The sequence below is a fragment of the Euleptes europaea genome, chromosome 2 (genome assembly GCF_029931775.1).
Source record: "Euleptes europaea isolate rEulEur1 chromosome 2, rEulEur1.hap1, whole genome shotgun sequence".
Lineage (NCBI taxonomy): Eukaryota > Metazoa > Chordata > Lepidosauria > Squamata > Sphaerodactylidae > Euleptes > Euleptes europaea.
The window spans coordinates 92088092-92232270 of NC_079313.1; the positions used below are offsets into that span (position 1 = coordinate 92088092).

The window sequence follows — 144179 nt, forward strand, 5'->3', positions numbered from 1 at the left end:
CATAGTCCAGGCTGCACATGGAGTAATATGTGTAGTTCTGGACGCCTCACTTCAAAGAGGATGTGAACAGAATGGCGGAGGTTCAGAGGAGAGTGACAAGGATGCTCAGGGGTCTGGAGACCAAGCCCTATGAAGAAAGGCTGAGGGACTTGGGAATGTTTAGGGGGGACATGATTGCTCTCCTTAAGTATTTGAAAGGCTGTCACTTAGAAGAGGGCAGGGAGCTGTTCCTGTTGGCAGTAGAAAATAGAACTCACAATAATATGTTTAAATTATGGGTGGAAAGGTACCAGTTGGATATTAGGAATATTCTTTTTACAGTAAGAGTAGTTCAGCAGAGGAATTGGTTGTTTAGGGAGGTGGTGAACTCCCTCTCACTGGCAGTCTTCAAGCAGCAGCTGGATGAACACTTATCAGGGATGCTTTAGGATGATCCTGCATTGAGCTGGGAGTTGGAATGGATGGCCTGTATGGCCCCTTCCAACTCTATGCTTCTATGGTTCTAAGTAGGGTTGTGCAAAAAAAAAAAAAATGGTAAATTTGGGTTCGGGTTTATTAGGTCCATTTTTTTTTGTAAACCCAGAATAAACTGAATACCCATACAGGTAAAGGGGCATTTCGGCTTTGTTTCTGGGTTTACCAAAAAAATTCGGGTCCATTATACTCTATGGAGATTTTGTTTGAAGCTCCTGTGGGGGCATTGTTGGAGGTAGAATAATCAAATTTGCAGTGTAGCTGCAAGGGACTCTTCTTAGATGGACACCAAAGTTTGGTGAACGTTGGGACAAGTGGCTCAATTTTATGGGTCTGCAAAGGGGTCACCCCCATCCTCCAGGCATTTGTGAGCTGAGCTGTCCATTGGTTTTCAGGTTCAGAAGTTCAGCATTGCCCAGGACTGGTGGAAAGAGCCAATTGGCAGGCCTCAAAGTCTGGGGGCTCCCTTCATATCTGGGGTGCATAGCATGATGTCCATGCAAATTAGCTTCCAAACTGAGGAAAATGGCTTAAATGCAAGAAAAATAAGGCACGGAAAACATTTCTTTTGGTGAAAAATGACATTCTGTGGACAGTCCTTTATTATAGTCATCAAAAATCTGATTTCATGAATTGGTCATGGTGCGGGGAAATGAAACCTCTACTCAGGGCAACCTTCAAGTTGAGAGCAGGTTTTCGGGGGGGGGGGGGAGTCAGCCAAAGTCATGACCAAGGCAGCTCTTGTGAAGGAAGATTGCTCATCCACGCAGGTGAGGCGTCTTTTTCAAAAGCCCAATAAGTAGCTGTAGAAGCTGGTGTTTGTTAGTTGGAGGGTATATCCCTCTGGACAGGACTGGGTGAGCCCCATCTTTTAAAATGACCCTTCCAGACTAGTTTGGTTTGACCAAATTGGCTCTGATTACACGACCCCTACCTCAAAAGGACCCCAACTATAGTGCCCTAACAAAACCAGTCAAAGATAGAAAAATTGGAGAAAGCACACAGCTGTGCATCTGAGTAAAGGCGAATAGCCGAAACTTGAAAAATCCGAATATCTATTTGGCTTTTTTGGGAATTGCCTATTCGGTTTCGGGCAAATTCCCAGGTGTTGTTATTCGGTCTACCAAAACCCGAATATTGCCAAAACGGCAAATTTGGGTTTATTTTCGGTTCGAGTATATCAATATACACAACTTCCCCCCTCTCTCTCTTCCCCTTTGCCCATCATTGAAGCAAGACCTAGGAGCTGGGCGCTCCGCACGCGTCCAGGCCTTCCCACCCCAAGATGGCATGGAAGGCAGATACCCTTTAATACCTAGAGCATTAGCAAGTTAGATCAGAATAGAGAACCCTTGTTTGCCCTTTCCTATCCAATGTATATTTCAACAATAAATATTGTCGAAGGCTTTCATGGTCAGAGTTCATTGGTTCTTGTAGGTTATCTGGGCTGGGTAACCGTGGTCTTGGTATTTTCTTTCCTGACGTTTCGCCCTTAGCTGTGGCAGCTGTGGCAGGCATCTTCAGAGGAGTAACACTGAGGACAGACACTGTCCTTCTGTGTTACTCCTCTGAAGATGCCGGCCACAGCTGCTGGCGAAACGTCAGGAAAGAAAACACCAAGACCACGGTCACACAGCCCGGATAACCCACAAGAACCAATCAACAATAAATGTTTCTTAGTTTGATTAGAGCAAACGACTGCCCCCTTTTTATTTTCACTCACGGACACACGCTTAGCTTCTGCTGCAGCTAAGCTTAAGGTACTCTGCTAAATACCAGAAAACCCCCACGATAGATATTCCAACACCTAACACACACACACACACTTCTTTTTAGTAGTCAAAAAGCGCAAGAGTCCAGTAGCACCTTAAAGACTAACAAAAATATTTTCTGGTAGGGTATGAGCTTTCCCTGCCAGAAAATATTTTTAGTCAAAAAGGGCAAGAGTCCAGTAGCACCTTAAAGACTAACAAAAATATTTTCTGGTAGGGTATGAGCTTTCGTGAGCCTCAGCTCACTTCTTCAGATACAGCTAGAATGTGAATCCATCGGTCTTTAAGTAGAGGAACAGTATGTAAATGTCAATAGCAGGCTTGATGGGATTAGGTGTGATATGCAGAAGAGTCTGTGATGTCCAGGGGAGAGATGGGTGTGGAGAAATCAGCATTGGTAATGGGCCATGAATGCAAGGTCTTTATTCAGCCCAGGTAAATGCATTGACTTTAGTTTGAATATCAACTGTAATTCAGCAGTTTCTTTTTAGGATTGCTCCAACTAAATAATGAAAATTCTAGAAGCAAGCCTTAGAGTCATACAGAGCTCTTCTTCTGAGGCGGAGGATTAACAGAGTGAAAAGTTGCCGGCCAGGTCCGCTGTTCCCCCAGCAAGGTCTACGAGCAAAGGGAAACAAACCTTCCTTGAATCGCATTCAACCACCGCCCCCCCCCCCCCGCTTTCCTCCGAACCTTCCACTCTTTCCCCCCTGCTCGTCACCGGCCGCGGCCCCGCCCCTGGCTCCTCCCACCCCCCGGGCGCAGCCAGTCAACGCGAGGCTGTGACATCAGCGCAGGGCAGCCGAGCCAGGGAAAGGAACGCGATTGATACATTGTAGCGATTCCTTTTCCTGTCTCGTCGCTCTACCGAGGCAGCGAGCCGGGCGCGGCGGGGAGGGGGCCGGGGGCGCGGCGGGGAGGCGGGGGGTTGGTCTCCGGAGGGGGCGGCCGCCTGTTCCGCTCGGCGGCTTCCAAAGCGCGGAGTTTCTTCCAGGGTCCCGGGGAAACTCGCCCCAAAGAGAACTCGGTTGGGTTGGTTTGATTTTTTTCCCCCCGAAGCGGGAAGGCGTCGAGTTTTGATCCGGCTCTCGCGGGCAAACTTCCCGCTGCCGGGGGAAGAGAGGGGAGAGGAGAAAGGAGGCGGCCGGGCCGGGCAGGGCAGGGGCTGCCCGCGAGCTGCCCGGGCTTCTCGGGCGGGACGATGCTGTCCAACTCCCAGAACCAGAACCCCCCGGGGCTTTTCCCCAACCCGCCCCCCCCTCCGCCGCCGCCGCCGCTCCAGCCGCAGCAACAGCCGCCGCAGTTGGCCCAGCAGCAGTTCCCGCAGTTCCACATCAAGTCCGGCCTTCAGATCAAGAAGAATGCCATCACGGATGATTACAAGGTCACCACTCAAGTGCTGGGGCTGGGGATTAATGGGAAAGTTTTGGAGATCTTCAACAAGAGGACCGGGGAGAAATTTGCTCTGAAGGTAAGTTTGGCGGGGAGAGGCTGGGTCTGGGATCCCAAATTCGATTGACTTTGTAATCTGTCTTTTTTGTGCGTGTGAAAGAAAACAAGCCAACAAACTTGGGTCGTGTCAGAAGTTTGCATTCCTTTCCCTTGGAAATGGAGGCCGAGGAAACGCGGGGTGGATCGGGGCTGTGGGGCGTACCTTAGGGGGCCTTCTGTGATCCTCCCTATACTGGATCGATCAGGACCGGCGCGGGTCAACAAAACTTGCGCCGTGTGCGTGACGTCTCCCCGTCGGGGGTGGTGGACCCTCGTCGTAATCGTGTCTGGTTTTAACACAATAAAAGGAAGTTTTCACGGACGGTGTCGAAGTCCTCCGCTTACTCAACTCTGTAAAATTCTCTCTGGGTGCCTTTTTTTTTTAAGGGAGGGGGGCAGCTGATGATGTCATTCCTTCGTGGATTTCCCCATTCTTCTCTTCCCCTCCCCCCCTGCTGAGCAAATTCAGCATTTGAACGAATTAGGAGTTCCCCAATGAGCGACTAGGGGGTGGGGTGGAAAGAAACCCCAGAGGGCCAAGATCGGGCCAATCCTGAAAATACCGGCTGGGCTTTGAGGCTTGCCTCTTGACCCTCCACGAGGATTTGTAACGGGCGTGCATACACGTGTGTATTTTTGATGGGCGGTTTGATAGTCCGCGATCAAAGCAGGGTGGAGGGGCGCCTGAATCTTTTATGTGTTGTGAATATCGTCCAGCTGTCTGAAGTGGGGGGAGAATGAATGCCTTGCCCGGGCAGCATCTTCTCGTGGGGGGGGTGTGTGTCGCTGGACACATTTCGTCCAGAGCAAAGTGTGCCTCGTTAAGGATTCCGACTCACTTGAGGCTTGGACAGGTACAGCCACACGGATCACACCCACAGATTGTTACTTCCGAGAGCCCTGGTGCCTCCCCTCCCCCTCCCTTATTTTAGACCCGCTTCTCTTTAAAACCTCTCCTCCAGATCCGTTGGGGAGATGCAGTTCCTGGAATTTAGAGAAAGGGTTAGTTTCGCCATGCCTTGATAACTGGCTGCTGCCTCTTCCCCCACCCAGGTCTCCTGAGCAAGGAGGGTGAAATTGGCCAGCAACAGTTTTCCGCTTGATAGTAAAGGGAACATGTCTGCTGGGGTTTTGCTGTGGGGAGGGGCCTTGATAATGTGTCGTCTTCCAAGACTAGTAATCAGCTTACTGAAAGGAATAGGCTTTTAATAATAATAATAATACTGTAGATAAGGGAAACAGGTTCTTAAATTGTCATTTTAACATTCAGGTTAAGAACTCCCTTGTTTATCATCATGGACAATGGAAATGAAGCTGACAGTGGCTTTACTTTGTTGCTGCTGTCTTAATGGGATTCTTTTATTATGAATTCTTTTAAGGACATTTTTCATAATCATACTCTAAAAGCACACTGGAGTCTCCCTTCTCAGCATGTGTGATTATTGTTAATGTCAGAGAGAAAGCATAAGAGATTTGCCTAAAAAGAAATCCGATATAGTTTCCAGGGCTTTTCACAGATGGCATTAAAAGCACCTTTTGTATTTAGTATAATGTGAATGTAAAAGCTGCATTAGCTAGAATATACACCAGGTATAAAATGATGCCTTTCCACTTTGTATCCCACTTCAGCAACATTCGTGTATAAAGCAAGTGAGAGACTCAAAGGTATTGTGTGAACATGCTTCTACATTCAAATTACAAAGCAGTTTAGGTACTGAGCCAGTTGAGATGTTGGAGATCCTTCCCTGAATCTCCTATTTCTTTATGCTACTTTTAGTAGTGACGGGTAGGGGAGGACTTAATAATTTCCCTCTGCTGTTTTCTGAATGTAAGTTACCCCCATCTCCCCAAAGCAGCTACATAACTACCCAAGTGCTAGGTGCTTTCTTTATCTGGCAGAAATAGCAACTTCAGGAATAATTTACACTGGGGGAAAATGATCAGGGTCCATCACTTCCAGTACAGTTCAGCCCTGCCATGACCGCTGTTAAATAAATTTAAAGAGGTAACTGTGTCATATAAGAACAGTGAAATCCCTCTCAGCTGTGCAATTGACTGGCACATCTTAGTGGAATCATTCATCTTTCATCCTAACCTACCTCACAAGGCTGGTTGTGTGTGGGGGTGGAGTCCCATGTACATCACCTTGGAGAGGGGCTGTGGCTCAGTGGTAGAGCCTCTGCTTGGCATGCAGAAGCTCCTGGGTTCAATCCCCGACATGTCCAGTTAAAAGGGCTAGGCAAGCAGGTGACGTGAAAGACCTCTGCCTGAGACTCTGGAGAGCCGCTGCCGGTTTGAGAAAACAGTACTGACTTTGATGGACCAAGGGTCTGATTCAGTATAAGGCAGCTTCATGTGTTCATGTGAGACGGGCAAGATATAGGTGGTTGTTGTTCTCAGTAATAGCTGCAACACTTATAAACACTATCCCACAAAGTTTTGACTAGTCAGTCCTAGACACATCTGAAAGATTAGGTGAGGGATTATATCCCAACCATAGCTAAAAGAAACTTTTTCCTGAACATTTATTTATAGTGAGCAAGTGACCATTGTTTGCTGTCAGTGTTTTCTAGTTAATCTTCCAATATGCCCCCATTGACAAGAGTGATGAACATAAGTATGTTCTTATATGTAACATCCTCCCCACCCCAGGAAAAAAACTCCCCATGAGTTAAAAAAAGTAGCACAGCAGAGAGTGGACTGGGATGGAAAGTTTCTCTGATGTGGTATTTTGTACTACAGTGAGGTTTTCGATAGTATGGAGAATTATTTCAAAATGGCAGCTCTACCGGCAGGTTCTAGTGGTACAGTTTTTGTTTCCAGATTTAGACACCTCTTTCTGTAGGATGTTTAGGTTGGCTTGTTGTGGTATCTCAACCCCAGTATTCACATCTGAAATAAAAATAGCCTTATTGTATTAAATGGACGAGTCAGGAATAATGGAGGGAAGGAAGGGAAAGACAGAACTAGGAAGGAAGGGATGTGTGCAAATACATTGACATATCTTTAAGACCAAAGTAGACATGATGATGGGACATACTCCATTATCATATTTCCCAAGTTAAAGTAGGAGCGACAGTGGGGAGACCTGACTGTGGCAAAGATGGTGGGTTTAAACTTGAACACATGACGCTGCCTTATACTGAATCAGACCCTTGGTCCATCAAAGTCAGTATTGTCTACTCAGACTGGCAGTGGCTCTCCAGGGTCTCAGGTAAAGGTCTTTCGCATCACCTACTTGCCTAGTCCCTTTAACTGGAGATGCTGGGGATTGAACCTGGGACCTTCTGCATGCCAAGCAGATGCTCTACCACTGAGCCATAGCCCCTCCCCTAAAGATTTAAGAGCACACCTTCCCCACTAAATTTATTGTTTTTCCCTTAAGGATAATTTTATTATGTGTACCTCTAATTCTCTCCTTCCCACCAGTAGCATTTGGGGGGGGGGGAGTAAAGTCCATTTAAAACAGAAAGTGGTGTGCTGGAAAGGTATTAACACTCTCTCCCCGCCAGCCTTGCTATTACCTGACTTGATTGAGGCCCTCCCACAGCTACCATTCCCAATTTAACAAAAGGTGAGCAATCTCATGACAGATCTCTTGCCATTCATGATTAGGTTGGTCCTTAAAGCTTGGATACAGCTGGGAATGAGGATCAAGGTGAGAAACCAAAGTCTGCATGGGAAAAAAGTTAGTTTTGCGGAGGGATTTGAAGGTGGAAGGGAGGTGGCACCACACACACACCTCTTCATAGTGGAAGTTCCAGTGAAAGCAGCATGTGATAGCTAATTGCAAAGTAGTATGTGATAACTGAAAATGATCCCGTAGTGCCCCATCTTCTAACATCAGTCTAAACACCTTACCTTTTCATGACTGATATCCAGTGGAAACTTTTTCAGAAGTCACGATTGCCACGTGGTTCTGAATGATCTCATAACACTTTGCATAAATCTTCAGGGTTGTTCTTTGTTTTGAAATGCACCCTCTCACCCCTAAGATTTATGTAATATTTCTGCTCTAGCTGTCTCTGCCTTTACTCTAAACATGACTGGGTGTGTGAGGTTGGCATGCAGTTTACAACATCCTCCTGAATGAAAGGTGCTGGCTTTTCTTTGTACATCTTCAGTGTACAGGTGTGTCATTAAGAATCTCCTCTATCGTAAATTGAGAAATTAAGCATCACCACCTATTGACAAAAATCAAACCCATGGTTTTATTTATTTATTTATTTATTTTGACTGTTGTGCCGCACCTTTCCTGACCTGGCCAGGATCTTTTGAAGTAAAGCTTACAGAAAGCAGAGGAGACTCCATACAGTCTTAACAACTAAGAAAATATCTTCCCTCACTTTCAGTGAAATTCCTTGATGTTGCTGTTTACGTGGGTGTGCAGATTATGAGAAGGCGGGATAACAGAAAGTTGACTTTAGGAGGACAAAATCCACAATCTGCTGCATTTGGTTGACCGTTCTTGATTCCCAGATGTCCCCTAGTTTTCATAGCTGAGTTTCATCTCTTTATCACAGATGATGCGGTGTGGTAGAGGATTATTGTAGTATAAGTGGTGTGTATGTGGGGTTGAACATGAACCCATTTGGGAAAGACTTTCTCACCTTTAAATGGCTTTGGAAGAGTAACATGAACTCCAGAAGAGGGCCACAGTCTGCATCTTTCACATAAATTTGATCCCACACATCTAGCTGTTCAGGAATGCTATACATTATCGGTTAATTACAGAGATCAAAAACAAGAACTGTTTCTGTTGCAAGTAAATCTTATTTCCCCGTTTTCAAACAAATCTGTTTTAGAAGCAACTGGGGAAAAAAGGCAGCTCTTGGGTTATTTTCCCATTGTAATGTCTCTGTGCGGCCATAAATGTTGCATTAAACAGATTGTACTATAAAAAGGTTTTCCCCCCTGTCCAAGACAGAAACCCTCTCTTTTACTTAATCAGCTGAATAGCAGATCCTTGCATTTTGCCTGAGACTATGCGCATTTATCACTGTTATTATGTCTGAGACATGCTAATTCTTTTTCTCTCTAAACCCTAAATGAGTGGGCTCAGCTACTGTTTTGACAGAGTGCTTTTAATCAATCTGGCAGTTTCCTCAGCCACTCTAAATTGCCAGCTCCCCATACATCCCCGTGAAAAAGAACAGGAGGGATAAGTGTCCCAGCAGAAGCAGAAGAAGGGGCACGTGCCGGCATCTCCGTGACCATCCTATATTAAAATACGGGGATAGATAAGAAGAGTTGCTTTCCCAGTGCCATTTATCTTGCCGACAGTGGAGCAGGACACCCCCAGGCTTGCTCTTTATCTAGCTGTGACTTTTTAATCATCTGAATCTGTATGCCAATAAAGGTCTTGAATTGAATTGAATCATCTGAATCCCATTAAAGTGAGTTTACAACCTGGGTGGGTGATAAGTTGCAGGCTGTTAAACTTTGTGCTTAGAACATAGGTCTTCTGTCACATATGGATGGAATGTTTATGGCCGAATGTGACGGTCGTCCAATGGCTAGTGCCGTGGGCTGGGAGCTTAGAGCGTTCCATCGCTCTCTTCAGCCTCCTATTTTCGTCTCAGGCATTGCTCCTGTGTGCTCCCACCTTTAACATTATGGTACCTAGATACTATTCAGATGGGGTGGGCTCAACTGGAATGCAAGTGGTTTGCCTAAGGCTACCTGAGGAGCTCATGGCAGGAATGAGATTTGAACCAGGGACTTCCTTTTTCACAGTTCTCACCCCCCCACCCTACTCCATCACCCTAGTCAGAGTCTCCTATTGTTACTAGGATTGACTAAGATGATAACAAACAGGCTTGTGCATGGGACAATAACCTTAGTAGGGTTGCCAGGTTCCTCTTTGTCACTGGTGAGAGGTTTTTGGGGTGGAGCCTGAGGAGGGCAGGGTTTGGGGGAGGGGAGGGCCTTCAATGCCATAGAATCCAATTGCCAAAGCGTCCATTTTCTCCAGGTGAACTGATCTCTATTGGCAGGAAATCAGTTGTAATAGCAGGAGAGTTGTAATAGGGGAGAGGCCGTGGCTCAGTAGTACAGCATCTGCTTGGCATGCAGAAGATTCCAGGTTCAATCCCTGGAATCTGCAGTTAAAGGGACTAGGCAGGTAGGCGATGTGAGAGACCTCTGCCTGAGACCCTGAAAAGCCGCTGCTGGTCTGAGTAGACAATACTGACTTTGATGGACCAAGGGTCTGATTCAGTATAAGGCAGCTTCATGTGTTCATGAGATCTCTAACTACGACCTAGAGGTTGGCAACCCTAAACCTTAGTGGGGGAGGGTTAGCAAAATGCTGGCAATTCCTGCTTGTATATTATTTCCCCCACTTCTCTCCATGGGAAACATTTTTAACATTCCCCCTCCTTCCCATTCAACACAGAGGAAGGAATGTGGTTAGGTAAGCTCTCAACCATATTGGCTTCAGTTCCAAGGACGAGATAGCTGTAGCTGACCCTTTCCTGATTCGTTGGAATTGTTAGTTGAGAGTTCTAGAAGATGCTGCTGCTCAGTAGTGGAGGCTGAGAGTTGTGTGCTGCAAAGGTTCCTGCCTAAATCATCAGAGGAAGTTTACATTTGAGATAGTTCAACTGATAAGGATTGAAGAGGACGTATACATTTAATAGTCTGTGAAAACAAATGCATTGCTGTCTTTCACTCATTTAATATGTGTCTGTATGGCTAAAAGAACTCTTTAGTAACGTCAAGACAAACAGAAAAAAAAAAGCCTCCAGCAGTAACTGAACAAACCAGCTATCAGGAAAGGATTGCAACAGAGCTAGTTATTTCCGGTGACGCAAAGCATTGGACTGAGCTGTTGCCAGGAGCGAACGCTGAAACTTTCCCTTCAATGGCATGTTTTGGTTTTGATGCCTACGCTGCCCATCTGATGCTTTCTGTTTGCATTCCTTGTTTCCACCGGCTGTGGACATTAATTCAGTCTCATCTCAGACAGCAAAGCAGTTGTAAACCTCGTGAATTTTATATTGGCGCTATTGGTTCTGTACGGAAAAGGGCCGGTTGCCAGATTTATCCCTGTTTCAGGTGCTCTTCTGTTAGCATTTACCTTAAGACTCGTCTCAGGGCAATTGAAGAAGTTGTATAAACAGTGATGTGTTCCTTCCATCCGATCATATGTGTTTATGTTAAACAAAACCGAGTGAATTACCTGAGAGAGTGAGATAGTAACCAGACTATAGGACAATCTTTATCTGCTAAAGAACTGTAGCTCAGCTATACAGAGAATGGAACTGGCAATGGAGTAGACTGAATTAATATCATAATTGCCCTATGCTGATAAAGGATGTCTATGCCCAAGGATGTCTATGCCTATGGCTGTAAAAGGGAAAGGATGGTTATGTGTTTTATGTATCTTTGTATTTTATATTTCCTTTCGTTGTTTGTTTTAATATTAAAAAAAGAAAAGAACTGGAGCTCTGCAATACGGATGGAATCTGTCTGGTAACTTAAGGGGAAAAAGTTGGCAGGCCACTGATCGCTGCAGTACAAAGGGAAATTGGGAAAACCACATAGTAGCAATCAGAGCCTTGCATGTGTTCTGTGCATCAGTTCTGACTTGGCCTCTTCTCTTCCATAAAACAATTCTGTTAAGTAATAGGGGACTGTTAACTTCATCTGACATTGGGAACAGTAAGCAGCTCATGAAAAATTCGTAGAGCCAGCCAAAATCCTTGGAAGATTTGTAGACTATGGCCCTTGTTAGTTGGCACCGTGAATCTTAAGGTGGTCAGTCACTTGGGGATATAAGATGGTGGGATTTGATCTGCCTCCTTTCACTCAAGTTGGAGAAATTTTTTGATGGATGAAAATCCTGGGCATATGCTCTTGAAAATCCAGAGTCGCAGCTGACTTGACCTAAATGTTTATAGCTGCTGGCCTTATGTGCCACAGATGACAGAACCAGGAAACAGCAGAACTAGGGAAACATCTACTGTAAATTCCTCCCTAATCTATGTTTACAGTTATGCTTCGTATGAAATCCAGGATCAATTTGTGATTGACTTTCTTACTAAACTTTGTATAAAAGAAATGTGAGGTAGCCTGTATGGATCAGGGGATGTTGGAGGCTGTGTTAATCCCACATGGGTCTAGGCCAGGGGTGTCCAAACTTTTTTCAAAGAGAGCCAGATTTGATGAAGTGAACATGTGTGAGGGCCGACCATTTCGCCTGACATTCTTAATTAAATTAATTAAATGCAAGTTACCTATTTTATGCAAAGTTTATTGCAAATGGCATACTTATTATGCCCATAACCACAGACTGCACCACAAAAAACCATGGCTACATTCCTTCCTTTCCCCCAAACCCCTTTAAGCTCACCGGACACCCCCCAGCTTCTAAATCTCCAACCTTCCTTCTGTAGGGAGAGAGCAGGAACTCTTCCTCCCCCCTCTCGCTCATGTGCCTCTCTGGGACTGTCGACTCTCTCCCTTCAACCATGCTGGGGGTATTCTGTCCTCCCCTCATCTGAGCCAGGAAATAAACTGGTTTTCATTCTCATGGAGTCCAAGATTCAAACACTCTGACATCTCCCGTGCAGGGAGGAATGTGGAGTTTTTCTCCCCATGAGAGCCAGCATGGTGTAGTGGTTAAGAGCGGTGGTTTGGAGCGGTGGAGTCTGATCTGGAGAACTGGGTCTGATTCTCCCACTCCTCCACATGAGCGGTGGAGGCTAATCTGGTGAGCTGGATTTGTTTCTCCCGTTCCTACACATGAAGCCAGCTGGGTGACCTTGGGCTAGTCACAGCTCTCTTAGCCTTACCTACCTCACAGGGAATCTGTTGTGGGGAGGGGAAGGGAAGGGCAATTGTAAGCCACCCTTAAGTGGTAGAGAAAGTGGGCATATAAAAACCAACTCTTCCCTTCTTTCCTTCTGACCTCTTTGCTCTCTGCTCGGGGCTTTGACCTCCGGAATGAACACGGGTGTCCTCTGCAGACTTGGCCCCGTCTGAATGCACCTCGTTTCCAAACACGATACATGCCAGGAGTCATTTATTTCCCCCACCCAATCCCTTCTTTCGAAGCAGCCACTTGCCTTGGAGAGAACCTGCTGGGGGGTCTGACTCCAAACACTCCCTGTCCCCAAATCCAGCCCCCTCTCCCCCTGCCTTTCCTTGACTCACAATCCCCCCACTCAAGACCCATCCAGTCTCTCCCCTGCTCCCTCCCACCCACCCTGAAAATCTGGATCCCTCACGAGGCCTCCGCAATGCAAAGAAGGGGCTGCATCTCCCCCACCCCACCCTTCTGCAGAGAGGAAGGAGGAAAAAGGAGAGCCAGACGGAGCAGCCCCCCCACTCCCAGGCTTTTCGGTGTGTGTGTGGGGGGTGTTTTTCCTCTCCCGGATTGGGCCAGCCTCTGACCTCCCTTGCATTTCCCTTCCCCCCACCACCTTTCCCACCCTCGAGTCCCCCCCAACCCATCCTCAGGACCCCCCTTGACCCACTCGGGAGGAGCTGCTGCTGCTTTTCCATGCGTCAGAACAACAAAGGCCGTATCCCCACGCACGGGCTCTGGGTAAGAAGGAAGTGGCCTCTCTAGGGTTTCAGACTCACTGGCCTTCATTACGGGGGGAGGGGCTGAGACAGCCAATCGAGGGGACCCTCCGCCCAAGCGTCGCCCCCTCGGTCGGGGATGCAAAGCACAGGAGCAGCCCCCACGTGCCCCCTTTTCTCTCTCAGCAAAATGGGCTGGGGGGCCGTATTAAACCAGCCCAGGGGCCGCAATTGGCCCCCAGGCCGGACTTTGGACATAACTGGTCTAGGCGAATGGCTGCATATTGCTTTGTGCCAGGTAGCACTTATTTGATTTTTTTTAAAGCAATGGGATATCATTTCAGCAACCTCACAGGCTGTAAGGTACCTTCGGTGTAACATAGCAGTTATGAAGTGTCTTTCATGGCTCTTTGCCTTCTTCTGCTCAGCTTTTGTTTGTTCTTGAAGGCCTCTTGAGATGGATAAAGCTGTTCTACAGCAACTTTGGAAGCAATGCTAGGCAGGGATACTCAGAAGTAAGTCCCATGTTATTCAATGGGGTTTATTCCTTGGAAAGCATCTTTAGGATTGCAGCTTTTGTTTTCTTCGTTGTACTCTTTGTATTATGAGGTCTCCTGGAACTTATGTTGAGTACCCTCCCTGAGATAATAAAAGGTGGTACAGACAGTGGTGAAATGTGACCCATTAGTATGGTTTGGATACCTTCAGACAAATGTTTCTGTATGGTTGAAATCTCAGGTTTCATTCCATATTGTGGGAGCTTTTATGAGACATTTTCTAATTTATTTAAAAAATTGAACCCTTCCTGTTCAATTATTGTAATCCTCAAGACAGTTTTACAATAAAATCAGATGAAAAGCACAATAAAATCACCATCTAAAAATTACAATTGCATAAATAAGACATCGGGGGGCGGGGTTTCCTTTGTTTCTCCACACTGTGGAATCACAAAATCCTCCCATTACAAACATGAGTGTCTTCGGGGTCTTCAGTTGCAGTTTACCTTCTCCCAGCCCTCCTCTTGTACAGGAATGAACAGACAGTTGCATTGGCCATATATACCCTTATGCTCCTTAAGAGAACTCTATTTGGTGTAGCTGAAAGGTTCTGTCATTGATGCGGTTAACCCAGTTCCTATTGATTAGTCTTTTAATGCTTTGCATAATGACAGCCAGCTCAATGGTTTCTGTTAAGTGTGGATGTATGCTGATTTACTTTAAAGGGAATTAAGCCAGTTTATCTCAGGGTGTTTTCACAAGAGAAAAGTAGACCGCCTTTTGGTCAGGATTGTCGCTTAGGAAAGTTGTTACTGTCAGCTTGAAAGTGGAAGAACTGTTTTGAACTTGAAACATATATTCTAGTCTGTGTATTTTTCCATCAGGTTGGGATGTTGAGAAAATGTAAGAACCTATTTAAGTTGTCGCCTGTAAAAATGACCTCTACTCTGGCCAGGCTAAGATTTGGATGTAACTGCATATTTGTTTAAATGATGTGGTTCAGATGTAATATACCTGATCTCTAAATTATGGGTGGCAGATTAGGATTGTGCCATGAGTTTCCTTTTCTCCTCTTGCATGCAGATTGCATGCAAATTCTCCCTTCTTTTCCATTATGTGTAATTGTAGTTTAGTTAGTGGTTAAGGACATTTGTTTTACCTGCACAACTGTTTGCATGGTATGTGTTGCTTTAACTATTTCCTTTACTACATAATGCAGATCTTACAAGCAGGGGGACCTGAGAGGACTTGAGTGTGGAAGAATCTGGTCCTTTCCCCTATGCTATGTTCTGCCTTTCTTCCCCCTCACAGCCCCTCCATCTTCTCCCCTTTCTCTACTTCCCTCCCTACCTCCTGTCCCCATATCCACTTTGCTCCATTTTTCTTTCCTCCTTGCTACTGCTTGAGCGGAGCCAATGTGGTATAGTGGTTGAGAGCGGCGGACAGTAATCTGGAGAACTGGGTTTGATTTCCTGCTTCTCCACATGAAGCCTGCTGGGTGACCATGGGCCGGTCACAGTTCTCTCAGAACTCTCTCAGCCCATGTGGAGGCAGGCAGTGGCAAAACCACCTCTGAACGTCTCTTGCCTTGAAAACCCTGTGGGGTCGCCAAAAGTCAGCTATGGCTTGATGGCACTTTCCACCACTACTCTAGCTTCATCCCCCATCCTTCTTGTCTTTCCTGCCTGCAGATTGCCTTGCTGACAAACACCTCCAATTTCTTCAGTGAAACTGCAGCAGGTGTTTGGGCTTATCTAGGCATCCATAGTTGCCTAGGCAATTAAAAATGGCTGTGCAGTCTTCTGGGGGGTAATCTTGTGAGATGTATGCATTTTAAAACATATTTTCCTTTAAAAAGATAAAGGTAAAGGTCCCCTGTGCAAGCATCGGGTCATTCCTGACCATGGGGTGATGTCACATCCCAACGTTTACTAGGCAGACTTTGTTTACGGGGTGGTTTGCCAGTGCCTTCCCCAGTCATCTTCCCTTTACCCCCAGCAAGCTGGGTACTCATTTTACCGACCTCGGAAGGATGGAAGGCTGAATCAACCTTGAGCCGGCTACCTGAAACCGACTTCCTTCGGGATCGAACTCAGTTCATGAGCAAAGCTTGGATTGCAGTACTGCAATTTACCACTCTGCACCACGGGGCTCTTATATTTTCCTTTACTGCTCCTTTAAAAAAATTAGGATATCTCACAAACCTGGGGGTTCTCCCTAGGTTTGCAGATACATCTCCCTTGTCTGTCCCTGGCCACATTGTGTGGATATTTGATCTGCATTCTTGGGCCAGGTTCAGAATTTGATGTATAGATTATTCAGCTCCCCCCCGCCATGGAATAACTACTTCAAAGCTCATTTGGCCATTTATATACAGAATTGCTTGGCTTGAAGGCTGATCCGTACGCAACTGACCTGCAATCGGAGAGCACGGGATAGGCTCACCCTCTCTTCACTTTAGCCCTCTATATTTATCGTCTGCATGCCCCTCTCTCAATCATGTGCTAGGATACAATAAGTATTGTGGAATATGATCTAGTAGTTTCCTTGTAGCCATAATTAATTTTCAGGGCTTGGATACTTTAAAAAAACAACAACTGTGTAATATGGAGGATATTAACACAAGGGGACCCTCTGCTTCCCCCCTTTTTTTTAAATATCAAGTGTCTTCCTGACAAGAGTATCCAGTAGGGTTGCCAATCTCCAGGTAGTAGCTGGAGATCTCCTGCTGTTACAACTGATCTCCAGCCGATAGAGATCAGTTCCCCTGGAGAAAATGGCTGCTTTGGCAATTGGACTCTATGGCATTGAAATCCCTCCCCTCCCCAAACTCTGCCCTCCTCAGGCTCTGCCCCAGAAACCTCCCACCAGTGGCGAAGAGAGACCTGGCAACCCTAGTATCCAAGGATATACTTTCTAATGTTAACTTTTCAGGAGCCACCTGTTTCAGGGCTGAAGTTAGTTCATAAATAAGGCATTGGATTTGATCGTTGTGAAGACCTACAGTTCTCTGATACATTCCTCCCACTGGTCATGAGTAGAGAGGATAGTAAGCAGGATGGATTATGAGTTGCTTTGTTTGAGTCAGACTTTTGCATAACTGGGTCACAAATGTTGCCCTGTCCCAAATGCACAGATCTTTGATTAGGACAGGGGACCGCACTACTGTGTTTTAACTTCTTGCTTGCCAAAATAGTTGACTGTGATGCTTGCTATATGAAATGGGTGTGGGCCTGGAAAATACTGCGGCACTGGGTCAAAGGACCCTTACCTCCATATCAGTTCATTCTCCTCTCTTTATGTATTTAATTTACTTAATTTGTACCCCACCTTTCTCCCCGATGGGCACCCAAAGCAGCTTACATAGTTTTCCTCTCCTTAGTGTTGTCTGTTTGTTTTGAAGACTACTCTTTTCCCCCTCTGATGTACTAAGGGCCAAATCAGATATGTTTTTCTGTGAGTCTAGTCTGGGTTCCCCCAACTGTCTCTCATATTCTTATATTGAGGTGGCAGCTGCTCAGAACTAAGTTTCCAAACACTGCAGGGCCCTGATTTGGGGAGGACCATCATGCAGGAGGAAGAAGGATTTGGGAAGCTAGAAGAAAACTGGGTCTGATAGTAATTTCACATTTTGTGGGGTGATACTATATATAATGTGGTGGTCTGGAGAGCAGAAGGGGAGGGATAGAGTTTAGATACAAACATGTTTCAGGGGAATGATTGCGATAGTAAGATAGGACAATAAAAATGGGGATCTCCTGTGTGGAAAGTTAATATTTTTGAAAAGGTGTGAATTTTCTGGAGGTGGATGATAATGGAGTTTCCCTGTGAGTGGTGAATTTAACTTTGTTTTTTTTCTGTAAGTGTAGTAGTATATGATTTTTAGGCTTGTGTTTGGCTGGTAATCCACTTTGAATCTTCGGCGAGAGCAGAATAAAAACAGAAATATTAGTGAATATGCGCTAGTCCCACATAAGGTCGTGTATCATCAGTGATAAGGAGCTTTGTAAAGCACACATGCTATGGGAGCTCCACTGGTTGTGGAGACTGATCCCTAGGCTAAAACCCTAGTATAATATTTGGGTGTATATAATAGAGGTTCTCTCAGAAAGGGCTGTGTATGTGAGTCTCTCCCTCCATTGTTCACGTTTTAGTGGTGTGATTGACAGATTGCTTTAGATGACCGTTCTTCCAGTTAACCTTATCCTGTTGCCTATGACATTTGAACAGGGGCTGTTCATGTTTTCTCCAATCACAACAATTGTTTTCTTCAGTTACAACAAACTTGAAGCTGCACAAATGCACGGCTGCTTTTCTCACAGGTGTTTCATCAAAGAAAAAGAGGGGGTCATCTTATGCTAGCATGCAAGTTACAGTTATGTCCATTTTTGTGTGCGTATAACATTTTAAAGGGGATTGTCTTGCGTCCACGGCTGCCTTCCTTTCAAGTAACTACAGTATCTGTTACCAAGGAGACATTCTACTCCACTCCTTTTTCCAGGATAAGTGTAAAAGACCACTATTCATTTAAGCCTTTATTGGTTTGCCCTCAGAATCACTACGAAAAACATAAACATCTAAAATCTTCATTACCTCCAAATGCTAAAAGCACAGATCTGTGTATTTTTAAAAGCGATTTCTGGGTTGAACAAAGCCTCGCACAGTGACTGTTGCTGTAATTCCAGCTACATTCAGGCATTGAATTCCATGTTCGTAGATAATAAAAATATGGGGGTTATGTATAGTGCTTTTAACCTGTAGACCTCAAAGTGCTCTGCAGACAGCAGAATGTGGGGAGCTGTTATTACAGTTAGCGTTCCTGCGGTATTTCAGGCCCTTTGAGTGAGACAGCTTCTTCACCCCAAAGCTCAGAAAAACTCCTGCTCATGCCACAAAACGTTTGCAGCCTGGTTAGAATCATAGAGTTGGAAGGGACCACCAGGGTCATCTAGTCCAACCCCCTGCACAATGCAGGAAATTCCGAACTACCTCCCCCCCCCAACACCCCCAGTGACCCATACTTCATGCCCAGAAGATGGCCAAGGTGCCCTCCCTCTCATGATCTGCCTAAGGTCATAGAATCAGCATTGCTGACAGATGGCCATCTAGCCTCTGCTTAAAAACCTCCAGGGAAGGAGAGCTTACCACCTCCCGAGGAAGCCTGTTCCACTGAGGAACTGCTCTAACTGTTAGAAAATTTTTCCTAATTACTTCCAAACATGTGGGGTTCTCCACATGTTTGGGAGTAATCCCATTTAATTTGATGGATTGCTGAGGTTGCAGCCCAAGTCCTAGAACTCACATTGCTTCAGCCACAAAGATATAGCAGTCATGCTGCAGCTTTTCTTGCCCCATCAAGCTAATGTAAGAATCCCCCACACAATGCAAGAGAAGCCCATGCTGCTTCCTATGCCTGTGTTTTTCAGGGGTTGATGTTTATTGGGGGGTTCTGTATTGTGGATTCCTCCCAATGGCCCAGAGCAGCTTTTGATTCAGTGCAACAGCACGGGAGTAGCAGCACCGCTACAGCACCTGTGCTTCTGGAGTAAGGGAGATTCATAGGTGAATTATAATGATAATAAACTTGCTTGCGGGCAGGTAACCTGTCATGGTTCTAAAGTCTAATAGTACACATAACTCCATGTGTTGAGCCATTTTAGATGTTATGCCCAAACTAGGGTTTGCCAGCCCTGATTTGAGACATTCCTGGAGAATTGTGGGCAGAGCCTGAGAGCAGCAGAGTTTGGTAACTCAGTGGGATGTGGTGCCAGAGTCTACCCTCTGAAGGTGCCATTTCATCTGGAGGAGCTGATCGCTGTAGTCTGGAGATCAGCTGAAATTCTGGGAGAACTCCTAGCCCTACCTGCAGTTTGGTAACCTGAACTCAGACCTCGTAGATACTGTAATTTTATGAGGCTACATAAGATTCTTTGGTGGCTCTTTTCCAACAGTAGTACAAAATAAGAGAAAAAATAGAGTTCTGTTTCCAGTTGAAAGGAAAGAGCCGCTGGTGGCCCTGCTAGATATCATCAATCTAGATACCAGAGCTTCATGTGCAATTTCTAGAATTGCTAGTTTTGATAATATAGGATTGAGATGAGTTTAGACCTGTGATGTAGGCCTTCCTTAAAACGTAGGTGTCCTTAGATCTACTCCATCATCTTGATCTTTAGAGTCTTCCCCATCCTTTACCTATATGGCATTTGTTGGTATTTCCCACATTATTTGATAGGGCAATACATTGTTTTTACAGACAGATGAGTCAGTATCCCTTGTAGGGTTGCCAACTCTAGGTTGGGGGATTCCTGGAAATGTTGGGGGTGGAGCCTTGGGAGGGCGGGGTTTGGGGGAGGGGGGGACCCAGCAGGGTATAATGCCATATCGTCCACCCTCCAAAGCATCCATTTTCTCCAGGGGAACTGATCTTTATAGTCTGGAGATCAGCTGTAACTCTGGGCAATCTTCAGGCCCCACCTGGAGGTTGGCAACCCCAGTCCCTTGTAAGCCAGGTTCTTCCATCTCCTTTTCCAACAGGCTTCTTTAAACCCTTCTGTGTGCTTTGAGACCATGCTGGGGACAAAGAAGTGAAATAGAGCATAAAACCCTTTGACAAGTAGGGGCTCCCTATCCCCCCCCCCCATATCTACATGCATTGTAAAAACAAAGCAAAAAAGAAAATTGGACAAAGGAATAACAGTGGGGTCGGGCAGGTTTGCAGGCACTAAAGGAAAGCTCAAGTGTTAAAGGAAAGGCTTAGTGACAGAAGTGGGATTAAGGGAAGACTTAAGGAGCGGAAAGAAGGATGGCTGTTCTTGGAGGGGTGGAGGACTGATCTGTTGAATTAGACTCTGATTCTAGTGTCTTTAGCTGCAGAGCATTTGATTGGTTGACTTTTCACTTTGTGATCAAACAGTTTTGAACTCTGGCAGCACTTCTTGCTTCAGCTGTGGTTCCAGAAATAGTGTGCAGCGAGTCCTCCTTTCCTTGGCATGGCAGCCCCCCTCCGGTTTATTTATCTTTTTGTTTACAGCAGCGATGACTAGCTTGTGACACCAGTCCTATAGTGCTCTGGCTGAGGAATCTCAGAGTTGCATTTCATTTTTTTAAAAAAAGTCCTTCTTGGAAAGCTTTAGTAAATAATCCCATAGGTATGTGGTACGTTTGTGAGTAGGAAGTTATGCTAGAGTGATATGAATAGTAGGGCTGTATTGTGGTTTAAGGTTTCTCTTGCTGAAGTGTCCGACAAGTCAGTTTCAAATGTAAAACAATCCATTGTTCCTTCGGTGTAACCTAAACAGATAATAAAATTAATTGGCTAATTTAATGTCCTAGCATGTACGATAAGAGGTTGCAGAGGACATGCACTTTTAAAAGTGACTGCAGAGGACATGCACTTTTAAAAGTGGCAACACTTTTAAAATAAATCGGTCTCAGCTAATGCTGCTCCATCTTACTTATAGCTGTCTGCACAAAATGCATCACTAGATGGGCAAAATGGTTGTTGGAGGTTAGCCACATAGGCATGTAAAACACCTTTAATTTGGGGAATTGGGTGATGACTAAGCATTTCTGTATCTGTCCCTATAACCCATCTTGTCCTGCTTCTCCACTGGCCTGTGACACTGATAAGGACTGTGAGACCTGTGCTGTTAAATTACTGCAGATATATATCAAGTTTGCGCCCTGACCTGGATGGCCCAGGCTAGCCTGATCTCGTCAGATCTCAGAAGCTAAGCAGGGTCAGCCCTGGTTAGTATTTGGATGGGAGACCATCAAGGAATACCAGGGTTGCTGTGCAGAGGAAGGCACTGGCAAACCACCTCTGTTAATCTCTTGCCATGAAAACCCCAAAAGGGGTCGCCATAAGTTAGCTGCGACTTAGACATCACAGATTGGATACTAAAGCTAGAGATTTTATATTGCCTGGCATCGGCTAAAAGCAACATTACTCATTGGAGGCGATTTGAATATTTGGCCTCAAGTTGACAGGTGCCATGTTATCCAGTGGTATATTTGCAGTTTGAATCAATCATAGTCAATTTGTCTTCTCTGAATCTCTAGTGATGTACCAGTCCAGTCTTTCCACTTGTTTAAATGTGGTTTATGATTTCTGATGTGTTTTCTGTGGCCTGTATCATATGTGCTTAATTTTTTAAAAAATCCTTTCTTTATAATAAAAGACCCTCTTGACCCGTAAAATGCTGTCAGTAGGGACCGCTGCATGGCAGGGAGCAAACTTCAGGGGAAAAAGGTTTTTTCTTTTTTTCAGGGTACTACTTGTGGCCCCAGTTGTGTGCTATAATGTCCACCCAGAACCATGGGAGGTACCTGCTGGCATGTGCCCTACAAATATCCAAATCTCTCTCTTAAAACTAGCTGCATGATTATAGACCATACGTACTTGCCCTGTTGAGCTAGGCGTTGGAAAGTTATGTGGCCGCCACATCTGGACTCCTGGCTTCTTTCTTCTCTGGCTCTGAAGGAGTAAGGACTGCCAGCAGCATCTCTCTGTGGAGTTCATCGTTTACAGCGAGACTAGCCTCCTTCCTTTGTCTTTTTCCTTTGGTCTGAGAAGTATCCAGCTGGGTTTACAGGTGGCTTACAGCTGAAATTATAAATTCATGTTCTCCTGTCGCTGTACAGTTTCCACACTTCACTCCTACGTACTACTGTGAAATCAGATTTGTTGTTGAGAGTGGAGCCAGAGGTAGAGTCTGAATAACCCGGGGAAACTAATACTAAAGATGCCCCATGGATAAGTGGGCCTACCCTTGCATTTGCCCTCTCCCTTCTTCTCATAGTGCACTACTGCATTTTGCCAGCTAGGGAAGAAGCCAGCTTATGTGACAATAGTTCTCTTCACAGTGGAAGAGGATTGCACCAGCTAGTGGTGTGCACTGAAAAAATGGTCTCCTTTTAATTCTGGGATTTCAGAAAGGGCATGGCTTTTGTCATCCTGAAGTTTGGGAGTGTCAATACCGTTCCAGAAATCCATTATGAGGACATTGGGGTTGGGGGTGGGTGGGGAGTACTGGCACCTGAGAATCATGCCCTGAAAAAATATACTGCCCCCCTAAGGAAGCAAAAGCAGCAAGGGAGGAGGGAGGGAAAAGAGAATGTACCCCAGTGGGCTGTGGCCTCTGAATAGGATTGCCAGGTCCATCTTTGCTATTGGTGGGATATTTTGGGGGCGGAGCCTGAGGACGGCAGGGTTTGAGAGGGGAGGGACTTAAATGCCGTAGACTCCAATTGCCAAAGCGGCCATTTTCTCCAGGTGAACTGATATCTATCGGCTGGAGATCAGTTGTAATAGCAGGAGATCTTCTGCTATTACCTGGAGGTTGGCAACCCTACCTCTGTAGGCCAGGTCTACTGCAGTGGATGGATCTTTACAGTTTAAAGGGCCACTGCAGCCCCCTCACAGACATCACCACCACTGCTCTCTCTCAAACCCAAAACACTCTCAAAATTTCAGGGGATACATTTTCTGACTCCTGAAACATCAGGAATGTTTTGGATAATTTCAGGTATTCCTGAACTGGCCCCCAAACAACAAATTTCGGGAGTAGTTTCACTTTAGGAATATCCAAATGTACATCCCTAGTGCTTGCCCTGCTTCAGGTTGCTTTGTTCAGGAAGCCTCAGCTCACACCCTGGATTCCAAGCATAACTGTATGGCCTGGCACCCTGCCTAGCCCTAATGAGAATATCTGGATGGACACTATCATGAATACTCTTGTTTCTGGCCTTGGGAAAGTCAAGTCCTAATTAAAATCTCAGATGCAAGGTTGCTATGGCCCTAATGAAAGGGGATGAGGCCCATATTGCTTCTTTACGTTTATGTGCGGGATAATCTTGGGAAGCTAGGTACCAATAGTGATCAAGGAATCAAGAATGATTTCTTACTATAATGGCTCTATTTAGCATATGGTGAATGGAATGGAACAGGCGCTTGTACCATTATATCAGTATCTCGGGGAAGGTTATAGTATCTTTTCTCAGATCCTGATTTGGGTTTAGAAGTTTAGGTTTAGAGGCATAAGCTTAAGAGCAAGAGCCAAAGGGCTATTGTCCTTCATCTCTTAGCCTGAGGGTCATGGCCTTGAGCTGGCAGGGAGATCAATCAGAAGAGACAGGAAGACCTGTTTTGTACTCTGCCTCCCTTCTCCCCTTCTCTTTTTTGTTTTTATTGTATTTTCTGTTGCGTATTGTAAGCCACTTTGGGTGCCCACTGGGAAGAAAAGCAGGACACAAACAAGGCACAGATGTCTGTTGGTCAATTGATATATTAGAGATAGAGCACAAAGCTCTGAAGTGTGTCAGAGAAGTTGTATGAGCATCTCTCTTTGCAGGACCTTTGTTGCTGGGATGATGGGAAGGGGTTGTGTGTAGAGAGCACTGTGAAGGGAATAATTCTCAACAGCATAAAATAGGTGCATCAGTGTTGCTTGAAGTTAGCTAAACGGTTTATAATTTGTTAGCAAAACAGAAGTGGGCCATTCTATGGTATTCGTATCAGAATTTTTGAGTTATTAATAGGGTTGCCAACCTCCAGGTGGTGGCTGGAGATCTCCCACTAATGCAACTGATCTCCAGGCGACAGAACAGCTTTCCTGGAGAAAATGGTGGCTTTGGCAATTGAACTCCACTGCACTGAAGTCCCTCCCCTCTCCAAACCCCACCCTCCTCAGGCTTCACCCCAAAATCTCCAGGTATTTTCCAACTTGGAGCTGGCAGCCCTAGTTATTAACTCCACATCATCTTTCTGTAAACAGGCATGCATAGATGCCTCAATGATGACGTAGAACAGTTTCAGAAGGAATCCCCCCCCCCAAAGTCCCATATGACTGAAGCAAATGCTGTCCTGTCCTGTAGGGCTTCTTACTTCTGGTTTTTGAAAGAAAACTCAGCCTCCTGTGAATGTATCTCTGCAGTGCCAGGGTGTGTGATCAAATGGCGAAGCCATGGGTAACCTAAAGGTTGAAGTCAGTGTTCTAGTGCTGACTCTTGTCTTGACTTTCATTCTGACTTGCTGCTCGACATGTTATGTAACTTAATTCTCTTCCCTCTTGGTAGACCAGGGGTAGAAAGAGTTTCCTTACAAGTAAAGTTTCAATTGTTGAAGGTGCTTCCAGGAATGGCTGATGATAATTTGAGAACTTTGTGGCAAACGAAGTCTGGTTGGTGCTTTGCATAGTGTCTCATATGTTCCAAGATGCACTTCATGATTACACTGGGCAGCATGGGTGCTGCCCTCCCATGGCTGCTTTCGTGCCACTGCTGAGACTGAATGTAGATATTGCACAGAAACTTAGAGGAGATTGCATATCTTACCAACAGCACCCATCCAGTTACAGCAATTTCAAATCCACCAAGCTGAGGTCTGTATTATAGTTTTTCTCCCTCTAGTGACAGAGACAAAAAAAAATGTTTTGGATAGCCTTTCTATAGCATACTGTGTTTAAGGTACAGAATGAATGGCTTTGTTGTGGAGTCTATAACTCATACAGCCAATGCATACCCTTCAAACATTATAGTAGATGCAGGCTTTTCTAAATGAAGATGTCCTCCTTGTGCAGAGATGTAAAATTTCCAGAAAATGTAAAGGTATGGAAAAAAACCTGGGAGTTTGTGTGAAAACCCAGAAATGCTGGGAAAAAATTGAAACATTGTGTAATACATCCTTATAAGGCCGAACTTATTTTCCTGCTTTTAACACCAACAAATACATCCTGTATAACTTAGCATATGAAAATATACTATTTGGGATGTTCGTGAAATTTAGAAACATAAATGCTTTTGATTGCTACAAGCAAAATCATAAATATACCCAATGGTGAGAGGGAGAGTGCTGTGTAAACTTCTGTACATTTAGCCCATGCATTTTAGTTTCTGTCCTCTGAGAGATAGGAAAAAATAGGGCTGAAATTAGAAGAATCACACTTTTTGAAAACAAAGCAGTCTCATGCAGTTGAAATAAGGCTGGCAGCGTATTTGTATTTCAAGTTCACCTTTATAATATTTGAAACCTTGAATCAGAGCTCTTTATAAGTAGGGATCTGGAAGGACTTGTGGAGGAGGGGAAATCCCAACACCCATTTCCTCCTCTCTAAGAACATAAGAACTACCCTGCTGAATCAAACCAGTAGTCTCTCTAGTCTAGTAATGTGTTTCATGCAGAAGCCAATCAGTTACTGTGGAGGGCCAGCAACCGGGCATAGAAGTCTGTTTTGTAATGTGTAGGATGCTTTCAGCTACTTTATAGGTGTTGAAATAATGTAGCCCGTGTTTATTGCTAGTCACGAGTCTCTGTATCCCATATCCCCATGTACTAGAAAGAAACAGGACTGGCCTTGATGTCAGGGGATAATGTTGCTTGGGGGAAAAGGGGAAGCCCAGAATGTAGGACAGTTGCAATAATGTGCTGCAGAAGGAGTGATCAGCCTCCAAGGGAGGGACAGCTAAAAAAGTTCAACTTGCAAGGTATGTCAAAATGGCATTGGTAGGCAGGTGTGTGGGCATGTGAAAGACCAGGGAATAGTGTTCAGGGCATTGTCAACTGGTGTTCGTTACCACTACTGTAACACGAACTCATGTGTTGCTGTCTTGCTGCTGCAAGGTTTTTGTTTTGTTTCCCAGCAGTTACAATGTAGCAATCTGAATAGTGGTTTCCCAGCAACTGTGGAGAACTGGAGCCCTTCCTACTGTAACATCATGAAGTCTGGTAAAAATTGTGACCAGAAAGGCCGTAGATGGCCATAACCTGAAGCTCAAAATGGGTATTGGCACATTGTAAGAATTTAAGTGGTAAAAATGTTCATTTCTCTTCCTTCCACTTCAAGCTACATCAAGAGTCAGATTTGGCTTTAGGGTTTGTGGAGTATAAATGTTCAAAATAAGAATTACAAGACTTTGTGAGAGAATCCGCTATTGCCTTGATTTCATAGCCAAGAGATAAAAGACATGGCCAGGGCTACTGCTGAGCCGCTATTTAAACCCTAGTCACAAACCACTCGTCTGCACTGTAGGTTGAGCCAAGCCAATGGCAACTTGAAACATTATTATTGGCAATTTTATACTGGCTGGGTTGCCCTTAGGGAATTTGGGGCCCCCTGGACTAGCTCTTTGTGACACTTCAGAGCTTTGCACTGACACTGCCAAGCTGATTGGTGGGGTCTTCAGCCCCATTGTGGGCGGAAAGTGTATGTGATTGGCTTTCAGTGAATCTCTGGCCACTGCTAATCCTTTGGCCCGTGGGATCTTAGGCTTGGAAGCACATGGCCTATGCTTTCAACCTAAGCCACCCCAGTCATTCCCCTGGTCGGTGGGCCCTGTACTAGGCTGCAGCACAGGTGATTAACTTTGGGTTAGATGGTGGCTTGCGGCTGAAAGCATTTGCCTCTGTGTGCTTTTAGCACCCAGCCTCTAGGCCAGCAAAGAAGCAGTTTCATGGATTCATGGGGCTCCTCCTCGTCAAAGCATGGTTCTGTGTCCTGGGGTACGTTTTGATGCGATGAAGACATGAGATCTAGAATAATAGAATCAAAAAGTTGCAAGGGGCCTAAAGACCATTCAGTCCAATCCCCTGCACCATGCAGGATGACCTAAAGCATCCCTAACAAATAATTGTCCAATCTTTCCTTGAATACCTCCAAGGAGGGTGCAGCTGACGATTTGTACTGGCCTAAAATTAGTTGGAACCGGCTTTTTCTAGAATTGCAAAACAACAAAACCCAAATGCTGTGCTGGCTGCCGGACATACAAAACAGAAGGAAGTGAATAGATGGGTGGAGGCCCTATTAACGTGTCCTCTGTATGAACAAATAGAAATGGATGATTTGAGGGCAGTTGAGCAATGTGTGGTGGAGACAGTAAAAAGAGCAGATCAAGCTGGGTTCTTCGAGAACAATGATTGCCTCTTCTCCTTTATGATTATCTGCACCCCATATACCTATACTTGGACCATGGGTCCCACTGCTTAAAGAGTCCATGTCCCAAGATGTGGAGAGCTGCAAAGCCAGTCATCTGGCAGTGCTAAAGAAGAGGACGAGACACTCAATTCTCTACATCCTATGGCAGCTTCTAGGGTCTCAGTCTCAGAGGCTACCAATTGACATGAAGTGAGTAATGCTAGATGTCTCAATGGGGAACATTTCAAAAGCTTCCTCTAAGTATGTAGAAGCCACTTTGACATCTATAAAATTACTGTGGTATGTGCTTTCGGGGAACTACAATAAGGAAATGGGTGTTGTGGGTGTGCAGTGATGTCCCCATTCAGCTGCCTGCTCCTAGGACCTTCATAATGACTGTTGCTTTCTTTCAGGATTCCAGTAGGACTTTGGTTGCAAAACAGAATATACCTGAGAACCTCATCAAGCATTCTCGACATGGTCTCACAAATGTTCTGTGCATGTTCAGTTTAATTAAAAAAAATATGGATTCATATCAATAAATGTGTTCCAGTCTTCATTTTAGCCAAACAGAATATTTAGATCCACATTTAGTTTCCTTACTAGGACAGTGTTTCAGATGGGCAGCAACAGCACCCACTATGAGTTTTTAAAAAGCGCTACCTAAATTTACCATGAGTTCTTGCTGGCTCTGAAAAAGTCCCATTGTGCTTATTCTGGTCACAGGTCTATAGGTTCTTAGTGCATGACAGTGATATCGTTGGTACGTGCTAATACCTGGAAGCTAAGCCTGACAAGGGAGGCTTCCAGAATCTCATAAACTCTTTTTAAATGTTGTTTTCCCCCTCACTGGTTTGGTATATAATCCTGTTATTCTGGGGAAATTTAGCACAGGCAGACTTTTTCCAGCAGATTTCTCACATGGTGTTGGTGCTCTGGATTTTTTTTTTAAAAAAACCTTGGATGTGTTTTGTCTGATAGAAAGCATTCAGCATCATGACTTGTCTGAAGACACCCTTGTGCAAATGGCTGGCAAGAAGGTGTGGCATATAACACCAGCTTGTCTCCCCTTAGAGATTTGCCTGTTGCAAAAAGCCATCCGCAGTGTCCTGCCTAGCCAAATAAGTATTTTAACTCTCTCTCCTCTTTCCTTTTGTGCCTCTCCCATTTTCCTGTTTCATTTGTTAAAAGCTGAAAATTGAAGGAAGCATTGAAAGCTCTTGCCACATTTTGCAGGTACCAATCAGAGGTTCATCCCCTCCCCCCACCCTCCTTCGAAAAGATGTCTTGCCAGTAATCTTCAAATTGGGATGTCTCCTTGAAGCCGTCGGGACTATGAAGCAAGCTCTTTTCAATGAGTAAGCCAAATGCTGAAGCCGTTCTGTATGTGAGCCATGTGGGTTTCCAGCAAAGCTTGCCAGTATGAGCAGCTGTGTGATTATCCAAATGACATCATCACCATCATCATAGTGAAATTGTGACTCAGCAGCTTTTAAGCCGATGTGCTTGGCTGCTATAATCGTGTGAAAGGAATCCAGAATACTGGACTGACTTGGCATTGTGGATGAGAAAGCCATTCAGGAACCTCCTTGTACAGCGTGTATACGTTCTGGCAGTAGTAACATACAGTTGGAATTTCTGCAGTGCAGTAGGCTTTGTAGGCTGCGTGGTGTTTCCATCACTGACAGCAGTGCTTTGATCTGCTCCCTGCTACACTCATGGAACCTGAGACTGGGGCAGCCAAGATCCTATTTTTGGTTCTGCTAATATACTATCCGATGACCTCTGTGCTCCCTCCCTTCATGGAATGGGTAAAATGAGAGTGACTGCTGAGTGATCTGAGCTGACTCTCTTCTTGCTAATTGGTTTAGCAGGGGTTTTATTTTGAAGGTCAGTGCCTAGTGGTACAAGACACTGAAGAGGGAGGCTGCCTTTGTGCAATTCTCTGGCAGAATTGGTTGGTATAGAAAAACTGCTTGCAGTTGATCATCTGCTCTGTGTTCGTAGGAAAGTGCTTATATATAGACTGGTCATTAGGAAGCTCCTCTCCTTCTCTTGTAAGGGTGCCAGGTCCCCCTTGGCCATTGGTGGGGGATGTCGGGGTAGGATTGCCAGATCCAAGTTAGGGAACTCCTGGAGATTTGTGGATGGAGCCTGGGGAGAACAGGGTCCTCTGTGGGGTACCATGCGGGGGAGAGTCCACCCTCCAAAGCATCTATTTTATCCAGGGGAATGGCTCTCTGTAGTCTGGAGATAAGCTGTATTTCCGGGGGATCCCCAGGTCCTACCTGGAGGCTGGCATCCCTATCCTCTTCTTTGAGCACTGAGAGATGAAGACCTCCCTGTTTGAGTAGGGGCAAAAATGAAACGTCAAATTTTGTAATTCTGGGCAAAAGGTTCTACAGAGCTCTTCTTTGAGCACTGAGAGATGAAGACCTCCCTGTTTGAGTAGGGGCAAAAATGAAACGTCAAGTTTTGTAATTCTGGGCAAACGGTTCTACAGAGCTTGTCTTGAATGGATACAGATATCCTCCTCTTGCCTGTTGTTTCACCATAGCTGAAACCAACCTACTCTGTAAAAGGCATATGCTTTAGTTGGGGTGACCACAACAATTCTGGTCAGCTATTAGGTTGGGGTCTGATCCTTGTAAGGGAACTGTCCTTGCCTGTTCAAAGCAGGCATGCAACTAATCAGTTTACTAGGAGTTTGGCATGCTGCTTCTTGGAGAAATAACAGAAGAATCCTGTAGGATACTCTGACCAGGTCTTCCCTAGTTTTAAATTTTTTAATTTTTATTCCAGCTAAGTGGTAGGCAAAGGATCCCAAACACAAAAGTGCATAATAGAATAGAAAAATATAGAATACATTCTTGAAAGGCCACTAAAATTAAAACACATTTTTTGTGCGAAGGCCCATGTTCAGACTTCAAACCATCATACAGTGGTCCTTTAGGAGAAGAAAATTGTGGCCAACAATCATATCCCTTTGGTTAAAGACAGAAATAATTTGGTTGGCCTCCAAGTATTTTGTTTGGTCTGTTACTTGTAAATGAGAGATGTAATTTCAGGAAACATTACTTGGGCAGAATCTATATAAAATCTTATGTTTTATCTTGGCTTCGACGAAAGCCATCTCAACTTTCAGCAGAGCAGAAGTGATTCCATTTATCCTAGGTTACAAGCCCCAGATCCATACTCTTATCTCTAAATTTACCTAGCCCCTTTCCTCTGAGTTTGTCAGTGCTGCACCTTTGTCTCTTCCTGTAAAAATTCTGCTGCTAGGTTGTGGTCAGCTTAACATTTAGCATTGCTCTGCAATGGCCAGGTAGGTATCTGGCTCCCCCGTACTAGATGTTACAAATACTGCCTTTCAAAGTGCAGGCTTTGCTTGGCTGGTGTTGAATAGAAAAGTATCCAGTTTTTAAAGCTGGGAATGGATTTTCCCTTTGCAACTGATGTTTTGGAAAGGCAGATGTTTATACAGGAAGACTACTGCAGGGAAATGTTATCACCATTACTGATTCCTGTAATTATACAACGTCAGTGTGAAATTCTACAACATGTCCTATGGGGAGCAGTTAAAACACTTAGGGCTGTTTAGCTTGGAAAGAAGGCGCCTGAGGGGAGACCTGATAGAGGTCTATAAAATTATGCATGGTTTGGAGAGAGTGGACAGGGAGAAGTTTTTCTCCCTCTCCCATAATACTAGAACACGGGGTCATCTGCTGAAGCTGGAGGGTGAGAGATTCAAAACAGATAAAAGGAAGTATTTTTTCACACAACGCATAGTTAAATTGTGGAACTCCCTGCCCCAGGATGTGGTGATGGCTGCCAGCTCTTATGTTTTTATGTATCACCCCGCTAACAAGATTGTATTACTTTGGATTTTGGAGTGTCTGTATACTATTTTTGTTTCTTATCCTGGATACATATTTATTTAACACATTTGTTATCTGCCTTTCTACCTTGCAGAACTTGAGGCGGCTTACCATGTATATGAAACAAAAGTACACCGAAGATCACATTTTTAAAATCATAATTAGAACTGCCAATAAATTTTTAAAAACTAAATTAGTCAAATGCAGTCCTAAATAAAACAGTCTTCATTTGAAAGTGGGGCGGGGTGGCGGTGGCGCCACACACACACCATTGTGCCACACACACACCATCATGCCACATAGTACTTCTGCTGAATGTACATATCTCAGCGGTAAACTAGATGAGAAGTGAGAGATCCATGAGTGGACCTTTTGATGTCTTTAAGTGTATTTAAAAATAGCTACTTCTAGGGAAGAGTGTAGCCCCCCCCCCACAACTGTTTCATGGATAGGAATACCCCCCAAGCTGTTATTACGATATTGTAGGGCTTTTCCCTACCAAAGTTAAGAGCAAAATTGGGGGAAAGGAAATGGCATGGGGGAAGGCCAAACTGTGATATTGCAGCCCTGATCCAAACAGCCTCTTTCCTTTTACGTACTTGCTTTAAAATGAACTAAAAGACACAGCAGGACTCAATGCAATGATACATAGGATCAGGTTTTTGTTCCAAACACTTTTTAACACAATCTAGAAAAGAAACAAACAGCAAACACAGAAAGGTCTGTATAATACCAACTACTTTGTAAGATCTGTGGATGACCAAATTGTACACATTGCGTGTATAGCAATGTTTATATATGTTCTTTACACCACATGTTCCCAGATTCCACGGTTGGAGCTTATGTGTGTAAGCCACTATGTGCATATTCTAACCACACTGTGTACATCACGGTGCAAAAGGAGTGTGGACTGCTGCCATGAATGTGTGCCCCACCTACATGTAAAAAAAGGAACCAAAATTAGCATCTGCATAGTGTCAAGTACATGAATAGGGTTGCTAGCTCCAGGTTGGGAAATATCTGGAGATTTTAGGGGTGGAGCCTGAAGAGGGTGGGGCTTGGAGAGGGGAGGGACTTCCATGTGGTATAGTGCAATAGAGTTCACCTTCTAAAGCAACCATTTTCTCCAGGTGAACTGATATCTGTTGCCTGGAGAGCAGTAATAATCCCACAGGATCTCCAGCTACCACCTGGAGGTTTGTAACCCTATGTCGCCTGGAGCTCAAATGTAATAGTAACCCTTGCTTCTCACATCCTGCTAAACCCATCAGCCAAGCCAACTATGGAGCAGGGCAATCTGACCTGGATGGCCCAGGCTAGCCTGATCTCGTCAGATCTCAGAAGCTAAGCAGGGTCAGCCCTGGTTAGTATTTGGATGGGAGAGCACCAAGGAGCACCAGGGTTGCTGTGCAGAGGAAGGCACGGGCAGACCACCTCTGTTAGTCTCTTGCCATGAAAACCCCAAAAGGGGTCGCCATAAGTCGGCTGCGACTTGAAGGCACTTTACACACACACACACACAAGACCAGTGAGGATAAGCTGGAGGATGCAGCCTCCTAATAAGGTAATCATATCCAGCACTCTATAGTTTCCTTTTTCCTTTAGTTCCATACAGTTCCTGCCCAGCCCGATCTTGCAAAGGGACAGCCCTGTCACTGTTTGGTAGCAAGATTAAAAAAACACAAACAACCCCCAACAACTTTTCATTGTCTTTCCCACACTTTTCTCCTCCTTCATTTTGCTCTCATCCTTTCATGATCTGACATTCCTTTATCCCCACTTCAAATCCCGCTCTCTTATTTTTCAGTCTCAACTCCTTATCCTTCCTGGTTGGCAATTTAGAATGTATTTAACAGTATAGCAGCAACATTAACATTTATTAATGTTATGAACAGAAGGGAGGAGCTAATATTTCCCCATAGTCTGTGAAAGGATGCTTCCCTTTCTTCTACCCTTTACATGCATAATAATAAATGTTAATCTGCCTCAGTAGTAACAAATGAGGGAAGCATCCTTTCACAGATTATGGGGAAATATTAGCTCCTCCCTTCTGTTCATAACATTAACATTTTGCTTCTCAATGGGGAAGCAAAACAGCTTATATCATTTTCCTGTACTCCATTTTATCCTCATAACAACCCTGTGAGGTAGTTAAGGCTGAAAGAGTATGACTGGCCCAAGGTCACCTAGCAAACTTCCATGGCAGAGTGGGGTTCCAAACTTGGTTTCCTAGATCCTAATTCAACACTTCAACCACTACACAAGTTTAGCTTCCATTGCAAACAGCATGGCGGGTGGATAGGTCTGGAGATAATTTGGGGCAGGATATTCCAGTTCATTTCATTTTTGGTCCTGGAACTCCCACGAGCATCCTCCGGTTTGTGGCCAGTTTTGAGATTCCTGGTTTTATTTTCTGATGAGTTCTGCCTGCCACAAATGGACAGACAGATGGACATGCAGATCCTTTTATTATTATAGATGCAGGGTAACAGTCAGCCAAGTGCTTTGTTTTGTTACAAGGTTTGGTTTGAATCAGCGTCATGGGGGCGGGGGTGGAACCTTTGTCTGGGAGCCAAGGTGGCTCTCGGCAGCCTTATGTGTATTCACCACCTATGTTCCAAATTATGGGTAATTCTTTCTCAGGGGTACCCTTTTTAAGCCTTGTAACATCAGAAACAAACCCTCTTAAAATATAATGGATTTTATAAATAACATTCTTGAATTATCCAAAACCAGGCCTCCTTGCTGTGAAACTTGCGCTCTTCCACTTAATCATTGAAAATCTCTTTGTACTGCCTGTCATCTTTAATCTGTAATGGTACCCTGAGGATCTCCAGATCCCTGCTTTGGGAGGTGATTGGCATAAATACTTTCCCTGAGTGTTTTAGCATCTTGTATCTGAAGGAGCAGTCTTCCTAGTTCCATCCTGCACAGTGAATGCTTGTGATCTGCCTCTAGTTAGTGTCACAGCTGCAAAATCCTGCTGTATTCCTCACTTGACAAATGATGCCCTTCAGAGTCTGTCAGATGACAACAGGCTACACGCTGCCAGGTCATATTAGGATCTCATCAGATCAGCAAGCTGGACACCTGTAACTTGCTTGTAAAAATGTTGTCTTGAGTGTTTGAAGCTGCAAGGAAATGGACTAAAAGGAGCCAACTAGAGAAGTAAAGAAGAGTTGGTTTTTATTTGCTGACTTTCTCTACCACTTAAGGGAGAATAAAACCGGCTTACAATCACCTTCCCTTCCCCTCTCCACAACAGACACCCTGTGAGGTAGGTGGGGCTGAGAGAGCTGTGACTAGCCCAAGGTCACCCAGCTGGCTTCATGTGTAGGAGTGAGGAAACAAATCCAGTTCACCAGATTAGCCTCCTCCACTCATGCGGAGGAGTGGGGAATCAAACCTGGTTCTCCAGGTCGGAGTCCACCGCTCCAAACCAAAGTATAGTTGGGCTAATGTAGTTATCTGGTGATGGAATTGTGCTAGATTAGTAATGTGGATGTGACTTTTATTGCTGGTTAATACAGGAGCAGAATTAGGAAGTAGCTAACAATTAAATTCGTAAGTTTTGGAAACTGTTTTTTAAAATGAGAGGTATTAAACATGCCCAACTAATTATAAAATCACCACTCTATAAACTATTGACTTTATAATAGTATGTGCTAAATCTTATTTATTCATTTATTTATTTCATTTATAGTCTGGCTTTCTCACTGGGATTCAATGTGGATTACAGATATGATAGAACTATTCAGCCAATCAACAAGTGTATACAAAATATGACATTTGAGTCCAACCAAAGATTCCTAGTAAAGCACCATAATGCAATGGGGCTGAGACTGAAGAACTGGAAGAACAAACACATTATCCTTAATAGAGGTCACTTCCCCAGTAGATCCATTGCATCACAGCTCTAGCCCTCTACAAAAATGCCCTCCTGAACAATTATGTTTGCACATATTGAGAAACTTTAGAAAGTGGGCCCTTCCTAATAGCCTCAAGTAGATTGTTCAGTAATGTGGGAGGTGCTGCAAAGAATGAGCATGAATGGGCCATTGTCAGTTTTATCTGTTTACAGCTTCAGAAGGCATTTGCTGTGATAAGCAAAGCTGTCACAGCGGAAGAGGGAGTCCTGCAGGTTTGAGGGTCCAGTGCCACTAAGGACTTTGTAGTTGTTAGACAGAACCTTGAGATGAGTCCAGGATCTGATTGGTAACCAATGGAGTATCTACACAGTGGTACGCAAATTCTGCTTCACACTCAATGGTAGCCTGGCTGTGGAGTTCTGTACCATCTGGAGTTTCTGAGATCTGTTTAAGTGTAGACCCATATAGAGTATATTACAGTCGTCTAGCCTCGAGGTAATCATAGCATGTACCCTTGTGGCCAGGTCAGCCAAGTCAAGGTAGAGGGCCATCTTCCAAGCTAAGTGCTGTTGGTAGAACACTTTTCTACAGCTGCATCAGCTTCTCCAACAATAAAGCTATATCCAGAATAACCCCTAGGGCAGGGGTGTCAAACATAAGGCCCGTGGGCCGGATCCAGCTCCTTGAGAGCTCTTATCTGGTCCACAAGCCGGCTGAGGCAGCCAGCCCCTCCGGTCCTGATCTGGGCTGGAGAGCCCATTGTGGACTCGCCAGCTGGGGCTGCCACCCCTCAGTCCTGATTTGGGCTGGTGAGTCCACTGTGGGCTTGCCAGCTGAGGCATCCATTTTCCCAGTCCCAATTTGGGCTGGCGAGCCCGCTGCAGACTCACCAGCCAGGGCAGCCACCCCCCCACACAGTTCCAAGGTGTCAATTATCAAAGATTGTTAAAAGAAAATACTATAAGAGTGTTATTGTTTTAAGCATGCTTGTATTTTAAGTTAAAAGTAAAGTAAAAAAAATATCATTAATTGGCTTTGCCTGTATCTTCTATAAAGTTTGAATCTCCAGTCCCTGGCTTTAAATTTTATGGTACACATGGCCCGACATGGCCTGACCATGCTACATTTATGTCATATCCGACCCTCATAACAAATGAATTCAACACCCCTGCCTTATTGAGTAACTCATAAGATATGCATGTTCGTGGTATGTGTGAATCTGACCTATTTTTGCTGTTGCAAAGTGGCACTTTGATTTCTGCTTTGAGATGTGAAATTGAGTTTGAAGCTGTATTGTCTCAGCACTTGCATTCCAATGCACAATCAAGCTGCCCAGCTGACTACTATTGTTCTGGGGTCAGATCTGAAAGGTAATTTGTACCTTACCTGCTGCGTCAGATTTGGGGCTGCAGGCAAAGTTGAGATCTGAAGTCAGGCAGAGCTGGGTTTTAAATATGTGAGCATATTAGAGTTCATGCTGTGAAGCCTTTCCATCCCTTCAAAAACCACTTTTACTGCCTGTACATGCTTTTGATCATTTACATGGGAGTAAAACTTTCAGTTCGAGCTCACATATCATCTCAGGTTGGTGCCCAGGACTATTTTTCTTAGTTGCTGCCAACATGTGGTTCTCACCACTTTGAATGCCTCCTAAATCCACACAAGTCATGGGGAAGAATGGTTTGTCTGAGAGTCTTATTTTTCTGCCAGCCGAAATTCTGTGTCCCCTTAATTGCCAAGGGCACAAAATCCTTTCCAGGAAGCTTGTCAGCAAGTAATCTAAGACAGGCTTTTCTCATGAAGCATGGATACACGGACAACTCTTACTAACGTGGACAATTCTTACTAGACAAACTCCTGTTACGAAGACAGATGACAAAAGTAGTATTGAAATAACAAAATATAATGTTACATGGGCTGGCTTCCTTTCCGGATTGCTTGGTTTACAGTCAAACAGATGTGATGCTGGGACTTCTACACTGCAAACATGCTGGTGCCCATATCTGTACTCATATTTCTCCAACAGCAAATATCAGCTTCTTGGTGATCCAAGAAACAGAAAGAGGCTTAACTCAGGCTCGAATTAAAAAATAATAATAATTAAAATTCTGGGTGCTCCAGATGTGAAATTCCCGGCATCTCATCTGGTTTGGGCCTCAGAGGTAAGGTTCCACAGGTTTATGGAATGCTGAAAGTTGTTTGGTTTCAGGCCATTTGTTCCAAGATGGAGCACACAAACGTGGGGAAAGGTTGTGGATCAGTGGAGCTCAAGGGTTTCATTGTGCAGAAAGTTCGAGGTTCAATCCCTAGCGTCTGCAGTCAAGGGATTTTAGCAGTAGGTATTGGGAAAGATCTTTATCTGCATTAGATCTGCTTCTAGTTATGGTAGATGTCAAGGAGCTAGATGAAGCAATGTGCTCGATACAACATGGCGTCATATGTTCTCTGTGGTTTATGCAGCAGCCATTAGGAGCAGATGGCAGGGCAGAATCCACCCTCCATTTCCCACTGAAAAGCTTTTAGCTTACAGCAGCCATAATAATAATGAAATCCAGCTCTCCAGGTTTCTGTCAATAATAATCTTGCATATGATTGGTCAGCTATGAGTTTGTATCGAATTGTTGTAATTGTTTTGTGCCTGGAATATAAATCTAACAAACAAAAGAAATGCATCTCCCCAGCAGGCCTTTGCCTTCTGTTTTGGAGACCTTCTTTCTTGCAACGCCTTATCTCTCTAGGTCTTTGGCCAATTAGAGCTGGGCTGGGGGACAAGCCAATTGAGGAGGTTCAGGCAAACCGACTGTTCCAGTGGGAAGTAATAAATTGCCACTTTCATAAGCTCAGCTAAGAGTTTAGCTCAAATCTCTACAAGTAGAATAGTGTTTGAACTGGGAAATTCGAGAACAAGTTTCGCAACTCTTAGGTGATAGACTCCTGAAAGTCTTCCTGGAAAAGCCTTCACTTTTTGTGACAATCGGGATCATGTAAAGAAAATGCAATGTGATGTAGTGGTTAAAGTATCTGCTATGGAAGCTTGCTGTGTGACCTTGGGCCAGTCACACATTCTCAGCCAAACCTAATTCACAGGGATGTTGTGAGGATCAAACAAAGGAGGGGGGATTGTTCTAAGCCACTCTGGAAAGAAAAATGAGGTGTAAAGAAAATAAATATGTAATAGATGTACACACAAATTGGTTACAACCAGCTGCCTTGTCAGATTCTTCAAACTCATACAACCGAGAACAAGTGTGGTGTAATGCTTAGAGTGCTGGACTAAGGTTGGCTGGACCAGGAGGCCATAATTGCTGAAGAGGGTGGAGGCAAAGGTCTGCCTTGCTTCCATTACCCTGTGGCTTAAATTAAATCTTAACCCTCAAGGCCTGTTGCCTTTGATTTTGCAGGATAATTTCCAGTCCTCATGGCTTAAGGTGGTCTACAACAAAATGGAATGGCTGGGTTTCTCTCCACTCACCTTGTTGGCTCAGGGTAAAGACCAGGCAATATGACTTTTGAAGCTAAGGGTGAATGACACTGAACATCAGGCAGATATTGGGAGATCACCGTCCTTCCTGTCACCTGAAAAATCTGGATACATAGTCTCCCCCGCAGCTTACCTTTCTCACTTAGAATTTATCAATCATAGAAAGCTTTCACCCTTGCCAGGTGCAAGGTCATACCATCAGCAGTATTGGAAGGAAAATATGTGAAGGTCCCTATGGTAGAAAGGCTTTGCCCTTGTTGGTCAGGGGATATTGAAACTTCAGAACACGTTCTGATCCGCTGTTTGTTCTATCAGGAAGACTTCACAAGGTTTATTTCTCCTCTGCTTAACAATTTCCCTGGCCAACTTGTCATGTTTTTGGCCAAGATGCTCCTAACAGATGAAAAACCTCAGTTTTCACTTCTGACCTCCAAATTTTGTGCTGCAGCTATCAAAATACACCATACCCTGTTAGGATAAGATTAACTGAATTACTCTACTATTTTTAAACATTAAGGGGGTTATGTCAAGTTATGCGATGTTTATACAAACTCCATTCATATACTATAATTTGTAATTTTTAAGTTTAGGTTATATGTTGTATTTTTCTAGTTGGTCGTTGACCGTATTAATAAATTTGTATTTGAGTGCTGGAGTAAGAACTGGGAGAGCTGAGTTCTAATCCCCGTAGCTGTGAAGCTGACTGGGTAATCCTGGGCCCGTGACTCAGCCGGATCTATCTCATGGAGCGAGGATGAAATGGGGAAGGGAGATCTGTGTGTGCTACCCTGAGCTCCTTGGAGAAATGTTGCTATGTGGATGGAAAGACTAAAACATTTTGGGCCTTAGAAAAACTGGAATCAAACCAGGTCTTAACAATCAGGGCAATATAGGTCCCATGGCTACAGATTGGGAAGCCAGCCTGAAGAGAACAATGTGCTGCATTAACAGTACAGCATCTGCCGGTGTTATTTATGTTTCCAGGCCTCACCAAAACACACGTTGGTCCTCTAGTCACTGCAGAACATAATCCAAGGGGTGTTGGAAACCTTTGCATAGGATATTAGACTGCAGCAGTTGGCTTGTGCCCAGCCGCCGCTGGTGGAAGCAGAGTGTGGTAACATGAGAGATCCTGGGTTACCATTCTTGGATCAAATGTTACATCTGTTTCCTTCAACCGTCTCTTGTTGAAAGTGCTGCCTCTAAAAGTATGTCACTCTATGCAGTCACTTGGAATTATTATGTGGTCATGTTGACCCTGTATACACTAGGGAAAATATCATCTAGCTTCCTGAAAAGGGTAGATGAAGCCCAGAAGTCCATAGAAGCAGGATTGTTTGGATGTTGGCTGGGCCCGACATTCTGTCGACCCTAAGCTCTTTTCATAATGCTTCTTGTATAACTTGGATTGGAGAAGCTTAATTTCTTACAACGCAAGAACTGGGTTTTCTCTCCATCAGCTACTGAGGCATTTGTTTTGTGCCTCAAGGCTATGAGCATCTCTTTGTTGCTGTATGTAACCTCTTGAGACAATTTGTGATGTTGAATGGTAGTGAAAAAAAATTAATTGGGCTCCATAAGGCCATCTGTCAGAGGGTTTTTATTTTTAAAGGTTGTGTTGCTTATTGGAATTTCTGAAGTTAATAGTCTCTTGGTGGCTGGATGCTGATTCCAATCAAGACTGTTGGATGACAGGGGCAGATAAAAGGCTGTAGAATACTTTTTTAAAAAGAGATTTTTTTGTGCCTATAAGGGAAATTTAACCAGTAGCAGTTAAACTTAACCAGTAGCAAAGCACTAAGTCTTATGGCAAGATCCAGTTAGCAGCTTGTTTTCAAAGGTTTAATACACTTTTCCTGATCTTTGTGTAAAGGTAAAGGTCCCCTGTGCAAGCACCGGGATCAGAGGCTCTGTTTATTAACATTTCTCCTCCTAACAAAGGTAAACCCATGTCTAGGGCTTCTATTAGCCGCAATATTGCCTCTTGCAATAAATCGGCGTATCAAGAAAGCAAACTCCCCATTCCAGGAGACATCACCGCAAACTCTGTCAGAAGTGCAGCCACGTCCACAGCGTTTGACAGGCAGGCCCCCATTGAGGAAATTTGTAAGGCGGCCACCTGGTCCTCAGTGTCTACCTTTGTATGACATTAAAAACTAGATCTTTACTCCTCGGCAGATGCTGCCTTCGGCAGAAGGGTTCTGCAGAGTATTGTTGAAGACGTCTAACCCTCCCAGTTACGGGACTGCTCTTGTATGTCCCACTATGAAGATGCCCTTCTGGCCCTCTGAGCGAGAATGTCAGGGAGTGAGGTCATGCTTAACTCTAATAGTAACTCTTCAGTGTTTCAGGCAGAAGGTCTGTTTAACAGGGTGACTGTTCTTGAATACACAAAGCTTACTTTCAGTCATACTGTGAAGATCCTTGTGCTGTGGCAGTAGCTGCTGCTGAAGTAACTTCTTAAAATCTACACCGCGAATCAGATCTCCAGTGGCCAATGAGAAGTCCTGCTGGGCAAATGCTCCACCTGACCCTGCCCACTTTCTAAAAACACCTGGTGGGTACCAGGAAAGGTGTCGGTGGGTGCCATATTGGGGGTCCCAGTCACAGACCCACCAACCATTTTAGTGTTCCTTTGCAACAGCTCAGATTTTGCCCAGCATGCACTCACCTGTTTTGCATTTGTAGCTACATTTGCAGCTCAGAGTGCATAATTATGCAATTTTAACACTTACCATTAAGTTCCCATTCTTTTTTGAATCCACAGGATATTATTTCTGTGGCTCAGATATTTATTCTATGCTTTCAGGGCATGGAATGACAGCAATTGGGATATTCGTCTGCTATGATACCATACAATGGTAATGAACCATTTCAAGGTAGTTGACATAAGGCATCCTGTGTAAGTGGCATTGATTCTGAGTTTTTTACAGTTATGAATCATCTGGCAAATATGAGTGACAGACATCGCATTATCATGCCGTTGACATATCCACTTTTTGTCATTGGTTAATTTATCTAGCATTTGCCTAAGCCCTTCAACAGACGGTGGGTAACTGATTTTTTCCATGATGAAATTCTGTGCGGTTGCTCAAGGAGGAAGTACAGTCAGAGTATGAAAAGCTAACAGTGCTGCCTAACTTGGCAAGCCTCTGAAAATGAGCCTTGGTTACTCACCGTGAAGGCTTCTTCTGCTCAGAGGGATGAAGGGCATCTTCATAGTGGGTGTTTCCGTTTCCTCTTAACTCGGGAGGCAGGAATAAATTATTTAAATTTTTCCAGCCTACTGGGGTAAACGCCCCCTATAGCCATTTCAAACTTTCCAAGCCTTATATCGTTAACCAGAACAGTGAAAGAAAGGTTATGTGCAACTGCAAAATGTACCCAAACTTGATGAAACTACTTAATTGCAAACTTGAACTAGACTAAACAGAATACACTAACAGACGTCAGGGAGGGCAAGATGCCCTTAGTCCCTCTAAGCAGAAGAAGCCTTCACGGTGAGTAACCAAGGCTCATTTTGTGCTGTGGCAGCCATTTTGTGGTTGCCTGACTCCAGGTAGAGCCTGGAGATCTCCCAGAATTACAAGTGATCTCCAGGCTACAGAGTTAAGTTCCCCTAAAGAAAATGGCTGCTTTGGAGGATGAACTCACTGTATAATCTGTTGAAGTCCTTCCCCTTCCCAAATCCCACACTCCCTTGGATCCATCCCCCAACCCCAGACATTTCCCAATCCAGGGTTGGCCTCCTTGTGTCAGGATTCCAAAGCTGTTCAGAGAGGTTAGGGACCCCTGGTCTATGGTCTTATGTGCTACATACATAGTGCTTATAGTAGAAGTGTTTATTTACAATATCCTGTACAGTTATCTTTCCTGGACACCTTCCAAAATTCCTCATGAAATAAATTCATTGGATAGAAAACTGACCTTGGATAAGGGTGTGCAAGTGGCTGATGGATTCTTTGCTATCATAAAAGTTTATAAACAGTGATCCTGTGTGAAAATAAAAGTTTTCCCCACTTCTTTGTAAAAATAAACAGTAAGCATTTTAAAGCAGTTCCTGCCAGCAATAACTGTAAAGATTTGGCACCCTAAGTTTTTTTTAAAACAAATTCAGTGTGCTTTTTCATTTAGGAACATCTTCAAATGTCATCTCCTTCACAGCAGTTTATAAAATAAGGCAGCCATTTTTCAAGTTGGTGGCCAAACCAGGGGGAACAAAATTTAGCAACTTGGATTTTTGAATTTAGCATGCTTTTTAAATTACGACATTCCTGGTTGCCACTGTTTCCCCTCTAAATGCCTTCACCTTCCATATTTTTGTGAACTCTGGTAACTGGAAACCCTTTCTGAGATTCTGGTCACCTCTTATTTATAACAATGACTATCTGAGCTATTTCTCCCACTTTGGGTGGAAAACTACAATAGTGATTGCATAGTCATTTCTTAATTTCTGGAGGTGCTTGTTGAACGAGTAAGATTTGGTTGACTAGTAAAGGGAAATAATGGTTTGCCCTTGAGCTTGTGTGCTGTTTCTCCTCCTGTGGCACTCAGATTTCCTCCTGTGCCCCCTCTTTTGATGCAGACCATATATGACATCCCTTCTACCCTCACACAGAGTGCCTACCACTCTCTACACCACTCTCTCCCTCAGGTTCAGGGCACACATGGGTCAGGACGTCAGACTTACCACCCTTTCTGTCTCTTTTAAAATATAGAGAGGGCCTTGACCGTTCCCCCCCATGTCTTCTCTCTCACTCAGAGACATCTACAGGCAGTTGGGGCTCAAACATTATTCCAGTCACACGCTGTCACCATTTATTCATATAGACCGAGCTATTAACTTGTGTGTTTCTTTCCCTAAGACACGCAGTCCATAGGGTTAAACAAAACAAGAAGTTAACTCTTATTTATGGCATGAACATAACAAGTAAGGTAGAAGTTAAAGTGTTTTGCTTCCACTGAACTTCTGAACTATGGTCCTATTCCTGCAACTGGGATCCATTGGTTACAAATTGACTATTTTCAGCCCAATATAAGCGGCTCTTCACAGTTTCACTCAGTCAGACATCTTCCTTTAAACTGCTAAAATGGAATCACACCACATTTTCTTATTAGTCCAGTATCACCCCCCATAAACTCAGAGAATCCTTTACAGCCCTCAGATTTCAGACAGTGACAACTGCCATGTTAGCGGGCCATTATCAGCGTACACCAGTTGCCCAACGAGTATGCATCTGCGGAGCCCTGAAAGTGGAGGACTTTCCTCATTATGTCCTGTCCTGTGATGTTTATTCAGTTCCCAGGACCAAGTTTCTCGCAGCCATTCTAGCTAGGCTAGTGCTGCATTCAGCAGCAGATAAAATTATATATCTTTTATCCGATGAGCATCATTATGCCAACTGTGGGTTGCCACTGTATGCGCTGGCAGCCAAGAAGATTCGTGCTAAACTCTTGTCCTGATGTTTAATGTGCTGCCATCTACGTTATGCCCTGGCTCTGAAAATTTTACTGTTGTTTTTAATTCTGCTGAGTTCTCTTTTACTGCTATATTTATTACTGGCGGGGCAGTTGTTTTTGTTATGTTTGTCATGGCCTTTGGCCTCATACAATAAATTTTACCTACCTGCTCACCATTCCTGGAGGCTGCTGGCCAGAGCATGAATATTCTCAATGTGATGGCAACAATTCATGTGGCAAGCATTATGACTGATGCAGGGAGCACTTAATGCAGGATGGCTGTTTTCAGCATCCCCTGTAGGGTGTGGAATGGGTACACCAGAGGTAATCTATTGAAAAGGGTGTTTAAAGAGTTAGTTTATTGCCATCCTCCCACTCTTCCTCACGAGGGGCCTATTTTATGAAGAGAGGAAGCTGCTGAAGATTGTCATCATCATAGTGGGAACATCTGATGTTCAGTGAGAACTGTGTAAATATTATGCAGCTCAATTACAGGGCCTTATGGCTGCCTGAGAATAAAACAAAACTCTCCTGGTTTTACACTTTGCCAATTTCCCTTTATTTAGTTTATGTATCTATTTTTAAACTTTATTTCCCTTCAGACTAATCAACAATAGGCTCTTGTAGCAGCTGAGAAATATAAAGGCACACAATATAGTGTATGTCTTTAAAAAGGAATATAAAAACAAAGCAAAAATAACACTTATTCAGCAAAGCCTGAGAACCCACATGATGACTGGGTCTATGCTGCCAATATGGGGAGGGAGATCATCCTACACTTGTATTTCCTGTTTTGACATTTTGCCCAGCAGTAGACTTTCCACGGTGTATTTCACGGTGCTTGCTTTTAATGGCCTGATAGTTCCTTTACAGGAATAACTTATCAGGAACTCCGCTAGTTACCTTTGCCTGAAGACTTCACTTGATTGTGCCTTACACCATGCCTTGCAGTGTTCAGTCCTTTAACTTTAAAGATTTTAGCCTATTTGGTTATCTTGTGTTGGACTTATTTCAGTTTATGAGGCTAAGTTCTTGTATCCAAATTAGGGCTGCTAGCTTGACAAGACCCAATAGAATGAAGCTACATTAGATGGGATTAATTTGTTAAAAAAATTACCTGTTATTTGTGAGTGTGTGAGTATGTATGGCTTATAAAATATGGTAGTGACTAACAGCCCATTCTTGAGATTCGTGCCAAATCTCAATAGGAGGCTGCCTGACCTGCCCGCCAGTGTAAGTGCGTGTAATCACATGATTACATTTATGCTGGTGGGGAGGGTGGCTCCGCCGGCGCCCAAGCGCCGCGGAGCTGCTTCTCACCCCTCCACTGGCACGGCCTCTCTGTGGCTCAGGCCACAGTGTACAGTGGCCACACCAGCGCAGGGGGGCATTCCAGTGGCAGATCGGGGGGAGGAGCTGCCGGTTAGGCGGCTTCCTATCCTGGTTCGGCCTGGTGTCCTGGGAACTGCGGTGCTGCACTTTTTTTTTAGCAGGCGCAGCCTCATTGTTCCCTATGGGGTGAAAGGCCCCAGTTAAACACACACAAAAAAGCTGCAAAACAGCTTTTTTTTGTTTAACAGCGTACGCGAAACGGCTTAGGAGGAGGTGTGGCTGCACCTCTTCCCCACCGTCTGTGTACACCGTCAGCTCAGGAATGGGCTGCAAATTTCAGTTCACATATTGAAGCCCAGCAGAAGCCAAATGTAATCTTGCACAAGTGTTTTTCAATTTGTATTTGCTGAGGCTTCTGGAAGATGAAGAACATTTCCAATTGATTCTTTAAGAGTACAACAAAATACCACTTTCTGTGAAATTGCCACAGGAGGCTCACTGTATATTTTCTGCCTGTCTCCTGAGCTTTGTGCTTTCTGAGGACATGTAGCTACAATATATTCCTATTTTTAAATTAAATCTTAAACAGGAGGTGTCAAAAAAGGTTAAGTTTTATATGTGAGCCCCAAAGAGCATCCTGTTATAATCCGCTACTTCATTTGTAGTGAGAACTCCAAGGATCCATTTGTGCATCTAAGACAGAGTTTGTTTCTTTCACATGGCTAAGCCATTCTCCACATTGTCCAAGATAATTTTGTATGGTTGGTAGCCCTAATTCAAATGGTGCTAAAACCCAAAGAATGGCAAATAATAAGACTGCATCATCTGTACTGTAGTGTTTAAGTAATAGGCCTATAGTATAAAAAGGTGAAAAATACATTTGGATTTAAAACTAGCTTTCTAACTATTCTCCATGTGTTATTCCCTTTTAAAACAGTAAAGCTATTACTAGGAGTAGTGCTGCTGTCTACTAATTGAAATTAACATTTTAAAACTCTGTCCATTTTCATTCTGCCCTTCCTCCACGGAGCATGCATCGTTCCCTTTTTTCGCTTGTATCTCACAATAATCCTGTGTCAGAATACTCAGGGTTGGTTAACGTAGTTAGGCCTTAGGCGCTTGCTTCCCAAGTAAAAGAACAACTCTTTTTCCTGCACTTCAATGTAGCAGATCCCCCTTCGTGGACTCTCTCGAGACTGGCTGTAGCCAGGCTCCTGGGGCCTAGGCCTTTCCCAGCTATTCAACCCTCCCTGGTCTACAACTTCCTCAGGTCTCTGGCTCCTTCCACCTCCCCAGGGAATTCTCTGCTGTAGTTATCTGGGCTTCAGCTCTGTCCCTGTCTTCTGCAGTCCTCCAGAACTCTTCCTCTGTGTCCTTTTCTGGCTGATTAAACTAGTTCTATTTATAGTTTGAAGGGGGATCGAAAACTAACTAGTGATTGGTTCTTCTCACAGGGCGAAAACGCACGGTCGCTTTAGCCTCCTTTATTCCTTGTTTCAGCCAGGATTCAGCCAGGATCGAACGCACATTCGGTGAAACACATGCCCTCGATCCTGGCTGAATCCTGGCTGAAACAGGGAATAAAGGAGGCTAAAGCGACCGTGTGTTTTCGCCCACAGTTTGCTAAAAGGGCCAATAAGATTGCTACATTCTCCCTGCTGCCTGATTGGTTCTTTTATTACCAGGCTAAAGGACCCATATAACAGCTCTATTTTCCTTCCTTCTTCTCTAATAGGTTAGCTTTACAAACCCTGATTTGCATGATTGTTCTGCTTTCTACTACACAGACATTAAATTCATTTGCATTTATAAGTATACAAACATATACATTTTTTTAAAATTCCCTCACACCCTGTGAGTTTGGCTAAAACTTTGGCTAAAAGCATGTGACTGGCCCACGGTTATCTAGTGAATATCATGGCAGAGCGGGGATTTGAACAAGGGGTATCTCTGATCCAGCACCACTATGACAAATTGGTGCCCTGTTATGCTAGATAGATAGTATTAGATAGATAAATTTTAAATTTTTTTTTTTGCTTAGGCCAGTTTTGAGACTATTTCTCAATAGTCAGTATGGTGTAGTGGTAAAGAGCGGTGGTTTGGATCTGTGGACTCTAATCTGGAGAACCGGGTTTGATTCCCTACTCCTCCACATGAGCGGCGGACTCTTATCTGGTGAACCGGGTTGGTTTCCCCACTTCTACACATTAAGCCAGCTGGGTGACCTTGGGCTAGTCACAGCTCTTAGAGCTCTCTCAGCCCCACCTACCTTACAAGGTGTCTGTTGTGGGGAGGGGAAGGGATGGCGATTGTAATCTGGTTTGATTCTTCCTTAAGTGATAAAGTTGGCATATAAACACCAACTCTTCTTCGTCTAAATATCCAGCACGGAATTCACTTCCAGGCTCATCCCATTGACTGAAGAGATTTCAGGACTTGGTAAAGCATAACACTGGCACATGGTGAAGCATACACAAGCCTGAGTTCAACATGTGACATATCCCCCACCCCCTCAAATTAACAGTAGGTGTGTAACACTTCAGCCAAGCTAGTTGGCGTCATTGGTATCTTTTGCTTTGGAGTGTAGCCACTGTCTGTTACAGTGTTAATGTTTAGAGGTCTATAATCCTTGTGATTTAATATAGAGAGAAAACTCCCAAAACAGATTTAAATGGCATAGGCAGCTTGCTGATTCACATCTCCTCTCCCTGTATAGCCGATCAGTTGTGGATATGACTAACGGTAACAGCACTGGAGCGTGAGGTGGGCATGATGAGAAGCAGCATTAGTCACACCCAAGACCCACCACATTGCATGTCATGTTGATCCTGTCCTTTACCATTTCTGCAAACAGCATGTCTGGGTTCCAGAGGCCCCCGGTGTTCACTATAATGCTTGGTTCAGAGGCAGGTGAATATCACAGTGCATCCTGACAGTTCTTCCTCTTTCCTTTAATGTTGGCTAAATCTGAATTTCAAAAGAACGCTTTAAAGCAGGGGAACTTTGCATCTGAGCAAAATGTTGGTGTGTATATATGGGGTGTGTGTGGGGGTGATACTGCCTTGGCTACTTTCTTCTTTTTAGTAGCATACAAACATGGATAACATCTGCCAGGAGCATCTTTGTGATGTGCTTTTATGAGCATTTGTGGCTCAGTTTGCCTGTGAGGCAATGGAGACAAAGGGAATTACGCAATTTTTTAAAAAGTACCTCAGCTGCTGCAGTAAAAAAAGTTGCCATTTTTCTCTTTCAGAATAAAGCCAGAGATGCCTGTATTATTTAGATTAAAATAGCTTTTTAACGTTATAACTGTTTTTTGCAGTGGTGTTGGGCCCTTATTCTTAGAGCTTTATCAGATGTGCACTGGATGGTTCATATTTGGAGTTCCCAGCAGTTTTTAAGGACAGTTTTCATACATTGAAAAGTTTTATTTGGATCAGGACCACAGTGTGTAGGATGTGTGTGTGTTTGGGGGAAGGGTGTCTAAGCTTTTCTCCACCACACCATTTTCCTGCCATGAAATGGTTCTGAGGAAGTGGTTTTTTCCCTGTTGGCTAAGTTTATCCCAATCGAGCAAATAACTCCCTATGGCCATTTCAGGTTGGGGACATTGCACCAGGCTGGGGGTAGGGGGAGTATTAGCCCACCACCTCCGATGAGCATGCATTCCAGTATGAATCTGGTTCCCATGTGTCTAAAAATGTACATTACAAAATTCTTGGGGCTCCAAACACAGAATTCCTTGCTTGGATCTGATAAAGCTGTTAGCCTAGAGGCTCTATCAGGGCCGCAGGGCCACATCTCTTCTGGGGCTTGAGCGATACCTAGTCCAAAATCCTCTCCCACTCCTTAACCAGGAGATAATTCCAAGCTGTCAGGATTCTGCCATTCCCTTTGAGTTATTCTGAAGAAATAAGCCTGATTCAGGAAACACAGTCATGAGATGTGAGTTGCATCATTTGTTCCTGTAAGCAGTGGCCATGGATGGCTGGTTCCCACATCTCCTTCACTGTCCCCAGCTGTCAAGTAGCAGGTGTGGAGGCAGAGGGAAAACACAGTTCCTTACTGGAATGTTTGTAAAGAGATCATTTTGTTGAGAAAGTTGCTATGGGAGCCACAAGTGAGGTCTGCTTTCGGCTCAGGAAAGATCTGGCCTTTGCCCCAGGCAGCTTGTAGCCAGCATGAACTAAACTCAAGCTAGCATGTTACACCATTTTGAAGTCTCGTTCTCTCCTTTGTCCATATAACAACAGGAAGTCTGTAATTTAGACGGAACACTAGTTCTTTAGGATGACATGATTTGATGTTTACCAGAAGTAACTTGCATTGCCATTATCGTTCTAAGAGCAATAGCCTTTGAGTAAGCACCTTGATGCTCTTAAAACCAAGGCATAATTGTGTTTTTTTGTGCTTAACCAGCTGAGACATTAGCTGCAAATCCAATATTATGGTGACAGGAAAACCACACATTTATTTGGAATCAAGTCCTGCTGACATGAATAACGCTTGCTTTCAAGGATGCTTAGGGTGTTATAGAACTGGTATATTTATTGGCTAAACAGAAGCATATAGATTGTTATGGGCAGTTTTGTAACAGACTTGATAAATACTTTACCTACTGCAGTGATGGCGAACTTTTTAGAGATCAAGTGCCCAAACTGCAACCCAAAACCCACTTATTTATCGCAAAGTGCCAACACGGCAATTTAACCTGAATACATCTGCGGTCTGGAGATGAGCTGTAATTCCGGGGGGGGGGGGGCACCAGGTCCCACCTGGAGGCTGGCATCCCTACTCTCAGGTGCTCAGACCCCGAAAGCGTTGCAGGTCTGGAAGGGGACCCCGGGCTTGGATCTGCCTATCCAACTGCAGGTCAGCGCAGCTCCCGGGAGGCTGGCAACCCTCGGCGCCACCCCACGCGGCCGCCCACCGTCCCTGTTCCCTCGCCCCAGGTGAGAGGGGGCGTCAGGGGGGCTCCCCCTCGCCCCTCTATCTAATCCTCATTAAAGCGCCATTACAAGCCGGAGCCAGGCGGCCGCGGCAGACCATTAAGCGGTCTGAGAACACCGATGGCTCCTGGCGCGGCTCTGCTCCAGCTGCGGCGGGCCCATTGTCCGCCCCTCGGCCCCCGCCGCCTGGGGGGCCCCTAATCCCTCACGTGACGGCCGGGGGGGCTGCACGCGAGGGAGCACAAAGGCGCCATTCAGGGCCGTCCATTGGGGCGCCTCTGGGGGCCGCTAAGCCGCCCGGCCCAACCCGTCGGGGCGCGCACAAAGGCCTTTGTTGGGGCTGGAGCCACCCTCCCACCCCGGCGTGCCCCTTCCACGGGCCAGAGGCCAGCCGAAGGCCGGGCTGCGGCAGCTGAGCCAGCGCACTCCACTCGCGTGCCGTAACAAACTCAGGTGAACTCTGTGCTGGGGCGACGGCGCGCGTGTCCACAGAGAGGGCTCTGAGTGCCCCCTCTGGCACACGTGCCATAGGTTCGCCACCACTGACCAACTGCATAGGGTTGTTGTGAGGGTAGAATGGAGAGGGGGGAACCATGTCCACAACCTTGAGCTTGAAGTAAGGGTGGAATAAAAATATACGAAATAAACAAATGCTTAAAGAAATGAAGCATTTCTGCTTTAACATTTGGGTTGTGGTAGTTTTGGTGCCTGTAGCAAAAAAAAAAAAAAAAATCCAAATAAGATTTTTTCTCTCATGGAGGTAACAAAACCCATAAACTGAAAAAAAGGACAATTTGCTGTCTTTAATTGTAATCAGGTGCCTACCGTATATACTCACGTATAAGCCGAGCTGAAAAAGCCGGCCTCGGCTTATACGCGGGTCAATACGGGGGGAAGGAGGGAGGAGGGAGGGGGGAAACTTGCCGCCGCCGCCGGGCCCGTGCCTCTTCCTGCCGCTGGGAGCGGCCTGGGGCAGCCTCCTGCAGCAGCAGGATGGCTGCCCAAGCCCCCCCCGGCCCCCGCCGCCATTTTTCCCGGGCGGGAGGAGCCATGGGAAGCCTCCTGCAGCCGCAGGATGGCTGCCCCGGCCCTTCCCGCCCCCCCGCCATTTTTTTCGGGCGGGAGGGGCCTTGGGCAGCCTCCTGCAGCCACAGGATGGCTGCCCAAGGCCCCCCGCCCCCCCCCGCCATTTTTTTCGGGCGGGAGGGGCTTTGGGCAGCCTCCTGCAGCCGCAGGAAGGCTGCCCCGGCCCCCCGGGCCTCGCCACCATTTTTCCCGGGCGGGAGGGGCCATGGGAAGCCTCCTGCAGCCGCAGGATGGCTGCCCAAGGCCCCCCCGCCCCCGCCGCCATTTTTTTCGGGCGGGAGGGGCCATGGGAAGCCTCCTGGAAGGCTGCCCCGGCCCTTCCCGCCCCCCCCCCCGCCATTTTTTCCGGGCGGGAGGGGCCTTGGGCAGCCTCCTGCAATCGCAGGAAGGCTGCTCCGGGTCCCCCTGGGCCTCGCCGCCGCTTCCTCCCGCCGGGAGCGGCATGGGGCAGCCTCCTGCAGCCGCAGGAAGGCTGCCCAGGCCCCCCCGGGCCGCGCCGCCGCCGGACCCTCGCCGCTGGAGAGCCCTGTCAGGTAAGCCTGCGGGGGGGGGGGGAGGGGTTATAAGCCGACCCTCGGCTTTTACGCGGGTGCCTAATTTTTCCCCATTTTTGGGGAGAAATTAGGCACCTCGGCTTATACGCGGGTCTGCTTATACATGGGTATATACGGTAATTAAAGCAGGCCTTCTTACCCTTGCATGAGGCGTAGTGAAAGTGACGTCGATGGAGTCAGATCTATTCGGCAGGCCACTGTAAAGGGTGTGGATTAATGCTCTGACCCGCTGCCCCTTTCTTTTTTCTCAGTGTGGCCTTCCAAGAAAACTAATTCCTGATGAGGTTTCTACACTGAGATGGCAATTGTCAAGCTTCTTCCATAATTATGAGAGTTAAAAAAATTAGGAACATCAAAGTTGAAACATCTAACTTTTTTGCCACCTGCACGTGACTGGAATTTCCAGCACTAAGCTGCTTTGGACGTGTCTCATGTTGCCGCTGGTTGCTTGCTGTTCAGGTGACAGCTCTTGTACATTATCTTTGAAACCACAGCTAATTTGTAAAACTGGAGAGGATGATTTTATGCCCTGAAGTGTCATTACAATGAAAAAGGATGTTCCACCTAGGTATGGTCTTGCTCCATGAACCACTTTGGTGGCCGAAGGAATAAAGTGTTGCATACAGCTTATTTGGTTCTGATCCATAAGACTAAGTGGGGGGAAAAGTAGTCACAAATTAATCTGGATTTCAGTGCACAGCCCTGGAACAACAATGCTTGGAGTGAATGTCCGTCCATCTCTGACTGGCATTTGCAGCCATAAATACATATGTGCTCTGTGAGAATGATGACAACAAATCCCAAATAAGAGAAGGATAGGATGATACAAACAGCCTCTAATCTTTGCTGGGTATCAAGGCCATACAGATGTCTTCCTGTTGGAACTCAGCGCGCTCCAGTTTCTGTGAGGGAGGCTTGGTTAGGACTAAAACATTATAGAATGGCTGGCTGAGGAGTGGTCAGAGATATAGGGATTTATATAAGGAACATAAGAAAAGCCATGCTGGATCAGACCAGGGGTCCATCTAGTCCAGCATCCTGTCTCACACAGTGGCCAACTAGGTGCCTCTAGGAAGCCCACAGACAAGACGACTGCAGCAGCATTATCCTGCCTGTGTTCCAAAGCACCTAATATAATAGGCATGCTCATCTGATCCTGGAGAGAATAGGTATGCATAATGACTAGTATCCATTTTTACTAGTAGCCATGAATACCCCTCTCCATGAACACGTCCACTCCCCTCTTAAAGCCTTCCAAGTTGGCAACCATCACCACATCCTGGGGCAGGGAGTTCCACAATTTAACTATGCATTGTGTGAAGTTAGTTAGTTAGTTTATTGTTGTTACGGTCGTAGACCAGCACAGCATTGTGTGAAGAAATACTTCCTTTTATCAGTTTTAAATCTCTCAGTCTCCAGCTTTAGCAGATGACCCCGTGTTCTAGTATTATGAGAGAGGGAGAAGCTTCCCTCCATACCATGCAGAATGTTATAGACCTCCATCATGTCTCCCCTTAACCGCTTTCTTTCCAAGCTAAACAGCCCTAAGTGTTTTAACTGCTCCTCATAGGGCAGTTGCTCTAGTCCCCTGATCATTTTGGTTGCTCTAGGTAGTGCCTAGAGGTACAGAGGTCAGAGAAATGGAGAAGAGTAAGGTGCGGACTGAGAAAGATATACCTGAAGGAAGGACTGTTGATTTTAGGTACAGGAAACAGGATGGGGAAATAAAACAACAAGGGGGCTAATTAAAAGGGGATATGAAACAAACTTCACAGAACTTGAAAGTCAGGAAGGAGTGCATGCTAAGGAGGAACGGAGGAGCATGACGAAAAGGCAATAGCTAAAGGATAGAGCTGCCAGGATCCTGAGTCCCTGACAGAAGAATTCTGCCTGTTGTATCTTCTGCGGTCACTACAGTATTGTGAGGTGACAACACTAATGTGCCGAAAAGTGATAGGGTGAGTCAGGGGAGGGGGCATAATAAAATGTCATTTTATGTCTTTAAAATAAAGCACATGCAGATGTTAAATCTTCTCATTGGCTACAAAGCTTCAGGCAAATAAGGAGAATAATGCATAGATATGAGCCTCTAAGGAATATAGTTTTGGCATAGGGTAAGCTTGGGGAAATTTGCTGGTCTAGGAGCAATTTTTCATGTCTTCTGGCTTTGAAGAATGGATCTCTTTTTCTTCCTTCCTTGTGTCAGTTCAAAAGCAAAAAAAACACCTGAAATTTGATACTCTCATTCATTGTCTTCTATGTATCAGAAGAAGAAAAAGATTGTGGTTTGCAAATTTCTAGAATGAATTCTGGTTAGGTAACTCAAGCTTTAATATCAGAATACATGACTGGATATTTTAATGGATTTCTTTTGATTGCATTAAGAGACTACTTTGATTCTACTTGTCTTTGAATTTGCCTTTCAAGTCTCCTTCCACAGACCTATATGGCTGAGGCAGATAGTCTCCTGAACTGCCTGTTCTTCAAGATCACCTGTATTAGTGTGCTTTTCCTAAAAGACTCATACAGCCCTATGATCTTTTTCTGACAAATATTCTTTAATGTGCCAGACCTGCAAGCGTTATGGCTGTCCCCATTGTTCAAAATAAGTGTTTTCCTTGTTTAGCTCCGTGCTAAACATTGTTGCTTGTCATTGTTCCCACCTATGTAAAAGCTGGGTAGTAGGGTTGCCAGCTTCGGGTTGGGAAATATCTGGAGATTTTGGGGGCAGAGCCTGAGGAGGGTGGGGTTTGGGGAGGGTCTCCGATGCCATAGAGTCCAATGGCCAAAACGGCCATTTTCTCCAGGTGAACTGATCTCTATCAGCTGGAGATCAGTTGTAATAGCAGGAGATCTCCAGCTACTACCTGGAGGTTAGCAAATACAAAATAGCAGAAAAACAAGCATTCAATAAATGCAAAGTATGTCTTTGTTCAATTTAGGCATATAGTTAACATACAATTATATAATCATTGTCTGTGCAATATTATGCAGGATAATTCACTTGTAATTACAAATGCCTGAGTCCCATTCAAAGAGTCTTTGTGCAAATATCTCGCCAAACTTGCACCAAGGAGACGTGGATATACTCTCAATAACGTCCAGACTTGGTAGTGGAAATAGCAGGTATCTTCTGTTGCTGCTGTTTGGAGTATATTGACTCTTAAGTAGAACAAGTGGCAATAGTAGATCACGTATATATAATACAGGGTGCCGGATATTCCCTGTTTCGACCACTAGAGGAATATCCAGCACCCTGTATTATATATACTTGTTCTACTTAAGAGTCAATATACTCCAAACAGCAGCAACAGAAGATACCTGCTATTTCCACTACCAAGTCTGGACGTTATTGAGAGTATATCCACGTCTCCTTGGTGCAAGTTTGGCGAGATATTCGCACAAAGACTCTTTGAATGGGATTCAGACAGTTGTAATTACAAGTTGTTTATGAATAATCCTGCATAATATTCCACAGACAATGATTATATAATTGTATGTTAACTATATGCCTAAATTGAACAAAGACATACTTTGCATTTATTGAATGCTTGTTTTTCTGCTATTTTGTATTTGCTAACTAACTGTATAGCAGGCTAATCTTTATTTACCACTACCTGGAGGTTGGCAACCCTAATGGGGAGGGAAGGCAGCATGGTATAGCCCAATCTTGTCAGATCTCAGAAGTTGAGCACGGTCAGCCTGGTTAGTATTTGGATGAGAGATCCCCAAGGAATACCAGGGTTGGTAAAAAGGTAAAGGTCCCTTGTGCAAGCACCGGGTCATTCCTGACCAATGGGGTGACGTCACATCCCGACGTTTCCAAGGCAGACTTTGTTTACGGGGTGGTTTGCCAGTGCCTTCCCCAGCCATCTTCCCTTTAGCCCCAGCAAGCTGGGTACTCATTTCACCGACCTCGGAAGGATAGAAGGCTGAGTCAACCTAGAGCCGGCTACCTGAAACCGACTTCCGTCAGGATCGAACTTAGGCGTGAGCAGAGCTTTTGACTGCAGTACTGCAGCTTAACACTCTGCGCCACGGGGCTCCTAACCAGGGTTGGTAGGCACTGGCAAACTACCTCTGTTAGTCTCTTGCCTTGAAAACCCCACAAGGGGTCGCCATGAGTCAGCTGCAGTTTGGCAGCTCTTTACACACACACATGTAGGAGCCAGCATGGTGTAGTGGTTAAGAGTGGTGGTTTGGAGCTGTGGAGTCTGATCTGGAGAACTGGGTTTGATTCCCCACATGAGCAGCGGAAGCTAATCTGGTGAACTGGATTTGTTTCCCCATTCCTACTCACGAAGCCAGCTGGGTGACCTTGAGCAAGTAACAGCAGTTAGAGCTCTCTCAGCCTCACCTACCTCACAGGGTATCTGTTGTGGGGAGAGGAAGGTGTAAGCCTGTTTGAGTCTCCCTTAAGTGGCAGAGTAAGTCGGCAGATAAAGTCCAACTCTTCTTTTTCTTCCAGCTGTGCTGACTTGGATAGTCCAGGCCAGATCTCAGAAGCTAAGCCAGGTCAGCCCTGGTTAGTATGGGATAAGAGACCACCATTGACATCTAGGGTTGCTACGCAGAACCAGGCAATGGCAAACCACCTCTGAATGTCTGTTGTCTTGAAAACCCCACGGGTTCACCATAAGCTGGGTGTGACTTGATGACAAAAAGCTGCCCTATTTTGTCCTTCGTCCACACCCTCTTACCTCCATCTTCCAATCAATTTGTTTCCAGGGCCCAAATGCTTGTTGGGAGAAAGAAGCAGCAGGATATTCAAATTTACCACAAGATTCACATGTTGTATTTTACATGGCCACAACCTGTTTCTTGACATGCCTTTAGTAATGAAGGGTCAGTGGCTGTTGTTGGAAACAGGGTGATGGAATAAGATGAACCTTTGGCCGATGTTATCAGAATAGTAAAATATCTTGAACCTACTACAAAAGGGAGACAGTGGCAGAATTGAACTGGGCAGCTGCAAAATAAGAAATAGATTTGAAGTTTATTGCCTTAATCACTCGGTTGGCTCTTTTGCCTTGGAAAGTCATACCATCTTTAAAAGTTCTGTTCTCTAATCTATTGCTTTTTAAAGAATTGTAGCATATTTAATATAGATGTCGTGCTGAGAATAACCATAGCCAACAAAGTTTAGCTTATGGTTCTGTGAAATACTCTTCTAACCACATTTAATTAAAAAAGTATTTTTTCTTACTTTGATGGCTGTTGAGGGACTTTAGGAATCAGCCATAATGCTCAGTTATGTCTGTCTGCAACTACAGGTGGTAATGGAGAAGGGAGATGTCTGGCTCACTTGAGTCAAGTTCTTATGGGCTAAGATTTTTTTCTAATGTCCTCACTGAAGAAGATAAGATGAAACACATGGTACTGGCAAGAGGAAGGGCACCAGAGAAAGGTTGCAGTCCGATAAAAGAGGGTTCCGATCCTGAAAAGGATTACTTATAAATGTACACCAATGTGGAGAACTGCCTTTTTCTGTCACCTGGCTTTAAAGTAATAGCTCATTTAGGCTGGATCTTTGAACACATCTTTGAATGGGTTTTTGCCTCTGTAGGTAGGGTTGCCAGGTCCCTCTTCACCACCGGCGGGAGGTTTTTGGGGCGGAGCCTGAGGAGGGTGGGGTTTGGGGAGGGGAGGGACTTCAATGCCATAGAGTCCAATTGCCAAAGCAGCCATTTTCTCCAAGTGAATTATCCTTATCAGCTGGAGATCAGTTGTAATAGCAGGAGATCTACTGCTAGTACCTGGTGGTTGGCAACCTTATCTGTAGGCTAGGCACTTTTAGCTACTGCAGTGGGTATTCTGTGCAGTCTTGCCTATCTGATTTGGGTACCATCCCTGATGTTCACATTGGCCAAATGGGTCTCCTGCCCTCATCAAAATACAGCTCAGCACTTCTCAGCATTTCCATTATTTGGGTGAAGATGGGTGTCTAAAACCGTGGCATTCAGAGTGTCTGCTGCTCTGCACTTTTGATTATGGCTCTCTAAATAACCAGCTGACTCAACGGGTTACTTTGCGCTCTTCAATCTTCCTGCCTTTGATTGAGGCAGCTTCTTTCCCTTTCCCTTGATGAGTTCAATTTTCTCTGATCTACTTGTTTCCTCTGCCCACTGTGTCCTGTACTATTTTTCTGAAACGTGTTGACTCATAGCACCTTTTTTTTGTGTACTCTGTCCCCTCCTACGTGAAGTCTCCTTAAATTGCAATTGCCTGCTCCCTCAAGGGAAAAGAGAGAAGCCCATTGTCTTCCTCCATCTTAAAAAAACAACAACCCCTGGCTCTGCTACTGCCTAAGATACTTGGAGTTTATCTAGGTTTTCATTTCAAAGAGTCCTCAAACTGATTCCCCCCCTCCCACAATGTAATGTTACACTGCAAATAGTGTTTTGGGGAGTGGAGGGGGATAGTTTGAAGGTTGTTTATAGAGTTGCACGCAATGCAGCATGAGAAGAGAGTGAGTGAGGAAAGTCTACTGTTGGCCTGCCTCTTATCTAATACTTACCTGAATGTAGGGTTGCCAGGTCCCTCTTCACCACCAGTGGGAGGTTTTTAGGGCAGAGCCTGAGGGCGGGGTTTGGGGAGGGGAGGGGGTTCACTGCCATAGTCCAATTGCCAAAGCATCCATTTTCTCCTGGTGAACTGATCTCTGTCGGCTGGAGATCAGTTGTAATAGCAGGATATCGCCAGCTACTACCTGGAGATTGGCAACCCTACCTGAATGGCCGACAGTAGAGCTGAACTATAGCCACACCGAGGAATGGTGGAAAGGTCTGGGATGTGTGGTTTTCTAAATTAAAGACTGACTGAGACTAAAAAGTTCAAGATAGAAACAAAAACTGGCAGCATCAGTGTTTTCACTTCTGTTCTTCTGTCTGTCTTTTGAACAAGATTTACATGCAGGCAAGTGTACTGCACACCCTGGTGCTCAGTTGCTGCCACACAGTGCAGGCCAGAGGGGTACCAGTAGAAAGCTGTGCTTCCTTCCTTAAATGCGGCACAAAATGCTGTAACGATGGCTCCGGGGCAAAGGGATGCCCTGCCAGCCAGCCAGCTCAGACTTTAACCTGGCTATAAAGGACCTGGCTGCAATAATCCCTGCCCGAGCCCAGAATGAGCAAAGAGGCATATGGTGTTTAATCTGCTGCACTGAACTCAGCCCTGTGGAGCTTTTGGAGAAATGTAGCTAGGAAGGTTGCCTAAACTGGCATGAGTCCCAACAAATCCCTGCCTGAATGGAGGAACTGCGGACGGACTAATCCTTGCCCTTCCACCACTTCTAATGCAAAATAGCAACAATGTAACCCAGCCTCCCATCTGCATGCAGAGGAAGTAATTGTCTGCCAAGAGGACTCAGAATTGTCTTATTGCAGAATTGGGAAGCGGGTTCATTGTAGTACTCGAGGAACCAACAAAATGTCCACATGCTAAGGAACCGAGAGATTGCTTGTGTAAGTCATTGGCAGCTGTCTCAGTCTGAATTCTCTAAAATGTTTGTGAGAACAACTGCAAAATTATGACCATTTTTGTTCTGCAGTTAGGGTTTAAAGCAAAAAAGTGTTTGTTTTTTTTAAAATATTTGTCTGTTACACTTTGAATCTTGCAAGTATTGTATGGGAAGTTCTCTAACATACAGCTCTTGTTTTTACAAAAAACATTGTAAGTTAAGTTTTTAAGAAGACGATGAGGTCTTCTTGTGAAAAAATAGGAGGGCGTTGTGTTGTCTCTCTCATTAATTTTTGTGAGCAGAATTGTAAACCAAATGTATTAACCCAACCATCCATGTCTGGCATTTCTCTGTAATAAAAATGTCATGAAGCTACTCTAAGTGAGAAACTAGTGAGCCTGTTCCTTTTTTTTTTTAAAAGCACACAGCATTCACAATTTTTATATCTCTGTAAAAAGTACAATATTGGTAATTCTCGTTGCACCTCCCACCCAACTCCTCAAAATTTAGAATCCGAGCTATGGGAGCCTGCAGCAGGGTATATTTCAAGGACCCAAATCATTTTTTTTCTAAGCAAAGTATTTACAGACACATTAAAATCTATTTATTTGTACATTTCATTTATACCCCTCCTTCCTCCCCAGTGGGGACCCACAGTGGCTTCCTTTATGACTGGTCCAAAATCAGCCAGCAATCTTCTGTGGCAGAGTAGGGATTTGAACTTGGGTCTTCCCAAGATTATAGTCTGATACTACCACAAAATGTTTGCTTTTAATTTTTTAAAATATATAATATACTGGGCATGTGAAAAAAATGTTCATAGGATTTATCAGCAGTTGTAACTTATATCAAGGCTTGAATACAGATGAGGCTTTTCTCGCCCACTACAGATTTTAATCACCTAAGTGATACCTGGGAAACTCTGTTATCACCACTAATTTCAGTTGTGAAAGGTCACTCTGTGTATCCCGTGTACACCTAAGTTTTGCATAGATGTCACAGTCTGTACCTCTTGTGTATCATGGCCTTCTGACTCAACTGTTTGCAGTTCTTTCCAACCGTGAGTATATGTATTTGCCCACCGATGATGGCTTTAACGCATCTGATGAAGTTGGTTCTAGTTAACAGAAGGTTATGCCACAATACAACTGAGGTTGTCTCTTACCAGCTTTTCCACTTCATTTGTTCCTTTTCTCCTCAACCGTTTAGCCACTGCCCTGTGTTACTTTTGTCCACACGGCCCCCCGCTCTTCATTTATTTATTTACTTATAGAACACCTTTCTTGTTGCAACTCAAGGCAGATTACAAAATCACTATCCATGGCATAGCCTTTTTAGTGGTCAAAAGGAAATCCCTCCTCCCTCTTTTGCCAGTGGAAAAGATAGTAGGATATAGTCCCTGGCCACAAGACTAATTTGTGTGTTTGCTGCAACAGGACACCATGGCGACCCCTATGGAATTGGGCATGTGCTAGAATCTCTTTCAGTTGTATATATGCAGTGTTCATTGCAGTCAGCTTCCTAGCAGGGGCCTAACTGCACAGAATTATGGGGGGTGGGTGGGAAAGAAGGCATTACCCCCATTAATTATGTTACAAGGTATATCTCCAAACTTCTGATAAACACAGAATATCCCTTCCCCAATACGAAATAGTATGCCTTAAGAATAGATGATAGAAGCATAACTTCATGGGTAGACATGTAGACAGCAAACAAGAAATGAGTAACTAATAGGTGCTCATTGCACAAAAAGTAATTGTGGTGGGGAAGGGGCCCCTGCAAGAGGTGTTGGACATTATGAGATGTTCAGAGAGCAGGGACTTGCTCATGTTTCCTGTTCCCTTTGCAGCTCTTAATGTCTGAAGATGATCTGAGAAACAGTCATTTCCCCTGGCCACTTTGGCCTAATTCTTTGGTCATACTTGAAACGGCATTGGAGATGGTTATAAATTTACACTGATGTGGATGGTACATTGTTCTCCCCTGCTCCATTTCATCTTCAGAACAACAGCCCTGTGAGGTAGGTTTGTCTGAGAGCGAGTGACTGGCTCCTCGAGGCACCCCACAAGCTTCACGGCAGAGTAGTCATTCAAACCTGGGTCTTCCAGATCCTAGTCCAATAGACTCATCTGATTTGTAAGCAATCTTGCACCATGAAGAAAGGTGGAATGTAAACATTTTAAGTAATACATTAAATAAATATTCTATCCACTAAACGACAAAGTGGCGCTGCCATTGTCTTTGAAAGATCCTCCGCCAGTGTCACATTCCACTACTGTTGCTGCCCAGTAGCTACCCTTTAAGGGTTCCTCCACCACTGCTGGAATTGTCCGTTTTCTTCTGCTGAGGTGACTGTTGGTCCCTGAAGGGGGTGGAGGCATCTTAGTCTGGTGTCTCTGCTGTGACCATTCTTCCTTGAGTGACTGCTGGGAGCTTATCCTCTTGACAGAGTCTAGACCCCTTATGGTATTGCTCTCGGCTTTTCTGATGCACCACTCCCCTTACCACGTTAAAAATGTCTCTCCCAAGAGGGGGACAAAAAAGATGAGGGAACCTTTATTTGCTTATTTACTCCATTTACACCCCAACTTTGTCCCCAGTGGAGACTTAAAACCGCTTACATTGTTCTCCTTTCCTCCATTTTATCCTCACAACAGCATCCTTTGAGAAAGTTTTAGGCTGAGATTGTATGAGTGCCCCTGCAAGCTTCCACGGAAGAGTGGAAATTTGAAATTGGGTCTCCCAGATCCTAGTGCATCACCCTAACCACTACACTACACTGGTTCTCATTTCAATAACAATTTAACAATAGCAACAGTACAGTAAATAATATTTAAAGGTGACAATTTTCTTCTTTTGATCAAAATTTTCTATTTTTTTCCAAATGTGCTTTAAAAAAAAACTCACAGTTTTAACTTTAGTGCTGTGCCCTTGCCAGATTTTGATTCATTTTTCCCTTGTAGAGCCTGTGTAGGGGGCACTTTCTGATTATATGTTTGTTACGTGGCCTGTCTTATTCACAGTGCCCTATTAAAGAGCCTTCTTTTTAGTAATCTATTAGTCCTGTTGTGCTAAGTGGTGAGGTCTGATTCGTTTAAATGCCAATCTTCTTTTGTACTGTGGATAAAGCAGCTCCAGTCACAGCTGCATTGCCACAGGTTTCCATAGTGTACCTAGCAAGTTCCAGAAAAAAATAGCTGGGTTAATCTGCTGCAGCACTATGGCAGAAAGTCCTTATAAAAATGTATATAATGTGTATTCATGGGCAGTTTATCACATGCATGAAAAAGTGGTAAGTAGGTTTATTTACAGCTGGGTTTAACTACAATGGAAAATAATGGAGATGCAAAAATTGCATCCTGGTGGCTGGAGATCCAATTATGAAGACCAATCAATCAACATACCATCATCAACATACCTAATTCTCAATATGGCCAGATCTATGGATACTTAAATCCAAAGACTGGAGCCATGAACAGACATGACAAATCTTTCTACAAATCTGATTAAAGTCCCAAGTTTGCACAAAAATATTAAAGTAAAAAACAATAACATTGGAGGGGTTAAAGCACCCCCAAATAATGAAGTAGCACCTGTACCTTTAAGAAAGGAGATCTCAGTGGCCATTGTGGGGATTGGTAAGTAACAACAACAAATATTGCCAGCCTTCAAACCTTGATTTCTGTTAGTAAAAGGCAATGAGAGGCACAGAGTCCTTTCCTGGGCTATTTTGCCCCCCTCCACCCCCAGTCCATTCCTACTCCCCTCCTTCCTGCTCTGGAGGGAGCACTCTTTGGGGCCAGGCCCAATAGCAACTATTGGGCAACTTACTACCATGCAATTTGTGCTACTCACCCAGGTGCAGTGGTGACTACCAGACAACTTGATGCCACATAATTTGCCTGGACCTGGCAACAGCCTTCATACAACTTGCACAATCTGGCAAGGTCTGGCAATGTCCACCACACAACTCACCTGAGTGCCTTGCTACCACATGACTTTTGTGACTTGGCCAGACTTTTCCCAGGGAGATGCTGCCAGTGGAAGGAAGAGGGAAATCTGAGAACCAGTGTGGTATAATGGTTAGAGTGCCAGACCCGTCCCCCTCTCTACCATGGAACCTTGTGGGTGACTTTGGGCCAGTCACTCTCAGCCTAATCTATCTCACATTGCTGTGATGGATAAAATGGAAGAGTAGAGAATTTGGGTTCCCATTGGGGAGAAAGGTGGGGTATAAATGAAGTACAGTATTTTCTGCTCCATAAGACGCACTTTTTTGCTCCTCAAAAGTGAGGGGAAATGTCCGTGCGTCTTAGGAGCGAATGCCGTCTGGGCGCGGCTCTGTGCGGCCCCGCACGCCTCCCAGCTGGCCGTCGGGGCGGGGAACGCCGGCTTGCGCCGTCCTGACACGCATGCACCCAGCCGGCTCTGTGTGCCCCGCCCGCCTCCCAGCTGGCCGTCAGGGCGGGGAACGCCGGCTCGCGCTGTCCGGACGCGCACACGCCCAGCCGGCTCTGTGCGCCCCGCCAGCTTGTTTTCCTCCTCTAAAAACTAGGTGCGTCTTATGGAAAGGTGCGTCCTATGGAGCGAAAAATACGGGTAAATACATAATCATGAAAACTGAAGGGAAAGGAGAGAAGAAAAGGGGGGCTTCCAGGAAGAGACAAAAAGGATATAGTGTGGGGAATGGGAAACAAGAGGAAATGAAAGTGACCCTCTGCAATTCTTTGTGGGTTCTGTGCTTGATATATCTAATCCTCAACATGGCCCCAGCTGTCAATCCTTAAATCTCAGGATAAGGGCCATGTAGAGAGAGAGGAGTTATTTCTATTTTTAACCTGGGGTAAACCTCAGGTTTGCAGAAAAATCCAAAAAAATAACAAAAATGGAGGGATCGTTAACACCCCTCCAAACAGAGGAGCATCGTCTCTGCTTATGCAGACAATGCACCTGCATCAGCCCGACCTCAACCACCCTGCTTGTGACAGAGGCAGCAGACAGAGGCAGCCACATCTGGCAGACACTGGTGGGCAGGCAGCCAGAGGAGGGCAGGGGAGGAGGAGCAGGAGCCGTCCCCCTCTCCACATACACACTGCTGCAAGACCCGTGGAGGTGGCAGTGATGTGGGTGGGGAGGCAGGGGAGGTGTGGGACCTGGTGAGCAGATGGCTGGGTGAGCCAGCAAGGGGAAGGATAGGATTCCTCCCATGAGTCTCATGGATCTCCCACTTGTTATATGGTGGTGGTGGTGGAAAGTGCTGTCAAGTCACAGCTGACTTATGGTGACCCCATTGGGTTTTCAAAGCAAGACACATTTGGAGGTGGTTTGCTATTGCCTGCCTCCACATGGGTGGATAGAGTTCTGAGAGAACTGTGACTGGCCCAAGGTCACCCAGCAGGCTTCATGTGGAGGAGTGGAGAATCGAACCCAGTTCTCCTGATTAGAGTCCACTATTCTTAATCACTACACCACACTGGCTCCGCTAAAGTAGTAGCAAGGAGGAAAGAAAAATGGAGCAAAGGGGATATGGGGACAGAAGGAAGGGAGGGAAAGTCACTAGCACCTGTATGGATGATGACAGTTTCAGAACTGCTCACAGACAAAATAAAGGGCTCTACCTAGTTGGAGGAGGGTTTTTTGTAAATCAACCACAAGATAAAAGGGGTGGCGAAACCTTCAGAAGTGCCTCAAGGAAGACCAAAGACCTCCAGAATATGTTGAGGGCAGCTGAGTGTCAGTTGAAAAGGGGGAGGATTTAAACTGCTCAGTCCCCCGAGCTCATAGAATTCTGGATGCGAACATTTCCAAATTGTTTCCTCCTCCTGTGATTCCTTGTAGGTACCTAGCTTGTAATACATAATCTTATTTATTTATTTACTTCATTTCTGGGAATCCAGTGGGGGCCCTAAATAGTTTTACAACATTAACCCCTTCTTCATTTTATCCTCAAAACCCTGCAAGGTATATTATATTTATATTCAAAAAAGGTTGTACAACAACCCTGTGAGGTAGACTTGGCTGAGAGTGTGACTGGCCCAAGAGCACCCAGCAAGCTTCCATGGCAGAGTAGGGATTTGAGCCCAGATCTCCCAGATTCTATTCCAACACTCAAACCACTATGCCACACTGGCTCTATTTATAGTCTTCTTTTCTGACTGAGACTCAAAGCAGATTACGTAGTGTAAACTGATAGATGAGACATGTAATAAACAATGTACTAGGACTAGAATTACAGAATCTGAACAAACATTGCATATTAGACATGATACAGAGTGCAGATGCAATGCAAAAAAATGGTATTACATCAGTATTAAAAAAATGCAGTGACTACAGGATAATACTTGTAGCTGACAGGTAAAATACATCCTATACACTGTGGTTTAGTCCACAGTCCCTTTCTCTTTGTAAAGCACCTTCCCGAACTATTCTGTTGCAGTATAGCTTTGTTGCCTTTACAGAAAAGCCCTTTTGAGCAACTCTGTGACAGGGCCACGAGAGCCCTGTTGACCTCCTCAGTCAGGCCACTCCACGAGGTCCAGGCCGCAACAGAGTAAGTATGTGTACAGGTGGTTGTTGATCTTGCTCATTTGCAGGGTGGCATTCCCGGATGGCCCTGAACAGATGAGCATTGTGGCAGAACATAGGAGGAGAGGCGGTCCTGCAGATAGGAGGGTCCAAGGCCATGCTGGGCTTTGTATGTGACAGACAAGACCCTGAACTGAATCTGGTAATGGATCAACAGCCAATGGAGTGACCGCAGAATGGGTGTAATATGCATGCTCTGCCTTCCTCCTGTTAATAACTGAGCTGCAGCATTCTGTACCAACTGGAAACTTTGAGCTGGCTTCAAGAGCAGACCCATGTAATGTGCATTACAGTAGTCTAGTGCTGACGTTACCATGGCATGGATCCAGGTGGCTAGATTGGCTGAGTTAAGATAGGGGGCCATCTTCCAGGCTCACCAAGTTGGAAGAAAGCGTATTTTGCAGCTGCATTAACTGCTTCTCCAGTGGTAATGCTGGGTCCAGTATAATTCCTATGCTCTTAACTGCATCCTTTTGTATCAGTTTAGCTCCTTCAGAAGTGGGAAGTAGAATGTCCTTCAAGTCCTCAGCTTTCCACCAGCATTACTTGCATCTTGTCAGGATTCAGTTTCACTTCATTTGCTCTTAGCCATTTAACCAAGCAGTTCGGCAGGGGATTAAGAGCTCTTGTGGCTCGCCAGGATATTTGTATAGATTGCTGGTTGTCATCAGCACAATCTTAAAAACTTTCTTTGAGCACCAAAATCAACCAACCTACAAGCAAGGTCTCTGCAAACATCTCACTGAATCATATGCTCCAGAAAGCAGCTCTTTCTCAATTGGACATGGAAGAAACCACCAGCACAGCAGTCTGATGCAGAGTTACTCTAGTGTAAACTCAATGAAATCAGTTGGCTTAGACTGGACTAACGCTGCATAAGATTAATTAGATTTGAGTCCAGTATCACCTTAGAGACCAACAAGAGTTCCAGGGTGTAAGCTTTCTAGAGGCAAAGCTCCCTTTGTCAGGAAGCTTACATCTTGAAACTAGGGTTGCCAACCTCCAGATACTAGCCGGAGATCTCCTGCTATTACAACTGATCTCCAGCCGATAGCGATCAGTTCACCTGGAGAAAATGGCCGTTTTGGTCACTGGACTCTATGGTGTTGAAGTCCCTCCCCTCCCCAAACATCACCCTCCTCAAGCTCCACCCCAAAAAACCCCCGCTGGTGGTGAAGAGGTTCTTGGCAATCCTATCTGCAACTCTTGTTGGTCTCTAGGGTGCTACTGGACTCAGTTCTAATGGTTCTACTGCAGACCAATGTAGCTACCTTCTGAAACTATCTGCATAAGACTGCATGGCTAATCTCACAAAAATTCCCTAACAAGATTTTGGGGAGCTCTGAAGATTAATCTGCCTAACAAATAGCCTAAGTGTACAGGTAGCCTAAAGCAAAAAAAAAAAAGAAAAAAAAAGAAAATTGATTGGTTGTGGGATTATGATCTCCCTCTCTTCTTTGAGTCCCCCGTTTTGGATCCTAGGATGGAAAAGACCACTCAATAGCATCCAGATATCTTTTTAAAAAATTAGTGAGAGAATGGGAGAAAGAGCAATAAATACAGCTTGTAATACGCCAACAACTTGTGTGGATTTCTAGAAATGAACAGTGTCTCAACAATAACAAGATAGCTCTTGGGCCACAGAGCCTTGCCCCATTACATCTTATTAAGATATTACTATTCTCCACATCATCCTTTATGTAACCATTGCACTGAGTCACCTATCAGTGAAAATCACTGCGCAACCGGAGGGTTCCCATACCACCTACATGGAACGGTTTGACCTACTCTCTTAACATTACAGTCATCAGCCCTGCCTGTTTGTTTTGCTTTTGATTAAAGTAGGTGGCATAATGTTCCCTTTGGTGGCTGCTGTACTCTCTCCTCTCGCATAAATATGTTTGGAATTGTGACGTGTACTTTGTTACTTTAAAGACAATCGGGAGGGGGAACCTTGATATCTGAGGATCTTCCTTTTTTTCCAAGCCTAATGAATTTTGCGATAAAACACAGCTTGGGCGGAAGCGCACCCTTGTTTACGCAAGCTGTTTCCAATGCAGGGATGCAGGTTTGGCTAAATAAAGGGGGGGGGGAGAGGCAAGGGGCCTCTGGCAGGTGGCTCCTATTTAAGCACAACTCACTTTCAGTCTTTGTGCTCCTGGAGAGGGCCTTTGTTCCTTTCTGAACGGGCTGAATAGCTGCCACATCTGTGATTCTGGAAGAGGGGCCATTTGCTTGTGTTTGAATAAATGCTCAGCAGATGCCCTACTTGGCTGAGGGCCCCAGAATTCCCTCTGATACGCGTGCACCTTGGGAAGTGTGTGAGTCACAGCTTCACTGCTGGATACAGGAGGATAGCAGCACTGATGCAGGACGGCCTGGTATGGGCATGGATAGATAGAATTTTGGACTTTGGATGGGAGTCCCATTTCGAATCTCATTTCAACCATAAAGCTTACTAGGCGTTCCTGGGCAGCATCGCTAACCTTCCTAACAGCGACTGGGAGTAAAAAACAGGATGAATCCTTATAAAACTGGCCAGAACTCATTGAATGAAGGGAATATGAAAGAGAAATGTGCTTGCACAGGGGACTATCTTTACCTTTTTAACATATTATGTATGGTTGTGCTTCTGACCCAGAGAGACAGTGGCTTGACTTTGTGGCCAAGGTGACTAGGGACTTGGGGTGTGCACCATTTTTTTCAGGTTTGGGCTTATCAAACCCGGAAATGTTCAAAACAATCCAGAAAACCCGGATTTTTAGAAAATTTTCAGGTTTGATAAACTAGTTTATCAACCCAGCGGCATTGCCTCCTAAGGAGGTTTCAGCACCGCCGAAACCTCCGCCCGGCGCCAAAAACCCGTGCAATCCTCATAGGGTTGCATGGGAGATACACCAGCAAAAAGCTTGCGTATCTTCTAAAAAACAAAAAGGGGCGTTCCTGAGTTGAAATGGCTCAGGAGGCTGACTAACGTCGGCCCCGGCCAGCACCGGAATGCCCCGCGAACGCCTCCCGGGGCTCCGTCATGCCTCTCAGGGCGCCGCTGCAGCCTGTGTCGGTGGCTGGAGGCTCCGGCGGCGTCCAGGCCCAGCGCTGCCGTGGCGGTGGCTGGGGATCAGCGTCCAGGCCTGCACACCGGCACTGGGGCTACTCACCCCAGTGTGCGCCTTCCAGGAGCCAGTGGTGTGGGCCCTTGCGCCGGCGTGTGCCGTTGCTGGCCTAAGGGCTTTCGGCACGGCTGCTGGCGCATTTCAGGAATGCGCTGTAAAACTAGTATTTAAGCGTATGTCATAACTAATGTCTCTCAGCCTATCTGTGGCTGAATATTTGAGTTGATTCATTTGGTGTCTGTCAGGTTCTAAAGGGGTAATCTTTCCAGGAAAATTCCCCTGTGCTGGCTGGTTTTTATGCACCAGACACCTTTGGAACTATATGACTGACCCTTTAGTCTTCATTCATCTTTTTGTCCTATTGAAGTTGATTGTGGAGTTGGAAGAGTGGCTTGATTTTGTTTACTTTTTTGTTTGCTATTATGGCTACAGTTTATTTGTCTGCTGTTGGGTGCACCAAGTACTCTGTTGTTCAAAACACCAAAAAGGTTGTGCAACTGCTGTTCTGTGAGGCAGCTTCTTCTTAACTTGGGACTGGTACTTCCAAATCCTAAGACGCTTAGGGTCTTCAGTTCTTTTGCTATCCATAATTTCATTAGGAAATAGGACTACTGTTTATGGCAATGTATTGACAGAGTCCAGAATCAAAGTAGGTGAAGAGTGGTCAAATCTTAGCCTTACTGTAAGGAGGGAAGAGTTAGACCAACAGCTGCAGATGCATTTACCTCTTTTTATGGTTGTCAGAACATCAGCTGTCCTGTGTGGATAATTGTCACTGACATTCTGGAGATATGAGTTCAGTTCCCAGGCTAGCTCATGCTCTGGGTAAAAGGGTGCCCCTTTGAGAAGTGCTGTGGCTCAGTGATAAGAACCTGCTTTGCATGCAGAAGGTTGTGGGTTCAGTCCCTGGCATCTGTTGCGGAAAGGATCTCAGACTCCAGGCTCTTTTGCTATGACCATAAGGAGCCACTGCCTGTCGGAGTAGGGGGACCACTGGCCTCACTAAGACAGATTCATATGTTTTCACAACAGACTTCTTGGGCTGATTTATACTTTGCTAGCGGTCATATTTCTGCACAGACACCATTTCCTGTGGTGAGCATCATCATAGTGTGAAAGGCAAGTATATATCTCTAAACATTTTGAGACATATGCTGGGAAGGCAAAGTTAGCTGCCCCTCCCTGGTGCATATCTATCCATTTTATCCCATCAGTCCATTGCATGTGTATCTTGCATTCAGATGTGATGTGCCTACAGTAAATATCCATATATGTGTGGCAAAACTGCTGCCAAGTGAAAATCAAGCATGTATAGCTGCATGAGCATATTTTTCATTCCTGAACCTTGTGTAAAGAAGTCCACATGCTAATCAGCTAGGCTTATTGCCAGTCTAAGCAAGTGGAATATGAGGAGAGGCAATTGCAGTGGTTCTGAACATGTGCCATTAAAAATAAATTAACCATGACCTCTGTGTGGCATGTTTCACTAATTTCCTGCCTTTGCCTATCTCCCAAATGCTAGGCACTGCCTTTGCATGAGGCCTTAAGGGGGACCATGTACAAACTAGCCATGGCATGGGTATGACTTGCTTGTAAATGAACTAGGATATATTCATACTTGCTTTATTTCAGTTTCCAGTCACCAGTTGCAGCTCTTGCTGAAATGAAAGGATGAGATATTCTACATGGCCCAAGTATGACTCCCTATTCCTTACACGTGAACAAAAGAGCTGGGCTGGGCTGGGCAATCCACAGTCCAAAATCTCTCATAATTGGGTGGAGGTTTGGGGCTCGAGTATTTTGATTAAGCTGATGAACATGTTTAGCGTTCAGTGTGATATATAAGATGTCTCTTTGGGGAATGTGGACTGAGGGAGCATATGTTGTAAGCAAAGCCATCTGTTAATACTGCGGAGGTCCCTACCTGGTAGAAAGGGGGGACTGCAAGTGATGCCAGCCAGAGAGATGCCCTTGCCTTAACCTAACAATTTAGCCCCAAAACATAAAGCTGTCTCTTTGCATCTGCAGGTCTTAACTTGGTGGATGTTCAGAATTTAAAAATAAAACTTTATGCCATCGTTAATTTGTACGGGAGGGGCCATGGCTCAGTGGTAGAGCATCTGCTTGACATGCAGAAGATCCCAGGTTCAATCCCCAGCTTCTTCAGTTAAAGGCACTAGGCAAGTAGGTGATGTGAAAGATCCCTGCCTGAGACCCTGGAGAGCTGCTGCCAGTCTAAGTAGACAATACTGACTTTGATGGACCAAGGGTCAGATTCAGTATAAGGCAGCTTCATGTGTTCATGTTTTAAGCCAGTTTTAGTCCACTGAAATACATTGCTGGGAACATAGGGCATATTTTCTTGGAGGGTGTGACTGTGTTTTTGTTATGTGAGCCCCCACCTACAATCTGCAGTGGAGCAGAATAGGCACAAATTTACCTCCTTATCTGTTTGTGAGTGCTAGGCTTAAGGCTGCATTACATAACAGCACAGATGCTACTTAAGTCCAAGTAACCAGGCCAATTGTACTCAAAGTAAAAGTGGGGCATGCATTTTCCTGCTCCATTAATGCTTGGTTATGTGCAAAGTGGTGGCTGTGATTCATGTTGACTATTAGTACTGAAACAGTGGTGGAATAACAATAAATTAAATATGGAGCTTCTTTATTGGATGGCATTAAACAGAGATTACGGTCTACAGATGGGAAATGCATTGCATTGTTACTAGAAATCAAAATGATGGTTGTTATAACTAGAAAAGATCTGATGCTGTATTTTAGTTTTAACACTTGGGAAATTTGTAGTATGAGAAAAATAAGGGAGAGAGAGAGTTATTGAGGGTGCTGGGATACCTTTTTGAGCTGTTGTCCCCATCCCATCCATTTTGTTTGGAAAATACAGGATATAAAAATTTTAATAAAATAATTGAAGAGAACTTCCGTACAAAATGAATAGGCTAAGAATATTCCCAGTAATTTGAGGATTACGTCCCACATCAAATCTTTACAGTAGCTTTCTAATCCATATACTGGGCAAAAGAAACAGTTACTGAACTTCAGTAATCACTGTATGGTTTTGCTTATGAAGAGCCTTTTTCTTGTCGGGAAAAATGGGTGAAGAGTGGCTGTTAGCACATTCCTGATATGTGAGTTCTTTTTCTTTGCAGCTATAATGGTTGAAATAATACTTAAAAACAAAAAACAAAACAAAAACAAGCCCTGTAAATTGAAGAGTGGTATGGCTAGAACAACCACCTGATCATAACATGCTTGTGGCAGTAGTAGAAAAAGCAAGCCAGAATGAGATCCAGATGCCTGTGCAGACAGAGATGCATGTGCAAATAGTAGTTAGATCAGGGGTGGGGAACATCAGGCCCGGGGGCCTTATAAGGCCCGCAAAATCATTTTGTCTGACCCTTCATGGGTCCTGGCAGATCTCTAGCTCAGAAGGATGTAAGACTGGCCATCCCCTCAAATGCAAGTCACTCTACATGGCAGACACTCAGAGCCGTCTCCGGTCGTGCCTCTTGGCTAAATGTTTGACCAACTATAGCAGGCTAATTTTTAAGTTGATAATTTTGTATGGCCCGCTAATGATGTTATAAATATCCAAATGGTCCTTGGCAGAAAAAAGGTCCCCCACCCCTGAGTTAGATAAAGGCAAAGAGGGAGCCTTGCTCATGTGTAAAAGAAATTGGGATTTCTTTACAGCATAAAAACAAAAGTTATAGAATACTCTTAGCTCTCTTCAAATCTTGGTTTTCCTGCAAAGGTCCCTGATCAGCCCACTGGGGGGCCTGTGGCTCTCTGACCCCAAAGGTTATGACATCAGAACAGCTGCACCAACAGTAGCTACAAGATGTGACACATGAACAGCTGAGTGCCTTGCAAGAGTAATAAGATAGAATCCATTAAGGTATCAGAGAGCCAGAAATAGATTTGAATCTAAGTCAAGAACAAATCTTGTTTGAATCTATTGTTGACTTTAATGTTTATGATATTATTTGTATTTCTCGAAACTGCTTTGAGTATATGACAGAAAATCAGAAAAGATAGTTCAAGTCCTTTTGAGGCCATTCACACTTTAATTATTCTCCAAATGTAAAAAGGCAATGGTACAAACACATCTTGTATTCTAATAGCAAAGTCGGCCAAATCTTTGGATACTTAAATCCTGTGACAAGAGCTGTGAATGGGCTAGACGTCTCTTTCTACAAACCTTAAAAGGGCCCCAGGTTTGCAGAAAAATCAGAAATCTTAAAAAAAAAAAGATTGGGGAGTTAAAAAAATTCTAAAATGATAAAAGGAGTGCCTGTAGCTTTAAGCAATGGGTTCCCTCAGTGGTTGTTGCTAGGCAACCATAGATTACAGGCTTCAGTTTCTGTCAGTAAAAGCAAGGAGGAGGGGGCAGAGCCTTTTCCAGGCCTATTTTGGCCTTTGAGGGATGACACACTAAGGGCCAGGCCTGGCTTGTGGGGTTGCCAGCTCCAGGTTGGGAAATTCCTGGAGATTTTGTGGTGCAGTCTGAGGAGGGCAGGGTTTGGGGAGGAAAGAGGCCTCAGCAGGGTATACTGCCATAGAGTCCACCCTCCAAAGCAGTCATTTTCTCCAGGGGAACTGATCTCTGTCAACTGGAGTTCAGTTGTAATTCCCACCTGGAGGTTTGCAACCCTAGGCCTGGCATCAACCTCTGGGTGACTTGATACCACTTGACATACAAGACTCAACTAGGCCTGGCTGCTTGCTACTCTTCAACAGTAACCACCATATGAAAACCGGTGTGGTGTAGCAGTTAGAGCTTCAGAGCAGGCTCTGGGAAACCCATGTTTGAATCCCCATCTTGCTATGGCAGCTCACTGGGTGATTTTGGACCAGTCACATACTTTCAGACTAACCTACCTCACAGGGTTGTTGTGTGGATAACAAGAAGGAGATGAGACTAATGTAAATTACTTTGGTCCCCACCATGGAGAAAAGTGGGGTATAAATAGGGTTGCGAGGTCCCTCTTCGCCACAAGCGGGTGGTTTTTGGTACGGAGCCTGAGGAGGGCAGGGTTTGGAGAGGGGAGGGACTTCAAGGCCATAGAGTCCAATTGCAAAAGTGGCCATTTTCTACAGGTGAACTGATATCAGCTGGAGATCAGTTGTAATCCCAGGAGATCTCCAGCCAGTACCTGGAGGTTGGCAACCCTGGGTATAAATGAAATAAATAATATAGATTAAGATGGGAGGCAGATAAAAAGTAGGCTGGTGAATGGCTGAGAAGGAAAGAATGAGGCAGGGAAAGGAGAGGAGGATATGGAGGTTGCCAGGAGGGTGGAAAGAGGAAACAGTATGGGGTGGGGGATACAGGGGAAAGTGAGGGAAAGCTGAAGACAGTGCAGATAAAGTAGGTTTGCTGTTGGTTGGGAAGGAGATAGGGTTGCCAACTCCAGGTTAGGAAATTCCTGGAGATTTGGGAGGTAGAGCCTGGGGACGGGTGGGGTTTGAGGAGGAGAGGGACCTCAGGGGGATAATTCCATAGACTTTTGTTCTGATGAAGATTCCTGTCTGCTGAAGATAATCTGAGTCAGTCAGAAAAGAGGCATAGTAGGGAACAAAATATGTGTTAGTAAGCTCTCTTAGGATTCTTCATCTGGCAATAGTAAGCTCATGAGCTTTTTCTTTTTCCTTCGGAATGACTTTTCAGAGTGGGTGTGAGTGTACCCTCACTTTCTGGATTCACAAAGGCATGTAAAACTATTGTATTTCAGAAGGCATTTAGTGGAGGATAAACAGTTTGGTCTGATTTTAACTTGTGTGTTTTTACCTTGTGCATTGTTTTTAACTTGTCGATGGACTGTTATATCCTTTGTATGCACTTGCAACTTGTTGCTTTGTTAGCATTCTTCAGGAGATAAGGCAGGATATAAATGTCACAATCCTACGCTGGGTCTCTGTGTTCTCACATATGTGTTGCGTATAGGGTTGCCAAGGGCCAGGTGGTGGTGGGTAAACTACCGCCAGTCCACAAGGCTGCCCACCGACCAGCTGAGGGCCGGCGGGCACCCCGTGCACGCTCGCACGTGTGACATGCCTACGTCAATTCAGGGTTTACCATGAAGCAACGTGGACGCTTTAGCAAATTCAGCCCAAACTCTATGGTTTCCATAGAATTTCGGCCGAGATTGAGAGAACGTCTCCATCACTTCCGAGTAAACCGGAAGTGATGTAGACGCGTCGGCGCGCGGGCACATTGAGCCAGGTGCACGTCCGCACTGCGCACCCCAGAAAACCTCCCGCCAATCGACCGACGGGACCTGGTAAGCCTAGTTGAGTGTTTCCCCCCACCCCAAGATGTAACACCCAGCCTCTCAAATAACGAGTGCCTTGGGGTACCCTGGTAAGGCTACCTCTGAGCAAATACAAAGGGCAAAGCATCCAATGATTTTAGCTTCCCTCAAGTGTGTGTGTCCTTAGCGTGTAAGAGAGGTCTTCAGTGTATGAGTAGGATTTGAGACACAGTTTGCTTTCTTAAACAGGAAAGAAGCTTTATTACTAAAGATTAAACTAGAGTACGTACATGAAAATAGCTATCATAGTTAGGAGATACAGATCTAAGGAAATAAAACAACATATAAATATAGTTGAGTTATATTATAAGACAGTTACCTTAGATGGAGCAAACATACCCCAGCCTCCCTGCTGCCCCCTTGACTCAGGAGGATGGGTTCCACTGGTCACAGCATTGGGGCAAAGTGTTTGAAACCAGAACAAAGGAAGAATCCACCTTTTAAAACTTCTGGCTGCTTAGGTGACCCTTTCCCCAGTCCAGAGTTAGGAATCCTGCTCCTTGTTGGAGATATCCTAAGCTCTGCCAGTAGGGTTGCCAGGTCCATCTTTGCCACCAGCGAGAGGTTTTTGGGGCGGAGTCTGAGGAGGGCGGGGTTTGGGGAGGGGAGGGACTTCAATTCATTTAGAGTTCAATTGCCAAAGCGGCCATTTTCTCCAGGTGAACTGATCTCTATCGGCTGGAGATCAGTGGTAATAACAGGAGATCTCCAGCTAGTACCTGGAGGTTGGCAGCCCTATCTGCCAGTGAGGTCCTTTGGCATGTAGCCCACGGCTGTCTCCGCCAATCAGGTTTTTTATGATACCCATTCATCGGCTCCTTTGGCAGGTTGGCCAAATGGACTCCTTTCCCTGCTAAACTCTAGTTCCTGTTTTCTCCTGTTTATATTCCCTCTCCTGGGAATATAAACAGTTGCTATGGTTTCAGGTCAGCCCTGGTTAGTATTTGGATGGGAGACCACCAAGGAATACCAGGGTTGCTGTGCAGAGGAAGGCACTGGCAAACCACCTCTCTTAGTCTCTTGCCATGAAAACCCCAAAAGGGGTCGCCATAAGTCAGCTGCGACTTGACGGCACTTCACACACACACATGGTTTCAGGGTGCCCACCATAACCATAAATATTTTAAATTAATAAATGCAGGAGGTTTGACGCATCCTGCTGTTCTGGTAGGGCCTCGGCTAGTGAGGGGTAAGAACCTAGTGTCACACACTGCGAACGCTTTAATTAGGACGGGAAAGAAATCAAAGAAGTCTTCAGCAGCAATGCGGTTTCTTCCATCTTTCAAAATTCCTCTTAACCACTGAACCACATTTTATCCTGTAGCTTGAGCCAAGCTAGCTTTAAGTGATTTCATATTGTGGCTTTTCAGCACAGTGACCTGTGGCATATTTAATTAATGGCCTACAGCACTGAATTAAAGGCCCTGCTCCTGGCAGCTCTTAAATGAGGGAGTAACGGCGGTTAGCGTACCTGATGCAGCATTTTGAAAATGGGCGTCTTGAAGCCTTGTTTTTTTGAAGAGTGTTCCCTTGAGCGCCGCTGCTTCTTAATTACTTAGGATGGCATTGTAAAATTTCTTCCTGTGCAGAATCTAGCAGCAGCAAAACTGTTTCTAGTGTGAACCCAATCATTGGTTTACTGATTTCTTGCCTCTAGAATAAACGCCTGAAAAGAGGCCCAGCATCCTCTCTCCCCAATGAGGGATGCTTTGGCTATTTATTGTTTTCGTACTCATCTGGGCAAACACATTTCTTTTGAGAAGGCAACCATGAAACATATCGGTCTCCTGAAGACTAAAGTCTTGAGTAGGATTGCCAACCTCCGGGTACTAGCTGGAGATCTCCCGCTATTACAACTGATCACCAGCCGATAGAGATCAGTTCACCTGGAGAAAATGGCCACTTTGGCAATTGGACTCTATGGTGTTGAACTCCCTCCCCTTCCCAAACCCCGCCCTCCTCAGGCTCTGCCCCAAAAGCCTCCTACCGGTGGCGAAGAGGGACCTGGCAACTAGAGCCTGAGAAGGTGGAGTTTGGAGAAGGAAGGGACTCCAATGTCATAGAGACCAATTGCCAAAGCGGCCATTTTCTCCAGGTGAACTGATCTCTATCAGCTGGTGATCAGTTGTAATAGCAGGAGATCTCCAGCTTGTACTTGGAGGTTGGCAACCCTACTGGCAACTCTAGTGGCAACCCTAGTCTTGAGCTGCACCCAACTTGATTCTGTTCATTTTGGAGGGAAAAGAACAGACAGTGAGGCTGTTTGGTTTGATTATTCTGTGTGAACCGGAGATATTTCTACTGCATTTCATAAATATGTCTAAGGCCTAGCACACTGCTTCAACGAGCCTTGTCTACTTTATTAGTTTATGGGAGAAAAAAATGTTAACAATACAGTTGAGACGCTTTCCCTATGAGAAAACCTTGTCCCTTAGTAAGAGCCCCACCCCAAATGCCTGGAAGGCCCAGCAGTAAAGCTTTAGCATGAAAGCTATTAATAGAGAGAAAATCATTCCAGCAGCCTGACCTTCAGACTCAAAGTTCATACTTTTTTGGGTGGGCGCCTTGGGAACCTCCCAGTTTCACAGGCTGTTCATGGGAGGCTAGGCAGTAACTTCCTCTAGTCTTTGATGACTTTATTATTTCCTTTGCTTTTTATAGGGCCAGTGTTTCCTGTTTCCTTATCCTCAAAGCAGTTATGATGCCAACAATACTGTTTGTTATATTCACAGTAATAAATCCGATTTTTTTTTTAAAAATTAGGGTTCTAAATGCAATGTGTAGTTCTTATCACATGATTAGATAAGGAGCCTACGACAGAGTCTTCCACAAGCACATTGATCTCCCTCCCTATTGCTTGATCATAATAAACTGTTGCTTTTCTGTTCTGCTCACCCAGGACCTCCATATATAGGGTTGCCAACCTCCAAGTACTAGCTGGAGATCTCCTGCTATTACATCTCCAGCTGATAGAGATCAGTTCACCTGGAGAAAATAGCTGCTTTGGCAATTGGACTCTATGGCATTGAAGTCTCTCCCCTCAACAAACCCTGCCCTCTTCAGGCTCCACCCCTAAAACCTCCTGCCAGTGGCAAAGAGGGACCTGGCAACCGTATCTATAAATGTTCTGCAATGATGGTTGACGATTTTTACTTTTACCCCTAAAGCAAGGAGCTGAAATGAGAGAGGCAGTTACCATAGCGCTGCTGCCTGTCACCAAACAGACAGAAAAGAGATATGTGAGCGCAGCTGCCTTAGTGCTGGAGAGCTGCGAAGGTGTACTTGGGCCCTTAGATACTCACCTGAGGGCCACCGTGACGGGCCCTTGCTGGGTAGGAAATCACATGGCTAGATTGTAATCATGAGCCCTTGCTCTATCATCACTCTTTACCTAATAAGTTTCACTCTCTTCCATGTTAGTCTCCCAGATATATTTAAAGAATGATGTGAACTTCTGTGTTTTCTTTTGGTTAAGTTAAATAAGGCCAGCTCATTGAGCAATTAAGAGCTTCTCCATTCTTGTGATAATCCTGGTTTGCTTTTATTTTTATGAATTCAAGTTGATGCCTGTTGCCGCGTGCTGTAGAAAACAAACAATTATCATGTGAGAAATGGGATGCTCTCCAATTGAGCGGGTCACCCACAACACCATGCAAGCCTGTAGGGCAGTCAGAGTCACCAAACAAACCACAGTGTAGCTACGGTTGCCAATCTTCAGGTACTAGCTGGAGATCTCCTGCTATTACAACTGATCTCCAGCCGACAGAGATCAGTTCACCTGGAAAAAATTGCCACTTTGGCAATTAGATTCTATGGCATTGAAGTCCCTCCCTAGCCAAACCCCACCTTCCTCAGGCTCTGCCCCAAAAACCTCCTGCCAGTTGTGAAGAGGGACCTGGCAACCCTAAGTGTATCTATGATATCTGGACTAGTTCAGTAAGAGGGTAATAAGTACGAAATTCAGCCTTTCTTTAAAAGAAAGTTGCTAGCCCTTATGGCTGTACAGAACATAAAGAGTCCTGCTGGATCTGACTGGCGGTCCATCTAATCCAGCATCCTTTGTTGCACAGTGGCTTGTGCACATGAAGGTTCTCTTTAGTCATTCATGGTTAGTAGCCATTGATGGGATGAATCTAATCCCCTGTTAAAGCTATATATACTCATGGGCATCACTATGTTCAGTGGCAGTAAATTATACAATATAAGGAGTATAGGCCCAGAAGCTAAAGAGGAGGCAAAATTAGATTTTTGCCAAAGGTGGGTAGGGTTTCAATACTCCTAGTACCTCCATGACTCCCAGGATAAACAATGCACAGCATACAAATGCAAAAAAGAAAAGTGAAATAGGAAAAGATGCAAAGTGCTTGGGTGTCATACTTAATGCCTGTTTTAAAAACTCAGAGCACACATGACCTTGGATATCACACTATTATCTCTTAGGATTATTGCACAATAGATTAAACACTATTAGAGCATGCATTTACCGATCATCTGAATAAACCCTTGATGCCATGGAGCCATTTTTTGGGGGGTTTCTTCTTTCAAGCTAAGAATTCTGCCTTGCTGAATTCCAAAATCCCAGGGACCCCTCCCCCACCTCCCTTGCAATGCACAGGTTTTGACAGCCTTTTGGGAATATGTCTTCCCTCAGCCAGCGCCTTCTACTCTCCCTCACTTGACCCTGTGCTAAGTGCATGCCTGGTGGCTGGCTCTCTCGCATGTTCCACTGGCCACGTGCCACATTCTTTCCACAAGCTGTCATACACTTGTTGGTCTGACATTGCTGCTTGCAGGGTGGCTTCCAGGGGAGCCTCTTCGTATGCCTTCTGTGCGGGGATTACTGAGAGCGTTGGGCTTTCGCTGTCACTTCAAAAGGCAGCAGGGCCCTCTTGTCAGTAAATGAACGCGGCTCTTCTTTTTCCGGCTACCCGGCTTCAGAACTCAGTGATGTGGCTGCTTGTATTGGAGCAGTGCTTGCCGCTTCTGCTATAGTGGACACAGCAGGCTGAACCTACCACTTTAAACAAAGCGGGAAATCAAGATTCATGCTTCGAATCAGGATGATTTAAAAAAAACAAAACCTTTAGGATTTCCTTTCCTTTATCCCTTAGAAGCTCCTTGATCCATTGATCTTGAGCAGCTTAGTTTTAAATCTAATGTCTGAGGGATATAAGGACTGAGATAAATCTTGCCACTGCCAGTGTAGCCTTGTGATCCCTATCACTTAATTAAAAAAGGCATTATATCAGACACAGAGGCAATGGATTTTTGTATTAAAAGAGGAAAAATACATCATGATCTTTAGGGTTTGTTAAGATACCAGAAGCACTAAAAGGGTTGGTTCTTGTAGGTTATCCGGGCTGTGTAACCGTGGTCTTGGTATTTTCTTTCCTGACGTTTCGCCAGCAGCTGTGGCAGGCATCTTCAGAGGAGTAACACTGAAGGACGGTGTCTCTGAGACACTGTCCTTCAGTGAGAGATAACCTACAAGAACCAATGAACTCTGACCGTGAAAGCCTTCAACAAAACTAAAAGGGTTGTTTGCAGCTGGTCCTAAAGAGAAACATATGGGTACTTGTGCTGTTGTGTGGGGAAGATTTGAGTCGTGCCTGGCTGTTGATGGGACAACAGCAACAGCAGCCTGGATCGACCTCTTACCTTAAATTCCATATTTTTGTTCTCCTTTAAGAAGTGGGATGTGGAAGAATAGGCATTCTGTACTAGGGTACTGGCTCTTTAAGAAAAAAATGGAAGATTTCCTTTCTTTGTTGGGGAAAATCTGCAGAGTGAAAAGTGAATAGGGTTCCTTATGGAGGAGAAGCAAGCTGGAGTGCAGTTGTGCCTCCCCTTTTGTTTGTCCTTAGGTCCCGGTATTCGGAAATACCTCGAAGGTAGTGATTCTGTTTAGCTATTGTAGCTAGTAGGATAGGCTTCCGGAATCAAATTTTGACCAGAATTTTGGGGTATACAGTACTGCAGCACTGACATTTAGCTTTACAGAGATGACAGTAGGGGATTTATCTGTTTGGTACAGGATTAGAGAACCAGCATGGTGTAGTAGTTAAGAGCGGTGGACTCTAATCTGGAGAAGCGGGTTCGATTCACCACTCCTCCTCATGACGCCTGCTGGGTGCCCTTGGGCCAGTCATAGTTCTCTTAGAACTCGCTCAGCCCCCATGGAGGCAGGCAATGGCAAACCATCTCTGAACGTCTCTTGCCTTGAAACCCCTATGGGGTTGCCATAAGCCAGGTGTGACTTGACAGCACACACACAGAGAGACACAGGATGTTTTGGAGGTCATTAATTCATAGTGTCACTATAAGTCAGAAGCAACTTGATGGCACTTAACACACATATACACACGGTGTTGTTTCTTTTAAAAACCCACATTCTGGAAAGTGAGGGTGGATTACATATGAACACTCAATGCTGAATTAGGCAATCGGTGTAATTAGTACAGAATTGTCTGCTTTGACTAGTGGTGGCTCTCTGGGCCTTTCCAGTCCAACATGGGATGGGATGCATGGAAAGCGTGTGCTCAGTTACAGAGCTATGAGCCATCCACTGACAATTTAATACTGCATTGCATGCTGGTTGCTTGTTGGGAACTTTTCCCAATATTGCATGCCAAACTTCAGTGTATGTGGAGTATTTAAATTAAGCATGTGTGTCAGAACAATTATTTTTCTTTTCAAGTGGACTTTTGCCCATGTGATGGCAAGCGGTAGTACTCTTGACAGTCCGTATAAGAAAACCAAAAAGGCAGATACAATGAGAGATGTAATACAGTAGGCAGTGGACTTGCATGCAATCAGACGGACAACAAGAGCTTCCAATTTTGACGCCTTGATGCTCTGAATTTAAGCCTACTACGTGTAATGACTGCTGTCTTGTTTATGCTTCCAAACAAAATAATAGACTGTAAGCCCAGGGAAGACTCCCCCCTTTCTCTTATGTAGGGCTAGCAAACATTCCCTAGCAAAAAGAAGGAAGTGGTCTTGTTAAAGCGACAGACTCCTCCTGCTGGAAAAATGGGCTATGTTTCTGTTCAGAAAGAAACTTGCCTTTCATATTGCCTTTTTGAGGTGGAGTTGGTTGTTTAAGCAACTGAACGGCAGTGTTTCAAGGCACAGATGTGGAACAGTGAGACAGCATGCCACTGTCTGGGCACATATGTTTCAAAAAGAGCAACTTATTTAGTTGTCCTATTTTGTTGCATTTAAATAATTTTTATCTCATCTTTCGAAAGAGATCCCCCCCCACGGTTTACAAAGCAAAATAACATACAATGAAAATAACTCAGCCGATGTCAAGAAAACCAATGAAAATAAAATGGATTGTAAAAATGTTCTGGCCCTGACCTGGATGGCCCAGGCTAGCCTGATCTCGTCAGATCTCAGAAGCTAAGCAGGGTCAGCCCTGGTTAGTATTTGGATGGGAGACCACCAAGGAATGCCAGGGTTGCTGTGCAGAGGAAGGCACTGGCAAACCACCTCTGTTAGTCTCTTGCTTTGAAAACCCCATAAGGGGTCGCCATAACACACACACACACGCCATAAGTCGCAATAACACACACACACACACACACACACACACACACACACACACACATCTGTAGGAAGGAGGCACACACTTTTAATGCATCTCTAATCCAGTGAAAATGATGTGCTCAAACAGGTTTCTGAGTGCAGATCTGTTCTGGTGGATGCAACAGGCTGCTGCTTAGGGAGACAATCCTTTGGGTAGCATAATCAGAAGGGGGTGGGAAGCAGCCTGACTCATTGTGCCCCTCAATATCAGAACAGCACCGAAAGGCTTTTCCACGAAGCACTAATCAGTTGTTAGGCAGGGCAGAATCAGCAGGAAGCGGAGGGTGGTTTTCTCCTACTTCCTGGCCTTCTAGGTGGTTTTATTAGTGATTCTTCTAAGGACTGATCAACACATCGTCAAATCAGTATGGGTAGGAGAGTGGGGAGCAGATGCCCTAGTTGAGTCCAACTGCCCTCATCACTCAGAGAGCCAGCGTGGTGTATTGGTTAAGAGCAGTGAACTCTAATCTGGAGAACTGGGTTTAATTCTCACTCTTCCACATGAGCGGCGGACTCTAATCTGGAGAACCAGGTTGGTTTCCCCGCTCTTCTACATGAAGCCTGCTGGGTGACCTTGGGCTTGTCACAGTTCTCTCTGAACTCTCTCGGCCTCACCTACCTCACAATGTGTCTGTTGTGAGGAGAAGAAAGGAAGAAGATTGTAAACTGGTTTGATTCTCCTTAAAAAGGTAGAGAAAGTTGGCATATAAAAAACAACTCTTCTCCTCCTTCTCATTCTGTTCTGCTCAAGGAAGGCTGAAAATTTTGTTCTCCCTAAACTCTGTAGTCCTGTGAAAAACACAAGTGTGTAGATGTGTGGCTTTCTGAAATGTTCAGAAGTGCCCAAGTCCATGGTTATGTTTGCTTTTAGGTTCTCTTAAAACAGCGGTTCTCAACCTGTGGGTCGCGACCCCTTTGGGGGTCGAATGACCATTTCACAGGGGTCGCCTAAGACCAGGGGTCGGCAAACCGCTCTTTGGCCCCTTGAGTGCAGGCACGCGCGGGGGTGTCGGTCGACTCGAGACGAATGCCGGTCGAGACATGGGGGGGACGAGACGAATACCAGCACGGCAGTACCAAAAGGTTTCCGAAAGGGGGCGGGAGAGAGTCTGCGCAGGAGGGCGGGAGAGAGTCTGCGCAGGAGGCGCTAGCGTGTCGAAGGAGCAACCGCGTGCTGCTGATGCTGGCGGGCCTGCTTTGGGGAGCGCCAGAGCTGGAGCTGCGCTGAACCGCCTGCCGCTCTGGCGCTTCCCTCTCCCAGCGTGCTCCCCCCTCCACCGGCCATCTGATGGGTGGGCTGTTTGGCCTCTCCCCGGGGACCTGGCTGGCTGGCCAGCCTGGGGGCCGGGGAACGTTGCGGCCGCTGCGGTGCCCTGTCGGCCGGGCGTGGTCCGCCCTGGCCGGTTCTCCCGCTCGCCTTTTGGCGGTTGTGGGGGCTTCTGGCCCGCCCCCCGGATGCTGGGGGGAGGATCTAGCCGGCTGCCGTTCGCCGCCTCTCCCGACTGTTCTCCCGGTGAGTGGAGGCTCGAGGGCTCTTCCCTCTTCCCCTGCCTGGGGCGCTGGGGTCGGGGTTGGTCCTGGGCCCGGGAGCCCAGGCGGGAGGGTGACCCGGGACAGGGGGTTATTGGCCATTTATGAATGGGAGGTTTTGCCTTGGATTTGCCACTCAGATGCACATTTTCCCCAGCCAAATTCTCCAAACTCTGCATGGGGGGTTATTGGCCATTTATGAATGGGAGGTTTTCCCTTGGATTTGCCACTCAGATGCACATTTTCCCCAGCCAAATTCTCCAAACTCTGCATGGGGGGGGGGGTTATTGGCCATTTATGAATGGGAGGTTTTCCCTTGGATTTGCCACTCAAATGCACATTTTCCCCATCCTGCATGGGGATGGTTATTGGCCACTTATGAATGGGAGGTTTTGCCTTGGATTTGCCGCTCAGATGCACATTTTCCCCACCCAGATTCTCAAAACTCAACAATAAGCCCCCCTGCAGAGTTTTGAGAATGCATATGGGGAAAATGTGCATCTAGAGAGCGGCAAATCCAAGGCAAAACCTCCCGTGCATGAATGGTTGTTAAAAGGCGTTGAGGAAAGGGGGGGATGAATTATCCAAGTCAGCGTGTGTATTATTAAGTTTAGTAAGTTAATAAATAGTGTACCTGTAAAATTACAGGTATGAAGTAGCAACGAAAATAATTTTATGGTTGGGGGTCACCACAACATGAGGAACTGTATTAAAGGGTCGCTGCATTAGGAAGGTTGAGAACCACTGTCTTAAAACCATGCCACTTGGCCACTAGATGGCACTGTTGGCCCTATGATGAAGTCATTTTCTGGAAAAGGTAATTTCCAGAGTTTGGGTACTCAGTTGCTTTGGCAATAGTTGCGCGGGGAACTTTCATGCCAGTTATAAGTGTCTCCGTTTGTCCTTTTGTGAATCTGCATGCTGAAAGTTTACAAGAGCATCGTCCAGACTTTGCCCGTCTTCAGAATGAAAAAGTCCAGAATACAAAATAAAACGCATGCTTTCATACCTCAGAATCCACAAATCTGGTCAGTCAGTTGAGGTTTCATCAAGTGGGTCTCTGCCGGTGTCACCCATCTAGCAGGGGATTCATTAGAATGCTTCTGCTGTAGAGCATCCTGAAACATCATTATTTTCCAAGGAGAGTAAAGTTTTTTAGGCTTCTTGAAGCATTATTCTCAGCTTTGGCAAAAAATAAATAATAATACTTCAAACTACCTAATGCAGACTATTTGCATATGTGGTGGACATGCAAATGGACATTGAATTATTGGGTATCAGTTGCAGAGCATTTGAAAAACGAACCAGGTATAGATTTTCCATATTCAGCTGATGTTATCCCATTAAGTTACACTTCTGTCTTTCTGAAGGAAATGCAAAAGACCATTCTAGCCCATTCTAGAGTTCTAGAGTTGATAACTGTGGCTAGAATTGTCTTTGTGCATCACTAGAAGTTGAACTCTAGCCCTACAAAAGGAAAATGGATTACAAAATGTAAAAAGACTTTTTTATTGATCAGCTTGACAAATCTAAAAAAAGGCAATGACGTGTTCAAATTGAACAGAGTCTGGCAAAACGTCCTTGTGAAAACTGTCTAATCAAAAGGATTGTTACGTTAATTTAGTTTTTTAAAACACTTGTAATGATCATAATGATTTTTTTAAAAAAAAACCATGTTGAACTAGATGAGTGGAATCTCTCACCTACTAACCTGCCTTTGATGGACATCAGTACCAAGCTGCATAAAGTAATCCCTGGCATTACCCACTCAGGTTGTGCATTTTGATATACCCGAACCGAAAATAAATCCAAAATTAGCTGTTTGGGCAATAGTTGGGTTTCAGGTAGACCAAATACCAAAACCTGGGAATCTGCCCCGAAGCTGAATAGGCGATTCCAGAAAAAGCCGAATAGATATTTGGCTTTTTCGGGGTCGGCTATTCGCATTTGCTCAGATGCATGGCTCTGTGCTTTCTCCCACTTTTCTATCTTTTGACTGGTTTTGTTAGGGCCTCATAGTTGGGGCCCTTTTGGGGTAGGGGTTGTGTAATCAGAGCCAACTTGGTCTGAAAATTTTGATGTATTGGCACGTGATTGGTCAGTCGACTGTATTAATAAATTTGATGTGACAACTATTCAGTGGGTTGATCTGCAATTCTGCATCTCACATAAGGGTTATTTAAAAGACGGGGCCTACCCAGCCCTGTCCAGAGGGATATACCCTCCAACTAAAAAATGCCAGCTTCTACAGCTGCTGACCACCAGGCTTCTAAAGAAGACTCCTCACCCGCACGGATGAGCAATCTTCTACACAAGAGCTGCCTTGGTCATGACTTGGCTGACTCCGATATCACCCCCCCCCCGAAAACCTGCTCTCAAACTGAAGGTCAGCCCGAGTAGAGGCTTCGTTTTCCCACACTGTGACAATCTCATGAAATCAGATTTTTGATGACCATAATAAAGGCCTGTTCACAGGATGTAATTTGCCACCAAAATAAATGTTTTCTGTGCTTTGTTTTTCTTGCATTTAAGCCATTTTCCTCAGCTTGGAAGCTAATTTGCATGGGCATCATACTATGCCCCCCAGTTACGAAGGGAGCCCCCAGACTTTGAGGTGCCAGCCTGCCAATTGGCTCTTTCCGCCAGTCCTTGGCAATGCTGAACTTCTGAACCTGAAAACCGATGGACAGCTCGGCTTGCAAATGCTTAGAGGATGGGGTAACCCTTTTGCTGGCCCATTAAATAGGACCCCCTGTCGCAAAATTTACCAAACTTTGGTGACTGAACTTCGGTCTAAGGAGAGTCCCTTGCAGCCACGCTACAAAAATGGTGACTCTACCTCCAAAAATGCCCCCACAGGAGCTTCAAAAAAATCCCCATAGACTATAATGGACCCAATTTGTTTTGGTAAACCCGGAAATAAAGCCGAAATACCTCCTTTACTGGTATGGGTATTTGGCTTATTCTGGGTTTACTGAAGAAATCGGGCCCAATAAACATGAACCCGAAATTTAACTCTCTCTTTTTTTTTGCATGACCCTATAACCCACTCTTCACTGAGTGTCTGACAAAAGAAGGCTTCAGAGTTTAAGTGCGGAGTCCAAAATACCCAGTCTGTGGTTTAGCCTTCTGCTGCATGAAGCCAAACCAAGAGGGATCATTTTATATTCTGCTTTTTATTGCTCTATTGCTAGTACAAATGAAGCCATTTGCCAATTGCAATGCAACGTTTCTCTGCTTAGTGGTTTTAATTGCAAATTAACTGTAATATTAAATATGTTTCCTTGCTCTTTTCATTATACAAATATGAAGGTTCTGTTTTTCTAAATGTTTATATAATCAGTACTTCAGCAGATTTCCGGGGCTGCTTTTGGCATATTAATTTCCCAGATTATGTTTAATCTGGCAAAACAGCCATTTAACCTTTGGTAGTGTGCGTCTGGAGAGTTTGGTGCCAAAGCAGCTGGTATAATTGCACTAGTTCACCACAAGATGGCAATGTATACATTCATCTTTGATCATTTGACCAGATGTAACAGGTTCTGCAGAAGCAGTCTCCTGAGAAACTTTACTTTAGAGCTTGTTCAGGTTGCCCATTGATAAGAGTGGTTCAAACCCCTCTTTAAGTGTGAAACTCTCAGGGTAGCCTTGGACCACATTCTTCAACTTAATCTACTTCATGTTGTTGTATGGAAAAAATTAGGCTACGGTATCGTTCTGCAGCACTTAAGTAAGGTGTGAGGGATATGGTAGAATGTTAAAGTATGAATTACTGAATAGGCTCTAAGCAATAACAAAATTCCTTGTAATGCCCTTTATTAGGACCACTTAAATGACAGACAACAGTGTGGAACTTTCAGGTTCTCCAGAACTCTTTGTGCTGGATGTTAAAAATAAAAAATAAAGGGGTAGGTGGGTGAGCAGGTATCTCAAGACCTGGTCTTAAGACCTTTGTCTTGTCAGCATCCTCTGCAAAATGCTGGGCAGACCCAAAGATTTGAAAAGGTTCTGGTGCCAGGTTACACTGGGTCTTGTTTACAAACGTATGTTTGTAATATGATAAGTTGCATGTGAGAAATAGACAATGCAAATGAAACGCTACCAATCGAACCTTTGTATTATGCCATACACTTTACTTATCAGTGGAGGGAGCTTGCACACCCACCCACCTGAGACTCATCAAGTGCTGATTGATCACATGACATTACATGAACTGGCTCTTGGGAACATTGGCTTGATGTTATAAGAGTGGCCCAATAATGTACTCAGACGAAAGAGACCTATGTACAAATGCCTTCTGAGCTATGAATTCTCTTCTGCGTCTTGGACAATTTTTTATATGTTATATTTCCATTTCTTTGGAGACGTCCATCTGATAATTTGGGCTTTTGTGTGAAATTTTAAAAAATCTATTAAATGTTACAAAAATGTCTTTGAGACATTTTTAGTGTCTTTAAGAACATTTAAATGTCTTTAAGAACATAAGAAAGGCTTATTCTGGGTCCATCAAGCCCAGCGGTTTGTTCACACCTGGCCCAACCAGGTGCCTTTAGGAAGCCCACAAACAAGATGACTGCAGCAACATCCTGCCTGTGTTTCACAGCACCTAATATAATAGGCATGCTCCTCGAATACTGAGAATAGGTATGCATCGTGACTAGTACTCATTTTGACTAGTAGCCATGGATAGCCCTGTCCTCCATGAACATGTCCACTCCCCTCTTAAAGCCTTCCAAGTTGGCAGCCATCACCAATGATAGTTTTGGTTTCTCTTCAGAATTCTGTTTAAAGAAACAAATCAAGGTGTTCAAACTTTTACTTGTGGTACGACTCGTTTCACTTCTGGTTGGTATACTTAGTGATCTTTATGCAGTGGGCATCAGTTACTGCCGCGGCACCAGGGTTGAAATGTAGTTAACACACAGAGAATCCTGACACGCGTTCAGTGATCATTTTAAAGCTTTGTTCTTTTGAAGCAAACCATGATCTGCAGAACCTGGGGGGTGGGGGGAATGATAAATTGTAGGATATGAATTGTTAGTCAAAGGTAATATCAAGAAGGGTGCTATACAAATCCTTGGAAAACGTTCCTTTTCCTTCTGTTTTTCAGATGCTGCAAGACTGCCCAAAAGCTCGCAGAGAGGTGGAACTTCACTGGAGGGCATCTCAGTGTGCCCATATTGTGAAAATTATAGACGTCTATGAAAATCTTTACCAGGGTCGAAAATGTCTCCTGATAATCATGGAATGGTGAGTGTTAGTGATCCATGGGAATGTTGTATGCAGCAAAACATCTGGAGGATTGGTACACAAGTATGACATATATGTCAATATTATTTTATTAGTCTTTGCAAGAGATTAGAACAGAGCAGCCCTTTCCTTTTTTGGTGGCATTTCATTTCTTTTGGGCTCCTTCCACAGGAACTTAGAATCAAGCCATATAGATTTTTTCCCCTTTCTCTTAGTCTGTCTCCAGCTATAGCTTTTGCAGACCTTATGAATGTATTTTTTTCCTTGTCTGAGGAAGTCTCATTAAAATGAAGTTTGAAAACGTCCTGCTTTGTGGCAATCACATTATTGTGATGGAAGGAGACTCTGTGTGAATTATCACTCCCACAGTCATGATTAGGGTTGCCAACCTCCAGGTACTAGCTGGAGAGATCCTGCTATAACAACTGATCTCCAGCTGATAAAGATCAGTTCACCTGGAGAAAATGGCTGCCTTGGCAATTGGACTCTATGGCATTGAAGTCCCTCCCCTCCCCAAACCCTGGCCTCCTTAGGCTCCGCCCCAAAAACCTCCCGCTGGTGGTGAAGAGGGATCTGACAACCCTAGTCACGACTCAGGAAAATCTGAGCCCCCAGACATCTTAGAATTGAAGTAAGCAGGGCCTAGGGTGGCAAGAGGCATGGAGATGAGGTGTTGATAGCCTTGTGATTTCATGGGAGGGGGGGTTATCCTGTTCCTTCGATTGCCAGTGGTAGCACACATGCTTTGCATGTAGAAACCCCCACTGAGATTCAATCCCTGGCATTGTTAATTCTAGGCCTCAGGTTGCAGTGCTTGAAAGAATTTTGCCTGAGTCCCTAGAGTGCTGCTGACAGTAACCCTGTTCACAAGTTACACTGAACACACATTCAACCTGTGTACAATGTGCATTAGATTTTTTAATATGTGCATTGAATAATTTTCATATTACATTCAGTGCATCTATGGCTGGTCAAGTAATTGCAAGCACAAATGTTTCCAGATACTGGAAAACACAGCACAATATGAATCTTTGAGAGGAATATTGGTGTATTCTAAGTTGCAAAATCACCTTGAAAATAGAAAAGCCATGTGTTTGTAAGATCAGGAACCCAAAGACCAACTAAGAGTCTTAATCTGGGGAAGGGCCTTAGCTCCTATAACTGATGTTGTTTCTTACTTTCAGCTTGGATGGTGGGGAACTCTTCAGTCGAATTCAAGACAGAGGAGATCAAGCTTTCACAGAACGAGGTACAAAGGGGGGGAACCTAAAAGAGTTCTTGAAGGTTAACCACTAGTAACATGTCTAATGGTTCTAGCATGGTAGGCTAGAATCTTAAAAACTTTAGCCAAAAGTATTTAGTTTCTGAGGGCAGATATAAACAATTGTTCACTAATGCTTTGCAGGTTTGTGAGTGAACCACAATCTTCTGTGCTCCTCCCCCTCCTCTTTCAGGCTTTCCTCTCAGGTTTGGTTCAGATATAACACCAAACTATGATTTGGCACCCCCTGAAGGAACTTTAGGCATACTCTTGCCATCCCTCCCCCTCCTTTGTCTCCCTCATCCCTATGAGTTAACTATTTACTTTAGCTTTCACAGCAAGCCGTAGTTGTTGCGTCTGAACCAGCCAACTATGGTTTGGTTTGCTCAGCAAAACCAAGGTTGCAAACCACAAGCATGGCATTGTTTGTAGTCCTGAAGTGCAGGGCAAGCTCAAACCATAGTTTGCCAGTTTGGATGTAACACCAAACTATGGTTTGCAAGCATATCCAAAGTAACTAATTGGTTTGCATCACATGAGGAGAGGAGGGAAAGGGAGGAGGTATTACGTGAGTGAACCTGAAGCTTCTTCAAGGTTTGTTTAAATAGTACCGAACCGTGTTCAGAAGATCATCTGAACTGAATTATCAGAATATAGTGCTACAGTCAAAAATGGCAAGCTTCCCTCTGCAACCTGTAGTTTTATCATTTAGAAAATAGACCTCTGCAGGACCCCACGGCATAAATGCCACAGTCCTCCAGTGCCATCAGGTAGAAGTCCCTCAGTGCCATGTTTCAGAACCAGATGGTGAAGTAAGAGCAGAGCCATCAAAGTGCTCCCCTCATTCCCAGCCCAGCTAGCTGCTCCAGAAAGATACCATGGTTGATCATATCCAAAACTGATGAGAGACCCAGGAGAATCAGCTGAGTGCACGCCCACTGATACTCTCCAGACAAAGATCAGCAGTCAGCACGACAACAGTTGTTTCTGTGTACCTGAATCTGAATTGAAATAGTACAGTGTGCCCCATTTCCTGATGCCCTTCCACTTCGAATTTGGCTGCCCTTACCAGAACCTGGGTCAGGACTCAATGGTGAGTCATGACATTTTGTTGCTCAGCCTCCAGTTAAAGATCAGGCAGTAGGTGATGTGAAAGACCTCTACCAGATAACCCCAGAGAGCTGCTGCTAGTCTGAGTAGGCAGTACTGACAATGGTCTGATTTCAGTATAAGGCAGTTTCATGTGTGTTCAATACTAAAAATGAAAAGCAAAGTAAAAATTTATTCAGTGATAACTGAGGTGAGACACCTGTGTTTTATGTTGGGAAGGGGGAAAGTTGTGTTCAGTTGCTTCAGAAGTGAATCCTGACAAGCACAATAAATAGTTTAACAACTGCTGGGCTAAGCTGTTTAGATGTCCAACTTTAGGCAGCAGCTCTATGTTACCTCTGCTGCAAAACGTGACTGGTGATTTTGTGTCTTCCATCTGGTTGGGTGATGTTTGCTGCTTGTTTAGCTACTGAGAAAAATTATCTCTTTTCCTTTTCCAGAGGCTTCTGATATAATGAAAAGCATTGGAGAAGCCATCCAGTATTTACACTCAATCAACATTGCACACCGGGATGTTAAGGTACTTTTTGGTCTATAAACTTAGTCAGTGTTTGCATGTGGGGTGCTTTTGCAGGGGTGGGATTAGATGATTTCATTTCATTTCATCCACATGATGAATGAAGTTCACCTAAATCTAGCCCTGAACAGGAAGCAGATGATGAGCTCTTTTTTTGTATCTGCTGCATGGAATTCCGCAGCTCATAGGACATTTGGGAGGGCATTGATTCATAGGGTCTCCATGAGTTGGAAGCGACTTGACGGCACTTAACTCACACATGCTCAAACCTAGGAAACAGTTTCCAAACTCAATGGTGACTTCATCCAAGCCTTGTGAATTCAACATTGGCCAAAGCCAGAGGAGTAATTAAACACTGATACTTTATTTTGATGATTTATCTGCTCCTTTTTAAAGCAGCCTGGGATCCAGTTTTCATATGGAAATGTTTATGTATTCAGCTCCACCAGTATGGCTTCCTCAAGAGGCTCCCCCTCCCACTGATGAAAAAAGCAGCCAACACTAGACAGTGGTTAAGAATTCATTAGCCCCCTTGTCCTTCCCCACTTTTTGGGTCAAGAGAGGTCTCTTTTTGCTGCATTGAGGTACCTTAGCTGCCTTCAACAGCAATGCCTGTTGGGTGATTTTTGCAAATATACCCTAGCTGTTCTGGCAGTAGGTGTTTTTTCCAGTGCTGATTTTCCATTCCTGGTTATCATCCAGTTGAATAGGGAGGGCAACAGCAAGGCTTCCCCTGCCCCCCCCCCTCAGCAGGACTGTTCCACTCAGTACAAAGTACTAAGGATGTGGCTGTAGGGCAAAATCAAATTACATCATCTTAATTTATTAAAACAAGTTAACACCAGTTTGCAAGTTGGTAAATAACCAACTATTATTTACCAGCTTGTAAATTGGTGTTATCTTGTTCTAATAAATTATTAAGGTGATGTAATTTGTTTTTGCCCTATAGCCACATACTTTGTACTTTGTTAACACTTTTGGTGTGGTTTAGCTACTGTGTTTTTATCAATTCTAGGGGATAAATGGAGAATCGAATAATTTTTGAGAAACTATACCCTGATCATTTATTTGGGGTTAAAAATCCTACCATTCCTTTACCATCACTGTTTACATGACAAACAAAGCAAGAGTGGAGGCACAATCCTATTTAACAGCCAGCAAAAATCAATTACTGTATTTACTCAAAATGAAAATAACCCTGAATGTTAGATAGCCCCCTTAAGAATGTTATATACACACAAAAATATTATTGGACATAACTGTAACTTGTTCGTGAATGTAAGATGACCCCATCCTTTTTTTGATGGCACGGTGGTATGGAAAGTGCTGTCAAGTCACAGCCAACTTATGGTGACCCCATAAGGTTTTGAAGGCATAAGAGGTGGTTTGCCATTGCCTGCCTCTATGTCGTGACCCCGGACTTGGTGGTCTCCCATCCAAATACTAACCATGGCTGACTGTGTTTAGCTTCCAAGATCTTACCAGCTCAGGCTAGCCTGGGTCATCCAGGCCAGGGCTTTGATGGCATACCTGTGAAAAAAACCTAGTTTCGCATTTGAGTAAACACTGTACTCCAAAGAAATTCCATTGGGGTCACATGACAGGAACTCTGGAGTGATCCTGGGGCTACAATTTCACCTAAGCCTGGCCATGGGAATGAAACTATGCTGTTTTCCACAATCATGTAGATTCTTTGTTCAAAGATTTGTGGACAAAATATAGGCAAGTTAGGTGGCTCCATTTATTAGAATCTCTCCCCCCCCACCACCAATGTTTGGTCTAAGAATCCTTATTTACAGCACCTGTTGTGTGTTCTGTCACAGCGGAATAGATTCCCAAGTGGCAAAAGTACATTTTTAAAAAGGCAGCTTCCTTGTTTGAACAGGAGGAGGCTGCAAATATCTAATTGTTCTAATTATAGCCTCCCTCTGAGGAAACAAGATGGGCATGGTGATGTTTCTTCCTGCCCAACCTGCCATGTCATTCCACATCATCTGATTTAACACCATTCTGTATGTGGTCTTTTTTCTCTCCTAAATGAAGCTTCCTCAGTCACAAGCAAAAAAGTCCAGGATTGAAACTGTTGTGATTAATTGTGAAGCACATCTGTAATAATCATGGACATGTATGCATGATTCATGTAGTATCGCCAATACATTACTTAAAAGCTTAAAACAAAATCTTCAGAGGCTCTGCAGAGATACCAGGAGAAGTAAGCAGTGAATTGTTCTGTAGACTGAAGACTCAATTATCAATACCTAAATAAGATCAAATGACTCCCTATGATGGCATCTTTTTGAAACCTGTTGTGACTAGAGCATTCTGTTCTCTGTCTATAGTGTGGTGCAAAAGGCAGAACTCTCCTAACTTGGCTTTTGCTTATTGTGTCTTGCAGCCAGAAAACCTCCTATACACCTCAAAAAGGCCCAATACTGTACTAAAGCTCACAGACTTTGGCTTTGCTAAAGAAACCACCACGCATAACTCTCTAGCTACACCATGCTACACGCCATACTATGTGGGTAAGTTCACCATATGGAAAGCATCACCTTTTCCCACGATGTGAGGATAGTGAGCTTCAGACCTCATGTATACTGATCTCATGTGTATAATCGGAGTGGAGATGAATCAGGAATCAAAAATTTCACCCAAGCAGCTTCTATAATGTGTTGCAGATGGTGAATAGCTTAAACGAGATGGTCCAGGTTCTGGCACTGAAGCAAACACATACGCATGCTTCAATGCTGCTCTTTATGCATCCAGCTGGGAGAGATGGATTGCTTGTGCTGCCCTCATAATATCTGGAGAACAACAATGAATTGAGAGGGGAAATGAACCCTTTAAGCCAAGGTTCTTTTCACTTCCATAAAAGATCAAGTCAGTCAGAGCTGCTTCATCCCACCTATGAAGACTACATTAAAATCTTGATATAACTCTGTTGAAATACCTGAAAAAAGAACCTAGAAAGTCTTAACTAGGGCTTTTATTTTATTTATCATTTATTTGCAAACATTATACCCCTCCATTTCTGCCCTCATCAAGGCCACCAAGACAGCTCATGTTAAAAATGTACAGAAAAAAACCCACATCTTAAAAACCATTAAAACCAAACAGAAAACACATCATTAAAACAATTTTATTCGTTCATCTATTCATTGGAAGATGTATACCCTACTCTTCCTTAAAGCTCAGGCAGCCTGATAGTGGTGAAAAGTGCTGTCAACCTGCCCTACCCTTGTTCCTGCACCTGCATTTTCCTCCCCCTGCTACCAGGAAGACTCGTTAATTTTTTCCCCTCAACAATTGAATATTGTTATAGCTTTGTAACATTATACTAATAATCTCTGAATTCCCACCTTTCGTATAAAAAGCAAGTCTCTATCCCATTTTGTTGTGGAGATACAAGGGGAAAGGCTAGAGACTTACTTCACAATGAATGGGCTAGAGACTTACTTTTGCAATGTGAAAGCTAGGAATTCAGAGGAACTGAGATGCAGATTGTTATAACATCATAATGATATAACAATACTCAGTAGCTGATTTTCAAAAACCTGAAAAGTCCCTGGTGGCGGGAAGGGGTCTTAGTCACTAGTGGGTCCTGGGCAGGGAAACTGTAGGGAAGCCTGCCATGGGGAATCCCCATTGCCTCTGCACTATATCAGCAATTGCAGCAGCAACTGGAACACAAGCCTGTCCCTGTATGGAAAACACCTGTGTTACCAGCGTTTAACAAACACTCTTAAAGCAAACACCCTCTCAAAAAGAACAGCCTTACAAGCTTTTTGAAAGATAGGGAGAGGCTGGGATTTCTGGGCTACATCTAGAAGCCCATTCCAGAGAGCGGGAGCAGCAGTAGAAAATGGTCTTGAGTGAGCAATATGTGTTACTTGCAGCGAAGCCTTACTAGGAGGAATTAATGGGTCCAACAAAATTGGAACAAAAATCCATCTATTAGGGTGGCCTGAATCCTAATCAGGACAGTGATGGAATAATCCACTCATCACCAATCCAGACATTACTGAATCATTACACTATTTTTTTTTTTTCATTTCTTCTTCCCGGAAGCTTTCTTGCCATTTGCCTTAGCTGTAATTTTCACTGCCATCTCTCTAAGGCTACACATTGTTTTTCTTAGCTTTTTCTGTGGAAAAAAACTTAAGTTGAATTGTGTAGATGGAAAGAAATGCCCGTTACTTTCAGTATTTTAAACATCTTTGGAGATTTAGTTCTGACCTGTTTTTCAGTGAAAGATGAGACAACAAGCTGTACAACTGAATTTCAAAGGCCAAAGCTTTATGTGCATACCCTTTGGCATCCTTTGCTGGCAAATGTAGGAACATCCTATAGCTGAGTGTCAGGCAGCACAATCCCGGAGGATGGTGCAGCCCCGCCTCCTCCTGAGCAGTTTGCTGACCTGGCGCAGTAAGCCAAAAATGTAATATCCCCCAAACCCAAGGAGTTTCACAGGGCTGCCCCACCATTTTTGCAGGCATGACTTCGCGCTGGCAAAAGGGGGAGTTCCTGGGGTGAAAGGAATCAGAGAGCTGCCTAAAGTACTGCCCCCGGGAATGCCATTTTTGGGTGCTGGTGTGAGCCCTTGCACCAGAGAAATGCTGTGCAAGTGTCACTAATGCCGGTGCAGGGGTCATGCCAGCTCCTAAGGCCACTCGCTCTCCCCCCTCCTTCAGGATTGCTCTGTCAGTGGGGTGGGTATTCCTGGCAACTGAGAATGGGTAGCCAAGTGTCTGGTAAATGGTGTTCTAATTGAAGTGCTGGAGCAAGGGTACTGCAGACACACTGCCAAAGGAATAAGTTCCCCCAGGCAGCTTGTCCTCCTGCAATACACATTTCTGAAAATTGTATTCTTGTAAAGCAAGCAAGCAAAGGTACAGCCCCATTAATCTGCCAGGCAGCACTTCTTGCTGTTCCACTCCTGTGATTCCAGGAAGCCTTTTCTTGATAATTGTAATGTCTCGGTCCCCTGCTAACCTGAAACACATGCTCTTCTCCCATTGGTGCCTACAAAAAGTGAGCTCGGCATACTTGTCTCCAGCATACCACGTTTATCTGAGCTGTGGGCATGTATCCTTCCATTCCACTCAGCAAATTTTGGAGGTTTCCTCCAACTTGTGTGGCTCTTCCTCCAGCAGAAGAGCTATCTGTGTAAATCGGGGAAGGTTTCTTAGGCTGGAGGAAGGTATCAGACTTGGTTGAACATAGTAGGAGACATGCCATGATCTGCAATGGGACATTGGCAAGTTTGGTCTGTATCTGAGGAAAGTTTGAGATCTCTTTGGCCTCAGGAAGAGATTTAAAGGTGCTTAGTTCCTTCTTTTCCTTCAAGTCTCCAGTTGCCATTTCTAACAATGGGGAGGTAGAGAGTTCCTTCTTCCTTGGCCACCCCCCACCCCAAATCTGGCTCTTTATATGTGTTCCTCCAAGCCCATCCATTTCCTCGCTCTCTTTCCTCTATTGTGGACCTTACTTTTGACTTATGAGTAAGTTACTACTCCCATGAAGACCTTACGCTGGGTCAAGGGTTGTTGTAGAAAGGGATCTCTTGCTCTCATGGGCCATCCACTGGGAAGAACCGGCCACTGTAGCCACTTTCCCGATGACTCCATTTCCCCTTCATCTTACTCCTCCGTTGTCAGGCAACTCCTTTCTGCATCTGTGAGCCTTGTCAAGATGGAGGATGCTCCAAAGCTTAGTGGCGTCTCTTTGTCTTTTGAAAATGTAACCATGTTGAATCTTCGTGTCTTCCATTTCCCTCCTTCTAGCCCCAGAGGTGCTGGGACCAGAGAAATATGACAAGTCCTGTGATATGTGGTCTCTTGGTGTCATCATGTATATTTTGTAAGTAAGCTATTTCTGCTGTACAGGACTATTCTGTGCTGTCTGACATTGTGGGCAGGGTTGCAGAACATTCCAAAGTTAGGGATTCTGGGACTTCTGAGATTTCATTGAGCCATTATACAGGGGAAGTTTGACATTTCCGTCAAGAGTCAGCATTCCCCAATTCAGTTGAGGACTAGTCCCCATGAGCGCTGAGAAAAGACGTACTGCAGGGGTGGGGAATGTCAGGCCCAGGGGCCGTTTAAGGCCTACGAAATCATTTGGTCTGGCCCTTCATGGGTCCTGGCTCAGAAGGATATGAAACTGGTGATCTGCCCCCTCCTGTGGACAGGAATAGCCTCTGTTCAAGGTGGATGTGAGTTTGTTTTGCCGAGAAAAGGAACCTTTTCCACCCTTGCAGAAGAGTCATTAGCTATGGAGCTGCTAGGACCACCCAAGAAACTGTTAATCCTTTTCCACCTGGGCTATGTATTCCCTCTGTACTACAAGAGGGCTGGGGGTGGAAGTGGCGACAATGGAGGGGTTAAAGGGGGCAGGGCCAGAACGCGTGGGAGGGAGGGCGAGTTCTTAGCCAGTGTGTCCTCATGCCACCCCATTAGGCAGAGGTAGCAGGAGCCAGCTGTAGAATCTGGCCCCGACCATGCGGAGCAGCAGCAACTCCGGTGTGCGGCTGGACAGCTATGCCCAGCTGGTGCAACAGACTATCCTGTGCCACCAGGTGGGCGAGTGTGCCACTGGTTGGATGCTTGTCTGCTTGCCCACGCGGGGGTGGAGTCATCTGGGGTAACTGTCTGCTTGGGGCTTAGTCGGCTAATTTTTAAGATGGATAATTTTGTATGGCCCGCAAATGATGTTATAAATATCCAAATGGCCCTTGGCGGAAAAAAGATTCCCCACCCCTGACGTCCTGGATATATTGGAAAACTGGGGTAGATTTCCAAAATGTACACAAAGTGAATAGCAAGTGTGCTGAAACTGTTACAGGACATTTGCCATTCTCTTTGTGTATAAATGTAGTGTGTACAATCTGCTTTTTATGCGGGTTGAACTTGAAATGCATTTCTCAGGCTGGTGCCTGCTGAATAGGCCAGTTTATCTACTGGGATTTATATTACAAGCTGGAGAGTCTGAGTTGGTCAAGATGTTTGCATTGAATCATTTGGGCACCCAGCACTGACTTCCGTTCTTCATACCATTGTACTATTTCTGTTTTTGTTCAGACTGTGTGGGTATCCCCCTTTCTATTCAAACCACGGCCTGGCCATTTCTCCTGGCATGAAGAAACGAATCCGGATGGGTCAGTACGAATTTCCCAACCCAGAGTGGTCCGAAGTATCCGAAGAAGGTAAAAATGTTTATGAAGAGCAACCAACTATTCTGTACCCAGGTTGAAAATCTGAGTGTTGCCCCTTTCAGACAAAATGGTGATTGCACATATTGGGAGAATCTCACATAGTGTATCCCCTGTACATGTGATCACAACACTAAAAATGTAATGACTGAAAGAGGCTAATAAATAAATCAAGTCCCCCAAAAGGCCCTGAGTAGATGGTCCCTTAAGCCACTGATGTAGCCCTACCGGGGTATGCTCTGGGTAGCAACTATCCAATTTATCTTAGCTTTACATGTCTGGTGTGACTAGAATGACGATGGTATGTAGGCAGGCACTACTGCCAGTAATCAAGGCGCATTCATGCTTTAAGAAAGGCTTGAGAATGGCTTATGCTTTGATAACTGCCAATAACTTTCAGGCTCTGTAAGTTCATGTGTCAAATTATCAGATAGAAGCACCACCTGGAGAAAATAAGCTCGCAATTTTCAATCATTTGCATTGACAGGCAAATTGCATTCAGTGGGGTTTGTGTGTGTTGGTTTTGTTGCCATAATGTTTTGGGAACAGAGTTGTGATTTCCCCCCCTATTTTTGGGCTACCTCATGCATTATACCTCAGCAAACACATGCTTGCCACTGTATGAATGCAGTGGTCAATCCCAGCACCATGGTGTTTGTAACAGTGTGATAAATGTGGCTGACATCACGAACTTGCTACATGTATTACAGCTTTAAAGGATTATGTAACATATTTTGGAATTCCGTTGAAGACAGACAAGGTTATGTTCTGTTTAAGATAGATTGCAGCTCTTGTGTGAGTGATCTCCCTTTTGCTGGGCAAACATTCAGAGTTCTGGTGCTCTTGAAGAACGATGCTAGTTTTGTGATGAGATACAAGTCATAGAATTGTAAACCCTCATGTTTATATTCCTACCTTTAGTCAAACAGCTGATCCGGAATTTGCTGAAAACAGATCCAACGCAGCGCATGACAATAACAGAGTTTATGAATCATCCCTGGATCATGGTAAGAACTCATTTTTCTGGAAGAAAAAAAGGAGCACACTAAAATTGTTTCCAGTCTAAGCTTGGAAGCATGAGAGTAGGCGGTCTATAGTACCCCTGACATAGTGGTTTATTCCCAATTTGTTGTCTCTCTACAGCAATCAATGCAGGTGCCCCAGACGCCACTGCATACTAGTAGAGTTCTGAAAGAAGAGAAGGACCTATGGGAAGATGTCAAAGTAAGTTATTATCCTGTTTCGTATTTGTAGCCTATAGACAGTGCTGAAAGTCACCCACTGTGGTCATGGCCAAAAGTCACTGAAAGCTTAGCTCTCTCACCAGGCCTAACCTAGTGGTAAGGGGTTCTGTTTATTGGAAAGTTGCAAAGAAGAGTAGGGACTGTTTCACTAGTTGACAATAATCCTTGAGATCAGAATAGTTGAAAATAACAAGACACCTGCTTTGTATCTAGGTCCCCTCTCTGCTGGTTGTGGACACGCTAGAACAGGGGTCCCCAGTGCGCCATAGTGCCCGCTGACACCTTTTCTGGCGCCCCCAAGTGTTTTGAGGAAGTGGGTGGGGCCAGGTTGGGCTTTTGCCCAGCAAGGCTTCTGACTGATTGTTGGGATTTGATTGGCTGTGCAGATTTTTCTTTAAAGTTGCTTTGGCAGCAGCTGCCACCACAGCACAAGGATCTACGTTGGCTGGTTCTGCCTCCTGCAGCAACCATTTTGGGGCACCCATTTGGTTGCTGCACCCACCCTGCCCTGCAAGGATTCCAAATGTGCCGCCAAGCTCAAAAAGGTTGGGGACCCCTGCACTACAACGACCCTTTTCTTTGTGAGCATCAACCACTGCTGGGAGATCTGCTAATTTCTGTACTTCTATATATTGTTTGTCTAGATATCAGAACTGGAGTGACTTTTACCATATTGTCATAATGCTCCTTAAAATTGGTGGGTTGATGGATTCTCACTGGATTTTTTATAGGACCTTCAGCAGGAGTTTGCTGGGGTTTCATCTCTGTCTCATAGCACAAGCATGGGTGAGGGATGGATGCACTTCACTGGGGGTCTTGGAATCCAGAAGGGTTCAGCCCAGCAGGGCTTTGCTATGATATGGTCTATTTACTTCATTTCAGAAAGAAAGTAGATTATTGGGTGTATGCTTCATGCAACAGCATGGGATGGGAATGTGCGTGTGCATGTGTGTGTGCCTGTGTGTGTGGAGACAGTGGTACAAGTTTGCACCAGGTGCAGAGAAGTGATGCTTTACCTTGCTCCCGTGTCTCTAATTTGACGTTTCCTCTTTTGATCATTTCCAGGAGGAGATGACCAGTGCCTTGGCCACCATGAGAGTAGATTATGAACAAATCAAGATTAAGAAAATCGAAGACTCGTCTAACCCGTTGCTCATGAAGAGGCGGAAGAAAGCAAACCCCCCTGAGCCGAATGCTCTTTCCCCCTGAGGGCTCAGGGGAGCCAAGCCTGGTGGTTGTGAAAGCAATAACTATATCTATATATATTTTTAAATGAATCAAAGATGACTGTCAAACGCATGGAATTCAGACCTTTGTACCAGACTAGTTATTTTTTTAGCTGCCGCTTGTGGTTCTGACCTTTCTGGGGCCAGGCAGGAGACAGCTGCTCTCTGTACAATACACACTCCCCTCCCCCTTGGTCCTGTAGGGAAATATTTTTGGTAAACTCTGCCCTGTTTTCCTTTCAGAGACACGGAAATTCCTGTGGTCAGCATTTTAAGGGTTAATAATAATAATATATTTTTAAAACTACTGTAGAACTGAAATCCAGACAGTAAGAGTCCTGTGCTAGGTTTTAGAGGTAAAGGCTTTCAGGTTTTTTTCTGAGAAGAGCCAGGGCTACTGAAGAAATACCGTGTGATGCTGTTGTATTAATTTAATATCCGAAATTCCTCCTTTGAAGATTGCTGTTTGGTCCATTTCAAGGGTTTAGGAAGCAATTGATCTTATGCCCAAAGTGCAAGATGTCTCCTTTAAACTGGAAGCCTTCTCTCTAATTTTGTGTACACAGGATTACTTTTCTCTTACTTGTGAGTTGTGGATTACATGTAATAATATGGTAGGATGTATATTGAGTGTAAGTACAGGCGCAGGAAGGCTCTGCTTTTGGATTTTACCCTGAATGTTTGAGGGGTAGTGGGAGGGCCTCTGATGCACCCCAAATTCAGTTTATGATCTCAGGGTATTTGAAGGTGGGGGAGAAGAGAAGATGTCTGTTGAATGAAGATGTTGATGATTGATCTCTTTCATTAGCTGACCCAGCCTTCCTGGAGAAATGCACCAGAACATGTCTCGTTGTCCTTCACCATCTCATTCAGTGTTCATGCTGATGTCCTTGTTGGAGCTCAAAAGTTCTCATGCGATAAGATTGCAGGCTCACATCTCCTCACAGATGAGCATTGTGTTGTGACTGTTGCCGTTGTTTTCCTGTGTAGCTGAGCATGGCAGTCCTTATCTACAGCAACACCTGGAAACTGTTACTCTTTGGAGCATGTAGCAAACCTGAGATATGCATCCTACTGGAACTCAGCTTGGACATGGCATGGGGCAAAATCTGCCACCTGCCCATTCGAAGGTAGAAAATATGGTGAGAAATGGAAGCACCATAAGAATGGGGCTTTGTTGGGTGAGTTCCTTTGTGCCTTTGGATGTTATTTGGCCAAATGGCACAACTGGTTGTGGTACTGCCTAGAAAATCAAATAGCCTCAGCTGTGTTTGGACGAGGCAGAATGGTTCTCTGTGGCCTGCAGACTTCAGCTGGGATTCTCATCATCTTCTTCGGCGTATTTGCCTTAAGTTGAGCTCTCTTGAGTACAAATTTCATATCTTACTCTGCGTTACAGAAGAAAAGGGTAAAGTGGCCCTTCACTGAAAATTTGCCCCATTCTGGTGGTCAGTCCATTTTTCTGTTCCTTTCTGTATATCTTTCGTCCATGAATGAATATCTTTTGCCATATTTGTTTCACAAGGTTTTAATCTTTTAAACACTTTTTTAAAAAAAAGAAAGGTAGCTTTTAGGTGACTTTTTAGACACTGTATGGAAATTTAATTTGTTCAAGGAAAAGGTTTTTTTTTTTTTTTGGTGTCTCTTTGTTGAAACAAATTCTCTGGTCTGCTTTTCCTTGTTTTGGATTAAAGACACCTACTACATCGAACCTTGTTTTTGTGTGATCCATTGCAAATAAATCCTACTTCTTTGGTTATAGGTTATTGCTGTCAGTCGTTCAGTAGAGTGGTCTTGGTTGTGCGAGGCGCTGGCTGAGTCAATATAGGCAGTGTCATGTGGTCCAGCTTTTATGACTCTAGAACTGTTGATTTTTCAAATGAGTGCATCTGTAATGAAATTTGCAACCCAATGTAAGCAGGGAATCTTTAGGCATCACACATAATCCAACAATGAATTTTTGTAATATTATCTTTTATTTCGATGTGGTAACTGTGGACAGTGCTGAGCAATTCACATTTATATGTTAAGTGGCTGTTGATTGATGTAGGAATGGAGGAGGAGTCACAGTTTGGGAAGAAACATACACTTATTAATTTGTTAAATTTACCCCTTACCATTTCCATCTCACCTTTTACACAAGCATTTTTTCCCTGTGATCTTCCTTTGAAAACCTGAGCTGCAGAGGATCTTGAACTGGTGAGCTGAGGGATGTTGGGCTGGGAATTAGTCTGTGCTGCCATGTATCTCGGGCCATTGTTGGGAGATTTGCTCTTGCTGGCTAAAGATACATTTTATTTATTTATGTTTTCCCCCTGACAATGGACCAAAGGCAGCTTACAAAAAATAAAATTAATAACACATTTTGCCCTGTATTAATGTTCAGTTGTTAACTTGTACCAAGGTAGTTGTGTGAACCCAACTCTGCTTCTGACATACCACATTTAACTCCAATACAGAGTGCTAAAGTGAAATGCCAAGTGGCGAAGCATGGACAAGGTAGCAGCTACACTCAATAAGCAAAATGTGGACTGAGGTTCGTTCCAGCCAGGATGGGCAGATGTTTCTCAATGGCTTTATTACTCAATAGTGTCAAAGTGGTTGTGAGAACAGGTCTTTCAAATTATGTCATTGAGTTTTGCCGCAAAGATCTTTTTCTTGCCTGCATTAATTTGTTTGTAACAAGCAGTTTTCACCACAGGGACACAAAAATGCACCATGCCTTCCTGTCAGAAGCTGCAAGCAGTGTGGGAGCAGGCAGGAGTGCCCTGGCCCTATGCTGCTTGCTGATACTACTGGTTTCCCACACCATCTCCTGTTTCCTTCCTCTGCATCTGTGCAAAACCACAGACATGGCAGTGATCATGCTGGGTACCCCTGTCAACTCCACTTTCCCCACCTTGCCCGTTCCCAGGTGAGCCATGGTATAAAGCTCCAGCATAGCTCATCTGGAAAAAGAAAAGCCTTTTAAACAGTCATATGGGGAGACGAAATGAGGAGCTTAGCTACATTCCCCTCACCATATTGTCTGCAATGGAAAGTCCACAGGGACACTCTTCCTCCCACCATCCCACAGTTCCTCCTTTGATCTGATTCAAAGAAGGTTTTCCTTTGAGCCAGCTGAAGAGGGAAAGCCCAGGTAAGCACACAACTTGTGCTCAGAATGAGCACACCATCATGTGGAAGCCGTCATGTAAAATCGGAGGCTTCCTGCATTTCATGTGGAGAAAAATCCCCATGTGGAATGAATACCTTATCCTCCTATGTTTGTGGAGAAAACAATAGAATGATTGCCCCGTTTGATAGTCCATCTACTTCTACTTGGACAACAAATAAAAGAGCAAAATTATTTTGCTATTTTATGACATTTTAGTGCACCCAGAGGTTGCTCCATATTCTTAAAAGCTTAGGTGATGTGGGAATGGTTTATATATGTTACAACTTCAGAGAAACATGTGCCCAGTTACAATTTCATTGTAGTACATAATATGATAAACTGCTCTTATTCCATTTGGGGTGTAAATATATGTGAGAGTGTTTTTATGCTAAAAATGCTAAAAAAATACAGTTTCCAAAAGATTTGAGGGAAATGTCCTATCCCTTTAACATTCATTCATTCATTCATTCATTCATTCATTCATTCATTCATTCATTCATTCATTCATTGGATTTATAGACTGCTCTCTCCTGGCCAAAAGAGGATTAATATGTGGGCATGGGCAGCTGAAGCTTTTCAAGGCATGGAAGTAAATAACATCACCTGGTATGTAATGTCACCTGGTATATTACATCCCATTAAGCCTCTATTAAAGGGACAGGATATGTTTTCCAGGCCTGTGGCAGCCCTGTAAATCTTTGGTTGGAAGAGCTCCTGAATTTTTCGTTTGAAAGATTATGTTGGATTTACATAGGGAACATAATGCTGGAGATTATATAGGGCATGGGCATGGTTGGGTTTATGCTATGCAAAAAAGACAAAAATATCCAAAGCCTCTACCCTAGCTAACATGCAAACTTCAAGAATGTAATGTACATGTTTCTCAATGTAAAAGTTCACCAAAACTTGAAATATTTGTTACATGGAGAAATGCTGTTGAGGGTAGCAGTTAGGCCTGTTCACTGCACCTGCAACTGCAACTGTTGACTCAATAGCTTTCTGTCCAGCCCTCTTCTAGGATTTGTTTCTTAGTCATGCCAGACAAAGCAGTTGCATCGTTTTAAGTACGGTGGAAAAGTCTGAATGAATGCAACCTGCTGTCCTGAAAGTACATTTGCTTGCATCCTGTGATAGCTTCAGTGTGACAGGCTTCCCAATCTCATCCTTAAATTGGTGTGCAGCTACATGTTTGAAGCTAGGGAGTGAGGATAGGACTGCCTTTACGGCTGCTTCAGTTTTGTAGGATTTGCAGGACCTTGTCACTCGTGTTTGATTAACAGACAGCATTTTGATTTCTAGAATTTCTGGTCAAGGGTCTTGAATTAGAGGAGTAATGAGAGGAATCCCAGTGGCAGCAGCATCCTGCTGCTCCCCTGCTTGGTCCCCTGGCCCTCCCTTCCTTATACTGCTTGCCTTCCCCACCACCACTCATAGCACCTTTACATTGTTCGCTCAAGCACAGACAATATTTTTCTGATTTAAACTCTCCATCATTTTTTAAAATACTCGTCTCATTTTTTTGCAAACCCGGGGGTCCCCCAGGTCTGTAGGCAAATCTCCTTTCTCTGTATATTGCCCTAGTTGCTGGATTTAAGGATTTGCAGCTGGGGCCATGCTGAGAATTTGATCTAACAAATGAAGATGAGACTTCTCTTCCCTTTGCTTGCTTGCCTATCTGCCCTTAGACTCCTGCTTCTTCTCCCCCACCCAATAAACCTGTAGGGGAGGGGGGAACTTGCTTCCTTCTCCCACTCTACCACCCTCCCCACCACTCTGGCTAGCCCCCATTCCTCTCCCTGCCACTTTGTGTCCCAGCCTGTCCATCTCCCTTCTCACTGCTCACCATGGAGGGGCAATGGAGAGGGCATGGCAGTTGCTCCTGCTTTCCACCTTCCCCCACCCACCTTCAGTGTTGCTGTCTCCACCTATCTTGTGGTTTCCCCCTTCTCTGACTCCCATGGCAGCCCACAGAGGCACACTCTGTGAAAAGACATCCTCCTCTGTTTGGTGAATGTAACCCCTCCTCCATTTAATTCCCCCAGCCATAGCACTTTGCAAACCTGGTGGAGGTGTCTCCCAAGTTTGCAGAAGTATCTAATTTCCCTCTACATGGCCCTGATCCATAGATTTAAGTATCTGCAGATGGAGCCATGCTGCAAATTAGATGTACTGATGATACAAATGGAAAGAGGTTTTCTCAGACTGCTACAGACACACCTGTTCCCACTGAAGTTGGCAACACACTTCCTTACAACCACTATGAATATTTTTGTGTGGTTTTATCTCAGTGAAGGTTTCTATTTTGCCTCCAATCCGTTGTTTGTGAGAGAACATTTCAAATCAGCATTTGCCATTTGGAGTCGATTGTCAGGTTAGGAACCATGCGATGCAAATACTCAACCATCTCACAGTGACTCAAAAGGAAACCAGAGAAACCTCTTTCTTGGTGTTAACATTCACATTAATTTATTGTACATGCTGATCTGTACTTTAATTGCTCTGTTGCTTTGTGGAAAAATGCTACCCACAGAGCTGCAAAAACATCTATCCGCTTCTGCAGTGATGCTCGAATAGTCACCACTTGTGCAAGTCACAGTTTTGTGATGGCTGAGTGTACACAGTTTGCTCATGCTGATGATTACTCTGCAAAATGCATAATTTGAAAAAAGTTTTTTTAAAGCGTGTTTATATAAATCCATAATGGTACATATTTTTTTAAAAAACTGAACAGTGTTGATTACAATTTGCTCTATTCTAGATCAATCAACTTCATGTTGCTCTGGCCTCTAGGCCATTTCACACATGATTTTTGAACTGGCAAGTTCAGCGTGAAAAAGTGAAATATTGTTAATGGCAATATTCACAGGCCCAAGGCAAACAGCATTGGGGTATCCTGTGAATACTAATAGTGTATATTGTACTTAAGAAAAATCAGAATGAATGTACCCACAATTATGAATGGAGAAATGTGGAGGTTTGGGACCAGCATAAATAATTCAAATTAAGTATAAATTTGCTTATTATGCAGTAATTCTGCTTCTGCTAGACATGAAAGCAGCAAAGTGGAATACTAGACACTGAATCCTCACCTCTCCCTGCTATAAATCCCATCTTCTCCTCTAGCTTTTGAGATTTCAGCAAGCGCTGCCCAGCACTTGAGCCCAAGTCAAGTGTCCTGATGGTCGCTGCAGGACTCACTGGGGTCTTCTTCCCTCTCCTGGCTGCCCAGGCACTCTTACGATTACTCAGAATAGGAAGCTGGTGCATGCCTTCCCCAGAGCTATTCATCTGCCTCTCTCCTGGGGGTCCTGAGAGGAGAAACAGATTGGAGCCCTGTGGGAGTTGCACACCAGCCATCCAGTCTTGTATGCATGCTGCTTTCAACATATGCTAAGGGACTGGGGTGGTGGGAGAGAGAGAAGGTAGGGGCCATTAAGCCTCATCTAGATCCCTTTTTGTCCTCGTAGCTGGACTTCTCTGTAGGAGAGAGAGATAATGTTGTAGCAGAGCCTTTCATAAAAAGGAAAGCCGACCTTATATGTGGGAGACAATAAAGGAGGGAGAGGCAAGGGTATAATGGCACGAGCTCCCTGTCTTGTTTTTTTCTTTCTGCCCTCCAGCACACAGGTCTTGAGGTGGCATATGGGGAAACAGAGGAGGGCCCCAGGATTTTATATCTTCTTTAATTTCTTTGAGCCTCTCAAATCATGATGGGCCCAACACATGAAAGAGGTCACACATTGGACTTAATCTTTTGCACTGAGACTTTAAGGGAAGGTCTAGTTTCAGGTTTGAAGATTTGGCCTGAGCCGTGGTCTGACCACTATCTACTCAAAGCACAGATGAATGTGACCCCAATACCCCACTAGAAATGGGGTCCAGTTAAAATGGTCTGGCCTCAGAGGATCATGGGTCCCACTGGATTCCAGAACGCTTTGGGAGATTTTAGGATTCCAAGCATGTGCTCTGTTGAGGCTGAGGTGGAAGCTTGGTACGTGAAGCTCCTTGAAGCTATTAAACTCTTCATCGACCTCTCCAACCCTTCGGGTGGAACCTGTCCCCCTGGTTTACCATGCAGCTGAGTGGCCTGGAGAACCAGGAGACATCTAGAAAGATACTGGCAAAAAACTCTTACTGAAGCTGACAGATTGTGCTGTAGAGCCCATTGGAAGACATATGAACCAGTGGTGACTGCAGCAATGAAATATTACTTCTATCACTGCATCAGGTAGTTCAAAGACCATCCCAAATGTTCAAGGTAGCTTGACATCTTACTCTTAAATCTGAGCCTTCATTGTCTCAGGAACAGACAATTACTTATGATACTTTTGCAGTGTTTTTGCTGATAAAATACTGTAAATACACTCTGATCTGGATGGCAGTTGTAACATAGGTCAGACAGAAAGACTGTCTAATACACTACCTGATCTATTTATAGAACTTTTTGACCCAGTTTCTGTGATGGATGTTGAAAAGATCCTGTTATCTGTGGAGGCCTCTACATGTGCCTTGGATACTTCTCAATCCTGGCTGCTACAATCACATAAGGACCACAAGAACAAGCACTTAGTATCTATCACAAATCAATCACTAACTCAGGGCACCTTCCCTGGGCCATTCAAAGCTGCAGTTGTCCATCCATTATTTAAAAATCCATCAATACGTAAACAATGATTTGACCAATTATTGCCCAGTCTCAAATCTGCCCTTGGTAGGCAAAATGATTGAGAGAGCTGTAGTGGGCAATTTCCAGGTCTTCCTGGATAATACACCAGCTCTTGGACCCTTTTCAGTCTGGCTTCAGGCTAGGCTATGGGAGGGAGATGGCCCCAGTGACTTTAGCTAATGACCTCCATCTGAATGTAGATGAAGGCCATTTCTCTTTATTGCTCCCACTGGATCATTCTGCAGCTTTTGATACAGTGGACCATCCAACTTGTTGAGGCATTTGGAGGCAGAAGTAGGTATCATGGGATGTGCATTGAACTGGTTCATAGACTGGACTGAGAGGGTTGCCACTGGAGACCAGTTATCATCAGTTGTGGGGCCTATCCTGTGAGGTCCCACAAGGTGCAATCCTATCCCCCATATTTTTCAAGCCCTCGGCAAATTATTCACAGTTTTAGGATTGGCTGTCATCAATGTGCTGTCAATACCCAGTTCTATATCTCCTTATCCAAATTTCCTGATTATGCAGTAAAGTTCCTGAATTGCTGCCTGTCTGTCATGATTAAATGGTTAAGAGTGAAAAAATAGAAACTAAATCGTGATAAGACAGAGGTAATGCTGCCTGGGAAAGCAGAGATCCTGAAGAACGTTGTGCTTCATAATGCTTCCCACTGTTGATGGGTTTCAGCTGACTCAGTTAATAGCCTAGGTGCTATACTGGATCCAACATTACTGATGGAGAAACAAGTTAATGCTTTCTTCATACTCAGTCTAGCCCAGAAGAAGGTCCCCTACCATAACGTGGCCAATGTGGCCACCTGGATCTATGCCATGGCAACACTAAGACTCCTACTGTAACACACTCTGTATAGGTGTCCCCTTGAAGTCAACTCAGAAACTCCAGTTTTTGATGAATGCTGCAGGTCAGTTGTTGTCAAGAGCCATGCTGCAGGTCAGTTGTTGTCAAGAGCCAGTTTCAGAGGGTAGTCAGGAGCTAGGTGGAGCATGCATATTACTGCCATTCTGCAGTCACTCCACTGACTGCCCATCAGTTACCAGGTTCAATTCAAGGGCCCTGGGTATCATAGAAAAAGCCTTTAATAGCCTTGGTCCGTCATGTCTGCAGGACCACTTCTCTTCCTATGCTCTACTATGCCAGCTTCATTCATCTGAGTAAGGTTTTCTGCAGGTGTCACCCTGCAAATGGGCAAAATCAACAACTGACCATACACATACATTCTTTGTTGTGGCCCCCACCTCACTGAATGGCTTGCCTGAGAGGTCAGGAAACTTCCACTATTCTGGCATTCTGCAAACTATGAAAAACTGAATTAATCAGGTGGGCTTTTTTTGCACAGGTAATAGTACTTTACTGTAATGAGATGGTTTAGAAATATTCTTTGGTAAAGAACAGGGACAGGGACTGTGGAATATACTACTGTGTATAGTTTGTACTGTAATCATGATCCTACTGTGTAATTTCTGTATTGTTTAATGTGTTGATGCTTATGCTTTGTCTCAGCTCTGTTTTTGGATTTCTGCTTGGTTTTAGATTTCAGTCCTACTGCATTATTTATTGAATGTCCAGTCCTCTTGATTGTGTTGACTTATACTGTGTAATCAGCCTTGAGATTCAGTGAGAAAGGCAGACTATAGATAATGCAAATCAATGCTATTTCAGAGAGTAGGATGATAGAATTTTGCCTATGGGGAAAATCAATGTACCTTCCAACCCTCAGCTAATATTGTTCAGGTTGGTACTTATTTTTCACCGAATATTTCCATCATTGCTAATATAAGAATTAGTATTTTTTTTTACTGCTATCTGCCTTATAAGGACCCATATGTTCCGATATGTGGTAGAAGCAGAATTATTACTGAATTACTGCTGACATTTATATTTTCAAAAGGAAATACTCTCCCTTTTTGGTCTTGGAAGACTTGGTTCAACCAGGAATCATTTTGCACCAAGCATAACCTCATCTTCTGCATGGGCAGCCCATTCCTGAAAGGGGTGGTGGTTAGGTGGTACCAGTGAAGCCAAAAATCTGCCCTTTCCTCAATGCCCCATGGAACATTCCACAGGGCTACACCACCATTTTTGGTGGCGTAAACTGGAGTACTGGATGAGTAGAAGCAGCCTACAGAAGTACTGGCAGAGTAGAAGCAGCCTACAGGCAGCTCCCCCCCCCCTGAACACCCCTAGATGCTGTCACGAGGAGTTGCGCCATAGGAATGCCACCAGGAAGCAAGTGCTGGTGCCCGAGCCCTGCACTGGTGCATTGCTACCCGGGGCCTGCGTAAGTTGCTCTACGCTAGCATCCATGCCAGTTTGCACAGCACACATGGCACAGATGCAGACACAGGTGTCACACTGGCTCCTATGTGGCTCAGGGCCCCCCTTGTGGATTGCATGGTTCATGTGATTCCTGCTATAAACTATGGACTCCAGCTTTTCATCAGACCCCAAAACATCTCTTTCTCCCTCCCATTTTTCCTTTTTGATTCGCTTATTATCTGGTCTGATGGAGAGTTCTGATGAATTAAAAAATTTGCTCAATCCTTTGTAACTTTTTACTTGGGTTTGATTAGGATCTCCAGCATTTGTTTTGTTCTACTAAATGCTTGGAAAGTGCTGGTTCATACCTTTAAGGCTCTAAATTTGGAAACATAAGAACATAAGAAAAGCCATGCTGGATCAGACCAATGCCCATCAAGTCCAACAGTCTCTTCACACAGTGGCCAACTAGGTGCCTCTAGGAAGCCCACAAACAAGATGACTGCAGCAACATCCTGCCTGTGTTTCACAGCACCTAATATAATAGGCATGCTCCTTGAATACTGAGAATAGGTATGCATCGTGACTAGTACTCATTTTGACTAGTAGCCATGGATAGCCCTGTCCTCCATGAACATATCCACTCCCCTCCTAAAGCCTTCCAAGTTGGCAGCCAACAGCACATCCTGGAGCAGGGAGTTCCACAATTTAATTATGTGTTGTGTGAAGCAATACTTCCATTTATCTGTTTTGAATCTCTCACCCTTCAGCTTCAGCAGATGACCCCACATTCTGGTATTACGAGAGAGGGACAAAACCTCCCTGTCCACTCTTTCTATGCCATGCATAATTTTATAGACTTCTATCATATCTCCTCTTAACTGCCTTCTTTCTAAACTAAACAGCCCTAAGAATTTTAATCATTCCTCATAGGGCAGTTGCTCTAGTCCCCTGATCATTTTGGTTGCTCTTTTCTGTACCTTCTCAAGCTCTGCAATATCCTTTTTGAGGTGTGGTGACCAGAACTGTACACAGTATTCCAAGTGTAGTCTCACCATAGATTTGTACAGGGGCAGTATGATAGCAGCAGTTTTATTCTCTATTCCTTGTCTAATGATGGCTAGCATGGAATTAGCCTTTTTTGCAGCAGCCGCATATGGGGTTGACATCTTCATCGAGCTATCCACTACCACCCCAAGATCCTATTCTTGGTCTGTCGCTGCCAGCACAGATCCCATCAGTGTATATGTAAAATTGGGATTTTTTGTCCCAATATGCATCACTTTACTCTTGCTCACATTGAATCTCATTTGCCATTTTAATGCCCATTCCTCCAGTTTGCAGAGATCCTTTTAGAGCTCTTCACAGTCCAGTTTTGTTTTAACCACCCTAAATAATTTGGTGTCATCTGCAAACTTGGCCACCTCACTGTTCACCCCCAACTCCAAGTCATTGATGAACACAGATCCCTGTGGGACCCCGCCGCTGCTCACATTTCTCCATTGTGGGAACCAACCATTGATTTCTATTCTCTGCTTCCTGTTTTTCAGCCAGCTCTCAATCCATAAGAGGACTTCTCCTCTTATCCCATGACTATGAAGTTTTCTTAGCAGTCTTTGGTGGGGGACTTTGTCAATGGAGCACCTTCCCTATGAGGAAAGGCTGGAGAGTCAAGGACTTTTCAATCTAGAAAAAGTCAGGTAAGGGGGGGACAGAGGTTTACAAAATTATTCATGAGGTGAAGAAAGTAGACAATAGTAATAAAGTTCTATCAAGTCGTAACTGACTTACGGCCACGTTTCATTGGGTTTTCAAGGCAAGAGATGAGCAGAGGTGGTTTGACATAGCCTTCCTTTGCATAGCAACCCTGGTTATCTTTGGTGCTTTCTATCCAAGTACTAACCATGACCACCTCTAATTAGCTTCTGAACTCTGATGACCTCACATTAGTCAAAGCTATTTAGGTTGCTAGAAAGTGGATGGTGGTGGAAAGTGCCATCAAGTATCAGCTGACTTATGGCAACCCCATGGTGTTTTCAAAGCAAAAGACAAATAGAGGTGGTTTGGCATTGCCTGCCTCTGTGTAGCAATCCTGGACTTCCTGGGTGGTCTCCTAACCAAGTACTAACCAGGCCAACCCTGTTTAACTTCTGAGATCTGATGAGATCGTGCTCGCCTGGGCCATCCAGGTCAGGGCAGAAAGTGGATATGGGGAGCTTTTTCTTCCTCTCCCATAATATTAGAACTCAGGTGTACTCAATGAAGTTGCTGGGAAATAGGTTTAGGACAGAGAAAAGTAAATACTTCTTTACTCAATGAGTGATTAAACTGTGGAATTTGCTGCCAGTGGAGATAGTGATGGCCATGAGCACAGACAGGTTTAAAAAGTGGTTAGACAGATTCATGGAGTATAGGTCCATCAATGGTGACTAGCCTTCAAGTCTGAAGGAAGCCTCCATATACATGCAAAGAAAGCAAACCTCTGAACACTAGGAGGCAGCATCAGGGGAGGATCTCGGCATCTATGCCCTGTTTGCTCGGCCCTTCAGGGCAACTAGTTGGCTGCTGTGTGAAACAGTATGCTGGACTAGATGGAGCAGTGGTCTGATTCAGAAGGCTCTACTTATGTTCTCACATTGGGGCCAGAGTACTTAAATGACCATCTCCTGTACTGTCCAACCAGCCCATTAAATTCCTGTCCCCAAGCCCTTCTCTCCACGCCCTCATTTCTTTTATTCTCAGGCTGTTGACCAAGGGTTTCATCTTTCATTTCAGTACCAATACCTCTGGATAGCAACAACACCTGCCAAAATGCCTCCTTTGTGTTTACACCTGGCCACCTTGGAAAGAGAAAACAGAGACTGTACATTAAAGTGGTGAAGCACTGGTTGGAAGATCGCTGCTTCTATTTCATTTGTAATAGGGTATTGTGTAGGGGTGGTGGAGGTGGTATCATTCCTTACAGTAATTCTCGTACCGATAATGTTCACATAGCCTGGTAAGGGGGGTCAGATTAGTACCTACGCTGGAGGAAAAAGATAAGGGGAAGAGAGTTCTTAGTTATCACACTAGAAATCTTGAAAGCGTAAATATTCGGGCTTGAAGTTTTAGCACTTTGTGTGTGGTTTTTCATGGCATGGAAGGAGAGCTATGAGTCAGAATGGCTAAATTCCTGAGGTTGCAACTTTGCATTGTAAGGAGCAACACACCCCTTTTCTCACGGTTTGTCTTAGCTGATAATAATGTACATATGTACAAAATAGGTGACAAGTGCTCTTTTCTCTGAAAACACTGCTGTTAAAAGGAACTCATGAATAAGTGGAAAGTGGTGAGAACTCAAACCCGGTGAGCTCATTTGACAGGTTCAATGAGTTTGGAGGGAAACCCCATAAGCAAATGGTTTGATCTCAAAAACAAATATACAATTATATTTTTTCTAAATTAAAAAAAAAAACCCTCAAGCAAACTCAAATATAGGTAGCTGCAAGAGTTGGGGAGACCGAGGGGAGGAAGAAAATACACATTTTATTTATTTCCAAATGCTTAACGTGTCTTTCTATACATCTGTCGTGGTCAGCAGGGACCAGGACACTGAACAGACAGAGCTCCCGGATGAGTTGGAAGCAGAGGCAGAGGCTGGGCCCTCTACCTCCTCGGAAGTTAGCAAATGGTCTCTATCAGAGGCTGAAGCCCCCGCTTCTAGCATGAGTAATGAGGAGGAGAGACAGCTCAGCTGGTAGAATCACCCCCGCCTGTAGCTAGGCTGAGGGAAAGACTACGCAAAGATTTAGACACCCGCCGCAGGAATGCACGGGAGTATAGGTGAACACAAAGCCCTGAATACTGACAGGAGCCAGGCTAGGTAATTAGTGGGGCAAAGGAGTGCACCACCAGAGAACCATATATTCCAGGCTGTTGGGAGGTTTCTCTGTGGAAGCAACGATTCAGTTTCCGGACTGCTTCGCATCCACTTCGGCTTCTGACCCTTTCTCCGACGGGCTTGAATTCCTGGAACTCCGACCCTCAGCTTGATTCACGACTCTTCTGGACACGTTTGGACTCCTGTTTTGATCTCCACTGACTCGACCTTGGACCGCACGACTACCCAGCCTCCTAGCCCTGCCCGGGACCTGACAACATCACAGTTGCCAGGTAGTTGAAGTAAAAATATAAACAAAACAGCAGGATATAGTAGTCAGAATGATTCCTGATTCACACAACGCATAAATTGTGGAACTCCCTGTCCCGGGATGTGGTGATGGCTGCCAACTTGGAAGGCTTTAAGAGGGGAGTGGACGTATTCATGGAGGAAAAGGGTATTCATGAGTATTAGTTAAAATTGATACTAGTCATGCTGCATACCTATTCTCTCTAGTATCAGAGGAGCATGCCTGTTATATTGGGTGTGGTGGAACAGGCAGGATGGTGCTGCTGCAGTCATCTTGTTTGTGGCTTCCTAGAGGCACCTGGTTGGCCACTATGTGAACTGACTGCTGGACTTGATGGGCCAGGGTCTGATCCAGTAGGGCCTTTCTTATGTTCTTAGTCATATAAACAGCATAGTAAAATCAGCAACAACCATTCAGAAATATAAGCAAGCAAAACATCTTAGCAGTGGCCACCTTTTCCTGACTGGGTTCTTGCATCTTAAAAAGCTGTTTAATAGACAGAAATGCAAGAATTGAAATTTTCTTTGTCTGCATCTCCATCCTGGCAGATTCCCGCCCCCATCTTGAAATCTGATCATGCCGTGAAAGACGAATCTTTACATTTGCACAAGATTTCTTTCTACAAGACTCATCCAGAAAGCTTCACATGTTGTTGTCCTTTCAGATAAAATGCATCTTGAATAGCCCTTAGAGATGGTGATGGTGATAAAACAAAAACAATCTTAAAATGAAACAGAATATTAATGTAGAATTAAATTAGAATTGTAAATTATTTCTTCAACTTGAAACATACTTGGGTATAAATCTTACGGTCAGTGTTATTTCTGGACAAACATGTTCCCAATGGGATTGTTACTGTAAAATATAGGGTTATTTTTGTTTCGGAATATGGGAAATTAAGCTTGCCCACTAGAAATCTTTTTTTTTTTTTACCTTTTCTTTCCTAGACATGTAACATTTCCAGAAATTTTGAAGCCATGAGGGGGAAATCAACAATTGGAAGGTAGAAAGTTTTGGGGAAATTGAAGTATATGAAATACTTACTTTCCATTACTTTTCTATCAAACTTGAACTCCTTTTAGGAGGAGGAGCTGGTTTTTAGATGCCGACTTTCTCTAAAGAGCTTTTAGAGCTTTTCTCTAAAAGCTGGGTTTTATTTTAGTTTTTAAAAATTTGTCAGAGAGGTTTCCTAAACTCTTTTGTGGATTTTTTTTTAAGAAGAAGAGTTGGTTTTTATAGGCTGACTTTCTCTACCACTTAAGGGAGAATCAAACTGACTTACAATCACCTTCCCTTCCCCTCCCCACAACAGACACCCTGTGAAGTAGGTGGGGCTGAGAGAACTCTAAGAGAGCTGTGACTAGCCCAAGGTCACCCAGCTGGCTTCGTTTGTAGGAGTGGGGAAACCAGCCCAGTTCACCAGATTCGCGTCCACCGCTCCAAACCACCACTCTTAACCATGACACCACGCTGGCTCTCTTTTACTGATTTAACAACATAAAATGCATCATTTATAGTTTACAGCCCAATCCTGGGGGCGGGGGAGCTGTGCCATGGCCAAGGGTGGCACAGGGGTGGCATAGCTGAGCTGCCTTCTAAGTGGCTTGCTGCTCTACAGCCAGCACTGAGACAGGTATGTTCCCTCAACCTCTGTAGACCAGGAAACCAACCTGTGACTACGTTTTTGCCAGTGTAACCATGCACCAGCAAACGTGGGCATTCCTGTGCTCAACCAACCTGTGACTACGTTTTTGCCAGTGTAACCATGCACCAGCAAACGTGGGCATTCCTGTGCTCAATGGTCTCAGAGAGCCCACCAACATTAGCCCTGCCCTTGGGTATGCCAACTTTGGCATTGGCATGGGCCCCTGCACTGGAGGAGTGCTACATGCCTGGGTACTGTCGCGCTTCCCTCTTGTGCTGGTGAACGTGCCTTGGTACCGGTGTTGGTGCTCCTCACTCCGGTGTAAGTGGCAGTTACACCACCACTGGAGTCATGCCACTGGGGTCACACCTCTTCCAGAGTGTGGAGTCACACAGCCTCCTACAAGCATATTTGGATATAAATTAAACCTTATAAAATTGAAATATAAAATTGAAAACACTGAACTCTTTAATACTAAAGACATATTATTATTATTGGTTATAATAATAATATAATGACATTATAGCATACTAATTATTTACATTTAAGCAAAAATATTCTTCAAAATGAGGTATATGTCCACAGTATACATATCATTATCTGTAGTTTAGCTGGCTTGATTAAAATTTTCAGATTTGCTGGTTTGATAATATTTACATATTGCATATTTTGAGTGGAACCTTGCCTTTCATTTCACTCATTCCCAACAGAAAAAAACAGAATTTTTTTTCAGTTGCCACAAATTTCCCATCCCCACCCCACTGAAAATATTGACAAAGGCCTTGGACTATTTCATGCTATATACGTTATTTTTAAAGAAGAGGCTAGATGGCCATCTGTCAGCAGTGCTGATTCTATAACCTTAGGCAGATCATGAGAGGGAGGGCACCTTGGCCATCTTCTGGGCATGAAATATGGGTCACTGGGGGTGTGGGGGGGGAGGTAGTTCAATTTCCTGCATTGTGCAGGGGGTTGGACTAGATGACCCTGGTGGTACCTTCCAACTCTATGATTCTATGTGGAATGAGTGAAATGCTTCAGTCAAAAAGGAACTATTTCATAGGAGTTTTTGTCAGTGTTCCCCAAAATGTCCCCGTTTTTCCACTGGAAAAATTGAAAAAGACCTCAGACTTATTCATGCTATGCATTTTGAGTGTTAAAAATCTTGCCTTAAGATGGATTTCATTCATCCTAAGAGAGAAAATGTTTCATAGCCAGGGAAGGGTGTGTGTGTTTGTATTTCCCAAAATTTCCCATTTTTTCCCATTGGGAAAATTGAAAAAGGTCCCCAGAAAAAGCTGTCTCCCCATCGCCCCCCCCCCCCCCCAGCCATTCACATTTTTGTTCTTCCCAATGCTGGTTTGATTAGTTACATTTGCAAAGCTGGAAATTCATGAAGTGTTATTTCCTTCCACTTCTCCCAGAGCTGTTTAATCAATGGCCAGATGCCATTTTTTATCCTTAAGGCTAATTTTTAATGACATGGAGTCTAAGCATCTTCCTTACATTGTGTTATCATAGGGCTGATCATCTGAGCTATGCTGACATTCAGGAGCTCAGCCCCGAGTCATCGCTCAATCATTTATTTATTTCTAACCCACCTTTCTCCCAAAAGCAGACTCGAGGCAGCTTTCATCATAAACTGTTGAGGTCCCTTTTAAACAATCTGATCTGGTCCTGCAAATGGATTCATTAATTAGGCTTGGATCCAAAGAACTACCATGTGCCCACAGGGGCTTTCTGGGTGCTTTTCCTTCTGTAACAATTTGTGTCCCTAAAATGTTGCTTGTGAAGGCTGGGAGACTTTCTGGGTCAGCATTCTATGCAGTGCTACTGCTGGGGGCTGCAGCTTTATATGTTTGAAAGTACTGATAGAAGCTCTCTCTGTTGGAGCACAGGGTACTTTGGGGTCAAATACTTGCCTGCTGTTTAGACAGTACACCCTTGAGATGTGGGGAAAGTCCAAAAGTGTGTTTTTATAGTCCCTGTGCCTTTACACGTAGCTGAGGCTCTCATCATTGGGTTCATGTTGATCTATAGTCCATTTTACAAGAACTCCCTGGTCTGTAACTTCTGTGGGAAGTTAATGGTAATAGACAGCAAGATATCAAAAGATAAAGACATGATGATGTTTTGCTCCTGTAACTGGAAGCTACAGCTAAAAGTAAATATATCATTTACACAGTGATTGGATCAAGTTGAGTAAAAAGGAAACTTTGTTTTAGTTGGTGATGGAAATGATACAGAATTTGGCTTCCAACAGATAAAAGAGATGTTAATGAGAACATTAGTAAGGAAGTTTATCAAATGGCATGTTTGTGTATGCTGGCTTCCAGTTTAAACAATTTAGCCATTTTTATTAGCTGGATAATTATACCAACAGCATAATATAAAGGTACCAAAAAAACAACAACACCCAGATTAATCACTCAAAACAATAAAGATTAAGCTATCATCCTATTAAAAGATGGGAGAACTAAACTATAGCTGATGACTTCTGTAACTGGAATATTAATTCCAAACAACATGGCTAAGGTGGAATCCAAGCAAGCTACCAACAATGGGATGTTATGAAATAAAAATTAAAAACTAGACATATTCTGGCAACATTTCCTGTACAATGTGAACAGTGAATAATGCAGGTATCTGTTAACCTTATAGTCAGATATTTTGGAAAGGTTAAATCCTTTATTCCCTTCCCATACAGTCCTGGTCTGAATTCCAGTTGCACATGTGCATCATTATATTGTCTACAGATTGATGGACATCTGTGCTGTTTGTCACATTTGCTTGTCTCTGAACCCAGCACTGCTAGGTGAGGGAAGAAGAGAAGGCATCTTTGGGCACTACTAAAAAAAGAAAGAAAAAGTGTTCATTTATAATAAGAGTACCGTGCCAAAACATGGCTCTATAATCACTCAGAGACACTAATAACATAGTGTAAACCAACAATAAAATAATATAAAACTATGGTGTAGTGGTTAAGAGCGGTGGTTTGGAGTGGTGGACTCTGATCTGGAGAACCGGGTTTGATTCCCCACTCCTCCACATCAGACCATATCACCAACTAGCACAGGGTAAGTTTTATTGTGTAGACCAAGGCTTAGATAGCATGCATGCTTGAAATACATTCCAGTTGCCATTGCCAGGAATGACCAGAAGGGAAGGGACTTGGTGTCTTTCTTGGAAGGTTATAGTACAGGGATGTACTATGTGTTTGTGTATGTGTGTGTGTATGTGTTTGCATTCATTCTGTTGCTAAGAGAAGATACATGAATCATCCATCATTTAAGGCCTATATTGATACTCCTCCCTACTTTCTACAGTTTACTGGGATTTGAAGTAGCTCAGTTTAAACTACTTTTGAGGTATGGCTGCTGCTGCTGAAGTACTCTGGGATTGGCTTTCCTATTCCCCTGGTAATATGTGAAAGGGCTGATAATGTGGTTAGGCAAGATAAATATGAGAACCCTACTGCTGCATCCTTTTCTTAAAATCAAGTGTAATTATCAGATACACTGTTTTTTGCAAATATTAACAAATTGTGGCTCCACCTGGACCTTTTTAAAAACTCTGTCTGAAAAAGTGCCTTTTTTTTTATTAGAAAACAACCACAAAGGCCCCGCTTTGTGAGACTTCCTTTGATCAGAGGAGACTGGCCCAAAATGGTCTTTCTTCTATACTTCAGTGAATAATTGGGTAAGATCCTTTCAGTGGTTGTGGTAAACCAATGTGTGTATAGAAATGACATTACAAATAATTTAATTGAAGCCAGGCCAGTTTCTGAAAAGAAGCCTTATAAATGTGTGTAGCCCTGACCTTCCATCACACACCTCAGCTACCACGATGCCTTCAACATAAAACCAAATGTTACACACCAAAAGCACAAACCTCCTTTTAGTTCACACATTCAAACACATTTCCAGTTATTTTTTGTCTCTACTTCTTGAATCATTTTAATTTGTGAGAAGATAACATACAGCAATTTCATACAAATCTTACAGCTCAGGTTCACTGTGCTGATCAAGGGGAATTGACCGAGCCTTTTGTCTTGGTCAGGGAGGTTTAGACAAGGTTGCCTTCTGGCTCCTTTATTGATTAGTTTATATTTGAATGATTTAGCAGTGAATATTCAAGAGGTTTGTCACCCTCCAAAGCTAGCAAACTATAGTATTCCAATCTCGCTTTACGCTGATGACGCAATTCTTTTGTCTTGTGCAAGAGTTGGATTGCAAAGATCATTATTTTTTTCCCTGAGTATTGTTTTAAGGAAGGTCTCCCAATAAATCACCATACACCAAATATTATGATCTTCTTTAAGAAGATAAAACTGCCCACTTTCCATTGGGTACTAGATGGCATGGTTGTTGATCAGGTTAAGGAGTTTGTTTATCTTGGTATTCTCTTTTCTTATCATTTTATCATCTGAGCTGGAACTTCCAACTAAAGGCTGCATCTAATAAAATCAAACCGGGTGTTGGGGCAATTGTTAATTATTTTTATACCAATGGTGGAAAATATATCTCTGGAGCTACTTAAATTTTTAATCTAAAAATTATTCTAATTATTCTTTTTGTTGCTGCTATTTGGGCAACTGCTGCTGCTGAGTCTATAGATTGTCCTTTGCTTCAGTTTCTATGGAGGCTGTTAAATGCCCCTTGGTATGTCGCTGGTGTTGTCCTGAGTTTGTCCAAATGTCTCTTGAAGCAAGAGCCTTTAAGCTACAATTTAGGCTGTTTTGAGCACTAAGGGATATCTAGTTTTTTAAAAAACATGACTCGCATAGAACTTCATGGCAAAAAAAAATGATGGGAAATTGTCATTGATGGGCATAAAGTGGGATATGATCAGAGATCTAGGGAAATCAGAGACTTTCTTTGAAATAAAAAATGTATTAAAGAAATTGATTATGTTAGCGTATTGTTTCATGCTCGTTGTGTTTCCTTGTCTCAGTTCTTTGGAATTCCTCCCCCACATTGCTTGCCTGCTTGTACCTATTCTTGATAACTCCTTGTTTCTTAAGAGCTTTTTTTCTTGCTCGACTAAATGCTAACCATTCTATGGTTATGCAAGGTAGATACATGAAGCGACTATATTTGGAAAGCACCTGCCCATGTTCTTCTGGTTCTATTGATTCTCTAGAACGTGCTCCTGGAATGTCGTTTTTACGAGGATCTGAGGTTGTTATTTTATTCCTCTTCTAACAGCTTGGACTAGTACCTCTGTGTCTGAGTTAATACCCTATTTATTAAGTGACAGCGACCATAAGTTTACATTGGCAGTGGCAAAATTTATCTCTTAAAAATAGATTTATATCTCTCTTATATCTCTTAAAAATAGATTTAGAATTATGCTGCTCTAGATTTATGACTCAAGGAGCCTCTAAGGGAGAAAGGAAAGGAAGATAACATGTGACTATGAAAATGAAAGGGGCTCTTGTGGAAATAATTCCACAATACCTTGTACAGGAGCAAATGGATGCAAAGACCACTGTTGGCCGAGGAATTTTTTTTAAATACATTATTTATAGATTTGATCTTTGTAGATTTTTATAGATTTGATCACCTTATAAATTACCATAGTATAAAAAAAACACAGAAAATAAATGCCCTTTTGACCATGGGCTCAGGCATCATGACAATACAGGTTGGTCAAACCATTTTGATTTTATGCCCTAATTACTAGTGCTCATTCTACTTATTCCATTTCCCTGGGCCAAAAAGTAATGTCCTTCTTCCAGCTTGTGTCCGTATGTGTGAAGATGTAGGCTGGTTAGATGAGGAATGGTGGGCGCCACACATGTGTGCAACTTTCCAGCAAGATTCAGCAAACATGGCTGTCCATGTACAGAATTTTTGAATAGTACTGATCAATGTTTTACAGTGAGAACTGGGGGAGGGGGATTAGTCTCCACCCCCCATTCTCCCCTTCGTGCTAAAAAACTTGATTGGTGCCATTCAGATTGGTTCCATTTATATGGCAAATGATGGGTGGGTGAATTGGTGTCTCTGTGTGAGAGAGAAAGGGAATGAGTGCAGCAAGACCACCATGAGATTTTGGTGGAAAGAGAGCAGAGTGCTGAGGGATGTTTCCTCCTTTACCTTCTGCTGTGCCTTCCATTCATGCACTCATTACTGACCATCGCTAACCTGCCCACACATATCACTGACTTGTCCTCTCTCACTGCCCACTCATGTATCCTTTCCCTGCCCACTCACTCACCAGCCCTCATGTCCTTCCTTGAGTGTGTGCAGCTGGGACCATTGCCAAACTGGTAGGAGGCCTCTCAAGTAGGGTTGCCAACTTCCAGGTACTCTTTTAACATCCAAAGTGTGCTGTATCAAGACAACAAGTGCATAAACCAAAAAACCACTAACATTAAATATGTTGAAACATAATACACAATAAGTTCATGTGCTTGAGTCCCTCTGCTGACTTCCTATCATTACAATGTCCTGTTTTCCCAAACAAAGTTAAGTCAAGAGTACGAAAGTTTTCATGCGGTACATGCACGGAATAGTATCCTGATTGATGCACAATCCTTCTCGAATGGAACGCGGGTCTCACGAACCATGCCAGTCCATGATGTAATACCTACAGAGGTCTGGGTATCGCCCTGTTTCGACCCTTTGTCTTCATCAGGCATCAAGCATGGCAGCTAAAATATCTGCTCCTGCAATGAGGGGAACATTCAGTTTACCTGGAGAAAATGGCCGCTTAGGCAATTGGACTCTATGGCATTGTGGTCCCTCCCCTCCCCAAACCCTCCCCTCCTCAGGCTTCGCTCCAAAAACCTCCCGTGGGTGGTGAAGAGGGACCTGGCAACCCTACTCTCAAGCATTCAGGGGAAGCAAACAGTTGGGGGTGACGGTGGGCCCATAGAAGCACTGAGCCTTAGCAGCTGCCCCCTCTCAAGCTATGCTGTTGCTGGCCCTGAGGTCAGCAGCGGGCTCTGCTATTGTAACCCCACTCCTCATTTGCTGTATGAAAAGGGCTGTATCCTGTAACCAAGGACCCACATGTACAGCCTTGGATGTGCCAATGTGCACATCTAGGCAGTCATATTTTTGGTCCGGTGAATGTGGTCCTAGTTCAGAAAAAATGTTTAAATTTCATTAAAATCAATAAGTTGGATTAGCTGCAACCAAAGTCTTATTGATTTGATTGTAATTCAGGAAGTAAAAAAAATCTATTGAACTTTGGTTGAAAGTTCTGTTTAAATAGACTTTAACTACTCCTTAGTGGGTCTCCCACTATCATATCTAGATGTTCCCTTTATGAGTACATAAAGTGTGTTAAGGGTGTAGTTTGACAGCTAGGGCCAAAACTGCATTTCGGGAAGGTTTTGCAGCTATTCATTATCGTCGTCATCTTTCTAGCTTTCACACGGTTTACTGAAGCAATACAAAATGTCATTTGATGCATTGGTGGCATGAGGCACACAATGGAAACATTTTTCCGATGCAGCATGTTTTTCATACTGGAATGCCCTCAGACAAATGACTCTCCATAAGTTGATAGTATCAGTCATTCTAAGACCAGGAGAGAATTTTAGGGCTGACTGTCCACCTACACCCATCTTGTGGTTTCCTGGTAAGGCACAAAAGAGACATGCCCAGGTTGCGATCTCACTATGAAATAGTTGCAGCTGTAGCTTTCTTTTTTATACGTACACTTCCATTTTGAATGCCTATTCCTACTCTATAACTTGTTCTTCTGATTCCACATTATGTTACTATCACAATGTAAGAAGGATTCTTACATTCGTTTACATTTTCAAAATCTTAGTTTTTCCTAGCATGTCTATGAGGTCCCATTTGATCACATTTCTCAGTCCTTTAAGCCTTGCCAATGCGAGATGCTTTTCACACCAAAGGAAACATGACTGGTATGACAAAAGTATTCCAGAAGAAGCTAAAGGAGAAAACCACCAGGTGTTTTGACTCTTTCCAGCTTGAAACACAAATTGGTTAAGTGTCCACAGTTCTAGACAGAGGAAAAACAAGTGACTTGAATGGTACCAGTCATGGCTTTCATGGCTTTTAGCTATGAAGTGCTGAACTTATTCATAATTTACCAGTCACATCAATATTTCACAGATAAAAAACGGAATACTCTTGTTACCAACCCATTGAGACCCTAAGGATTAAGTCTCCTGCCTCTAATACTAGTACTACATATTTCTGAAGGCTCTTGCATCCCTCCAGTGCAATGTGTTAATTTACTCAGCAATAACCTCTCCTGCAATGGTTCTGAAGCAGGTGTGTAAGTAAACACCATAACTGCGTCCCTTGGGTATTTGGAAGGGGTGGTGTTGGTATTTAATATTTACATTCCACAAGAGATATTCTTGCTATTTTATTTATTTATTTGTTCATTTACAAAATATACACCCTGCCTTTCTACCTTCATCAGGGCCACAAAGGTGGCTAATAGATTAAAAACAATTAAAATTAAACAAAAGCTTATTATTAAAACCAAAGCTAAAATACAAAAACATAACAATAACTATTAAAAGAGAGCCTGTGTGGTGTAGGGGTTAAAAGCGGTGGTTTGGAGTGGTGGACTCTGATCTGGACAACCAGGTTTGATTCCCCACTTCACATGAGTGGTGAACTGGATTTGTTTCCCCACTCCTACACATGAAGCCAGCTGGGTGACCTTGGGCTAGTCACATTCTCTCAGCCCCACCTACCTCACAGGGTGTCTGTTGTGGGGAGGGGAAGAGAAGGTTATTGTAAGAGAGTTTGAGTCTTCCTTAAGTGGTAGAGAAAGTCGGCATATAAAAACCAACTCTTCTTCTTCTTCTAAAATGTAGGGCAGGAAGCAGGGGTCACTGAGGGAATGCCATTGCCAAATGAAACAAAAAAGTCTTCACCCGCTGGTGGAAGATGGCAACAGAAGGATACAGATGAGTCTCCCTGGTGAGAGAACTCCAGAGTTTTGGTGCCACAACTGAGATTAGACTGCTCTAGCCAAAATTACAAAGGAGTATCAAGGCATCTTAGATCATTTATGCATGGTCACTTTACCCGCCTTTATTCCCTGTTTCAGCCAGGATCAAATTTTTCAATACACACGTTACCTCATTCTTGGGAAGTTCAACGCTGTTTCAATGCAAAACAAACCCGGTTTTTCCCATTCCTCTTCTGGCCCGAATTAAACTGTTCTTCCTTGCTCATTCCGGAGTCACAGAGCGGGCATACTCTGTTCTTGGGTTGAGCTTCGCCCCACACTTTTCCAAACCTCTCTCCAACGCAGCATGCAGACAGCCAAACAGGGGAAGCACAGAAGATTGACTTCTTTCACAGCCAATCATGAACCAGTGTGTAAAGAGGCAGGGATTCAAGTGCTTCCTGCTACCTCGGAGCTCTTTCTGAGCAAAATAAAGGTTTTTTATAATGAGGCTTGGATTTCTCCCCCCCCCCCCTTCTTCTTTCAGATTGCTCCATTTTTTGTTGTTTGTTCTTAAAATGCTTTTTTATGTGGCAGTTGGGTCTGGGGGGAAGGAAACCTTCTCTCAGGGTGAGTACTGCAAGTCAGCCAATTACAGAGCAGCATTTAAAGGGGTGGGACTTGATTTGAACTTGGGAGACTGCTGTTCTGTATTCATGCCTTCATTAGCACCCAGTTTCGTCCCTGATCATTCCGGCCAATGCGAACAGTTTTCCCCAACCCAGGTTACTTTGATCCTGTCTGAAACGGGGAATAAAGGAGGTTAAAGTGACCTTGCGTAAATGACCTTAGAGTCTAATGAATGTATTCAAGCATAAGATTTCATGAGCCAGAGTTCACTTCATTGACTTTACATGGCAGTAATTCTTGGAAGTTTTCCCATTGCTGCTGTGACTGACAAGTCAGCATAAACTTTCCCTGAGCCAGACACCTGCACTAGCAATTTGTCTCTTCAGGGGGCTTTTTCTTGTTTTAAAAAATGTTACAATGCAATAAGGATTTGTCAGTTATCAATTTACACCCCCCTGGCAACCCCCCCGCTCCCCAGTGGTGATAGAGGTGGGGGGGACTGGCCACTGGAAGGGAGTGGGGCAGGGGAAAATGGCACTGATGTAGACGTGACTGGGAAAAGATCCAGATTTTCCTGTTCACACAGCAGCTGCCCTGGCTTTAATGTCATTTCCCCCAAACAAGTTGTAGTAAAGCAGGTTTAGGAAAGCTGGGGAAAAGAGGGAAGGTACATGAAGGCACCACAATGCCTTCTGGAAACAGCACCCCCCCCCCCCACACACACACACTTTCCATTAGTGTTTGAGCCAGACCAAACCCCCCATGCGGAACTGGCCTTTGTCAAATGCATGAAGTATTACAATCAGTTGGCAAGCATCAAGCTCCTGAAACTTGAGACCATCATATTCCAAGGCATTTATTAGACCCTGTGCACAGACCTAATAACAGAATTGCACTCTTGACATGTACACTTCTACAAAAAGAATCATGAGACCAAGATCTAAGAATAGGATTGCTAGTTAGAACTCTGGAGAAGAATAAGCAGTTGTGGCTTTCCTCATAAATGCAAAACTGTAATGGGAGAAGCAGCATCAGGGATATATTTTGCATTTCATATGATGACCCCAACTAAGGCAAAACTCATCAGTAAAGACTAGGGATGCTGAGAACTTTGCAGTGAACATGTCTGGCAGTGAATATGCAGTTTTTGACAGCTACAATCATTTATGAGGTGAACCTCATCTCTCCTTGGTGGTGTGGAGTTTCATTTCCTTCAACCTTTCAGCCATTGTGCACCAGTGCAGTAGGTGAAATCAAGTCTGCTCCAGCGTCATGGATGGTTGGGTCCGGTAATCAAATGATGCCGGGGCAGGGGAGAGAAATACTACTCCCATAAGGCTGTGCATAAATGCACATTCACAAAATAATATCACTAACATAGGCTTAGATAAACAAAAAGTAAAACTACCCCCCCCCCCCACACACACACTGGATTTATTGATAAATAGCTGACTGGCTTGTTTGCTCACTCTTTAACAATTGGCTGTGTGGAACAGTACATCTGTGACAGATCTGTGGGAAGGGGGAAACTAGGACTTCTATTGCACTGGGTGAGAATGCACAAGTGCAAGATGCTGCTGATTGGACTGTATTGTTTGACTATGCAGGAAGTAACTTGTGAAAAAAACTCGAGCTGCTTGTGAACAGCTGAATTGCCGGGCAAAAAATTGGCTTCCTGCTTGTGACAGGACATCAGAACATGAGCTGAACTGGAAAGTGCTCCAGCATCCCGGTAAAGATTTTCTGTGAATACACCATCACTCATTAGGTTGGTATGACCAAAAATGTTAGAAAAGTCTACCTACCAACCGGCAGAAACAGAAAATGACACCACCATCACCCTAGCCCTCGTCTGTATCTTAGTGGGTGCTGCTCTGTTCCTGGAACAGAATAAATATAGACTATCAGTCATAAATTGGTCTGTAACCTTTTTTCCTGGCAGAGACTCTGTGCCTTCATCTGTACAGTACAGGAGAAATTTGGCACATGCTGCTTTCCCCATCACTGCATCTCCTCTACATTGGGATCAGTTGCACCAGGTGAATCTCTGCCTTTCACACATTGTTAAAAGTGTACAGCTTCTTCCATAAGGCATTGTGTTTTGGAGTAATCTCACAATTACAGGATGCTCACATCATTGTGAGACTTCCCGCTTCATAACCGGAATACTCTTAAATTTAATTTAACCAGTGATTGCTATTAGTCAGGCCTATGACTTTGAGATGGAGGAGGGGCAGGGAGTGGAGGCAAGTCATAGACAAGCATACGTTTTCCTTTAGTCTTTATCGCAGCAATAGATATGCCTGACTGACAAGCAAAGTAGTAGCTTAATGACTTGTTTTCTATGAATGTCAGACTTTCAGTAAAGTTTCTTTTAAAATCTGGGTCACAGATCAAAATCTGGATTGTGGCAATCGACTCCACAGATTCTTATGAACATAACAGAAAGCCCTAAAGTGTAACACACCCTTCACTGAAAATAAGCTAAATTTTACATGACCTGTATATAAATTGGGTTTGTGATTAAGTACTTTTGCACTGTTGAAGTACAAATTGCCTCTTGGCAATCAGCTGTGACCTACTACTGAGAGAGTAGGTGGGGTGAAGGAGTAGATTCCAGTAGGGACAATGTTATTCTAACTAATCTATTTGTAAAGGAAAAATGATAATAGTAGTGTTTGGAAAAGGTCATTAGTCCATGGCAGTTTCTGACACCCAATGACTAGTGATGGCTGGGCCGTAGGGACCATACCTCTCCTAACTTGGCCCATCTACCCTGGCACCTAGTTTGTTTCCGGACATTATAAAATGAGCTGGTCTTGACCTTCAAGGGTTGTCAGTCTCCAGGTGGTGGCTGAAGATCTCCTGAAATTACAACTGGTCTCCAGGTAAAAGAGATCAGTTCCCCTGGAAAAAATTGCTACTTTTTTTGTAATGCCTGAAATCCTTATATGCTATGGGAAATGTATTGGAAATGTATTCTTTGATTTGAAATAGATTCTTTGTACTCAATAAAGTATATCTGCACTCATGAACATGCCACACTCAGCATATTAGAGGTGGCTTGTACAGTTACACCAAGCACTTGCATATGTTACATGCCTCAAGTATAAGAGGCCCATTTTTGCTCCTTAGTTAGAAGCTAATTAAAGAATCCATAGATGGTCTTAGTATGTTTTCATAAGCTGGCTTCCCACTCATAAGAACCAGCTAAGAACCTCCTTAGTTAGCCTTGGCAGGCACCAAGGTCCAAGATCAGGGTAGCAATGATTTAGGATCAAACAGAGAAGCACCTGACAATGGTGGATCTTCTCTGCTCATTAGTGAGCATTAGATCACCACTTTCTCCGCAACGCCTCCAATTCTCTAATAGGGTATGCTAATCCAGGGGTCCCTAGTATTGGGTATTTGGGTCTCTACGTTATGTATTGCATCTTTGTACCACCCATTACCAAAGACTATATTCGTGCTTGCAATCCTTTGATGTCTGTGTGAATTGTCCTGCGCTCTGGGCAATTTTCACCAGGTGTTTTGTGTATTGGCCAATAAACAAACTGCTTCGAATCTTCAACCTCCTGCTGTTTCATTGTCACTGGGATTTGATACAATAATACAGGCATTTCACTATGACATTATACCTCATTGAGGTCTCTCCCCTTCCCTCCCCAAGCCCCTCCCTCCCCAGGCTTCAGCCCCTCAAATCTCCAGGAACTTCATATCCCAGAGGTGGCAATCCTAGTGTCCCCGCCTTCTGAGGTTAGGTGGGTGGCAACCTGAGAGAAGGCCTTGGCACCAAAGTGCTGGCGCTCTCCCTCCAGGGAGATTCATCTGTCCCCTTCTGTTGCCATCTTCCCCCAGTGGGTGAAGACGTTTTTGGTTTCATTTGGCATTCCCTCAGCGATCCTTCCTTCTTGACCAGTGTTTTAATTGCTGTGTTTATGTCTTTGTACGTATTTTAACTCTGTTTTAAATTTGTTTTAATGATGTGTGTTGGGGGATTAATTTTAATGGTTTTAAAATGTGATTTTATCATGTATGTTTCAAATTGTTTGCTCCCTTTGTGTCCCTTGTGAGGGCAGAAAGGTGGGATATAAATTTTGTAAATAAATACTTCTATGAAGGTAGCGGGAGCAGGAAAGAGAAAGAAAGGAAAGAGTGATTCAGTAAATAATGTCAATGACAATGATATTTTTCAAACAGCAGAGTTTCAGATCTTTCTACTAAAGAGGGTTGCACTGATAGAGTTGGGTGCATGTCTCCCACCAATCGTTGCATTTTCTCAGCGGCTTGTGGAAACTTTCAAGATCATATATAAGCAGCACTAGTGCAGTCATTTCTCTTTGTCCATGCCAAGTACTAGCTCATTCAGCGATTTTGCATTCATGGGCTCTTCTGTAGCTTGCTTTGCTATTAGTGGTTGCTATGGTTCTTTGCTATTAGTGGTTCTGAAGAAGTGAGCTGTGGCTCACGAAAGCTCATACCCTGCCAGAAAATATTTTTGTTAGTCTTTAAGGTGCTACTGGACTCTTGCTCTTTTCTACTACTGCAGACAGACTAACACGGCTACCCACTATGGTTGCTATGGTGTGAGTCGCCCTGACCTGGATGGCCCAGGCTAGCCTGATCTTGCCAGATCTCAGGAGCTAAGCAGGGTCAGCCCTGGTTAGTATTTGGATGGGACACCACCAAGGAATACCAGGGTTGCTGTGCAGAGGAAGGCACTGGCAAACCACCTCTGTTAGTCTCTTGCCATGAAAACCCCAAAAGGGGTCGCCATAAGTCGGTTGCGACTTGACGGCACTTTACACACACATGGTGTGAGATAGCTGTATGTGAAAATGATCTGCTATAGCATGTGAGAGATTGTGCAATTAAGCTATTGTTTTAGCCCCCCCCGAACCCTTATCTGTTAGCATTGTGTGTTGTTGTTATGATAATCTACACTGCGTACAGAGTCCATACACACACTAGCTGTCTATGTCTAAGTGTGTGTGTTACTTACAGCAGAGCATTTCCAACTCGCTGTCAGGCTGCTATCTCGGTTTCGTTATTGCCTCTGTCTCTGTGCTGTATTGTCTGCCCCCCAAGGTCGCATACCTAGGCCTGGGAACTCAGCTCCTGGGAAACTGTATTCATGCGTGTAATCTCCCGCCTTTCCTGCCTTATAATATCTCCCAGCTAGTGAGCCTCTCATAGCTGTCATTTTATTCGTTTGCACTGTATGCCTATTTGATCAGTAAAAGCCATCTGTTTGGACTCTATATGACTTTGTGGTGATTTCTGGTTCTGTGGGCCAAGGGCTGACATTATGACAGCTATCTCTCATCTTCACTGTTCTCCTAGCCAGGCTGGAGCCCAGGGGGGTTCGCCTGCCACTTGGATGGGAGCTGTGCAGCTCTCCAGGTGATCTACTACCCTGGAGCCCTTCTCAAAGGACCCTACTCTGTTACAAGACTTAATCGCTGAACTTTTCCGGACGACCCGAGAGGTTTGCCGCTTGAGGGGACTGGTACAGGCGCAGTGGCAATCTCTTACAGGACGTCTCTGGATGTTAACATCGGAGGATACTGATGCTCGTTTAGATCTTCAGGACTTGGATCAATTACTGGACGATGCCCGATTGGCGACTGAGGATTTACAAATATTAACTGGACTTTTGGATAATCTTATTTCTCGACAAACTCTTTCTACCATGGCGGGAGCCCCGCCGGAGGGTTTTTCCCTGATCCCGGATGCGGCCAGCTGCCAGGCTGAGGCCAAGCGAGTCGCTATTAGCACCGCTCTTCTCCTTGTGGAATGTACAAAGGACACCCCGGTAGCCACCTTGGCTCAAGTTTTGACCCCGACGTTTGGAGCCGAGGCATCCGCACTGGCGGTTCGAGTACAACCTCTGCTGGGCGGGGAACCTGACCCCATACTCTTGCTCCTCGAGACAGAACTTTTGCCGCGCATTACGGCAGAGACTGCCCTAAGACTTGAGAACGCCAAAGTTCTTGCGGATCAGCAAGCCGCCGAAGCGGCTAGGGTCGCAAGAGAGAGAGAGGCGGCGGAAGCAGCCAGGGCGGCTGCAGCAAGGATTAGGAATCAGGCGAACGTGGACACGCGCCCCAAGGACTATGTACTGGGACTATCAGGTCTAACTTTTTCCCCGGAGTTTGTCCCGTCGCGTGCGACCCAACGCGCACGCCGTTTGGCTGACCGACGTCGAGACTCAGATGAGTCTGAAGACGAGGATTTATATGGGGATAGCTCTCAATGGGCCACGAGCTTCCGAACCAGTAAGCCTCATCTTACTGGTGGCCCAAGTGAGGAGGTTCATCTTTTACGAGCCCAGAATCGGGAGCTCTCCGACCGTGTTGATCAACTCCAGGACGTAATGGAACTTATGCTTCAAGAGAACAGGCAATTACAACAAACCCTGATAGCTCAGAGACAGCCCGTTCCGATACCGGGTCAGGGGGTACCCGTACAACCACCCGCTAATGTGCCTGCTCCACCCTTACCTCCTGGAGCTCCTGTTGCTCCTCCGCCCGGACCACCCGTGCAACCGGGTCAACCCGCGCCCGGCCCTTGGAAGCAACTCAAATTGAGGACTACGTATGACGGATCTCTTGAGACTTTGCCTTGTTTCTTGCATTAAGTGGACAGTTATATGCGAGAACAAGGTCAACTTTTCCCCACGGAAGATAGCCGGGTGCGGTACGTAGCTTCCCTCCTGACAGGCAAAGCGGCTGACTGGATGGTCCTCCAGTTTGACACCCGCTCTCGTGCGATTCGTTCCCTCAACAACTTCATGACTGCCCTGAGAAGGAGGTTTGAGGACCCCTTCCTGGGGGAAAGAGCCAAAACGGAACTCTTACAATTAAAACAAGGCTCTGCTACAGTTCGGGAATTTGCCGATGAATTTCAGCGACTGGCAAGTAAAATTGTAGGTTGGCCCGAGACCACCCTAATCCATCATTTCAGGGAAGCCTTGCATCCTGACATTCTGAACTGGTCTTACATGCGGGGCGATCCCGATACCCTCGAAGGCTGGATCCTATTAGCCGAGGAAGTGGAAAGCCGCCGCCGCTTTATTTCTCTCGTCCGTCAAAAGCACAAGGAGAAGGGCACCCAAAAGCCTCAACCCAAGGCACCACTGCTCGTCCCACGAAATCCCCCACGTCCGCTCCAGGAACGTGAAGCCCGATTTCAGAGGGGTGCCTGTCTTACATGCGGAGAAATGGGCCACTTTGCAGCCGTTTGCCCACGCCGCCAGGAATTATTTCGTCCCAGCACGACAACCCGCGCCCGAGGTCGTCCACCACGCAGAGGCACCGCGGCCACCCGCAGCGCAGCTCCGGGAAGGCCCACACCCTCTGCACTCCATGCCGGGGACCCAGCCTCCCTGCCTGCTTCCAACGACCCCGCCGGGTCTCGGATTACAAGTGCCCCATTGGGGGACAGCTTTCCCTCTTCGGATGAGGAAAACCCTTGGATTTCTCCAGCCTTAAACCTGGAATCTCCCCTCGACTTGTCAAAAAACGGCTCCGGTCTGTGGTGAATGGAGCATCTCCACAGACCTCTCAGGATCTTCCTATCAAACCGAATGCTCCTACCAAAATCAAAGAAGTGGACTCCACCGTCTACGTGGATGCAGTTTTACAACAACTTAACGGAGGTCCACAAATCCCCGTCAAAGCACTAATTGACTCCGGTTGCTGTCGCACTCTCATAAGCGAAGCCACGTTTGCTGCACTCAGAGCCGACTCGGAGGCTTTACCCGCCCCCGTCCAATTTGCTCAAATGGACGGGAGCCAATTCCAGGGGGGTCCAGTTGATCACCGCACCATAGGGGTGGCAATGGGAATTGGTTCCCACTGGGAACAAATAGACTTCACTATAGCCCCTATCCGATTTGAAGTGGTCTTGGGAATTAACTGGATTAAAGGACATAGTCCCAGTATTGATTGGGAAACAAACACTATCTCTTTCGCTAGTCCCACCTGCGACCAGCATCGGCAAAACTTTGCTCTGCCATTTCCGCCCGTTCCAGCATTAACCTCTACTGCCCCAGTACCACCGGCTCTACCCGCTGTATACCGGGACTTTGAAGATGTCTTCGACCTTAGGGAATGTGATGCCTTACCCCCCCACCGGGCCTCAGACTGTGCGATTGAAGTAGTAAAGGACTGCACATTAACCAAGAGTAAGATTTACCCTATGAGCGCTTCCGAGCGCACTGTCCTCCGGGACTTTTTGGACAAAAACCTCGCCAGAGGGTTCATTCGCCCTTCGAATGCCCCAAACTCGGCCCCCGCGTTTTTCGTCCGGAAAAAAGAGGGCGACCTTCGCCTGTGCATTGACTTCAGAAAGCTCAATGCGGTTACCCAGACCAACGCCTATCCTATCCCATTAATATCGTATATTTTGGGACAATTACAGGAAGGCCGTGTGTTCTCTAAATTAGACTTGGTGGAAGCCTACTACCGAGTCCGTATCCGCGAAGGAGATGAACACCTCACTGCCTTCTCTAGCTGTTTCGGAATGTATGAATTCCTTGTAATGCCATTCGGATTAAAAGGGGCCCCGGGGGTCTTCATGCAACTCATCAATGAAATCCTACATGACCTTCTATATCGTGGGGTGGTGGTCTACTTAGATGACATTCTCATTTATTCGAAAACTGTGGACGAGCATGTGACTCTGGTCAGGGAAGTTCTACAACGCCTGCGTAACCATCAACTGTTCGCTAAACTAGCTAAGTGTGAATTTCACCAAAGCAAACTCACGTTTTTGGGATACATCATCTCCCACCAAGGTCTTCGCATGGACCCCGCCAAAGTCCAAGCCGTCCTCGATTGGACTCCCCCCACCAACCGTAAGCAAGTACAGCAATTTCTGGGATTTGCAAACTTCTATCGGGGATTCATCCCTAACTTCGCCCAAGTGGCTCTACCCATTACGGACCTGCTGAAAACTAAGGGAAAAGTAAGCTCGGCTGCCTTGCCCTCCGCAAAAATCCTATGGACTGAGCAATGCCAAGCCGCCTTTCTGGCCCTCAAACGCCTCTTCACTTCGGAGCCGGTGCTACGGCACCCAGACCCAAATCAAATGTTCATTGTGCAAGTCGATGCTTCCGATGTAGCCATGGGAGGGGCTCTCCTCCAGCAAGGACCGGACGGTCTTCTTCACCCTTGCGCTTACTTTTCAAAAAAATTTGCGCACGCTCAATTAAACTGGCCCATCTGGGAGAAAGAGGCCTCGGCAGTTCATCATGCACTGACTTTATGGCGGCAATTCTTGGAAGGGTCTAAAGTACCCTTTGAAGTTTGGACCGATCACAAAAATCTAGCTGCCCTCACGGGGTCCCATAAGCTATCGGCGAAACAACAACGGTGGGCGGAGTTCTTTGCTCAGTTCCGTTTCACCCTGAAGCACGTCCCTGGGAAGCAGAACGTTCTCGCGGATGCCCTCTCCCGTTTACCACAATATCCGGTAAAACTCGAAAGACCCACCAACTCTCTGTTCACCCCTATGCAACGTGGGGCCCTACCTATGCTGGCTGTGCAAACCCGATCCCAGCATCAGCACACCTTCCCTAACTCGCAAGCTCCGCCAGCCCAACCGACTGCCCAGCCGCCACCGCAACAGACCGGAGTTCCCGCCCCTCCTACCCCTCCGACCGCTCAGCCGCCTGCAGTCTGCGCGCCGCCGCACGTAAGCACTAGCCCTATAACTGTTTCTCAGATCTCCATGACCGATGGGGGGGCTCCCTCCAAAATCCCCATCTCCGAATCCTTTTTAACTGTCCTTCGGGACCAGTGCCTTTTAGAACGTTCCGCTCATACCCTACCTCCTGGTGTTTTGGAACAAGGGGGGTCCTGGTACAAAGACTCAAAATTGTATGTACCCAAAGCTCTCCGGAAGGACGTTTTACATTTAGCTCATGGAGCCAAAACAGCTGGGCACTTTGGGTTTCTGAAGACCCTTCACTTATTGCGCAGACAGTTCTGGTGGGGGGGAATGCGTTCCGACATTGACTCCTTCATCCGCAGCTGTCCCGTTTGTGCCGCTGCGAAACGATCGCAGGGCAAACCCCCGGGACTGCTACAACCTCTTGAAACGCCCAGCAGACCTTGGGAAGTGATTGCTATGGACTTCATGACTGATCTCCCTCTCAGTGGGGGTAAAACTGTGTTGTGGGTTGTTACTGATTTGTTTTCTAAGCAAATACATTTGATTCCATGCGCAGGGATCCCCTCTGCTCAGAAACTGGCCCGCCTCTTCGTGACGCATATCTTTCGTTTACATTCGTTTCCGCGTAAAATAATTTGTGACCGCGGAAGTGGTTTCGTTTCTAAGTTTTGGAAAGCTTTCCTCAAGTTGGTGGGGGTGGAACAGGGATTGTCTAGTGCATACCATCCTCAAACTGATGGTCAAACTGAACGTGTCAATGCTGTACTTGAATGTTATTTGCGTTGTTATGTTAACTACCACCAGGATAACTGGGTGGAACTGTTACCTTTAGCAGAATATGCCTACAATAATGCCATGCATCAATCCACAGGTTTTAGCCCGTTTTTTGCTGTGTATGGACAAGATTTCAGTCCCATCGCTCCTACAGATGATGTAGAGGGGGAGGGGAACCCCGACATTGCCTCCTGGGCACACGCCCTCCGTACCACTTGGCCCTGGCTCGTTAGCAACCTCGACCGGGCCAAACGTAAATACAAAGCGCAAGCTGACAAACATCGCTCCCCCGGGGGTGATCTGCAAGTGGGTGCTTTGGTTTACCTTTCCACCAAAAATCTCCGTTCCACCCAACCGTGCCATAAGCTCAGCGCCAAATTCATTGGCCCTTTCCCCATTACTCGGGTCATAAACCCTGTCACAGTGGAACTGGCTCTCCCCAAATCCTTGAGGCGTGTGCATCCTGTTTTCCACATAAGCCTCCTCAAACCCCATGTTGCTTCTCCACGATGGCATCCGGACCCACCGCCTGCGCAACCCATCATGGTGGGGGGGGAAGAACACTTCGAAGTCTCCAAGATCCTTGACTCCCGTATTCACCATGGCAATCTGCAATATCTAGTTCGTTGGAAACATTTTCCCCCTGCCTATGACGAATGGGTGCGCGCACGGGATGTCTCCGCCCCCGACCTCGTCGACGCCTTTCACATTGCTTACCCGGACAGGCCAGCCCCCTTGCGAACTGGGAGGGGGCCTTGAGGGGAGCAGAATGTCAGGCTGCTATCTCGGTTTCGTTATTGCCTCTGTCTCTGTGCTGTATTGTCTGCCCCCCAAGGTCGCATACCTAGGCCTGGGAACTCAGCTCCTGGGAAACTGTATTCATGCGTGTAATCTCCCGCCTTTCCTGCCTTATAATATCTCCCAGCTAGTGAGCCTCTCATAGCTGTCATTTTATTCGTTTGCACTGTATGCCTATTTGATCAGTAAAAGCCATCTGTTTGGACTCTATATGACTTTGTGGTGATTTCTGGTTCTGTGGGCCAAGGGCTGACACTCGCACTATTATTCCAGGGTTTGCTTTCTACCAAACACTTGCAGTCACTGTTTGAACGAAAAGTACTAACACTCACTGTCTATGTCAACTAGGCTATATTGGCTGCCTCTGTTGGGATCCTGAACCTCTATTTATGCCCATTTTGCCCTTCGGTCAGTCTTTTGAGCATGTCAAATGCATCCGTGTCCATGCTGGGTCAAATAGGAACCCATTCTCCTGTTTGCCTCAGGTTTGTCAGGGAGGATCCCTTGGTTGGGGGTAAAATCCCAGAGAACTTCATCATAACAAATTAGGAAAATGCAAAGGGCTGGAGATGAGTTCTGCCTCAAAGTCTCTGTAAAATAGGAAGGAAGTTAACTTGGGAACATCTGAATCAGCAGAATCAGACTGTGCATTTATTCTACCCCTTTTTGCAGGCAAATTAAGGCTTGGTCTTGGTCAGAGCTATGAGCTTTCTTTGGCACAAGCTGAAGGGCAAGAGTGAAAGGATTCTTTGCTTTTGGCTTGTGACCCCGTGTGAGTGACATCATAGGAAGCATTGCCAGCTCAGGACATTATTGTGGTTCATTACTTATATTAAATTTGAATTGGGGGCTGCAGGCTTGTATATTTTTCTTAAGATTTGTGCTTAAGTATATTTTACTTTGGGAACTTCCGGTGGTGCTGCTGGGGAGAGCACTCCATTTCCCCAGGCTGTCCTGGGAGAAATCCAAGTTTGCGTTATTTCTGGGGTACATAGATACCCCAATCCGACCCTTGCAAGTGGGTTGGAAAGCAGGAACTCCCTGCAGCCCGCAAACGCGGTTTGACCTCCTAGGTACTCTGAGGGGGCTTTTTAAGCCCCTCGGAGTCCTGGACGCCGGTCCTGCGAGGGCACTAGGGAAGGACATCGCCAAAACGCAACTTAGGCATCAAGCTCCACCCTCCACCACCTTAATACCAACATAAGGACTACATAAAGAAAAGAACCTCACCTCTTGACACCCAAGTGAGTACAAAAGAACTCTTCGTCTACTTACTGGAAACTTGAACAGACGGGGGGCTGATAAGAATATTTCTGGGACCCCCATTCCTCCTTAATCCGAACTGAAAAAGTTTGATCTGAGTTAGCCATCGGGATTAGCGACAGGAGCCTTATCAATCCGATCAGCCTAAACCATAATAAAGAGTCGGAAGGATACCTTTTGATTGACAAGAACTATCACCAATGGGTCCAAGGGAAGGGGAGGGTGATTTTTCTTCCTGATTTTCCGGCGAAGAATATCCTGCCACGTTTGCAGTAAGGGAGCGCCTGGAACGGAAGACCCTCTATAACAACCTATCTATCATCGGAACTAAAATAACAGGAAGTAGTTGTAGGACCGATTACGCGTCGCACTCGAGTTACTTGGAAATCATTCCTGAAGGAACAACCATCGAGAAGAGGCGGTAGAAGGTCCACGGCACTAGCAACTTCCTGTATACTTCCTGATCAGCCCGACCTAGAGCGACCGAAAAAAACTCACTGGTATTTCAAAACTTTAAAACGCAATTCTAGAGCCAATTTCGACTCTTTTCAACCCGAAAAAATTATAAGGCTGATGTTTGAATTATTATCTTTTAATTAGAACTTTAAAGGCCCTGTCTGTGGACATGTATTTTACCAGCTTCTTTTGGCTTAATACATAGCCCTGCTCCTATGAAATCAAAGGGAATTTTACAGAATTCAAACATGGAAAAAAAAATACAGGACATGCTTGCTAAACATTCTGAGGCGACAATTAAACAATTAAAACAGATTTCAACACAGATGGCTCAACTGATTTCAATGATGACGACTCTTGACCAATCATCACAGGTAGGCAATCAGAAGTTGGATCTGGTTATAGAAGACATAAAAGTCTTGAAAATTCAAATGATGACCACAAATACAGACATACAAGCAATGGACTCTTCTGCCCAAAAAGTCATGGAAGAATACAAGGATACAAAGAAGAAGACAGAAGTTCAAGAAAGCAACCAGCCGGCGATAAAGAGATCAGACATACAAGAAATAGACTTTTCATTTAAAAAAGTCATGGAACGACGTGTGGATATAAGGAAGAAGAGAGCAGGTCAAGGAATACAGATTGAAGCCACGATGGAGATGAAGCCCAGAAAGAGTTATTTTTGGATACGTATCCTGTCTGAGGAAATGAGAGAGAACAAAGAAATCCTGTTCCCATACCTGACTGGCCTATTTCAGTTACAGAAGGAAGTATTAGACCATGGTTAAAGGATTGATTTAAACATGATTGCTGGATCCAAAGGCTTTGATAGTGTGGACGGGTGGCATGGCTATTAATGATGTAGTGGAATTAAGATTAAGACATCATTTTGGGAATAAAGGGCTAGAAATTCTTGAGAAAAAAAGACTGGATTGTTAAAATGTTTGAAGTGGCAGAAATGGCAAAACTCACAGCTATTCTAAATGAAGAAAATGACGTTCGGTTTCTGGGGGAATGGGGGGCGTGGATGCATTATTGTGAATATGAGTTAAAATTGGGAAGAATGGAAGAATATTTACTAATCTGATCCAGAGGATTATTTTTGGTTTTTTTTATAATGAATAAGCATAATTATATTTACTAACAGATTATGGTTTTTTTTATATAGGATATTGATAGTTTATTAAGATTAGATTAACCACGACGAGATGAACTTTTTATTAAGAGGAAGATAGAGGTGAAGGGGAAGTCAAAATTTTCCATTTCTTTTTTTTCCTTTTTTTCTTTATTATGTTATGGAACTATAACAACTTTAGGTTAGAATTGAAATTTTATATTGTCATAGATGTTGTTTAATGCAATGGAAAATTTTTAGTATAAAATCCAATAAAATCTATATAAAAAAAAAAGGAAACAACTGGCAAAAAAAAAAAAATTTTTTTTTACTTTGTAACTTACTTTGAGTCCCAGTGTGGGAGACAAGTGGGATTAAAATCAAACATCAGACCACAATCTGACACATGGGATCTCATGGGTGAGAAGTAGGGTTGCCCAATCCCTCCTCGCCCCCGGTGGGAGGTTTTTGGGGCAGAGCCTGAGGAGGGAGGGGTTTGGGGAGGGGAGGGACTTCAACGCCATAGAGTCCAATTGCCAAAGCGGCCATTTTCTCCAGGTGAACGAATCTCTATCAGCTAGAGATAAGTTGTAATAGCAGGAGGTCTCCTGCTAGTACCTGGAGGTTGGCAACCCTAGTGAGAAGAAGGACATGTTTGAAAATGTTTGAATATGTTTGAAAAGGTTGTTCTGAGCGGAACACACAAAAAAGTACAGCCAGAATTATGCTTCCTACTGAAACTAGTGAAAATGAATAATAAACAGAGTTACACAAATATTTTATTTATGTATTTACTTTATTTATTCCCTGTCTTTCTCCCTCATGGTGATCCAACGTGGCTTACCTTATTCTCCTCTCCTCCATTGTATCCTCACAACAACCTTGTGAGGTAGGTTAGGTTGACTGTGTGTGACTGGCCCAATGTCACTCAGCAAGCACCCATGATAGATTGAGATTTAAAGCTGAGTCTCCCAGATCCTAATCTGACACTCTAACCACCACACCACACTAGCATAATAACAAAAATGAAGTGAGTAATAAAAAAAGATGAACTAAATCTAAAAATGAGTGGGTCCTCACCAATAAACTATGAAGGATATCTTTGATAAGAATAGGGAATTCTGCCACTGCAGAAAGTTTGAATACTCCAATGGATCTCCCAATGTTTTATTTAGTTTGACCTTTAGATTAAATGACTGCAAAAAGTGACTGTAAAGGTTAGTATATAGTAGGGTAAAAGCAACATCACCATCTGACTGCTGTCTGTGTGCAATTTTCTATCCACGGTAAATAATAAAGTGAGTCAAGAAGGATATGAAATTGTGCCGGTGCTGGCAGGGATGTCTGGTTACAGGACCCACCCCAGACTTGCAGGTGCAACTCATCTTGGCTGAGGGTAGCCACACTCAGCTAGCAGCCTTCAGCTCAGCCAGGATGCTCCCAAAACAAGCGGGGTGGAGATGCAGGCTCTGGTCTAAATAACTAGGGTTGCCAACCTCCAGGTACTAGCTGGAGATTTCCTGCTATTAGAACTGATCTCCAGCCGATAGAGATCAGTTCACCTGGGGGAAATGGCTGCTTTGGCAAGTGAACTCTATGGCATTGAAGTCCCTCCTCTCCCCCAAACCCCGCCCTCCTTAGGCTGTGCCCCAAAAACCTCCCACCGGGGGCGAAGAAGGACTTGGCAACCCTAGTTTGGCAGCCAGGTGAGGTTCATCACATCATCAAGCTCAGGTGGGGGGAAGGAACAACCCAGGAGGTGGCTTCAACTGCGATAGGGCTCCAAGTCACATCCTTGTTGGGTGAAAGGGTGATGGGAAGGAGCCATCCCAGTGAGGTGACTGGAAGACTGCCTGTTTGAGGAAGATCTGCAGCAGGCCAGGGAGGATGACATATCCCTGCCCAGGCAGAGTGTGAGAGCGAAGGGTATGGAAATGAGGAGCA

The 144179-nt window shown here is 44.6% G+C and overlaps 1 protein-coding gene across 1 annotated transcript; it reads left to right on the forward strand.

Moving 5' to 3' along the window:
• Positions 1 to 3447: 3447 nt before the first annotated feature.
• Positions 3448 to 103071, forward strand: MAPKAPK2 (MAPK activated protein kinase 2). Its single transcript, XM_056845543.1, has 10 exons — positions 3448 to 3717; positions 90003 to 90142; positions 91327 to 91391; positions 92954 to 93033; positions 95426 to 95552; positions 98811 to 98886; positions 100107 to 100231; positions 101159 to 101244; positions 101381 to 101461; positions 102547 to 103071. The coding sequence occupies exons 1-10, from the start codon at positions 3448 to 3450 to the stop codon at positions 102688 to 102690; spliced, it is 1194 nt and encodes a 397-aa protein (XP_056701521.1). The 3' UTR covers positions 102691 to 103071.
• The last annotated feature ends 41108 nt before the right edge of the window (positions 103072 to 144179 follow it).

What these genes read in the sequence shown, in the direction of transcription:
- MAPKAPK2 (XM_056845543.1), top strand. Translation starts at nt 3,448, where the DNA reads ATGCTGTCCAACTCCCAGAACCAGAACCCCCCGGGGCTTTTCCCCAAC. An exon ending in TCAAGCTTTCACAGAACGAG is followed by an intron (nt 91,392 to 92,953) that starts GTACAAAGGGGG and finishes TTCCTTTTCCAG; the next exon opens with AGGCTTCTGATATAATGAAA. An exon ending in GTCCGAAGTATCCGAAGAAG is followed by an intron (nt 100,232 to 101,158) that starts GTAAAAATGTTT and finishes TCCTACCTTTAG; the next exon opens with TCAAACAGCTGATCCGGAAT.